Source organism: Papio anubis, chromosome X (assembly GCF_008728515.1).
Source record: "Papio anubis isolate 15944 chromosome X, Panubis1.0, whole genome shotgun sequence".
Taxonomy (NCBI): domain Eukaryota; kingdom Metazoa; phylum Chordata; class Mammalia; order Primates; family Cercopithecidae; genus Papio; species Papio anubis.
Window position 1 is genome coordinate 7,862,024 of NC_044996.1, and position 144,179 is coordinate 8,006,202.

The 144,179-nt window shown below is 37.4% G+C and overlaps 1 long non-coding RNA gene across 1 annotated transcript; it reads left to right on the forward strand.

The window, feature by feature from the left end:
- The first annotated feature begins 7,983 nt into the window (after positions 1-7,983).
- LOC108583643 lies at positions 7,984-72,237 on the forward strand. Its single transcript, XR_001898434.3, has 6 exons — positions 7,984-10,534; positions 24,734-24,803; positions 50,648-50,694; positions 58,263-58,308; positions 68,788-68,886; positions 70,822-72,237. It is a non-coding gene; the product is annotated as an uncharacterized LOC108583643 (long non-coding RNA).
- Positions 72,238-144,179: the final 71,942 nt, after the last annotated feature.

The following is a 144,179-nucleotide window of genomic DNA, read 5'->3' on the forward strand; positions in this document are numbered from 1 at the left end:
GTTGTGTTTATTAGCATTTCGTATTTTGTTTGTGAATATATTCTACATGATCACTGATATTTCAAACATTTCAAATATAAATTGAACAACTTATTAATTTAAAATATGACACTTTGGGAAAATTTGCTTCTTTTTGTCTCTGAGGACTGAGGCAAATAGTGACTTTTATCTTGAACTATTAATCATTCATTCCATGAAATTTTGTTGAGCCAATATTAGAGTCATGTGCATAAAAAATTAGAACAGATATAGATTATATCCTCGAGGAAATTATTGTCCATCCCCCACCACACACCAGCTATTAAGCTCCAGGAGGACAGGAACTGTGTTATGTTCACCATCTCCAGCACTTGGTACATTGTCAGGTACATTGTGCGTGATAAATAAATGTTGCATAAATGTATGAACAGTAGTGAAAATAATATGGAGGTATGTAGACTAGTGATCATTTATTGAATAATGTGTATTTCTTGAATAATGTGGTCTGTAACTTAACATAGGCACATATAATTTATCAATGAAGGCTTAGAGAGGCTGAAAGTATTTCAGAGTAGTAGAGTCAAAACATATTTTCTGAAGAGATAACATATAACCTTGAAATTGAAGGAAAAGGGTCATCTTCTCATCCATTTATTCATTCTTCCTTAAGGAAGGTGGGTGACTTATTAATGGGTTTTGGAATAAGAACAGGGTGTGTATAGGCTTTTCCTTCTCTTCTGATTCTTCTTCAGAACCAGGCTGGTTATAGAGAAGGCAGTTTGTCCCACTTTCTTCCATGACATATATTTTTCATTATACCTCTTATAGGAAGAAGCCTATAATTGTCAGTGCTACCTGGGACTGGTTAAGTAAGTCTGCCTAATTCCAGAGTAGAGTATTAGAAAGCTCATTGTTGTCAAACATTTCAGCCACATTCTTCAATATTATTATTATCAGTAATAAGGGCTTTTTGTTGCCCATCTTTTGACTCCTTAGTTTCTTTCAATGATTGGTTGAGTAATTGCATGTGAAAAGAAGTAGTGCTATATCCTGGCACCCTATGACACCATTGCTATTTATTAGACATCTATTATATGTGAGATATTGTGCTACATGATTAATTTATAGTCTTGCTCAGTCTTCATACCAATGCTAGAGAGGGGTACTAATAATAATTTTCATTTTACATGTGAAGATGTCAAAGCCAGGCATGGTGTCTTATGCCTATAATCCCAGCAGTTTGAGAGGCCAAGGCAAGAAGACTGCATGAGGTCAGGAGTTCAAGGCCAACCTGAGCAACATAGTGAGACTCTGTCCCTACAGAAAATAAAATAAAATAAAATAAAATAAAACAATTAACCATGCATAGCGGCTTGAGTCTGTAGTCCCATCTACTTGGGGGATTGAGGCAAGAGAATTGCCTTAGCTCACGAGGTCAAGGCTGCAATGAGCCGTGATTGCACCACTGCACTCCAGCCTGAGCAACAGAGTGAGACCATGTCTCAAACAGAAAAGAAAAGGAAAGAAGGAAAGAAAGAGAGAGAAAGAGAGAAAGAGAAAGGGAGGGAGGGAGGAAGGGAAGGAGAGAGGGAGGGAGGAAGGAAGGAAGAAAAAGAAGAGAAGGAGAGAAAAAAAAAGGAAAAAGAGGAAGGAAATGAGGGAGGGAGGAAAGAAAGGGAAGGAAGGAGAAAAAGAGAAAGAGGACGAACTAAAAAGAAAAGAAAGAGTAATAGAGTTTATGGGAGAAAGGCCACTTGTGCAAGGTTACACATCTATGTAAGTGATAAAGCTGGGTCTCAAACATAAATCTGTCCAGCTCCATTCAGAACTGGAGTAGAGGTGAATGGCACAGGAAGTCACAAGCAAAGAGTCAGGAAAATGGACAGGGGATAGAATGTACAGTAAGTCCTTCAATTTGTTGATGCACAGTATCTGAAAAGGTAGTCTGTGGACATATGGTTGAGTTCCCAGTGTAATGTGCACATATAGTTGAGCATAAAAGGATAAAATTACAAAAAAATGAAAATGATTGGTGCTATACATAGAACGGTTTGAGAGAGTTACTACTATTTGGTGAAGGGCGGGTTACATGTCATAGGGAGTAATCATAGTGTAAGTTATTTCAGGATAGAGACTGATTATTCAGTTTATCATTACAATTGGAAAATGTTAAATGTTATCTTTGTTGATAAAGGAACAGAGGTCTGTGAAATCTCTTCCACTGCAGCAGTACAAAAGAGAAGGTGATATATGGTAAGGCATCTCTGGATAGTTAGAGGTAGCTGCTGCAAATATTTTACAGGATTGGAAAATAATTCATTTGTACATTGGGATGATAGTGAGGAATTTTCTATAATTTTCAAATAAATTTTCCTTTACGAGTTAAACTAGTCAAATTTCATGTGATAGGAAAATGAAAATTTGTTGTTTTTGATTACTCAGTGAGAATGACATATCAAAAGACAATAAACTTAAATATGATAAAATGCAGAGGAACTAAACCAGGACGAGCAAGGAAACATTTCCTATGCCTGTTCTGGCTAAGGAGTTTGTCCACACTGAGGAATGGAGAGCTTGGTGTTGAAAAACAGAAATTATACCTTCATCCTGTTCACCTTTATTCTCATGATTGGGTGTGGATTCAGTTATTTTCAATTAATCTTTGATGTCTTAATGAATACAACAATAGAAAACAAATAACAAGAGCAATAAACTGCTAATACTACCCTAGGAGGGAAAATGGAATTGGATGAGTCTAGAAAACACTTGGACTTATTATCTCGCTACCAAGCATGGACAAGCCAGGTGAGCTGAACCACTCCAGAGTGGCAACATAATAGGACTGCTTCATGTCAACTTAGCACAAAAGGTTTCAGTTTTACAGAAAATCATCATCATTATAATGGTAACTTACTAAGTAAAACTTGAGTATTTTTAAAGCATTATCATATGCATTATCTCATTTTATAATGAAGATTGCTTGTTCTTAAATATTTTAATTTGGTAAATAACATGGACAATAATGCAGTTTATACAGAACAGTTTCAATTTTAGTACAATACTACTTGATTTTAGTGAAAATCCAGGTTATTTCCACTCCAAAAGTGGGTCAAAAAGAGACATTGTGTCCTTTTAGAGGAGTGTGAACACATTTAATCCTCTTTTTTTTTATTCACTCATTGAATAAAATAAATACAAAATACATCCAATTACAGTACAATGGGATTAAATACAGAAAGTTGCTATGATGCAGGATTTCAAATATCAATCCTTTTAACTTTCAGTTTTCAAAACCATAATCCACATTACCTGAAAGAACTGTGAGCAGTATTATTTGGTCAAATGTATTATGAAGGGATTGAATTTTTGTGAGTGTATTATATTTATAAAATTCTTATGTTTAAATCCAGTACTTAATAAAAAGTTATATCATTCTTAAGAAAAAAACATATTTACTAAAATCATAATTGGAAATGTGTAAAATGACAAATGAAAATGCAGCTGAGAGGTCGAGACCCTATTACATTTCTGCAGTTTCCATTGACTTTAACATGGAGGCAGCTGGTGAATTTAGCAAGAGCTGTTTTAGTGGACTGATTGGGCAGAAATCATACTGAGTGGATTTAGGAATGAAGGAAAAGTCAAGAAGAAGAAGAAGCCATTGTAAACAGATTTTGAAAAGTTGTCAACAAAAGAGAAGAGAGAGGATACTAGCTAGATACAGCAAGGCAGTAAGGAAAGTTTATCTAAATTTTTATTTTTAATTCATCAAAGACCGAACTACGTTTCAATGTATATGAGAAGATGAAGGTAAAGAGGGAAGGGATGATTTTGTAGGGTGTTTTTTAAGGAGGTTACATTGAATGGGTACAGAGAATAAGCATGGGAATGAATCTTGGGCAAGAAAAGTGACAGTATGGGTGCAGTCAGTTAGCATGTGGAGTGGCAAAAGTTGAAAGTGCTTCATTTGATGACTTCTGTTTTTTTCAGGTGGGATGGGAGGTGTAAAGGTATGTTAAAGTTCTAATATTCAGAAGAATTGAAAAAGAGATCAAGAGCTTAGTTAAAGTAACATAAGAAACATTAGTAGAGATCACTGAAGATCGAGTTGTTGATAGAGAACATGTATTTGTAGCAGGAACAATTTGTGAGGTTGTGTGATTTTCTTCAGCCTTGGCACAAAAAATGTTGACAGTTGAATTAATAAAAGGTTGTAATATTGCTATAAGGGTGAAAAAAAGAATAGGCAAAGGAGTTAAAGGATAATATTAATATTAAAAGTGTATGTTATGAGACTTTGTTTGATAGATTTTATATTTAGACTACCATTTGAGTATAAAATTCTTGAATCACTTTTTCATTCCCTGGAACTTTGTAGCTATTGCTTGTCTTCTGTCGTTGTGTGATGTAGTGGAAAATTCTGGAACCTGCATGCTTTCTCTGTTTTGTAACTTCTTAGTGGTTGCTATAAGATTTTAAAATATGAATCTTTACAGATTACCTTAAATAATATACAGTTTCACATATAATGTAAGAACCTTACAGTTCTATCCTCCTATGTTCTGATTCTGTTTCTTTGTGCTACTCTTTTCATATGGTTTACTTCAATATGTTCTATTGGCCTCAATATAAACTTTTTTATTTATACTGTGAATTATTATTTTTCGCTTGTGATCAGGTTTATGAAGGTAAAATTTGCATCCAGTAAAATTCACCTTTTTAAAGTATGTAGTTCAATAAATCTTCAAAATGCATACAGTCATTTAAGCATCACCAAAATCAAAATACAGGACACTTCCATTACACCAAAAACTTTCCATTTTTCCTTTACAGAGAATTCCCTCCTTCCATGTACAGACACAAATCTAATTTCCATCCCTATCAGTATTCATTATCCAGAATGTCATATAAATGGAATAATAATGTCTTGCATCTACCTTCTTTAGTAATATTCCATTATAAAGATAAATCACAATGTGTTTTCCATTTACCACCTGATAAACATTTTTCATGGTTTGTGGTGATTACAAATAACTGTAATAACATGCACATATATGACTTTATGTGAACATATGTTTTAATTTCCGTTGAGTAAATACCTACAATTATAATTGGGAGATCATGTGGTGAACGTATTTTTAGCTTTATAAAAATATACCAAACCATTTTCCAAAAATGCTGTGCTATGTTTGCATTCCTACATTCTACTTGCTATGCATTCTCACCAAAACTTTATATTGGCAGTCTTTTCAATTTATTAATTTCCATAGGTGTGTAGAAAAATCACACTGTGATTTTAATTTGATTTTTCCTAAAAATAAACTATTCTGAGAAGTGTTTCACATGCTTATTTGTCGCCTCTAGACCTTCTTTGGTAAAGTATTCAAATCTATTGTCCACTTCCATTTATTGCTTTTAAAAATAACATGGCGGGCGTCTGTAGTCCCAGCTACTCGGGAGGCTGAGGCCGGAGAATGGCGTGAACCCGGGAGGCGGAGCTTGCAGTGAGCTGAGATCCGGCCACTGCACTCCAGCCCGGGCGACAGAGCGAGACTCCGTCTCAAAAAAAAAAAAAAAAAAAAAAAAAAAAAAACAAAAAAAAAATAACAGTCTTATTGAGATGTAATTTACATAGCAAAGAAGTAACCAGCTTAAAGTTGGTTGTTAATACGTTCACAAAGGTATGCAAACATCATCACTAATTTCAGAACATTTTCATCACCTCAAAAAGAACCCCCCCAAAAAGAAACTTCATACCCATTATTAATCACTCCTCGTTCTAACCTTGTCCAGTCTCCATTATTTACTAATCTACTTTCTGTCTATATAGATTTATCTATCTTGAATATATCATATAAATAAAATTTTAAAATGCTTGTTTTCTGTGACTAGCTTTTTTCACTTGGCATGATGCTTTTGGGGTTCATTCATGTTGTGATATGAATCTGTACTTCATTCCTTTTTGTGGCTGCATACTGCATAGTATTCCACGGTATGAATATACCACATTTTACTAATACATTCATTGGTTGATGGAAATGTGAATTGTTTCCACTTTTTGGCTAATATCGTCAGTACTTTTATGAACATTCAAATAAAACTTTTTGTTTAGACACATTTTCAAATATCTTGGTTATATGCCTAGGAGTAGAATTGCTGGGCCATGTAGCATAAGGTTGGTGCAAAAGTAATTGTAGTTTTTGCCACTAAAAGTAAAGGCAAAAGTGGTTGTTAATATGTTACACAGAGGTATATAACCTTTAAACCTTTTTGCCATTATGAGTAATGGCAAAAACTGCAATCACTTTTCCACCAGCCTAATACTTCTTTATACAACATTTTGAAGAACCGCAAAACTGCATTCCATACTGATCACAGTTCAATCTTGGCTCACTGCAACCTCCGCCTCCCAGGTTCAAGAGATTCTTATTTATTTATTTATTTATTTTGATATGAAGTCTTGCCCTTGTCCCCTAGGCTGGAGTGCAATGGCGTGACCTTGGCTCACTGCCACCTCTGCCTCCCGGGTTCAAATGATTCTCTTGCCTCAGTCTCCCCAATAGCTGGTATTACAGGTGTTCGCCATCACGCCTGGCTAATTTTTGTATTTTTGGTAGAGACAGGGTTTCACCATGTTGGCCAGGCTGGTCTCAAACTCCTGACCTCAGGTGATCCGCCCGCCTTGGCCTCCCAAAGTCCTGGGATTACAGGCATAAGTGACCACTGCTGGCCAGGTTCAAGAGATTCTTGTGCCTCAGCCTCCTGAGTAGCTGGGATTATGGGCACGTGCTACCATGCCCAGCGAATTTTTGTATTTTTTTAGTTGAAACAGGTTTTCATCATGTTGGCCCAGCTGGTCTCAAACTCCTGGCCTCAAGTGATCCACCCACTCTGGCCTCCCAAAGTGCTGGGATTAGAGGTGTGAGCCACTGCCCCTGGCCTGTTACTGGTTTATATCAATTTGACTGGGAAGTGCCTAGTTGTGGATTTCTTTGAGTTTATTCTACTTAGACATATTTTAGCTTCTTTAATGTGTAGATGCTTCATATATTCTTTATTAATTTTCTCTCTTTCTCTTCTCCTCTTCTGACACTCCCAGTACACATATATGTGTATGATTGATGGTGTCTCAGAGCTTTCTGAGACTATGTTATGTTTTCACCAGATTTTTTTCTGTTTCTTAGACTGGCTAATTGCAATTGATGCATCTTCAAAGTCACTGATTTATTATTTTGCGAGTTCAAATTTACTGTTGTGCCCATCTAGTATATTTTTATTTTAGTTATTGTAGTTATCAAACCCATAATTTCTATATTTTTCAAAATAATTTTTATCTTTTTATAGTCTCTCTTTGGTGACACATTGATTGTATATTTCAATTATTTATCCCTGGTTTTATTTAATTGTATTATATAATAGGTGATTTTAAGTCTGTCTAGTAGGTTTAATGTCTTAGCTTTCTCTGGGAGAGGTTCTATTCACTGATTTTATTTTCATATATATGGGGCTGTATTTTCTTTTTCTTTGTGAGTCTCATAATTTTTGGTTAAAACATAGACATTTCAATATTATAATATGTAAAAGCTGGAAATCATATTTTCCCTCCTTTGTTTTTGTTTGTTGTTATTTGTTGTTTTTGTTGTTGCTGTTTGTTTAGTGACTGTCCTTGACTAATTTTATAAAATCAGTATTCTTTGTCATATTCAAGCACTGAAGTCTCTGCTTGAATTGTTAGTGGTCAGCTCATGATTGTGCAGAAAATTTATTTATTTGTTTATTTTGAGACAGGGTCTCCCTCTGTTGCCCAGGCTGGAGTACAGTGGTGCAATCTTGGATCACTGCAACCTCTGCCTCCTGGGCTCAAGTAATCCTCTCACCTCGGTCTCCCAATTACCTGGGACTACAGGTACAAGCCACCATGGCTGGCTAATTTTTTTTTTTTTCCATAGAGATGGAGTTTTGCCATGCTGCCCAGCCTGGTCTCGAACTCCTGAGCTCAAGCAATTCGCCCACCTCATCCTCCCAAAGTGCTGGGATTACAGGCATGAGCCAATGATTGGGCAAAAATTTTAAATGGCATGAACCAATAAGTCTCACTGCCCCTTCCTTGGGGATCACTATGGGTGCTGGAGCATGTGTTCAATGTTCCGGTGTTTATAGTTCTCCCTATGCAAAACCTCAATGTCAGTCACAGGTAAAAGACTCAGCCTTTTTCATGTCTTTTCTGGGGATTTACATGGCTCTGCACATGTACATGGCCTTCGAAATTCCCAGTAATATACTGGAGCTTTTCAGTGACCTCATATGGAACCTCATTCTGCAATTTTTACTTTTATTTGTTTTTGTCAGTCTTTTGTTAGCTCTAACGTGAATAGACATCCCAGCTCCTTGCAATGCCAAACAATTAATATAGATATTTTTAACACCTTAAGGTCACTAGTATTTGCACTGAGTGAGCTCTAAAACAGGCCAAATAAGAATATATCCTGAAAATTGAGTTATTTAGGGAGCTGACAGACATGTGAAATAGTAAAAATTATCTGAGAACAGGGCTATCTTACAGCTCCAAGTGCATTCAGTTCCTTCTTGCAGCCTCGAGACTGCTGGTTCCCACAAAGACTGCTAGTTCTCATAGAGATCTTTTCAAGGCTACCACACAGCTGAGATAAGTGCTGTGGGAATAGAGCAAGCATAAATGCTAAAGATTGCTTATCTTACCCATATTATACTATGTTTTTTGAAGAATGTTCCTCAGATTTTTGCAAGCCTTTGGTTAATTTCCAGATTTATTCACAATTGAATTTGTCCGCTTTTTCATCAGTTTTTTTGGCCAGTGTCTGTATTGTTTTTGTGAAGGAGTAGTCTTACAGAGTTTCAGAAATGTTTCTTTAATAAATGCTCCCCGGATTGCTGCAAATCTTTTATTAGTTTCCAGAGTTTGGGAAATGTTTATTCTGACATTATCTTTTTGGAACTTTTCTTACTCATTTTATGGAAAAGAACATTTTGCTAGGTTCTGATTCTACTATTTTTGCTAACGTCCCAGCCTTGACTTCTTTAATAAATTTTCTGACTCTAACCCTTAGTTAGATCTCGATCTACAATTATGCATATGTTAGAAATGCATATTTTTCTATACATTGTTGATATTTTCATAGTATTAACATTTTTTCAATCTGTAGTTTAGATTCAATAGTTTTTATTGCCACCATATTGTTACTTTTTTTGTTGTTGTTGTTGTGCAGTCTGTTGTTTTAAGTCCATTCTATGAGATTTTCATTTCAAGAATTATATTTATTGGGCTCTAGAAATTCAGTTTTGTTTATATTAATATATTTCTTGACTTGCTATATTTGTGCTTTTCTCGAAATACTTACAGTTTGTTGTAAGTGTTTTAATTAATTTTTCTGGTGTTTTCATTATGTTTTTAATTTCTGTGTGGATTGTCTTCATGGTTTTTTGTTTTTGTTTTTTGTTTTTTGCTTCTCAGCATGCGTAGAAAGTTGTTCTTGTATACTAGACTTTGCCATTTTGCATTGTTGTGTGTCTGGGTTTTGATGTCTTCCTAAAGGAGTGTTGATGTTAACGTGTTTATTTAGGACAGTAATTTGTAGTTGAAAACTTGCTCGATGTGTCAGAGATTGCTGTGCAGGCTTTCTTACACTATATTTGGAGTTAACTTTACTCTAGGGCTATTCTACATCTATTCAAAGCACAATCCTTCTGGGGCTTCTACTTAATGCTGTGAGTGTTTATCATAATCTCTCCATTCTGGCAGGTTGGAATTCAGAAGTGTTCATGTCTTTTGTAAACTCGAGAAGTTGTTAAATTTATCAATCTCCAAAATTTGTTATCTATTATCTTAAAGTTTCATGCAACACAGGTACAGTGTAATATTCAACCAAAAACTCAAGGGGATCCCTCTGAGGAAATCTGCAGTTCTTCTTCTGCATATCTCCTGTCTCTGTGGTTGTCTGCTTTATTATTTCTACATGCTTCATCTTTCCCAAACTCTGATACTTGCTTTCTTAACTCAGCAAGACCACTGTACAAGTTTCTTTGCTCCCTGCCTCTTCCGTGGTCCAGAAATGCCTCCAGGTATACTATAGTGGTCTTAGTGCTCCACTTAATTTTCTTTATTTGGTGGATCACAGTACTGAACTGTTTGTTGCCCATTGTCTGCAAACAATTATTTCTTATATTTTGTACAGTTTTCTAGTTTTCGGTTTTTGTTTCTATTTTGTTTCTTTTTTGGAACAGGAGAGGAACCTTAGCCTCAGTTAATCTGTCCTGGCAAGTAGAGAATAGAACCCTTTTTGTAAAAGACTTGTTCTTTCTTCCTGACTCCCCACATGTATCTTTATTTATCCTTGAAATTCAGCAACTTTTTCCAGATAGGTCCACATGCTGAATGTTCTGTACCTTTTTTTCTTTTTTTCAGAGATACAATATCTCTTTTTATCCCTATATTAAAGACTTAACCTTCATGTATTTTGCTTCATTCTTCTGGAACAGCAGTTCTGTGTGAGTTGAACATCTTTTGTTAAGGTTTCAGGTATTGCTTTTAATATTTTAATATCTTTTCCTTCTTTTGCTTTCATTTTGTGTAATTTCTTCATGCCTTTCCATCAGGCCTTACAGTTTTCAGTAATGCTTATGTGTAATTTTGTTGCTTCTAATATGATCTGATATCTCTACTGTTTAATTTTCTCTTTTCCACTTATTTTCTGAGTTCTGTTAGCTTTTATCTCCCTCTATCACCATGTAATCTAAGTTTCGAACCTCTGTTTTATTGTAGCTCTCCTTCATGCCATCCAACTCATGCCATTTGTAATTTTTTGAGACTATGGAGAAATAATTATCTGTTTTTTAACTCCTTAGAGAATTCTTGTGATACGTGCTGTTAATTGACCTTTTGTTCCTTTATTTTTTTTAATTAAAGTAATGTTTGAAATTTATTTTGATAATTTAATATTTTCTGTTTTGAGATAATTACTCATCTTTTAATAATGCCAGCTGTATTTTGGGGTTGGGAAAAAATAATGATATGAGGATGTCAGTATCTTTAATTTGCGTTTATTTTCTGGGGCAAATTTTCAAAACAAATGTCTGTCCTTTTCACCTGGTGGCATGTCTTCTCTTAGTTATTGGCATTCAAGTTGTTGATCATTCACAGAGGTGAAGTGGAATAAACGACAGAGAGGAAACACATTTATTCCATTTCACCTCTGACAGTTCCAGCTGGATATAAGGTTAGATAATAGATAAACAAGTTGTATTAGTATGGTTTCTTCTTCAACGCCATCTCTCGGACCACTCTGTAGTGCCAAGCTGGGTTTCTGCACGGGTATTCTCTCCTTCTCTGGTTGTCTGCCCATTCCTCAAAAGTGTTGTTGAATTCAATACTAAACATAGTAGTAGTTATTTTGAAGAAACTGAATACTTCTTGAGGTGTAAAGTGTGTACTTTGAGTCTTCTGCCTTATTTTGTTTTATGTTTCATAGTGTTTTGTAGACATGTCTCAAAAATTTTGTATTATGGTTGTGGTCATTTTATTTTGCCTTTGAAGACACATCCACTTCCCACCCCCAGAACAAAACACACTACACAGTCTACTTTGCTCGTTCTGTGATACTGGTGAGTTTTGAGAGTGGGTAGTGTAAGGTCAGCCGAGAGAAAGGATGAGGAGACCCAAAGTCAGGCAAGCAAGCTTTATTGAGCTGCTTGGCTGCCTCACCACAGTTAGAGGAGGCAGCACCGCTTACAGACTATAGCAGGGTTTTATAGGGCCAGAACTGGGTCGGGGTGGGGGAGCTGAGTCGGGGGTGCAGGAGGACTGGGTCGGGGTTGGGGAGCTGAGTCAGAGGTGTAGGTGTCCTGACCGCCTCCTGGGGACGGTTTTTTGCCAGCTTTGTTATGAGAGGTTAACAGACATGTTAACTCTATCCTGTAACTGTCTGGACAGACAGGGTCCGTGAAGTGGCTGCGGTGGGGGGTGTGTGTCTTTTGCCCTGGGGTAGCTGTGCGGAGAGTGGAAGTGACTCTATTGTAAGGCCTGTGGGAGGGGAAGGGAACAGTCTGGTCGGGGTGACCTTAACAGGCAGTAGAACAGTAGTATAAAATATCTCTTTAATTTTTAGTAGAATAATTAGCTTATTATTTAGGGAGAATAAATTGTTGCCTATTTTGTTGAAGAAATAGAATATGCTTTGGTACTATTCTACTCCTAAAACAATGACTACAAATCATTTATGTCGACGTTTTCAAGAGCTTGGTTTCGCCACCAATAACTAAATAATTTTTTTTTTAAAAAAAGCAGCCTCCCCCGCCCTCTCCAAGAGGGCCTTATTCCGCTGAAGGAAATTAATTAGATGTACTATAGCTTCTTGCTACTCACGTGATACTTAGGCCAGCATAGGTGTCACTGGGGACAGTACAAAAAACAAATAATCCCAGGTCCCAATGTAGATTTATTGAATCAGGAATTTCATTTCAATGAATCTTCTGGTTATTTTTATGCACATTAAAGTGAGAAGCACTACCACTAGCAAAAGTGTTCCCAGATTTTAAAGAAAGCTTTGCCTACTGTCTCAATCCCAGTAAGGATGTGTATCTCCACATTTCTTCCTATAGCCATAGTGTGAGAAACTGTGGTCAAGAACTAATGATATGCTGATGACTCTCTGGAAATAAAAATTGTGATTTCTATAATTTTCCAATTTCCTTGGTGTGAATACTTCACCATGAATAATTTCAAGCTAACTGCATGATGTCACTGAATGTGGAATTGGGAAAAGATTTGCACAGTCTGTTCTCACATGACTATGCAAGCTGGCTCCAGCACATCACTGCTCAGAATCTACCTATTGTTGCCATTGCACAAACACAAGTTATCTTACCAACTTCTATGATACTTTGGGGTTTTCTGGATGCGATTTTTTTTTATTAACAAGTACATTTGTAAAATGAAATAAAATGCAATGTAAAGATAAACTTGAAACTTATAAAATTTTTCTTTATCTCCTCTTACCCCTTTAACATAAACTATAATTTCTTAAAAATTTGTTTTATAAACCAAACTCTTCATATATCTAGAGTTTTGCATCAGTTACATAATATATCTTATTTTGGTCTTCAAAATAACCTTTTTTCACAATGTATTTTATTTTATTGTTTTATATAATAATTTGAATACAGTTGTGGTACAGTGTGGTCACTTTATAAAGAAAGTGGTTGACTTGGACAAGGTCACAAAATAAAGACAGAGATAAAACAAAATGAGACGCCAGTTTTCCTGCATCCCACTCTCAGTGTTTGTGTCAAATACATTTTACGGGGAGAATGGAATAAGGGGATTCCTAGAAACTGTACCTGACCTTCTCCTGGGTCTAAAATTTCTGAGCATTTTGAAAGAGAATGAATGGCAAGTAAGGCTATGCAATATTGGACCTGATTGAGAAAGATTTGGATGACCAAGCTTATCACTGACTTATCTGCCTTACTTAATAGACTAATTGATTCATGAAGATCACTTTGGTTATTTTCTCTTTTACAGTCATCAGCAACTTCATTCATTATGCAGATAATGAAAGAGACATTCAGAGAGGTTAAATAATTTGTTCATGTATACACAACCAGTAAATTGCAGAGCCAGGTGAAATCTAGTTCCACGTGAATTTCCAAACCCTCATTTTTCTTTATTCCATTACACTTGATATATTTAATTGTTCTTTGTTACTTGTATTATATTGAGTCTGAATTTGTTATTCTAGTGATATGATAGTATTAATATCCACATTCAGTTGAAAGTGTTGGTCGAACAGCAACCATGTGTAATTAGTATCCAGAGCTGTATCAACCAGTCTGTTTCCATCTTTATCTGTAAAAAATCCTCAGATAACTCTGATTGCAAAAACATTTCACACATAGAATAGACACATTCATAAAAACGAAGTAGATTAGAGGTTATCAGAGGCTGGAGGAAGGGAGAAGTGGTAAGTTATTGCTTCATTATTACATAGTTTGTTTAGGGTGATGAAAAAGTTTTGGAAATAAATAATGGTAGTGATTATATATCATTGTGCAGATAGTTAAAATTCCACTCAATTGTACACTAAAAATTGTTAAAATGGAAAATCTTAAATTCTGTTTATTTTACCAAAATCTACTAAAAACAGACACGAGGCCTCATAAAACAAAAATTCACATGATGGCCATAGGTTTTTCAGTTGTAGAAAGTAATATTTTTGGGGAAAGCTCCAAATGACTTGTTCATAGCCTAGAGACTCTAAGAGAAAGTTTTTCACAAACACAGCCAATCATAATTAAAATTTCTATATTTGAATAGACTTTTTTAACCATAGAAAAATTAATTTACAATGGGAATTTTAACCAGATAGGGAGCCTTTTGACTAACATCAGTCAATGTATTCTTTTTCTGTGAGAAGCCAGAATGACTATTATCAAAAACACAAAAAGTAACAGATGCTGGCAAGGATGCAGAGAAAAGGGAACTTTTACACACTGTTGGTGGGAATGTAAATTGGCACACCTCTATGGAGAAGAGTATGGAGATTTCTGAAAAAACTTAAAATAGGACTACCATATGATCCAGCAATCTCACTACTGGGTATATATCAAAAAGAAAGGAAATCAGTATGTCAAAGAGATATCAGTACTTGCATGTTTATTGCAGCACTATTCACAATAGCCAAGATATGAAATCCACCTAAGTGTTCATTAGTGAATGAATGAATTTTAAAAATGTGGCGTACAGACACAGGAGCATAGCCTAGAACTAAGCACACAGTTGACACAATAAACATATATTGCCTGTTTGTCTAGTTAGGATAATTTTTAGAAGAAAATGTGGATATAAGTGTTAAATAAAAGTAAAAATATAATATAGAAAGTCTATTTGCATAATGGTGATGATGTACATATGTGTGTGTATATATATGTTTATATATAAATTTCTTTGTCTGAATGGCATTCTGTAGACCTAGGCTAATAATAATTCCTATTTAAGTTTAAAATGAACTACAGCACATGGTCAAAAAAATGGTTCTTTAATGAGAAAATTTACTATATGCACCTTCCTACAATAGTGCTTTAAAAGTGTTAAAATATAGATATCAACATCATATTGTATTTTTCTAAAGACCAAGGACTCTTGAAGGTTTTGGAGCAACAAGTGGATACTCCTCTATTAGTCAATAAAATATTCTGGATATATGCATATGCATTAATTAGTATTTTTTCTTTCTTATCGCTTTACATGTTCAGAGCTGAAATGTTTTGCTCAAAGTATTGATTTTTGATTATATATTGCAGAAGGTTTACTTCTGATGTTGAGGTTTTCTACTTAAATCATTCATCCTTATCTCTAAGAGCTAAATAATATTTTAGAGTTTTTCCTGTAAGTGGCAATAAAATACACTTACTAAATGGAATCTTTTGTCTCCATGGAGTAGAGATTAAGTTTCAGGAAGCAGAGACACAGCTGCAGTGTGCTGAGCTCAGAGCTCGTTTTTCTAAGTCTTTGTCTTATAAGTTTGGTCAGATAAAACGTTTGATCTGAATAAACTGAAAATGAAAAAAAATAAGATACATAAATGCATTTAGAGATTCGTTTTTCTGTAACAATCCCCTGCAGTTTCTAAGAAAGATATCTTAGAATCCTTAAAAGTTTAATATAATATGAATGGGAACAGAATAATTTTCTCTGAGGTGCTGTAAATGGAAGAGGTCCAACGCAATGATATGATAAATGTTTGAAGTGATGAATATCCAGTTACCCAGATTTGATCATTACACATTTATGCTTATATCAAAATTTCACATGTACCCCATAAATATGCACAACTACTTTGTATTCATAAAATGTTTTTAAAAGATGTTCAAATATGCCCATAATAGTATTTAGAACTTAAAAAATTCACAGAGCTCAATTCGTAAAACCCTTCGGCATACACAGAGGGGCAGGTAATTGCCTAAACTCATAGTGAGGGAACCAGCAGAGTCAGCCCTTGAATCCAGTAAACCTGATCTCCTCTATAGGCTCTCCCATTAAACATTCACATATAGGAAAAGTCCTCATTGCAGTTGTTCTATTTGAAACGGTAATATGTAATACAAGCCTGGGTAAAACATTTACAATTGAATTGGATGCTTTGAGCAATTAAAATCAACAACTGAGGTCCCAAGGTCATTTTAATCTTGAGTATGTTTTTCTTTCATTATCTATTCTTTGATAATTAAAATGTTCCAAAATAACGATAAGAACAAACATGCATACTTACTTTATCACACATTGAATACATGCTATTACGGGTTTTAAAAAACTTAAAAATGTTTCCACATGCTATAGATAATGGGTTGCTCATGTTTCCATGGTATTTTAGGTTTACAAAGTGCTTTCATGTTCATCATCTCTATGCTGTCTGCAAGATAAATAACATCTATCTTCTTTTAGACATGATGGACTTGAAATTCCATAAGGATGTGATTTGTGTAAATAACTCAGCTTGGTGATGACAGAGGCAGGATTAAAACCTTTGTTCTCAAACTTTAATATACAACAGAATCCTCTTTTTAAAGCACCCTCATCTGGGTCAGAATTTCCGATTTAGTATGTCCAGGTGGACACCTAAGAATTTGCATTTCTAACAAGTTCTCCTGTGATACTGACTTTGCCAGTCGAAAGACCCAAACACTGATGTAGTTAATGCTGGGGCAGATATCCGTATTCTCATGTAGTCGCTCTTATAGAATTAGAAACATTTCAAGAACAAGTGGTTTGCCTAACCTCTTTTCTTAAATGTATTAGTGAGTCCTCTTTATATTTAGCAAGTTATTAAAGTAGTATCTTATATTTTTGGTTTGCCCATATCAATGACATTTTAAAATAAGAACTATATTTCAACATATATGTATCAAGTACATTGAAAGAAGTGTGAATCTATTACTAATTTTTTGCGGTTACAGTTATTCTTAATGTTTTTAAAATTATTATGTTAGGGTTATTGATAATATGCATACCACTATTGTAATGTTATATTGTTCTGTATTATTTGATCATATATTTACCTTTGCCTGTGAGATTTATACTTTGATATGCTTTCATATTGTTCTTCAGTGTGTTTCTTTAATGTGGAACCTTATGTCCTAAACTAGAAGCTTTGTGCTCAATGTGATTATAAAATCATTAGACATTGAATTTAAAATATAAGTCCATAAATAAAATTCTTATTATAAACTGTAAGACGAATGTTAAAAGATAACATCTAAGGATATAAGAGAAAAAGAAAAAATATAACATCTAATCAGTAATGTAACCATTATTTAATGTTTATTATTATTTTTACTTTTCTACTTTTTAGTTTAAAGACATTTGCATGGGCAGCAGTTTCAAGTTGCAGGATAAAATATAGTATGTCCAGTTATATTTGAATTTCAAAGAAACAATAGCTGGTTTTGTATTAGTTTTCATTTTGTGTTTTTTGAGTATAAATATGCCCCAAATATTTCACAGAGCATACTTACACTAATAATTATTTGTTGTTCATTTGAACTTAAAATATAATTGAGAGTCTTTTCTGTTTCTTTTGCTGCTAAATCTGACAATTCTAGATTAATGACCAAAGTAGAGGATCACTGACTGCTAGGTGAAAATATAGAAGGTAAATATGAGCACCCCTATTTAATCCTTAGCAGTATGAAAAGTAAAATTTAGAGTTTCAGAATAAATGCATTACGTTGACATCATAAACTTATAACTAATGTTATTAGTATCTACCAATACATATAGTATACATGATATGTAAAAACATATATGTATATATATGTGTGTATATATATATACACACACATAATATATGATATTTTATCAGTCATGATTTCAGGATAGTATATTTATATATTAAACTTCCTGTACCCTCAATATGGCAAGATCTTCAAATACAGTCATGCATGAAATACTTTCTGAGCACTCCATGTGAATCAGAATTCACTGTGTTCAGTCGAAAATGAGTTAAAAAGGTCAACAAATAGTTGTCCTCTGTTCTCCTCTGATCTTAAGTGCAAAGAAAATCGCATGAAAAGGCACTAAAGCCAAAACAGTGATTCTCAACCCTCGCTTCCCATCAGAATTACCTAGAGAGCTTTAAATTCTATGCTTGGGTCCCACCCTCAGATATTTTTAATTAATTTGTTTGAAATCTATCTTGGACATTGAGGAGTTTTAAAAGCTTTCTCAATTATTTCTAATTTGCGGCCAACATTTCTTAAATTAATGGTTCTCAAACTTGTTTGCATATTTTAATGACACAGGGAGCTTTTACATAAGTATGTTCACGACCAGACTACATCCTACCTAAAAGGTGTTGGGTGGAGGAGGTGAGGTTGAACAGTCTTAAAGCTCCCCAACTATTACTGGAAAGGGGTCCAATCCACAACCTAAGAGAGAGGGCTCTTGGGCCTCGCAAAGAATTCACGGTGAGTCCACAGAGTAAAGTGAAAGCAAGTTTCTTAAGAAAGTAAAGGAATACAGAGTAGCTACTCCATAGGCAGGCCCACAGCATGGGCTGCTTGACAGAGTATACTTATAGTTATTTCTTGATTATATGCTAAACGGGGTGAATTATTCATGAGTTTTCTGGGAAAGGGGCAGGCAATTCCCTGAACTGAGGGTTCCTCCCCCTTTTAGACCATATAGGGTAACTTCTGAACGTTGCCATGGCATTTGCAAGCTGTCATGGCACTGGTGGGAGTGCCTTTTATCATGCTAATGATTATAATTAACATACAATGAGCAGTAAGGACAACTAAAGGTCACTTTCATCACCACGTTGATTTTGCTGGGTTTTGGCCAGCTTCTTTATTGATTCCTGTTTTATCAACTGGGTCTTTGTGACCTGTATTTTGTGCCAACCTTCTATCTTGTCCTGTGACTATAAATGTGTAGGGATGGGTGCAGTAGCTCACACCTGTAACCCTAGCACTTTGGGAGGCCAAGGTGGGTGGATTGCCTGAGGTCAGGAGTTCAAGACCAGCCTGGCCAACTTAGTGAAACCCCATTTCTACTAAAGATACAAAAAATTAGCTGGGCATGGTGGCAGGCGCCTGTAATCCTAGCTACTCGGGAGGCTGAGGCAGGAGAATCACTTGAACCTGGGAGATGGAGGTTGCAGTGAGTTGAGATCGTGCCATTGCACTCCAGCCTGGGAAACAAGAGTGAAACTCTGTCTCAAAAAAAATAATAATAAAAAATAATAAAAAAAAAAAAAGAGAAGAAAGTGTAACCTACTGGGAATGCAGCTGAGCAAGTCTCAGCATTATTTCACTCAGCCCCTACTCAAGATGGAGTTGCTCTAGTTTAAATGCAACAACTTATTTCAATATGCAGGTAAGCTGGAAGGTCATTATTCTGTAGGATTTGTATGCTCTTTACACAGCTGTTCATTCAGGTATGTACTAGACTTTGAATATTTGTCTTATTAGAACTTAAGGGAAATTAAAGAAAAAAACAGAGCTTTAGGAGGTATTGACAATATTGGTTCTCTTAAGGCTTGAGGAGGTATCTTTCATGAGATCATTATATGAATATCACATGTACTCCATAAGTATGTATAATTATTATATATTCATAACAATTAAAATTTTAAAGAAAAAAAATTCTAAAGACAATGACAATAAATCCAGCATGTACTTGATACTTCCCTGTGGAACACTCCACCATAGCTTGAAATCCTATTTCATACCTTGAAATAGGGCTTTTTAGTTTCTTTTTTTTATGTACAAAGGTAACTAAAAATTCCATACTGAGTCAACAACATCCAAAAAAGCTTTGGGAACACAAATGTAACAGCTTTTTACTATACTGAGTACTGAAAACCCTGCTGTTAGTTGTTTTTTCTTCTGCATGCATGGATGAACATCCCATATGAATAAGTTGGGTATGCTTAATGAGTCATGGAAAAGCTTGGATGCCCTCAAGTGGAGCTTGGAATCTTCAGGATGCAGCAACTAGAATGGATGGCTTTGTTTTACCTTCAGCCATTATATCAGGTGTCATCAATTTCTTCATTCAATTAGTTCTCATTTATACATAGTAATGCCTATTGACTTCTTAATTCACTTCTTCCAGTGTGACCAGATAACAACTCCTTTTTTCCCCTTCCTTCTGGTGGTGGCTGTGATCAGGGTATCAGGGGTTGGAGTGGCAATGTGTGTAGAAGGGAATGAGGTCTGGGTAAAGATTCAAGAAAAGGCACTTAGTTCTTGCTCAGCCCCATATTGCCTACGTCACTTAATTTTCAGTGTTTTAGCTTCTTTATAGTTTCAATCAGCATAGTGTAACACCTGCCTGAAGGTCTCACAATATGGCTGTGAGGAACAACATTAGTTTAGTATGTCATCATATGTGAGACAGCTGAAAATGAAAGATTCATGGTAACAGTAGGGGCAAAGGAAGAACTCTGGAAATTAGACGTGTCTATTGAGGTGGTATAAGTGCTGTGGGTATTGGCCTAGGCTAAGGAACTTTTTTTTCCATGATGTGGGAGAAGAACTTGTTCACTTGCAAGAGTTAGGGGCCAGGGGTTGCAGAAGGGTCTAAAGGTTTAAGGAAAGTGGAAATATTGAGTCATTTCTAGGAATGTAAGTTTCTTGGATAGAGTTACCAGATAAATCACAGGATATAGGGTTAAATTTGAATTTGAGGTAAATCGTGAATAAAATGTTCATTATATGTATATCCCAACTATTGCACGTGAAATACACTAAAAATTATTTGTTGTTCATCTGAAGTTTGTGTTTGTGCATTCTGTATTTTCATTTGTTGAATCTGCCAACACTAATCTTGGGAGAGTTGGGGATGTCAGCTTTGCCCCTTTCAGTTACTTTTGTGGAGGAGAAAGTTTCAGGTATTAGTAACTTGCTATGTGCCTTAATACATTGTTGATTGACACATGATATTTAAATATTGATAGCATTTTATAGTTTATGAAGCAGATTTCTATGTATTGTTTAGGAAGTGGATTTATATATATATATATATATATATATATATATATATATTATTTACAAAAATCTTATAAGTTAGGCATTATAATTCCCACTTTACAGATAAGAAAACTGAAAATTCGAGTTTTCAGGTTATGATGCTTGTTCAAGTTTATATGGCTATTTAGTGAAATATTTAGCAATTAGAAACAGTTCTTTGATTATATGTGCAATGTTATTTCAACTATGACCAAGCTGTCTCTTAGACTGATTAGATCTCAGCATTTTACGTTTTACCAGAAGCAGATTCTCTTTTTGTTTTCCATTATCTAAAACTAGTCCCAGCAGGCATTACTTCTAATCCAGTTGTTTTGCTTGTATGATTCCATTGAAGATTTAGTATTAATGAGATCGCTGTGAGTAAAATATACAGCACATTGAATTTGTCACTGTAGCTTCTCTTAACAAATGAATTGAACAAATGTAGTGTTACAGGAATTTACATTTTCTGCCCAGTTGGAAACCCAACAATTTATTTGCTCCGCAATTTTAAATAGCTACTTTTTACAAACAGTGTCCCAAATTGACTTCAAATAACGTAATTATAGTACAATATGTTCTTCTAAAATCTTCCCTAGATTTGTATGAATGGTCATTGCATGGCGAATTGTAACTAAATTTCTCCAGTGCAGCACATTTTCAAAGATAACGTTAGCAAGGAAGTGTTTAATAGCAATAACACACATGTAGTGATACTATAGAGTAGTGGTTCTCAGAATGTGGTCTCCTCAACCAGCAGCACCAACATCCCCTGGGGACTTGTTATTGAGCTGGAAACTCCTAGATCTCAACCTAGACCTACAGAACCAGAAACTCTGAGGCAGGGTTCAGCAATTTGTATTTAACAAGCCCTTCAGGAGAATCTGATACATGCAAAAGTGTGAGAACCATTACAGGACTAGCATCCTGCTGTACCTCCTGAGGGTGAAGAGTGAATCCTGGCTTGGAAAAGCTAATTGAGACACATTTCTGTTCTAAGAATACTTCTGTGGACAGCATTTGATGGTAAGTCCACCCCTTGGTTACCTAAAATCTTTACATGTCAGAACTTTCTCAGCAGGTAGGGGAGTGGACACAGTCAAAATAATGGAGAGATAGTTATGAAATTCAGTGAACAGAATTAATTGTTAAATGCAAGACATTTACCAAACTGTTGTTATATGTAGGGTACCATCATAAGCATTTTGCACATGTCTCATTTATTTCTCATAACCATCCTATAGTAGAGTCATTATTATGACCGTTTAATAGATGACAGAAATATCAAGTACTTTGTTCAAAGATGCACTGCTGGTGAGTGACCTTGGTTTGGTTTATAATTTAATTATAGTTCATCTCTTTAATGAGTGTCCCCGGCCTCTCCACAGTATAAGGGGCGTCTCCTGTTGCCACCTACCTTGAAATTGGTTCTCATCATCTTACAATGCAGTTTTCTATTAACTTGACGGATATCTTGAAACCAGAGGGTAAATACCAAAAGACACATCTAGAGGATTGTATGAAAGTGTTTCAGTTTTTCACTCTTGGCCCACCCAGGCCTTTTAAGAATTCCCTATAATAAAGCAGATCAATATGTTAATGTTGCAGTTTTATACTTTTAAAAGAAAATTCATCAGTAACACATATAAGGAAAGTTGGTGTGTATCAGAGTTAGTATTAGAGATTAGTAGAGAAACAAATGACTATTTAACATGTGGTGGTTTTGGATAATTGGTTACCAGAGAAGTGAAAAACAAAACCCTAAATTAAATCCCTGTTTCAAACCCACCATATATTTTTTTAAAAATTCCAAATGCATTAAAATCTAAATGTGAACCACAAAAGATGAAATATGTTTAAAATATCTATATGAAAGAGTTATCTTGTGAGTAAAGAGAGTTTATTTTAAAAGATTTCTTTAAAAAAATACTACATCAAAATTTAAAACATTAATATGACAAAAAGAAGATACCATGAAAAAGTTGAAAGACATATGACAGATTAGAAGATATTTCCAACATATGCAATGAAGATAGGACTAGAAACCAAAATATATGACAACATTCTACAAGTGAATAAGAAGAGTATGAACAATTCAGGAGAAAAATAGGCACTAAACACAAATAGGTAATTTATAATAGAGAAAATTGTGGAATAAGTATGTGAAAATATGCTATACCTGTATATTAATTAGGAAAAGGAAAATATAAGCATCAGTGAAACACTATTTTATAGTTTTCATGTTGGCAAAACTATAAAATCTGTCAATAACCAGTATATACTTCTAATAAGTGCATAAATTAGGCCAATTTTTTTTTGCAGAGGACAATTTGGAAATAGCTAGAAAATCTAAATATGTGCATACACTAAAACCCAGCAATTCTACTTCTAGATATGATTTCTGTGGAAGTTTTCCTATTTGAGTGCAAAGAGGTACACATCATAAGTTCACTGCAGTGCAGTATGTACTAGTTAAAGATTGGATATGATTTAAATGTCCATCAATAGGAAAATGGACAGAGAAAGTTTGGTATATTTTTGAGGTATGATGTTATGTAGCAGTTAAAAATAATGAATTAGATCTATGCATCAACAATGATAGATTTCTAAAATCTAATTTGGGGATAATAGGTAATTTGTAGGAAGATATACATAGTATGGAAGCATTTGTGTAATTTAAAAATATGTGTGACCGTTTTATATATATGTGTGTGTGTCTGTGTGTGTGTGTGTGTGTATGGATTGGTAGGATAAACATAAAATTCAGTTGTTTCCTCCAGGGAAAAGCTAAGGTAGGAGAATGGGATTGAGGAAGGAATTCTAGAGACAATTTTTATCAGAAATATTTAGTGGCTTATATTTTTAAAATATGACGTAAGTATGTAAGTACGGAAAAATATTAACCTAAGTCTTTGCTGTTATAGTCTCTGCATTTTTTGTATTATTAATCTTATTTTTTCCAAAATAGAAAAAAATGCCCTGAAGCTCAGGGAGGTATGTAAATTGCATGAGACAACCAAGGTAAAAAAATATATCGCTGTGTAAAGGCCAATTCAAATGTAATAGAAAGGCTAATTACATCAACAGAAAAGTGAAGTATTTCAAATGGGTCTAGAGATTTTTCAAGTCTTTTTTTAGTAAAGCATTACTGACTAATCCCAGCCCTGTTGGGAAGGGTTTCAATAGATGTAATTGTTTTTACTAACTTTGTTATTTTTCTTTTTTCCAAGACGTAGTCTTGCTCTTTCACCCAGGCTAGAGTGCAGTGGCACAATCTCAGCTCACTGCAATCTCCATCTCCCGGGTTCAGATGGTTCTTCTGCCTCAGCCTCCCCAGTAGCTGGGATTACAGGCACGTACCACCATACCCTGCTGATTTTAGTATTTTTAGTAGAGATAGAGTTTCACCATGTTGGCCAGACTGGTCTCAAACTCCTGACCTCAAGTGATCTGCTCATCTTGGCCTCCCAAAGTGCTGGGATTACAGGCATAAGCCACTGTGCCAGGCCAATTTTTATTTTTCACATTGGAATTACAAAATCTGTGTTGGAGCACTATCTCCTTCGTGTCTGTAGGTTGGTAACTATGTTAGAGCTGACACTAACACCTACTTTCACCATCTTGACAGTATCACCAGATGATACTCCCTGCTCAAAAAAAAAAAAAAAAAGATGTAACGTGGTTAATTAATGTTTTCTCTTTTTATTTTTAGAATTGCTTTTTGTAATCCACTGCACCCTGGTCTTCTGGCTATCTGGTGTTATGAGATTTCAGATGATCTAGTAAGTATCCTTCTACTTCTTAAGGAGGGCTTTTTATGAAAGCCCTCTGTAGATTTAAATTAGCAGTGTTAAAAGTAGACATAATCATTCATATTGACTAAAGATTTTATAGTTTTGGATATATCAACTTGTTAATTCAAAACTTCTTAAGATGGAAAGCTGGTGGATTGAATACTGAAGATTAATGAGAAACAACAGCAGCTTGAGATCAGGATTAAGGTGACATGAGCGCTAACACTAGGCCTGCCTTTAGCTCTGAGATGCTGAAACGATTTCTTGCATTCTCGGGGGTTCAGTTTCTCCATCTGTACATTGGTGAGATGGACTAGTAGATTTTATTTGATGTAGGTATCAGTAGCATTTGTCATAGGTGGTGATTACTTCCTCCTCCTGGAAACATTTTCTTCCAGTAACTTCTAAGGCATTCTAAGGCATCTTACTCTCAATTTGCCCTTGTTTCACCAGCCCCACTTCTTAGTTTTCTTTATTTGGAGTGACTCAAGATTACTCCTTGGATCTCTTATTAGCATGCATTCCTTTTATCCCCTTGGTGATTTCATCTAGCATCATAATTTTAAAGCCATATATTTATTTACATTGCCCAAATATAGGTATATCTTCAGCCTTGATAGCTTCTCTGAATTTCATATCAGTTTTTAATTTGGTATCTCCACTTTTATGTCTAATGTATTGTTCAAAATTTACATGCCTAAATGTTCACTTTCAATCCCTGCCCCTCCTCTACTCTAACTTGCTCTTCAGTTCATCTCTCACACACTCATTAAAGGAAACGGTCTTTCCACTGCTCAGGACAAATCCCTTGGCATCTTCATTAATCCTCTCTTTCTTTTACACCCTATACCTAATGATTAGTAAGTTTTTTAAAGAAGTTCCCAAATGGTAGTGTTTTATTTTTAATTATAATCTGTTTTTCCATTTTGCTCAAATAATTATTTCTGTATATTCCTACATTTGTAGTTTAAGATTTCTCTTCTGTTCATTATTAGCAAATCTTGCTGGATATAACTTAAAAATACATCCATAATGTATCAGTCAGTCCAAAACCCTAGATTGAAGAGCAATCCCTGGGAGTGGTATCCCAATTCAGAAAAACAGGGACACCAGAGACAAAGGAAGCAGGTAGTTAATATAGCAGTGAGGGAAGAGAGTCAGGAGATCATAGTAAGTATATGGTCATTTTTTTTGGAATACATTGCAAAAATCAAAGAAAGGGAACTTTATAGCCATGAAGCAAGATAATCTAATCTACCACCTTCCTACAAGTTTAAGAAAATGAATTTCACATAAAAACAAACAGCAGATTATCATGAGAGAGTATTATAGAAATGTATTATTTAATAAACAGAGGCCAGGCGAAGTGGCTTACGCCTGTAATCCTAGCACTTTGGGAGGCCAAGGTGAGTGGATCACCTGAGGTCAGGGAATCAAGACCAGCCATGGCAAAACCCCATATCTACTAAAAATACTAAAATTAACTGAGTGTGAGAGCACATGCCTGTAATCCCAGCTACTTGGGAGGCTGAGGCAGGAGAATCGATTGAACCCAGGACTCGGAGGTTGCAGTGATCCGAGATGGTGCCACTGCACTCCAGCCTGGGCGACACAGCGAGACTCCGTCTCAAAAAACAATAATAATAATAATAGAATAATAAATTTATGTAATACATGAACAGAATAGTATCAGTATAGGCAATAAAAGCTTTCAGAGAAAGGCACATCCACAAAACAAATATGTTACCTAAGATTTCAAAACAAGGTAAAAGGAATTAACAAAATAATATAAGATATATAAAAATAATGTAAATGTGAATTGCACAAATTTAGGGTGATGTGATTATACCCTGAAAATAATTAAGTAATTTTAGAAATAAAGACTATATTAAAAGGATTATAAGATTAATTAAACATGGAATAATGCTTCTTAAGGAAAATAAAATTTGAGAAGAATAAACTTTAAAAAGAAGCAAAGAAAAAGATATAGATTCAGAAGAAAGTTTAGCGGGTTAGTTTTGAGAGTTAATAGGACCCTGACTGCTTTATTCATTTCTGACCTTAAAACAAGCTCCTTGAACTTACCCACAAAGTGGACTGTGCAAAAATCCCTTCTAGTTTCAGCTGCTGTTTGCAAATAGACTCTGCATATTTCCCAAGCAACTTCAGGATTTGCCTTTTCTTAGGTATTAGGAAATATGCTTAGCAAAGAGCCCCTCACTTTCTTCTGTTTCCTTTGACTCAATATAAAATTCTTGATTCATATTTCTTGAGTTTTTAAAATTAGTTGCTCCATTGTGTTCTGATATAAAATTTTGCTACTGAAAATATACATACAACAAAATCCCAAAGGAAAAATTGATTAATAAGGTTAAATTGTAGGCCAGGTGAGATGGCTCATGCCTGTAATTCCAGCACTTTGGGAGGCTGAGGCAGGCGGGTCACCTAAGGTCAGGAGTTCAAGACCACTTATACTTACTAAGTAACATAAAAGACCTAAGCTATGTTATGAATAGAGTAGAAATTCATTTATATATAGCACTTAGAACTCCATTAACAGGAGTTCACTTTACTTTCAACTAATGTAGACATTGTCTACAACTGACTATATCTGAAGCCAAAAAACCCCCAATAAATTAAAAAATATATATAAATTATATATCATAATTATCTCACCATAATGCAATATAATTAGAAATTAATAACAAACCAGAAAATAATATAATCCATCTGGAAATTTTAAAACATATTCCTAAATTAAGTATCAAAAACAATGTTAAATAGTAATGTAGATAGTGGGCTTCTCATCTTGTTCCTGACATTAGTGAAAAAGTTTCTGAATTTTTCCCCAATGGTAAGATGTTGGACAAATATGTATATGTATACGTATTATGTGAGTGTGTGCATGTGTGTGTACATACAAACATATATATATATGTACACATACATACACATACATATATACATATATGCATATCTGTGTATGTATATATACACATAGGTATCATTGATATATATGAAAATATATAGGTTAATGTATAGGTTTCCCATCTATCTTTTTTTATTGTAACCCCATCCATTGTTCTTTTATTGACAGTTTTCAGAATGAATGGGTGTATCAAAACCATTCATGTATATATGATGATTATATATTTTTTCATTAGCTGTTTTAAAATGCTGTGTTATCTTAATGCATTTTCTAATATTGAATTATTAATATATTTGCATATCTGCAATAATACCCATTTGGAAATGATGTATTTAATATACAGTACTAGTGAATTCTTTGTTGTGTTATTTGCCTGGCTAATGTTAAAACACATCAGGAAACAAATCTGGAAGTTTTTCTTCTTTTATAAACTCTGGAATATTTTTAATAATGTTGGAATAATCTAATCATTAAATGTTTGACAGAATTTCCCTGTAAAAACATCTTGTTTTCATGCCAGAGAAGCTCTTCTGATACTTTCTCTATTTCCTCTGTGGTAGTTGGTTTGTTTAGATTTTCTGTTCCTACTGAGACCAATTTTAAAAACTTTTATTTTCCTAGAAACATACCCACATAATATAGTTTTTCAAATTATTTGCAGGGGGTTTTTCAAAGTAGCCTCTTAGGATCCTTAAACTGTCCTCCGTTTCAACCCCCTTGTAATTGTTCTCAGATGGAAAGTTGATGTGAATGAGCCATTACCAGATTCACAGCCAGTAGATGCTGTTTTCTAAAGGGAAGTGTAAAGGATGTAAATCAATACAACCCCTTTTGGAAATTTGCACATTTCCCTTTAGGAAAGGGTTGTATTGATTTAAATAATTATAGTTATATAATGTATAACTATAATTATGCATGTAACTTAAAGTTATATAAAGTAACACGTATATAACTTCAAATTTTATTTTTATTATAGAACACTTTAAACATACACAGAAGTAAAGAGAATAATACAGTGAACTCAAATGCAACCATAACCCAGCTTCAACAGATAACAATTTATGACCAATCTTGTTTAATCTATAATCCCACCTATTTCTCTGCCCCACATATCATTTTTAGAAAAATTCTATAAATCATATAATGTTACCCATAAATGTCTCAATATATGCCTTTATGGAGATAAACCCTCCTTTTCTTAGTAAACTTTTATTTTGCAATAATTTTTGATTTACAGAAAAGATGACAAATAGTACACAGATTTTCCATATACTAACTCAGTTTCTTACATTGTTAATATAATATATATGGTTATATATATAAATTATATATCATATTACCATATTATACAATAATTACCGTATATTATATATATTATATTATATATATATCGTCATATATATCACCATAATGCAGTTGTCAAGACTGAGAAGCTAACGTTAATACATCACTCCTAAACTCCAGACTTTGGATTCCACTAGATTTTTATTTTTGTGTTCCATGATACCACATCACATTTAGTTAATACTTTTTATAAACGTAACTGCAATACGATTATCATGCTTTAAAATAATAATTCCTTAATATCATTAAATATCCACTTAGGATCCAAATTTAAACTTTTCTTACAAATGGCATGTGTTTTTGAAATGTTTATTTGAATCAGGATCCAAAGAAGATCCACAATTGTGGTTGGCTAATACCTCTTATGTGTGCTTTAATGTATAGGTTTCACTTCCATCTCATTTTTATTGCAATGGATTTATTTTATTTATTTTATTGCAATGTATTTAATTTAAAAATTGAGTCATTAGTCCTGCAGAATTTCCTAAAATTTGAGTATTGCTGATGGATTCTTCATGGAGACATTTACAAGATCCGTCTGTCACACATGTTCACATACAGAAGTCTGATCGACGATTAAAAATACCCACACATTTGAGGGCAAAATTTTGAAATTAAAAAATGTAAAAAATCGGTCGGGCGCGGTGGCTCAAGCCTGTAATCCCAGCACTTTGGGAGGCCGAGACGGGCGGATCACGAGGTCAGGAGATCGAGACCATCCTGGCTAACACGGTGAAACCCCGTCTCTACTAAAAAATACAAAAAACTAGCCGGGCGCGGTGGCGGGCGCCTGTAGTCCCAGCTACTCGGGAGGCTGAGGCAGGAGAATGGCGTAAACCCGGGAGGCGGAGCTTGCAGTGAGCCGAGATCCGGCCACTGCACTCCAGCCTGGGCGACAGAGCGAGACTCCGTCTCAATAAATAAATAAATAAATAAATAAATAAATAAATGTAAAAAATCAAGAGAAAACGAAAGACATTAGATCACTGGAGAATCCAGAGAAAAACTCAAAGATACTCCTCGCAATTGTCTGGCCACGTTTTCTTAGAGCATCTGTGATGTGCTGGGGCTCCATGTCAGCCCCCAGTTGCCTTGGAAACTCCGAAGCCAGAAGGCTGTTATGGCTGAGTCGTACAAACAGCAAAGATGGCAGCCCACCCCTCCCTCTGGGAGCTCTGTTCCAGGGAGTCCTGAAACCTTTGTCAGCTGGTGAACACTGGTGCGGTTAGCTGGAGACCCCAGTTGGGATGCTCCACCCAGTGATGAGGAAGCAGATCAGGCACCTGCTTCAAAAAGCAGTCTGGCCACGTTTCATAGGGCAGCTTTGCTGTGCTGGGGTACCACTTCTGCCCCCAGTCTGCTTGGACTCTCCAGAGCCCAAAGGCTAGAACAGCTAAGGCACCCAAATAGCAAAGCTGGCAGCCTGCCATCTGATAAAATTCTGAGCTCTGTTCCAGGAAGATTTCAAATATCTGACAGATGGAGAACACTGGTAGGGTGGCTGGAGGCTCTGTTTGGGAGGTTCTGCCCAGTGAGGAGGAACGGGATCAGGGACTCACTTAAAGAAGTAGTCTGGCCACGTTTTTGTAGAGTAGTTGTGCTATGCTGGGGCATCGCTTTCACCCCCTGTTGGTTAGGACTCTCCCAAACAGCAGAGGTGGTGGCCTGCCCCTCTCCCCAGCAGCTTTGTCCCAGGTAGGTGCAACACTGCTACTGGTTGCTGGCTGCAATTCCAAGCCAGTGGTTCTTATCCTGTGAGGTGCCGCGAAAGTGGGGCCCACAGATCGTCACTACTCAGCCCTCTGGATTCAGCCTTTTTCCTAGGGGTATGAACAGGGATCTAACCTCCTGCTTTTCCAGAGTTGCAGTTGCTTTTGCTAGGACTCCCAGAAAGCTAGGGTATCTAAAGCTCCTGGATCTCTGTGCATTCCTGAGCGGCTGCTCTATGAAGACTCCATGTAGCAGTGTGTGTCAGACTGAACGCCCTCGTGGAATGGGTTCATGAGGCAATCTCCTGGCCCAAGGGCTGCAAAAATCTATTGGGAAAGTATGGGATCCTGGAGTCACACATTCTCTCACAGGTTCTCTGGGTGGAGGAGTTTCCCTTGGCTCCATGTCACTCTTGGGTGGGCTGTCATCCTGCCTTTTCTCCTTTCTCCATGGTTTGAGTTGTTTCCTTGATTAGTCCAAATGTGAGTACCTGGATGTTTAATTGAAGGTGCTGTATTTACTTGCCTGTTCACTTCCTCTCTGTAAGAGCCATGCATATTACCTGCTTCTAGTCAGCAATCTTGGCCACTCTTCACATGCTTAGTTTCAAAAGAAATTGCCAAACTGTTTTCCAGAGTGGCTGTAACATTTTCTATTTCCAGAAGCAATGTATGAGTGACTCAGTTATTCCACATCCTCGCTAGCATTTGGTATTTTCTCTATTTTTATAGCCATTCTGAAAAAATGTGTTATGATATATCATTGTAGTTTAATTTGAAATTCCCTGACAGCTAAAGATGTTGATCATCTTGTGTTTTTTGCCATCTCTATATATCTTCTTTGGTGAAATGTTTGTTCGATGTATATGGCACATTTTCTAATATTCTTTTCTGTGGAATTATTTTTAATTTTTAATTATTATGGGTACATAGTAGATGTATATATTTATAGGGTACGTGAAACATTTTGGTAGTGGCATGGAAAGCATGATAATCACCTCATGGAAAATTGGGTATCCATTCCTTCAAGCACTTATCCTTTATGTTATAAACAACCCAATCTGGTTACTTGTTATTGGTCTGTTCAGGTTTTGGATTTATTTCTGGTTCTATCTTGGTAGGTTGCATGTGTCTAGGAATTTATCTAGATGTTAGGGTCATAGGGGAGGATCTCTAATGGTTTGGTACTCTTTTTGTGATAGTAAATGAGTTTTTGCAAGATTGGGTCATTTAAAAGTGTGAGGCACCTTCCCCCTCAACTCTGCTTGTTTCTGCTTTCACTATGTGACGTGCCTGTTTTCTCTTCACTGTCTGCCATGACTGAAAACTCCCTGAGGCTTCCCCAGAAGCCAAGCAGATGCCAGCCCCATGCTTCCTGTAAAGTCTGCAGAACCATTAGCCAATTAAACTGTTTTTTCTTTATAAATTACCTAGTCTCACACATTTTTTTTTTTTATAGCAACACAAGAACAGCCTAATACAACCTGGTAACTAAGGTACAAGACAAATACTCTTTACTTTTTCCTGTGCTTTTCTCAATCAGATGGAGTCTTTGGCCATAACTTCCTCAGCTGGGAATGTGCTTGGTCATACTTGAAGCTACCATCCTTCAGAGGCCAAAGTCCACAGCATACTCCTTGGGTATCACTCCTGGTTATTAGGGCCTAAGGACTCTAATGATGGTGATGAATGCTGGCAGGACTGGGTCTTTTCTTTCAAGGCAGTAGGTTCCCTTCTGGCCCAGGGTGCGTCTAGAAATGTCATCTTGGCGGTAGAGCCCGGAATGGTGTCCTCACAACTCTGCCCAGTGTCCTATCCTACTGTGGCTGAGCTGGTATCCAAGATGCAAGACAAAGTCCTCTTTACTCTTCCCTCTCCTCTCTTCAAGTAGAAGGAAAGGGTCACTTTTTTATTGCTGTGGGCTTCACTGCCTGGGGTTGGGGAAAGGATGGCACAATAACTCCCTCAGCTGCCTATCTGATGTCTCCTTAGGTCAAATGCCACCCTGGCTCTTAGCCCAGCTCAGCACTAGGATTTTCCTAAGAGTTGCAATCCTTGTGTCCTAGGCTGTCTTTCAAGTTTAGCTAGAACCTAAGAACGCTTCAGCCCACTGTGGCAAGGCTTCCTGAGAAACTCGAGTTCTGACTGATGGGGTGGGCTATTCTCTGGCTAGGTCTGGTCCAAATGCTTCTTTTGTACATGGGCCCTGGTTGCATCCAGGATGGCTTTATTCTCGGTTGTGACAGGGAAGCACTGAGTTCAATGTAAAGTCCCCCAGTCACTGCACTGTCCTTCTCCAAGTGCACAGCTATTGTTGGGGTATGGGGGAGGGTTGGCATCAGCAATTCAAGACTGTCTCTTCTATCCTCCTTAATGCCTTTTTCTGTGATACAGATTTAAAACTAGGTACTGTAATTGCTCATCTGATTTTTGGTTCTTGTGATGGTGCTTTCCTACATGCAGATAGTTGTTAAAATGAGGTGTTCGGCAGGGGGGATGAACAGTGTAAGCTTCTATTCCACCATCTTGCTCCACCTCCTTCTGTTGATTTTGATAATTCTTTATATATTCTATACACAAGTATTTGTTGAATATACAGTTTGCAAGTATTTTCTCCCAGTTTCTAGCTTGCTATTTCATCCTCTTCAAATAAACTTTCAGAGAGAAAAATATGCTTTTAAAAAAATGTTGATAAGTTCCAATTTATTTACTTTGCATTTTATGAATTACTCTTTTGATATCAAGCCTATTAACTCTTTTGCCTTGTCTTAAATCTCAAAGATTTTCTCCTAAGAGATATATATATATATGCACGTATATATGTACGAATATATAAATATACCTAAGATATATATACACGTATATATGTGTGTATATATACGTATATATACACGTATATATATGTGTGTGTGTATATATGGTTTTGCATGGTATACTGAAGACTGTGATCTATTGTTGGTTAAATATGTGAGGTACTGCTCAGTTAATCCTTGGGAGGTGGTTTATGGGTGTCCAATTACTCCAGCATTATTTGTTGAAAAGGTTTCCTCAGTTGAATTGCCCTTGCAACTTCATCCAAAATTTGTTGGGTATATTTGTGTGAGCCTACTTCTGGGTTCTCTATTCTGCTCTATTGATCTATGTGTCTATCCCTCTGCCCATACCACACTGTCTTGGTTAACGTATCTGTAAAATAATCTTTAATATGATAGACTGATTCTTCTTAGTTTATGCTTCTTTATTAGGATAGTAGGTGATAGCTGTTGGAGGACCTATGTCTTCTCATATTAAGTTTAGAATATGCTTATATATATCTACAACAGGGGTGTCCAATCTTTTGGCTTCCCTGGGCCACGTGGAAAGAATTGTCTTGGGCCACACATGAAATACACTAACACTAACAATAGCTAATGAACTAAAAAAAAAAAAAAAAAAATCACCAAAAGTGTCTCATAATGTTTTTAAAAAGCTTAGGAATTTCTGTTGGGCCACATTCAAAGCTGTCCTGGGCTACCTGTGCCCTGGGGGCTGTGGGTTGGACAAGCTTGATCTACAGCAAACCTTACTTTGATTTGGATAGAAATTTAATTAAGCCTTTAAGTAAATGTGGAGAAAGGTAACATCCTTACTATGTTGTCTTCCAATTCATAAACACAATGTACCACCTCTCCACTTGTTCATGTCTTCTTTGATTTCTTTCATTAACATATGTAATTTTAAATATTCAGATGTGCATGTTTGCTAAATGTCATTGTAAAAGAGACCACGTTTTACATTTCAGTTTATAAATATTCCTTGTTAGTATATAGAAATATGATTGATTCTTAGGTGTTGAACTTGTATCTGCAACCCTGCTATAATCTAAACTCTTCTAATGTTCTAAGATCTGATTGGTGTTGACCTAAAGCCATTTTGTTATTGTTAATATAAGTTTATTACCATATTTAGAGTTTGTGTCAAAAAAACTTGTAAATAATATTCCTGCTACCTTTGTATCTGGAAGTGCAGGAAAAAGAAAAAAACATCATTATTCTTGTGATTTTTCTCAGTGGCTTAAATATATGCTACGTAACAGGCACATGAGCCATATAATTGGTTAGGTTAAGTAAGCTTTCATTTAATCAAATCAACAAATATTTAGTGAGAGTCTGCCATGTGTAATGTACTGTAACAGCTTCGTGTAATTTTTTCTTCAATTATCTAATATTCTCCTCTCTTCTAAATGGTGTTGTAGTTTGATTTGGGGAAACTTAGCAGGACAAATAAGGCTTTACGTAAAGCTTTCAGGTAATCTGCATGTATCTACACCAGTGTTCCCATGACGTACCTCAAAAAGGATTTATAATCTCTTAAAACATTGGAAAAAATAAATTCCACCACGATATATATAATGTAAACCAGGTATCTAAATATAATGTATATTGCTATTACAAGTCTGCATAAAGTATACAACCAAACAAAAACAATTGCAGATGAAAATAAGTAAAAGGATAATTTTAGAATAGTAATATTTAGAGAATAATTCCTCAATTCAAATTGCTAGTATGTTTTCTTGTCTGCATGTATGCACTGGCATTAACTATGTGTCCACTTTTATCAGTGAATTAGAACAGAAATGAATTTCAGATAATAAAGTCATAAACATCTGGGTTTTGCAGCACATGGTCTGCTGAAGTTTGAATATGAAATAATCTTGATTTGATTTCCAATAATAAAAGGAAACAGGATAGAACGAGATAATTTATGGTATTGTGTGCTGAGAAATAGTCTCACTTACACAATTGCTTACAGTCTCCTTTATGGTCACATACTGTTCCATGTCTTCAGTGCCCTTGAGAACTGAGTTATATCAGTTTCTATAAGACAGTGCTTGGCACACAATAGGCACTCAATAATAGTTTTACGAATGAAAGAATAAATTGCAGTGTGCAACATTTCAGCATCAAATTTGAGAACCCACTTCAGGCAAATATTGAGAATTTATCAACATCATCTTAACATCATTTTAATAGTCACAGACTTGTAAAATAAGTAAAGTGACAAAACTGCTAACAATACTTGCCCTCACCCACAGACAGATACAGACCAGCCAAAGATAAAAACTTACTAAATGTTTACAATTCTAGTGCCGGTGACTGAGACTGCAGGTGAGTGAGAAGGCCCAGATCATGGTGGTATAGCCTAGATCTAATTCACACAGCTGTTGAGTACTGGAATACTGGATGGCAGGATAGGAGAGATAGTATTCCTGCTCTTCCAAAGCTGCCAGCAATATCAATAAATAATTTCAAGAACCCTCCTTCTGTATGTAATTTGTATAGCCTTGCTGTATCATCAGTGTTTTGCATGCTGTAGGCAGTCAATGAAAATTTGCCAAGAAATACATAAATCAGAGGAGTTTGACAGAGTTATGAAGGCAAAGAGCAGCAATAACAGGAATCCTAGTTTTAAATGATGACCAAAATGGCATGACACAATTGGTATGCAAAAACAGGTTCAAAAAGTCTATTGAAGGATGAAAGGACATAGGAAGTGGATTCCTGGCAAACGAAGGGGAAAGTTTCAGAGAGGACCAAAGTTGCTCCAATTACTGGGGTTCCCAGTGAGGTGAGGAGAGAATTAGGTTTGAATTGCAAAGGAATATTTAGTCTCAAATTTTGTTAGTGGATGATGATTTGCACATAGACACCACCTAGGAATTCCATGTCTATTTGCTGTCTACACGCTTAAGGCTGAATCGGTGTCATATATTATGTTAAAATTACAAAAATAACATCATAATTACAATGTTTTTTCCTATTTTACATATTGCTAGAGGTTTAAGAAATGAAAACATAACTCTTTAATGCAATTTACCTAAGAAAATTCGTGAAAATATGCACAAGGGGATATACTATACACATTCCCATTTTTTCTTTATTGCATTTTATTTTTTATTTATTTATTTATTTTTTGAGACGGAGTCTCACTGTGTCTCCCAGGCTGGAGTGCAGTGGCGTGATCTCGGCTCACTGCAAGCTCCGCCTCCCGGGTTCACGCCATTCTCCCGCCTCAGCCTCCCAAGTAGCTGGGACTACAGGCGCCCGCCACCATGCCCGGCTAATTTTTTGTATTTTTAGTAGAGACGGGGTTTCACCATGTTAGCCAGGATAGTCTCGATCTCCTGACCTCGTGATCCACCCGCCTGGGCCTCCCAAAGTGCTGGGATTACAGGCTTGAGCCACCGCGCCCGGCCTCTTTATTGCATTTTAATCTATAAACACTTATTTTCTGTCTATACGGAAAATCTTTTAGAATATTTCACTTTAATTAGTAGTAACTCTAATAAGTATATCTAAGAAAATATTCGATACTGGTGAAACCAGTAGAATTTTGACCACACAGACAAGGTTTTAAATCTTTTATGTGCCTCTTACTTTAATTGTACTATCTTTCCCTCTACTTGGAATACTCTACTCAGACTTTAGCACAGCTGTCCCCTTCAGGTCATTCAAATCTCAACTCAACCATTCACTCCTTAGGGAGATGTCCCTTGATCATCTTTATTTAAAGCATCTTATTTCCCCATAACTCAGTTTCATATAACTCTTATTATCGTTACAATATATCTTTATGTGGATGATGTTATGTATCATACACTTTATGTCTTCCCTCCACCAGAGTTTAAGTTTCTTGAATCTCAATTCAAATTGTTAGTATATTGTATTTTCCTGTCTGCATGGACAAAAGCATTGACAGGAAAAACAAAAGAGAGAGAGAGAGAGGACTCATGGAGGCATTGTAGGCCAGAGTTAGTGTTTTCAATTTTGTTCCATGTGTAAAAAAAAGTTGCTGAGGAGTGATATATGTTTTGATTTTTGTTTATAAAAGATTACTGTGTTTATTCTGTGGATATGACTAGAAAGAGGAAATGTGATAAGAAAGATACCTTGTTTGGAGGGTGTTGTAGAAGTGCAAGTAACAGACCACATCTCCTTGAATGAGAATGGTAGTGGTGGAGATGGAGAGAAGTGGATACATTGAGCTTTTTTTTTTTTGAGACGGAGTATGAGCCACCACACCCAGCAGAATTAATATTTGAAATAGTAGCAGACAAATGAAGTAACGAAGTCGAAAAATTTTACACAGGTATATACTTGGAGACAATAAAAAGCAAGACAGGTTCAACAAATATGGACGCTATGCATTCTGTGTCCTTTACAGGTGTAACTAATAAAAAAAGTTCTTTTTTGAAGTCATTATATGAAAAAGCCACTTGCACGCATGTGTTTATAGCAGTCCAGTTCACAATTGCCCAGATGTGGAACCAACCTAAGTGCCCATCAACTAATGAGTGGATAAAGAAAATGTGGTGTGTATATACCATGGAGTACTATTTATCCTTTAAAAGGAACAAAATAATGTATTTTTGCAGCAACTTGGATGGAGCTGAAGGCCATTATTTTAAGTGAGGTAGCACAGGAGTGTAAAACCAAAAGCTGTATTTTCTCACTTATAAGTGGGAGTTAAGCTATGAGTATGCAAAGGCATAGAGAATGATATACTAGACTTTAGAGACTTGGGGGGAGAGTGGGAGGGAGACTCTGGATAAAAAAACTACACATTATATAAAATGTATACTACTCAGGTGACAGGTGCACTAAAATCTCAGAATTCACCACTATAGAATTCATTTATAACAAAAATCTACTTGTACCCCAAAAGCTATTGAAATAAGAATTTTAAAAATAAAAAATAAAAAGTACATTTTTTTCTTCTAAGTTTGAACACATCATCAGATATTTTGAACTGAACATTGCAGAGAAGCAGTTTAAAATCACTGGGGGACTTTGGAGTAAATAATTGTAGTGGAACTGTGTGGGACTAAACCTAATTGAAGTCAGTAGTTATGGATAAAATGGAGATAGCAAATATAGACAATGTTTTCAAGAAGTTTGGCTATCAAGGCTGGGAGAAATAGAGACATATACTGGAGGATGACTTGTGTTGTTTATCTCTAATTTGGTATTAAGGCCTCTCTCTGCGATGGGAGTATACATTCTAGCCCTTCCCTGACAGGGCTCCAGAGGATTTGGTCGTAGATGCTTACACGGTGACTACCATGGAATAATTGTTTATCCTGGTATATCATCTAATGCTTACGTGTCCAACTTGTTTCCCTCTTACAGGCAACTTGTTTACACTGGCAGACGCTCTTGTGCCTCTTGTCTGACACACGACCAGGTTAATCCTGACAAGATAGGCGCTCTCTTTGTCTGGGAGGAAAGTTAGGTCTGGGTGTGTCAGTTGCGTAAGTCACAAAAAAGACAACATAACAAAAACACAGGAAATAACAGGAGCACTTCATGACTCATAGATCCAAAACAGGGGGGTACCCATGAGGGCTGATGTGCAGGTTGCAGGGGCTATGTGCTTAACCCACAGGTGGGCAACCAGAGAAAGGGATGGTCCTGTAGGCTCAGGCTTTGATTGGGGTCCAGGATGTTACCCAAGCAGGTTTCCCATGGGGAGTTCTAATTGATGGGGTTAGAGGAAGCAGGTGTGACTTCTGTTGGGTCACTCTGTGACTGAGAGGTGGTCACTGGAGCATATCTCAACCGTATCTGCACCATCCATGCAGGATGACGGGGTCACTGGGGAGAGTCAAGTAGGTTGTATCTATATGTCCCAAAGAGAGCTCGTCATCAGAATGCAGTTTTATAAGGAAGATACCTGGATTGACCACATTGAGAAACTTGGAGGAGATGGAGAACTGGAAACAGGGGCATAGGTAACTCAACCTTACTTCTGATATTGGAAAGTCAAACTTATATTCAAAAAGAATGGTGAGGCAACATAAAATTATAAGAATCACTACAACATTAGATCAATGAAAATTTTTCAGATGGGAAATTAGAACATACAAGTTTTCAGAAATGAGTCATTAAAACATGTAACAATTATTGAACGTTCACTCAGTGATAAGCACTGTCCTTGGTAGTTTATATATATGTGCTACTTAGTTCAACTCATAATAAGGGTATGAGCATCTTATTCCAGATGAGAAAAATGAGGAAGTTGGAACAGGACAAGAGGGTTATAGAATTTGTCCTAAATCATTCAGCTAGTAAATAGCTGAATGTGTGCAAGTTTATGAGTCCATCCTCTAAATCATTGTACTGTCATACTGGTTCTTACTAAGCATTGAGCTAAAGGGTGAAAATAGTGGAAAGAGAAAAGAACATGTTGCTGAATGGTCTCTGATTATGAGAGCTTTAGTACATGGGAGAAAAAGTAGTTCCCATTGCAAAAGATACAGGGGTAAGATAATCCTTGGAGGAAAGCCAGGTGTCAGTTATTGTGGGAATAGAGGCAGTGTTTGGTAAAATGGAACCGGATCTAGAGAATTTTACTGCTAACAGAAGAAACAGAGGGCACAGTATTTAGGAGAGAGATGATAATCATCGGTTGGGTACAAGGAAAGGAATTGCAGATAATTATACTAATAAAAAAGTGCAAGAGGAATTACAGACAATTATACTAATAAAAATGTGCAAGAGGAAAGATAACCAATGTAATGTTCTTGGACCTGGGTGTTAGAACATGTGGCTTTGCGGCATAGTTACACTAATGAGTGGTAAGTTGGTGGGGACTTACTTCTTAAGATACCAGCCATAAGACTAGGAGGTGGTACAGAGAAGGAGGTTTCAGCGTGCTGTAAATAATGTCCAAAACGTCTCCCAGAAGCTAGTTGTTGAAGAATTTCCTCATCCCGTATTTCTTTTGATTCTTATTCTCTGTTTTCTTTATGCTACCTGTGTCTTCACAGTGACCATAATTTATTGAACCCATACTAGGTATCAACACTATACTAGGCAGTTTACATCTTATTGAATCCTATATATTATTTATTGAAATAATGATTCCCTGTATATTATGAGTTATATTATTTTCTTTTTCAGGAAGGGTTCTTTTCCTTTATTTTTATTATAATAAAAATACAAGTTATCCCATTACTTTTACCATGCTGTATTATTTTGTTTCATATTAATATAATATAAATGGTCATGACTTAAAGAGCTACTGTTATTCCCTCCTTCTTGACAAGTACTTTCCTTTTTCATTTGAATTAGAAATCTCTAACTTTATTGAAAGTCAACAGAGTTAAACGCAAAGAAAGCTGTCATTCACTGGCTTCTTTGATTTTTACTGTTTGGCAGACATTGTGGTAGGATCTACAAATACAGCAGTGAAGAAAATCAAGTCACTGCCTTCATGAGATTTACATTCTGCACACTATTAAATATTTCAGTAGAAAGCATCTCATCCACTCAAATCTTGGTGGCACAGACTTTTATGAAACATGAAAAAGTGTCCTATTTTATACATAATTATTTTCAGAATACTCTGTTCTGATATTTTGTTTTTAATTACTTTCCCATAGTATATTAATATTTATTCAAGGACCTTAACTCAGCTTACTCAGAAAGGTAAAACAATCCTATAAATATCGCTCTGGTAAACAAATGATTTCATAAACTTTCTTTGAGATGATAGAATTTCCTATAATTTTACATAAAAGTCATTAAAGAAGCATTTGAATTTCCATTTTTCTTGAGAGTATGAGTTCAAAGTCAGGTAAACACTATGCTTAGGTTTGAACCCCACTAAGTCTATACATATTAATAAATGTCAATAATTTTCATTTAATTGTCCTGAGGGTCAAAAACATACTTCTTCTGACTAAAGGTTAGTGAAAGGCTTAGAAAGTAAAAAGTATGTGTAAGCCAATGTTTATAAGGCATGAGGTGTAAGCCAATGTTTATAAGGCATGAGGTTAACAACAAGTTTATATTTTTGTCAAATGTAAAGACAGGAAAACTTCAAGATTAATCTCCTAGGAAAAGGTATAACAAAGGTATGTCCCTATTTGAACTAAAATATAGTAGCTAAAGTAGCCTAAATAATGCCCATTTTGGGGTGCTATTGTAAGTGGCCTTATTTTTCACATTTTCAACTGTTCATTGCCAGCACAGAGGAATGCAAGTGATTTTTCTATACTTTCTATTCTGCGAACATGATAAAGTCACTTGCTAGTTCTAGTAACTTTTTGGTACATGCCCTAGGTTTTCCACATGGACTATTCATGCCATCTCCAAATACAGCTTTACTTCCTCCTTAATCATTAATGTACCTTTATTAATACATTTATTTATTTTGAATTATTACTCTAGCTAAGACCTACAGTATCATATTAAATGTAATCAACCAGTCTGGCCAACATGGTGAAAACCCATCTCTACTGAAAATACAAAAAATTAGCTGGGTGTGGTGGCATGCACCTGTAATCCCAGCTACTCAGGAAGCTGAGTCAGGAGAATCACTTGAACCCGGGAGGTGGAGGTTTCAGTGAGCCAAAATCGTGACACTGGACTCCAGCCTGGGCGACATAGTGAGACTCCATTTCAAAAAAATATAATAAATACATTTAAAAAAAAGTGTAATCAATGAGTGTAGATATCCTTATTTTCTCTCAAATACTAAAGAAGAGAACATTTTTTTCTACCACAAAGTATGATATTTGTATTGTTTTGTTGTCAGTTTTGTTTTTTGTTGTTCTCCTTTATCAGGAAGAAGTTACCTCTTATTCATAGTTTACTGAGGAATTTCTTCATAGGGAATGATTTTTTCAAATACTTTTCAGTACCATTCAAGATGATTCTCTGGCTTTTCTCATTTCTTTTATGAGTTAAACTGCATCAGTATTTGGATGTTATACCTGCCCTACATTCCTGGAACAAACCTCATCGGGCTGTAATGCATTATCCTTTTACATATTGCTTGATTGGTTTGCTATAAATTGTTTTTTAAAATATGTGTGCTGATGTTTCTGGAAAATATCAATTTATGGTTCACTTTTCAGTCATTTGTCTGGTTTCAGAACCAAGATAATAGCAGCTTCAAAAATGAGTTGAAAATGTTATTTCTCTTTATTTTCTGTAAGAGATTGAGCAGATTTGATATTATTTCTTTAATGTGTGATAGAATATGCTAGTGGAGCTATATAGGTCCTTTAGGACATATATATTATATTAATAGAATTGTTTCAGGGAATATAAGGGCGTGCACGTGTGTGTGTGTGTGTGTGTGTGTGTGTGTGTGTGTGTGTTGCAAATAATTGACTTATGCAATTGTTGCAGATAACTAGACAAGTCTGAAATTCATAGGCCAAGTCATCAGGAAGGGCATGCTGTAACCCTTGGACCCAAGCTGAAGCTAATATCCACAGGTAGAATTTCTTCTTCTTCATGCAGTCATTGGCTCTGCTCTTAAAACATTCTGTTGATGAATCTAGTCCATCCAGATTACCTAGGATAATCTCCCTTACCTAAAGTCAACTCTTATAAACTGTAGTCACATCTACAAAATATTTTCAAACCGATGCCTGGATTAGCATATGAATATCTGGAACCTGTAACCTAGCCAAGTTTATACATCAAAAAGACCATCGTTTGTTTTGTTGAAAGGTTACCTTTTTCCCAAAGACTCTATATATTTAATAAAAAAGGAGTTATTCAGATTATCTTTTTTTCCTGATCTTTGGTAGTTTTTGTATTTCAAATAATTTGTATATTTTATGCAAGATGTCAAATTTAATAGTGTATTCATAAAATCATTGTATTATCTTTTTAAGTAAAAATATATGTGTATGCTAACCCATGTACGTGTGTATGCTAACCCATGTACATGTGTACGCTAACCCATGTACATACAGATATCTATATGTTGTTTACAATAGATCTTTTATTTTTTCTTATGAAGTTTAAGATCAGTTTGGTTATATATGCAAGATAGTTTCTATATGTGATTATCTCTTTCCGTGTTAAGCTAAACACAAGTTCATAGTGATATCTCCAACTGTGGAGATATGGAAAATGGACACCAACACTGAGATGAGTCATATGTTGCCCGAGGGTTAATCGCTACTATGTATAATTTTACATGATGTTATGTCTGCTATTATATATCTGGTATTACTGTATTTTTTAAAATTTTATCATTACGTTGTGTTAGACAATCCTTATTACTTGAATCTCCATGTTCAGTTAATAATTCCTTTTATCAGATATTTCCTATTCAAATGACTGTGTTGTTTCTCTCCTCTGATTGGATCCTGCATACTATGGAAATGGAGAATAGTTGTGTTTTGGGGGCTTCTCTGAGCCCTTAGGTTCAGCACCCTCTTATATATACCGTGCTGTGGTCACGATTCCTTTGAAGTTAATCAAAAGAGGAGATGGGGAAGAGAAGAAGAAATAGCACTTGGGTTGGTGGTTGACAGAGACATTTGTTTTATTATTGGGTATCTGGATTTCATTGGAGTGACTGATGTGGTAGTTGAAGGAAGAACTTTGGCATGTGAGAGATGTATATAGAAAGAGAAGGTAGTATATTTAAATGTTACGGTATAATGCAACTTTGATTCCTTTAATTAGTATTAAGGAATTCAACTGAAGGATTTGAGATATTTTGAATAATTTTATTGGCTAGACAATGTTTACTTGACAATGTTTTAATACTAAATGCTATGTTGAAGTTGTCAAAGCAACCTGCTTGACTGATGGAGTCTGGACATAGGAATGAATAGAAGAGAGAAAATTTCTTGCTCTCTTAAATGAAGTACATGGCCAGAGGATGCCCAAGTCAGGCCCATGTAATAGTATGAGGAATATTCAAGTTGGGAATAAGCAGAGAATTCTGTTCTGCTGTCTTCCAGTAGAGCTTTTTCTGGCCTGCAATACATAGATGTGATGGGTGAGTTGAGAGGTTTGTTCTACTTAATAACTGACTTCTGGGAAATGCGAACTAGTTTTTCATGTGTCAGCTATATTAAGTTTAAACTTAACAGAATAATTTAGGTAGATACTGTAAGTACCAAAGGAAGAAGGAAGTTGAGGAAAGTTCATTCTCTTTAAGTCCTAAAATCTGTCCCATTACTTACACAGCATGTAGAAGGTACACACTCAGGAAATGGTGAAAGAGGGAAGTGGGATGATTGTTTTCCATGTGGTTTGAGTATATCCTGTGGATCCCTCGTACGTTGACAGTGTTGGGATATTGATTGAAACAGGATGGTGAAAAGTGTTGGGGTTTGGGTAGAACTGACACTTTGGCCATGCTGTATGCAGTACCTCATCCCAGCAAGTGCCATCTGTGTGGCTAAAAACATAATATGCACCTCTTGGAGTGAGGTAATATACAACAGGTACAACATCAGTAGTGGCCCTGGAGGAAGAAGTATGGCAATGTCCTCACAGCTGCCCTTCCTTGAGTCAAGGTGCCAAACTTTTAGTGCTGAGACACATCAGGGGACCCTAATAAGTGCCTTCTAAGGAAGTAGGTATAGAGAATGAAGGCCCGTAGGAAAATTTTTACATACATGTTCTTCGGGGATTTATATAACTTTTTAAAAAGTGGTCTGAGCAGTTGAGACTACAGTATGAGGTGTGGTTAACATGCCTCTCTGTCTTCCTGTTGATTTTCCTCTGTTTAACACCAAAATTTCCTCTTTTTAAGACTCACCTTGAATCATATTTTCAGTCACCAAATTATTAGGAGTTAAGCGTGGTTGAGCTAGATGATACTCTTACACGGTTTCAATTCCTATTTATTAATGTATTATTAGCATGTGTTACTTATTACTTACTTTTTAGTTATGTCAGTGATGCATGGGCAAGAAGAACCACAGTTTAGGACTTTGGGTAATGATAAAATATTATATTGCCTTTTTCTCCCCTCTTATTTACCTTTGGGTTTTTATTCTTAACTCCGTACACTGAAGGACAGAGAGAAGATAGCCAACTCTTGAAGAATTTCTGAGGAACTGAAGCAGTGCATGGGAAGCAAGTTTTATATTCTTTTGTGGGAACTAGGCCACCAGGAAAGCCCCCTTTAACCAAATTATTGGTTATGGAAAATTAGGCTTTCTGGTATTTCTTCATCTCAAACCATGACAGATTACATCCCTACTTCAATCCTTGGTGAAAATTTCAGTTGTGATCAAAACAAAGGAAGTTTCTATTTTATCTCCAAACATTACTTATCATGAACAATCTGTGTCTACTGATAGGGTGTCTTCTCCCTTTCTTTATAAGCTTTAATGTTTGCACTGGACAAAAGCTCTCACTATGCCTGATATGCATAGCCAATAGCAGTGACATCATTAAAGATCGTTCTCAAATTTAATTGTATATTTATTTCTGAAAAGGTGGAGAGAGACAGAGAGAGAATGAGTGAGTGAGTGAGTGAGTGTAATTATTCTGGAATATGTAGAGATTCTGATTTGAGGCCAATGTGGCCTTAGATGGTTTTCGGGAGACTTTGTCTCATGGAAGATATGTGGAGAAAGCTGACACACATGATATACTCATTCCAAGCATGGCTACAGTACAGTTTCTAAATAGAATTATGCCCCAGGCAATGAGGAAAATTTACTGCTGAACATTGCTTTTGGATTTGATCATGGACCAAGATATCATAGAAATCATCTCAGTTTGATTGGAAATAGGTTCTGGAGGACATAACCCATTTTAAAGGACCCGTTGAGCAAAGGATCCAATTTTAATTATTTAAAACTATTTTAGAGACTTAGCTATCGAATGGCCTCTGTGATTCATTTGGGGGCAGCAGAGGGAGCATTTGAGAGGAAGAGTAAGTGAGCATGTGGGGAATGGATCTCCCATGAGTGAAAGGGCAATGGGGATGTGTGTTTAGGGAAATGCTATTTAGTTCTACATTTACCATATCATAAAGACATTAAACCACAAGTGAGGGGTATAACAGACATAGTCTGGTTCTTGTGGACACCATTTCAGAAAAGTCAAAGATGAGAGCTAGCTAGGGTCAACAGTGGGTTTGAGAGGTACAGGTAGGCACCCTTTGACTCCACGAAGACAAGGGGAACAGTTAGTCCAGGGAATTAGAAACCTGTGAATATATTACTTTAGTCTTTCATCCCATGTCTTTAAAAGACCCCAAGCAACCAAGTCTATGATACAGTTGGGTTTAGTTCTTAACTGCCCACTTCAAGTAACCCTCTGAGTTCTTACTTTCCTTCCTAAAGGCAAACATGAAGAGATACAACTGTCTTTGTTCTCCAGGTGGGAGATTTCTCTCTCCCCCATTACACTTCCATACAATTGGCTGCAGGATACAGCTGAAGTAGAAATGAGCACCAGTCAGAAGACTGTCAGAGCTAAAAAAAAAAAAAAAAAAAAAAAAAAGTATGAAGGTTTTGCCCATAACAAACTTCTTACAGATTAGATACTTCGGTCACAGATGGCTCAGGCATACTTACTGAATTTGTGAAAGTTCTAACAGTTTTATGAGATGAGAACTTTACTCATTTTTTAGCCTATTGAAAGAAAAAAATGACTTAGGGAAGTCTGGTTTAAATGTTTCTACCTTGAGCCTTTCTTTCTCTCTCCATGGCAAATAACATAGCCAGACGTGTGTTTCCAAATCCTTTTTTTTCTCTCTCTCTGCAGAGTGTTCCATAATCCTGTTCCTATTCTGCTTGACTATGACTGATTTGTAACCTCTGTCTCCTTCACACACTCTCTTTCATCTATCAGGTTCAGCTGGTCATAGGAAAGTTAGACTGTTGATGGCCAGTGGTGCAGAATGGAAAAACATATTGTCAACAGCTAGACTTCTGATCAAGGGCTGAGAGGAGAAAAATAAGACAACTCTTGGATTTAAGCTCATCTCTCTCTCTCTCTCTCTCTCTCTCTTTTCTCGGAATTGAACAGTTATAAATTTAAAAGTTAGTTTCCTTTCAGTAGATTCAGGAAATGGAGTTTATGCCCACTCAATATTTGCACCCTTTGACTAACCTTTTCTTCTTAAATGTCTTAGTGTGTTTTGACTACTTTTATGTAGATTTGAAATGAATGAATTTTTGGATACTGAGTATGGGAGCATATTGGAAATATTTTGTTGTTGCTGTTTTGTTTTCTTTTGGTTGAGTTTGGTTTACTTTGTGGTAAAGCAAATATTTTCAATGCTTACTTCCTAATAATATTGTAAAACAACAAGTTAGAGAGGAAGAATATATTTATTACATAAGGAAGAAAAAACAGAAAGAGGTTTATTCTTTCTTGGGCATGAAAATTGTACAAGAATTCAAAGAGCAAGCAAGGGGACTTTTACTCAGGGACAAGTGAAAGTGGGAAGGCAATAGAGTGGGTAATGCCATGTCTTATGAAAAAATGATGAATGTCATGCCATGGATTGGGGGGATTGGGTAGGAACAAGAAGTCTCACATTGTTGTAGGATGGATTGGGCAGAGAAGCAACCTTGGTTATGCTGTGTGCAGTGTCCTAACTTAGGAAAGTACCATTCACATATACTGCATTACAAAATGTACTTTTCTGAGTATAGTAATGCTCAACAAGTACAACTTTTGTAGTGATTGAAGTCCTTAAGGAAAATTTGTCCCAAATAATACCTTTAGTGATTTGTAACACTTTAGTCTAAGGAGGTGTGGCCAAAGAGTGGCAGACTTGCACTGGAGATACAGCCTTTCTTAAATTCGATGAAGTGAAACTCCCCGATTTAGACAATATTGAGACTCTGTCAAGTTAGCACTTTCTATACGCAGCAAGTTGAATCCCATTTGCTTTGCAGGAGCATCAGAGTTCCCTGGTGGACTCTTTCTTGGGATTTCAACATGATTTTAGACTGGTCATCTGAAAACTCCAGATTATACATGAAACTAACAGCTGAGAGTAAATGAAATATACACTGATTCGTTCAAGAGAAAATCATTAAGCACATCATATTGTATATCAGTGCTGCAAATACAGTAGTGTAACAGGAGAGGCAAAACTTTCTTCAAAAAGCTGATATGCTATTGGTACAAATATATAAAAATTAATAAATGAATAGAATGTTAACTATGTGTTATAGCTTTAAGCACTATAGAGAAACAGTAAAGTGAATTGAGATTTGGGCATTATGGCAGAGAGGAAGAGGTATGCAATTTCAAATGGGGTGGTCAGAGAAGACTACTCTGGGAAAGCACTATGGAGCAAAGTTTTGTACTTACTAAGGAGTCTAACCAATCTCTAATCTCTCAATGCTTCTAAGACATTTCTTCTTCCCTAGCAATGAAAGGGAATCTCAGTTTTTCCTGTCTATCTTTTCTTGATGTCCATACCCATCTGCAGCCCACTACAGTTGCATCCTCTTCCAAGGGATTTTATGTCACAAATTCAGGGGATTGTTAAGACACTTTGGTTTTAGAGGTGAAAAGGAAAGAACAACATCCAAAGACTCTGTCAAGCTATGTAACATAGTCTCAAGGCAGTGGAATATGAGGTGAAGAGAAGAAGAAGACAGTGACTGTTAGCATGATGTTTTAGGTGGAGGGGTTTTTCTCTCCCTGGAAGGTTTCAAAAAAATGCCAGTAAGAAATTCAAGACATGTTAATGTATTATTTTGCCAGTACTGATTATCCTTGACCATGAAGAAAACGGATCAGAGACTGAAACATGAGTTTCTTGTCTTAAAAAGTTGCAGCTGCCTGTTAAACTGATAGTGGCTGTACACAGGTATGTCTGAAAGAATGAATCTATATTCCTATCCTCTACCAGCTTAAAGCCAGCACATGGCTATGATGACTGATGTATGTGCTTCTGCATGTTTGCTGGATGGAATAGAGAATGGCCCAGCACAAGACGACATGGTGGTAAGAGAGGAGAGAAAGGTGAATTGGACAGGCAGATTACAGTCAAGCTTTCTGATAACAAAACTAATCAGTGTCCACAGGAGATTGGGCCTTCCTCTACTATAACCTATTTTATCTCCCTCGAGAAATGGAGGAGAAGGTGGTGTTTCTTAATTTTGGGTAAGCTTCACAGAGAAAATAGAGGCAAAAAGTGGCCAGTGGGCCTTAGGGCATTCAGTTAAGATGAGGAATATGGGGGTTAATAATGCTGAGGAGAGTTGACGTCTTCTTAGAAATACTAGTACTTTTTAGAAAAATGTTGGGCCTCCTGCAACTATAAATATAGGCTTCGTGTTTTTCTTATTAAGGAAGGAAGATTTCAAGATGTTCAGGCATTGAGATGATTTCCTTTAGTATTCATTGTTGTTTCAATAAAAACTTTATAAACTAGAGATGATGTTTCTCAGACTTTCCCACTTCCATATTTAAAAATACATTCAGCCTGTAGCTACTAAGTTCTAAAACAAACTCCAGTTTAAGGCTGTGAATGTTTTTACTTGAATTTCCTTCTAACCCCTTAATGCCAATTACGTATATACATGTCATTAACATGTAAATACATATGCATATACATAATATATATGCAATTACATATATGTGTAATTAACATGCATGATACATATGCATATACACAATACAGCTTCTTTTTAGTGCACACTTCTGTGAGTTTAGATGAATGAAATTTGTATAACAATAAAATTTCAATTTTTAATAAGCCTATAAGATTTGTTGGAGTCAAAACTTCTTTCAGACCCCAGACTCTAGAAATATTTGTTCTTCTGTATTTTGTTGTACTAGGTTCGGTAGACCTAGGGAAATGCAGACACCAAATAGCATGTGTGTTAGATAAAAAATGCAAAAACATGCTCAAAACAACCTTGCTCCAGGAATAGACTAAGAAAATTTATGAACTGCGAGTTATATAAGGGCATCTCTGGACCACAAGCTCATATCTATCTTGTAGATCACTTCCAGTAAGTATAATGGGCTTCTTTTTACTCCCGAGTCTAAGGAAGAAAATCAGTTTCTACTATCTCCACCACAGTAATCACAGATTATTTTCCTTCTTTTTGCTTTCAGGATCTTACGTGTGTTTTCACCACTTACTTTGTGATTCCAGAGTAGAGGTAAGTAACTTATGTAAAGGGTCTCAGATCTTTTAAGACTGGAGTTAGGCATTTTCTGCTTAACTATTGGATCTGAGGACTGCATACTGCTGATTCTTTGCAAGAAAAGCACGCAAGGATGTTTCTTTCATGAGCAAGAGAACCTAGACCAAAAGGCATAATGGTTCTAAGTTCTGAAAACTGCCATGTAAAACCCATGACACATGAGAAGATAGCACTCAAGAGGGATGAATGAAGAAAGACAAGTGGAGTGGGTATTGCACAGGTTATTTGTACAACTGCCAGCAGCTACTCACAGCCTGAAAACATTGAGAAGTTGTTTCAAAAGTACACAAATGGGTGCTTAGGGAGGGCTTCCATCCTTCAACATGTTGTCTGTGGTACCCTACTCTGGAGAGTGACAATCATGTATAATTAAATTTGATTGACACTTCTGTGAGTAGAGTAACGCATGACATGTACGACAGACAATGGCACTGTGGGTGCATTGAGGGTGTTTTATTGCACACAGAGGGAAACTTTCTCTAAAGTGCAGGTATAATACCTCTTCAAACCCCTAGTGCTGGCCTCCCTCAAGGGAAGCCTCTGAAGTGCCTTTCAGAGGCAAGTCTAGGAACTCCCATGGTTCTTCTCTGAGTCATATTCCTTTTCCCAGTGCTTGATGGAAATGAGAAAAAGACTTTCAGTGTGATGACAGTGAGACTCATTGCCTCTGTGGTAGTTTTTTTTTTTTTTTTTTTTTTTCTTTTTGTAAAATCTTTAGCCTATGTTATCCCTCAAATCCTTTAACCTGTTCTTCTGTAACTGTACCCCTCAGGATTTTAAAGGCTTCTCCTTTAGCCCTCCCCAAATGCCCTCCCACTTTTAAGTAATCTATTCTGCTGAAGCTCAGATTTTTTGGCTTTCTGATATTGAATGGACTTTCTTCATTGGCCCAAAAGATGGTAGTTCTTTTGAAAATATCTTTGAATCCTCTACAAGTCATCAGTTTATTAGGGCTTATGCATAGTACCCAAATAATTTTACTGTTGGATATAATTTTATTTGTTTCTCCACAAAAAGTTCTATATCTTTTAGTTTTGTACAGAGGAGAGAGTTGGGGATGCTAAGCACCATATATCAGGTGGACTGGAAAAGTGTCTAAGAAGCAAGACACAAATCTTACCTCTTCATGTTGGAAAAAAGGAAATAAGTTGGTGCATCTTTCCTTTAATTCTGATCAGAGAGTTGAGTTGGAAATGGCTCTTTGTGATATTTTGTCTGCATCAATAAGGCATATGTCAATAAGGCATATCAATAAGGCAATCCTTTGTGATTGAAGTATGGTGATATTTACTTATCAAATCAGGATAAATTTCTCTTTTATTTCTTATCATGGCCACACTGCAAATATCTTCTCACAGTTCGTTAATTGTGATCAGATTTTGTGTTGTTTTCTTTCATTTATTGTCTTCTGATTTATTTTTTGCTACGCGTTATTGGGGACACAAAGTTTTTTGGATGTTTTATGATGGCTTTTGGTGAAATTTTTAAAATGCGTTTTTTTATTTAGTTGCTGTTGATTTCCCTGATCTTTAAAACATAAAATGTCCCATGCCCTGATGCTCTCCCTGAATTCCGGAGAGTGTCAGAGAGAAAATTGTGTTGTTGGGAGATTGATTGTGAGAAATAAGCATTTAAAAAAAATAAGACTCTTCAATGGTGGTGGAGTGTTCTATGGGTTTTAAAAAATACTTGTAGTTCTGTATATATTACTATGATCATTATAGAAAAAAGTTACATTGCCCCCAAAATTACCTCCTTCTGCCTTTTGGGTAGTAAATCCTGAGCCCAGCCTAACATCTGGCAACCACTGCTCTGTTTTCCACCTTTATCATCTTTTTCCACACTGCATAATTGCAGTCTCATGATATGTTGGTCTTTGGTCTGGTTCCTTTCACTTAAAATGCATTCAAAATTCATCCATGTTTCTATAAGAACTAATATTCTCTTGTAACTGCTAAATAGTATTACAGTCAAATGTGAATGAAATGAGTTGTTTCCAGTCGTTGGTGATTATGCATAAAACTACTGTAAAGTTTGCATACAGACATATGTGAGAAGACAAGTTTCATTTCACATTTATAAATAGCTAGAGTGGGATTGCTAGGTCTGTGAAAAGTTTGTTTAAATTGATTTTTTAAAAAAACCTAAAAAGACGAATTTCCAGAATGGCTTTACCATTTTGTGTTTCTATGAACAATGCATCATAATTACAGTTGCCTAAATCATCATCAAAACTTGGTATTGACAAATATTCATAACCATTCTGTATGGCTTATTGATTTATTATATTGTTGTTTAAACTTGCATTTTTTTAATTGACTAATGATGTTGATCAATTTTTCATGTACTTATTGGCCATCCACAATCTCCTATGATGAAGTGTCTATTGAGATTTTTTTTATTTTGTTGGATTTTTTTATTTCTTATTGTGGAATTTTTGGTTTATTATGTATTCTGATTACAAATCCTTTGGCAGAAATGTGATTTGTATATATTTTCTCCCAGGCTCTAATTTCTTGTTTGAATTCTCTCAAGTTTGTCTTTATTTACAGAGCAAATATTTTCAATACTGATAGTGCAATGCTGTGTGTGGTACCTTGCTCTAGACAGTGATAATCATGCATAATTAAATATGATTGACACCTCTACAAGTGGAGTAACACATATCACGTACAACATATGTGATGACACTGTGGGTGAATTTAGAGGTATTTAGTTGCATGCAGAGAGATGGTTTCCCTAGAGTATATATATGCCACCCCATAACACCTCTCTGTCCCTCTTGCTGGCCTACTTTTGATAATCCAGTTAAGTGAATTCTCTGAGGCAAGTCTGAGGAATACAAGAAACTGAGAAAAAATTCTCCCGTTGAGGTTTCTTGTTTTTGTTCCCCCCGCCCCCGCCCCCAGGATTTGTACACATTTTCCCAAAATTGCCTGACTAAAATACAAACAGTCTTTCAGTGTGGTTATGTGATTCTTCTCTTCATAAAGAGTATGATTAATTTTGCAGAACCTATTTCCTGCCCCTACATCCAGATCTGTTAACCCATTCTCACTTTTCAGTTGCCCTCATTATCTTCAAAGCTTCTCCATGGTTCTTCTCAAATTCCTTCCTGCTTCCCAGGTCCTAATCTGCTTGAAGCCCAGTGTCTCTTCTTTCTGTGGTATTGGAAGTCCTTCTTTTTCAGGGACCTGGAAAATGCTCATTCTTTTGAAAGCATGCTTTAGAATATAATGAAAATTACCAATTTATTACAGCTTGCGTATCATACTGAGAAATTTATACTCTTTGATATGATTTTGTCACTTTTTTTTTTGTTGTTTTAAAAAAAGGGATATAGTTTTATTTTCCTTTTGGTGTCCCTTCCTAATGCAGTGAGGTGAGAAAGAGAGAGAGAGTCAAACAGAGACAGAGAGACATACATAGAGTTACAAGGACATAGAGAAAGACAGAAAAACAGAGGGAGGAGTCAGGAAGAGAATCAATAGCCTGCTTATTTTTATTACTGAGTAGAATATTAGTCATAAGTGAAGGACATTTGGATTGTTTCCTATTGTTAGTGATTATGAATAATGCTAGGGTATATGTTTGCATACAGATATATGTGCAAACACAAGTTTTATTTTGTGTTAATAGCCCAAAGTGGGATTTATGTTAACTCTAAGTTAAATTTAAGAGAAATAGAAAAAAACTCTTCAATAATGGCATTAATTACTATGTTGTACTGTCATGAACAATGTATCAGTGATCCACTTGCCCAAATACTTATCTGCACTTGGCATGAGCATGGTTTTTGAGTGTTTTTATTTTTATAGGCTATTCTAATACGGGTGTTTTGTCAATATAGTTTCAGCTTGCATCTCTTCGATGACTGAAATTTTAAGCATCTCTTCATATACTTATTGCCATTCATATATCTGCTTTGTTGGATTGTCTGTTAAGGTATTTTCCTCATATTTATTGAGTTTGGAGAGTTTTAGTCTCACTCTGTCACCAGGCTGGAGTGCAGTGGCACAATCTCGGCTCACTGCAACCTCTGACTCCCTGGTTCAAGTGAGTCTCCTGCCTCAGCCTCCTGAGTAGCTGGGATTACAGGCACGTGCCACCCTGCCCGGCTAATTTTTTGTATTTTTAGTAGAGAACAGGGTTTCACCATGTTGGCCAGGATGGTCTCAATCTCCTGACCTCATGATCCGCCCGCCTTGGCCTCCCAATGTGCTGGGATTACAGGCATGAGCCACCACGCCTAGCCCAGATATGTGATTTTCAAATATTTTTTCTTAGTCTGTGGTTTACTTGTTCATTCCCTTAACCATGTGTTGTACAGAGCAAACTTTTTTTTCATAAAGGATGATTCACCATTTGTTATTTTATGAATTATATTTTAATGCCATATCTTAGAGTGTCTAAATTTAGGTATAGGATTCTTGGTTGACTGTTTTCCTTTTAGCACTATAAATGTTATTCCAGTGTCTTCTGGCCTCTATGGTTTCTGATGAAAAGTCAGCAAAATATCTTGTAGAGGCTCTCTTGTATGCATTAAGTTTCTTTTTTCTAGTATATTTCAATATTCTCTTTTTTTGTTACCAAAAAGTAAATATGTCTCTCAGCTTGGATTTCTTTTGTTTTTGCTACCTGTAGTGTTTTGCACTATCTTTCACTTCTGCTGCCCTATTATGCATATTTTGGTGTCCATGCTAGTGTTCTGCCTTTCTCTGAGGCACTGTTCATTTTCTTCACTCATTTTATTCTTTTATTTTTATAGAATTATCACTTTCAAGCTGTCTTAAACTTTACTGATTCTTTTTTCTCCTAGTTGGTTTTTACTCTTGAGCCCTTCTAGTGAATTTTTCACTTCAATTATTTCACTTTTATACTCCATAAATTCCTTTTCTTTAAATATTTCTGCCTCTTGATTGATAGACTCTTTTGATGAGGCATTGTCAACATAGCTACCTTTACACTTCCCAGCACTGTTTGTTTAGTGTTTTGAAAATACTTACAGTGGATGCTTCACGGTTGCTGTTTATTAAGTATAACATTAGGCTCTGTTGCAATCATTTTCTGTAATCTACTTTTGTCCTGTGTGTTATATTTTTATTTTCTCTGTATGTGTCAGAATGTCCATTTGAGAACTGGATATTTTATTAATATATTAGATAAATTTTGGATGCAGATCTTGCTTCTGGGGATTGTTGTCTGATTTTTTCATTTGTTGATTTACTTGGCTGTGCTGTTTTAGTAAAATCTATATTCTTTTTATTGTGGAAAACCTAATGTTGTTCTTTGCAAGGCATAACTTTGTATATGTACATAGTCACTCTAAACTGTCATGGTTTTAGTAGAGTTCTTTGTTCTTTTGCTGATGTTTCTGTTAAGCTGCCTGCCTCTGCGGTATCACACACAGGTAATAAACTTCAGTGTTTGCAGATGGATTATTTTGTAGCTTTTGAGAATACCATGGGCAAAATTGCTTTAGAGTCTGATCCAAATACTTTGCAGATAGTTTTGGGGGCAGGTCTCTAAAGGCTGTTCTACCAGAAAGGCTCTTATTAACTGTCTGTTTCCTGATTCCAGTTCTATCTTAATTACTTGGCACCACAATCTACATTATTTGTGAGACCTTTCCCATCTTCCGTTAGAACTGAAGTCATTTTCTTTTTTGAGGAGGAAACCTTTAATGCTTTGTTCTCTTAGGGCTAGTCTCTCTCAATGGACAAATCCCTGAGCAATTGCCCCAAGCTGTGAATAAAGCAGTGTCCTGCTTCTTGTACACTGATACCACTGCTTTACAACCAGGGTAATGAGTGATAGCAGTGGATTCTGGTTTTCTGGTTTGCCTCTCCCAACGTGGAAGCTCCCCCTGATGACTGAGCTGAGATGAGGAATATTACGTACTTAATACTCTCAGCCAGCTGCACCTGGTATAGAGCCTAAACCCTGTGATGAGGAATGGCTATAGTAGCAGGCCTCTGACCTCTAACCTCACATGCCTAGTATTTAGCCTCTGAAACACTAAACTGGGTTTGTGGAGTGGATGAGAAATTCTGGAGGTTTCTTAAACCCACAAGTATATTGTTGCTCTTGATTAGGAGATAGGGGAACAGGTAATTTTGTAAGCCACAGTCACCTTAAATTCTCAGTTCTCAGTCTCTGAAATCCAGTCACCAAAATTGTGTCCATATTTTTTGGTGTGCTAATTTTAGTTTTGCAGGGAAACATAGTCACCTAGTAGCATGTGTCTCAGATTGGAAAAATGCAAACACATGCTAAAAAGAACCTTGCTCTAAGAAAACCCAGAAACTGAAAAATCTCTAGGAGTGTCTGGGTGCCTAGCACAATTTCTGTTTTGTACATCACTCCTGGTAAGTAAAATGAGATTTTTTTCTCACTTCAAAGTTTGATGAGGATAAAAGAAATTCTACTCTCTCCATCTCATCACCCACTGATTATTCTCTCTTCTTTGCTTCCAGGATCCTGTGTGATATCCTTGCTTATTCTGTAGTGAGGAGTTGTAGTAAGGCACTCAGGTAGAAGAACTCAGATCTTTGGATGATAGGCACAGATTGGTGAGATAAGAGTGTAATGTCTGGGTAGCTACTAAATCTGGGGAACGCAATTTACTTGTTAATGTTTTATATAAAACAATGGGAAAAGAAATAGAATAAGGCATCCAATGATATTTTTCCCATTAGCAGGAGAGCCTAGCAGGAAGGTTCTTGGTCCTGAAAACTGCCATGTGAAAACTCCAAACCATGAGTGGACAACACTCAAGGGGGAATAAGTGAATAAAAAATGGTGTAGGTTCTTCAGGGATCATTTAAATAAATGCCAATGGCCACTTACAGACTGAAAACATTTGAGGGGTTGTTTGAAAAGTATGTGATTGAATATTTAGGCTGTGCTCCCATTTTCAGGAATGCTGTGTGTGTGTGGTATCCTACTCCGGAGAGTGGCAATCACATATAATTAAGTGTGATTGAAACCTCTAAGAGTGGAGTAACACATGACATGTACTACATATGAAATGATATTGCAGGTATTTAGTTGCATGCTGAGGCATGCTTTTCGTAGAGCATAGATAGTCCATCTGGCACCCTCCTCAGTACTAACCTAGCTCGGGAGTTTCTACATAAACTTCTGAAGACAAGACATAGGAAAGAAATGTCTTGGGAAAAAGTGTTTCACTGAATTCTTATGGGCTTCATATCCTTCTTTACAAAATTGCAAGACTAAAATGGGAAAAAAAGCCTTTTAGTATGATCTTTTTTTTTTTTTTTTTTTATAACCCTTACCTGCCAGGTCTGTCCTGCAGACCGTGGCCAAGTGACGGATGAAAGGAGTACTCAGACACAGGCATGCAGTGTAAGAGCAATTAGGGGAATGCCTAGCACTACTGGCTGAAGAGTGAGCAGTCTCGAACAGCTGGAGCTGCTTGCTTTTATTCAGTACAGACAAAATACTGAAAGCCGGAGCCAACACAATCTGTGGGTAATTAACATTATTATTTCCCCTTTCAGGAAGCAGTCTCCTGTGCTGATGGTCAAAGGTCGGTTTCCAGACAATGTAAGTAAACAAGCCTGTTTACACCAAATTCCCCTACACTTCCTTGTACCTACCCCTTGCCCTCTGCCTCAGGTTAAGAGAACAGCGGCCTTCAGCTTATTCATCCCCGAAGCTATCCAGAGCCTTCCGACCTTTCAGAAGGCCTCCTCCTTTCCCTATACCTTCTCCTACCACTCTAACCAATCTCCCACATCTCCCCCATTTCTGTTTTTAGCATCAGGTTTTGTTGATTGAATAGTACAGATGTGTGCAGCGACAGGTTTGACAGGCACAGCGGTTACAGCTCGTGTTCTGGCTTTGCATCCTAGAATCAGTAAATAACATAAGTCAAATATGAGTATAGTCAGTATTATTCTTTTCTAATCAAGGAGAGATATGTAGTGTTACTTGGCACCTCAGTTCAATGTGTGCCATTACTAAGGAACCCCACTGGGGGTATGTCAACCCCTCCCAGCCAAGCGGTTACGTTATTAGAGGATGGGAAGGGGGTGTCTGCCAAGGTAACAGGTTGGAAGAAAGGCGAATCTAGAAGATGGGCCCAATAGAGTGTAGCAGGTATGGGTTGCAGGCAAAGTGAGAGAATAAGAAAGGTTAATACCCTATGAGAGTTGCAATGTACAACAGAGAGCATAGCAAGGAATAGATTATCTGGAGTGAATGGTGTCTGTGTCCGGAGAAGGATTCACTCGGCCTCCTGAGTTGTCTTCTTCAGCATCCCCCAGGTAATGTCCAGGGCCTGTGTCATTGGAGGAAGCCACATCATCTGGGGCTGCAGGTCCTGCAGTGTCATTTCCTTTATTTTTGATACCGGGTTGGGCCTTAGCCACGCCATGGTATGGTTTGATGTGTCTGTCACAGTGGAATCCAAAGAGGACTTGAGTGGGGCGTGAACACAAGCATATTCTCTTCCCCAGGTTAGCAGATAATTTGGACCACACCATACATTACTATTAGCATCTTTCCATAACACCACCGGTTTTGTGCCTTGAGGGGCTTTTGCAAACTACTTTTCTATGGTTGATTGAAATTTATCATCTAAATTTAAAAAATTAAGAGTAAATAAGACTTGTGCTAGTAGTGTTGCAGCATCCTTACTCATATCCCCCCTTTTTTGTTTACTGAGCATATTTTTAAGGGTGGAATGGGCATGTTCTGTGGCTTGTCCTTGGGGTTTGTACAGGATGCCTATGGAATGTTGGACATTCCATGTGTGACAAAATTGGTGAAACTGGGAGCTGGTGTAAGCCGAACCATTGTAAGTTTTAATTTTTGTGGGCCACCCCATAAATGCAAAAGTTAAGAGAAGACGTTTAATGACATACTGGGCAAACTCTCTGGGAAGAGCATGAGTGCTAATTAGGTGGGAATTGGTATCAATGTATATATGTACATATTTTAGTTTTCCAAATTCAGGGATGTGCATAACATCTGTTTGCCATAACTGATTAGGTTCTAGTCCTCTAGGGTTAACACCTGTTGATGGAGGGGACATGCCTCTGAGCTGGCCTTTCATTAATGATAGCTGGTATTGTAAATGCAAATTTTTCTCTTGAATATTGAAAGTATATTCATACTTTCAATCATTTTACAAAAATGTCAATTGCATATATTTTCACAGGTTGTCTTTGTTTTTCACTCTTATTAGTATTGTGCTACACAGAACAAAGGTTATGTTTATTTTGATATATTGTAATTGGTAATTCTTTTTCCTTTCTGAATTGTGCTTTTAATGTCCCAGCTAAGAGCTTTTAGTCTTAGATATAAGAATCTTGGTTGACATATTATTTTTTCGGCACTTTGAATATGTCATCTCACTGTCTTCTGGCCTCCATGGTTTCTGATGAAATGTTCATTGTTAATCTTAGTGAGGATTTATTTTATGCAATGAACTGTTTTTCTGTTATAGCTTTCAAAATTCCCTTTTATCATCACCTACAGATTAAATATAATATCTGTCCATTTGGACCTCCTTACATTTATTCTACTTTGAATTTGTTGCATGTCTTTGATGCATAGGTTATTGCTTTTTACTACATTTGGGATATTTTTAACCATTATTTTGAAGATTTTTCACTGCTCTTTTTCCTTTTCTCTCTCCTTCTGTTACTCTCAATACATATTTTATTGTGTCTTCTCCCATTCCACTTTTATCTAACGCTCTGCTTTTTAGTCTTATTCACTTTACTGTGTATTCTTTGTAAACAATAATCATTATCAATCTGTTTTCTAGTCTGTCTTCTGCTAGTTCAAATCTACTGTTGAACCTCTTTGTTTAATTTTTCATTTCAGATGTTATGCTTTTAAACTCCAGAATATTCTATTTAAAACATTTCTACCTCTTTTTTGATATGTGTGTCTGATGAGACATTGTCACAATAACTTCTGTTGCTTCTCAAATAATGGTTTATTTCTTTGTAAGTATTTATACTTGCTTTAGCGTATTTATCCATGACAGTGATATTTGGACCTTCTCACAGGAATGCTTTGGATTCTAGTGTCTGTTTTTCTCTTGTGTATTGGATACATTTTCCTTTTCTTTTCATGTCTTAGAAATTTTATTGAAAGCTAGACATTTTAGATAATTTACTGAAGCAATTCCAGATAATGTTCTCCCCTTCCAGAGATTGTTTTGTTTTTGTCTTTTGTTTAATTGCATATTAAATTTAAAATACTATACTAGTAAAGATTTGTCTGCAGTATGAAGCCTCTTATGTTGTTCTTCATAGGGCATAGCCTTCAATATGCACTTAGTCATTCTAAGAAGACAGCAGGGGTTTTTCGTTTGCTTTTTTGTGTGTATTTGTTTTGTAGAGATGGGGCCTCACTGTGTTGCCCAGGCTTGTCTTGAACTCCTAGCCTCAAGCAATCCTCCCACCTCAGTCTCTCAATGTACTGGGATTATAGGTGAGAGCCACCATTCCCAGCCAAAGGCAGCAGTTTTATTGGGATTCTTTTTGAATGTTTTTGTTCCTGCTCTCTTTGTCAAGCTGTCTGCCTTTGAGTTTATTACACACAGCCCTTAGGCTCCCTAATTTTAGATAATTATTACATATTTCTTAAATGCTATGGACAAAAATTGTTCCAGAGTTTTATTCAAATAATTTAGATGCCTTTCCATAGGTAGTTTTTGAGAAACGTTTTTAAGGTTTTTGCGGATAGCAAGAGGGCTTTCATTATTTAGCTCTTTCCCTGGTTCACTCTGGTTTCTTGCTCTCAGGGAGCATCATCTTATTTACTAATCACCAAAATCTACATTGCTTTTGAGAATGCATTAGGATTGACCTTTCCCATGCTCTGTTACAAATAAAGTCAGATTCTTTAGGGCAGTGGTCCCCAACCTTCCTGGCACCAGGGACTGGTTTCGTGGAAGACAGTTTTTCCACAGACCAGGTTGGAGGGGATGGTTTTGGGATGAAACTGTTTCATCTCAGATCATCAGGCATTAGATTCTCATAAGCAGCATGCAATCTAGATCTTTCACATGGGCAGTTCACAATAGGGTCCTTGCTTCTATAAGAATCTAATGCTATCACTGAACTAACAGTAGGTAGAGCTCAGGCAGTAATGCTGGCTTGCTTGCCCATCACTCACCTCCTGCTGTGTGGCCTGGTTCCTAACAGGTCATGGACTGGTACTGGTCCACAACCTGGGGGTTGGGGACCCCTACTTTAGGGAGAGCTTTAATATTCTATATTAGGCCAGCATCTCACACTAGGCAAAATGTTAGAACCACTGAGCTGGAGCTGGCATTAAGGGCAGTGGCTTGCTTCCCTCACAGTGACATTTCTGCTTTATGAGCATGTTGCTTATCAGTGGTTGTAGACCATGTTTTCATATGCTTCATCTGCAGTACACTCTAGAATAGTGGTCTGAGCATTGGAACAGTGCCCCTGACTTCTTACCACATAGACATGGTGTTTTGTCTCCAAGCCATTAAGCTGGGTGTGTGGGATGGTTGAGAAATGCCAAAGGCCTATAACTTCCATGAATATACCATAGCAATTATTGGGTGCTACAGAGGAAATTCCTTTTGTAGGCCACAGTCACCTAAACTCCTCAGTCCTCATCCTCTGGCATTCATTCACCATATTTGTATACCTGTAGCTTGATGTACCAGGTTCAGTTTTTCCAGGGAGATGCATATGCTATATAGTATATCTCAGAATGGAAAAATACAACAGCATGCTCAAAACAAACTTGTTCCAAGAAGAGACCCTGAAAACCTAGGAAAGAATTTGAGGGCATCCTTAGGCAACAGGTATAGTTTTAATCTTGTAGATTACTCCTGATAAGTAAAATGGGCTTTTTATATATTACTGACTGAGGAAGAAAGGAAATTTCTGCTCTCTTTATCTTATCATTCACTGATTATTCTCCTATTCTTTAATTCTAGGATCATGTGTGTTTCTCTTGTTTATTCTGTGTCTCAGGAGTTGAGGTGCATAACTCAAGACTTAGAGGGACTCATATCTTCAGGTGACAAGTATGGTGTATTAGTCAGTTTTCACACTGCTGATAAAGACATACCCAAGACTAAGCAATTTACAAAGGAAAGGGGTTTAATGGAGAACTCACAGTTCCATTAAACAGTTCCACAGAACTCACAGTGGCTGGGGGAACGTCACGATCATGTTAGAAGGCAAGGAGGAGCAAGTCACATCTTACATGGATGGCAGCAGGCCAAGAGAGAGAGCTTGCACTAGAAAACTCCTTTTTTTTTTTTTTTTTTTTTTGAAACAGAGTCTCGCTCTGTCACCCAGGCTGGAGTGCAGTGGCATGATCTCGGCTCACTGCAAGCTCCACCTCCTGGGTTCACGCCATTCTCCTTCCTCAGCCTCCTGAGTAGCTGGGACTACAGGCACCCTCCACCACGTCTGGCTAATTTTTTTGTGTTTTTAGTAGAGACCGTGTTTCACTGTGTTAGGCGGGATGGTCTCGATCTCCTGACCTCATGATCTGCCCACCTTGGCCTCCCAAAGTGCTGGAATTACAGGCATGAGCCACCATGCCTGGCTGAAAGCTCCCATTTTTAAAACCATCAAATCTTGTGAAACTTAGTCACAATCACAAGAACAGCACAGGGAAGACCCGCCCCCATGATTCAGTCTTCCACTGGGTCCTTCCCACAACACATGGGAATCAGGGGAGCTTCAAGATGAGATCTGGTTGGGGACACAGAGCCAAACCATGTCATTCCACCCCAGCCCCTCCCAAATCTCATGTTATCATATTTCAAAACACAATCATTCCTTCCCAACAGTCCCCCAAAGTCTTAACTCATTTCAGCATTAACTAAAAAGTCCACAATCCAAGGTTTTGTCTGAGACAAGGCAAGTCCCTTCAACCTATGAGCCTGTAAAATCAAAAGCAGGTTAGTTACTTCCTAGATATATTGGGGGTACAGGCATTGGAAAAATACAACCAATTCCAATGGAAGAAATTGGCCAAAACAAAGGGGTTACAGGCTCCATGCAAGTCCAAAATCCAGAGGGGCAGTCAAATCTTAAAGCTCCCAAATGATCTCCTTTGACTCCATTTCTCACATCGAGGTCATGCTGATGCAAGAGGTGGGTTCCTACAGCCTTGGGCAGCTCCACCCCTATGGCTTTGCAGGGTACAGCCTCCTTCTTGGTTGTCTTCATGGGCCAGTGTTGAGTGTCTGTCACTTTTTCAGGGACACAGTGCAAGCTGTCAGTGAATCTACCATTCTGGGGTCTGGAGGATGGTGGCCTTCCTCTCATAGCTCTACTAGGCAGTTCTCAGTAGGGACTCTGTGTCAGGGCTGTGATCCCACATTTCTCTTCTGCACTGCCATAGCAGAGGTTCTCTGTGAGAGGCCTGCCTCTGCAGCAAACTTCTGCCTGTAGATCCAGGCATTTCTATTCATCCTCTGAAATCTAGGTGGAGTTTCCCAAACCTCAATTCTTGACTTCTGTGAACCCACAGGCTCAACAGCTTATGGAAGCTGCCAAGGCTTGGGGCTTGCACCCTCCAAAGCCACGGCCTGATCTATACCTTGACCCCTTTTTGCCACGGTTGGAGTGGATGGGATGCAGGGCACCAAGTCCCTGGACTGCACATAGCATAGGAACCCTGGGCCTGGCCCACAAAACCACTTTTTCCCCTTAGGCCTCCAGGCCTGTGATGGGAGGGGCTGCCACAAAGACCTCTGACATGCCATGGAGATACTTCCCCCATTGTCTTGGGGATTAACATTTGGCTCCTCATTACTTATGCAAATATCTGCAGACGGCTTGGATTTTCCTCAGAAAGTGGGTTTTCCTTTTCTATTGCATTGTCTGGCTGCAAATTTTCCAAACTTTTATGCTCTGCCTCCCTTATAAAATGGAATGCCTTTAACTGTATGCAAGTTACCTCTTGAATGCTTTGCTGCTTAGAAATTTCTTCTGCCAGATACCCTAAATCATCTCTCTCAAGTTCAAAGTTCCACAGATCTCTAGGGCAGGTGCAAGATACTGTCAGTCTCTTTGCTAAAACATAACAAGAGTCACCTTTGCTCCAGTTTCCAACAAGTTCCTCATCTCCATCTGAGACTACCTCAACCTGGATTTCATTGTCCATATCATTGTCAACATTTTGGGCAAAGCCATTCAACAAGTCTCTAGGGAGTTCCAAACTTTCCTACATTTTCCTGTCTTCTTTTTAGCTCTCCAAAGTGTTTCAACCCATACCTGTTACCCAGTTCGAAACTCGCTTCCACATTTTCAGGTATCTTTCCAGCTGTGTCCCACTCTACTGGTACCAATTTACTGTATTATTCCGTTTTCACATTGCTGATAAAGACATATCCAACACTGGGCAATTTACAAAGGAAAGAGGTTTAATGGAGAGCTCACAGTTCCATGTGGGTGGGGAAGCCTCACAATCATGTTAGAAGGCAAGGAGGAGCATGTTACATCTTACGTGGATGGTTACAAGGAAAGATAAAGAGCTTGTGCAGGAAAACTCCCATATTTAAAACCATCAGATCTCATGAGACTTAGTCACTATTATGAGAACAGCACAGGAAAGACCTGCCCCCATGATTCAATCATCTTCCACTGGGTCCCTCCCACAACACCTGGGAATCATGGGAGCTACGAGATGAAATTTAGGTGGGGACACACAGCCAAACCTGATACGAGATTGATGAGATGGAGGATTATTTACTACTTAATTAATGGATTTAAAGAATGCAAACTGGTAGTAAATGCTTTGCAAGTAGCAATGTGAAAAGGGACAGGATAAGACATGCAAGGATATTTCTTCTGTGGGTAACAGAACCTAGCAGAAATGTTTAATATTTCTCAGTTCTGAAAACTGTCGGGTGAAAGATGCAGCATGGGAGTGGACGGCACTCAAAGTGGGAAATATAAGGAAAGATAGTGGATTGGATGCTATAGAAGTCCTTTGTCCAAATTCCAATGGCCACTCACAGCTTGTAAATACTGAATGGTTGTTTCAAAGGTGAATGGGTGGGTATTAAGGCAAAACTGCCATCCTCAGACATGCTGTGTGTGGTACCCTACTACAGGCAGTGGCAATCATGTATAGTTAAAAATGATTGGTATGTCTGTGGGTAGAGTAATGCATGACACATGCAACATACATGATGACACTGTGTGTGTGTTAGAGGCATTTAGTTGCATGCAGAGGGATGCTTTCCTTACAGTGCAGGTATTTTCCCCTCGCAAACCCTCCACTTCCATGCTGGACTACCTCAGAAAATCTCTCAGGTGCCTGATCAGAGGCGTGATCTAGGAATTTAAGGTCCTCGCAAAAAGCCTCCCATTGAGTTCTTCTGAGATTGATTTCCATTTCTATAATGTTGCCTGATTGAATCAAGGTTTATCTTGCCATTATGCAGTTTCTTTCTGCCTTAAGAGTGTTATTCATTTTGCTGAAACTATTTCCTACTCCAACATCCCAATCTGTTAACTGTTAGCTTCCTTTCTCATTTTCAAGTCTTCTTAAGCCTTCCAAAATTCCCTCCTGCTTCTTAAACACTTAACCTTCTGAAAAACAAAATATTTTCTATCTCAGATATAAAAAGTCCTCTTTCCTCATGTGCTAATAAAGTACATATTCATTTTTTTGCAAATATATTTTAATCTATTATAAGGAACAGGATAAGACATGCAAGGATATTTCTTCTGTAAGTAACAGACCTAACAGAAATGTTTACTATTTCTCAGTTCTGAAAACTGTCAGGTGAAAGCTGCAGCATGGGAGTGGACGGCACTCAAAGCGGGAAATATAAGGAAAGATAGTGGATTGGATGCTATAGAAGTCCTTTGTCCAAATTCCAATGGCCACTCACAGCTTGTTAATATTGAGTGGTTGTTTTAAAGGTGAATGGGTGGGTATTAAAGCAAAACTGCCATCCTCAGACATGTTGTGTGTGGTACCCTACTGCAGGCAGTGGCAATCATGTATAGTTAAAAATGATTGGTATGTCTGTGGGTAGAGTAATGCATGACACATGCAACATACATGACGACACCATGTGTGTGTTAGAGGCATTTAGTTGCATGCAGAGGGATGCTTTCCTTACAGTGCAGGTATTTTCCCCTCTCAAACCCTCCACTTCCATGCTGAACTGCCTCAGAAAACTCTCTCAGGTGCCTGATCAGAGGCGTGATCTAGGAATTTAAGGTCCTCGCAAAAAGCCTCCCATTGAGTTCTTCTGAGACTGATTTCCATTTCTATAATGTTGCCTGATTGAATTAAGGTTTATCTTGCCATTATGCAGTTTCTTTCTGCCTTAAGAGTGTTATTCATTTTGCCGAAACTATTTCCTACTCCAACATCCCAATCTGTTAACTGTTAGCTTCCTTTCTCATTTTCAAGTCTTCTTAAGCCTTCCAAAATTCCCTCCTGCTTCTTAAACACTTAACCTTCTGAAAAACAAAATATTTTCTATCTCAGATATAAAATGTCCTGTTTCTTCATGTGCTAATAAAGTACATATTCGTTCTTTTGTAAATATATTTTAATCTATTATTAATAACTAACATATCAGGAGTTGTGGATTATACTGAGAAATTTTTATTGTTTATTTATTTATTTATTTTTGCATTTAAAAACATTTTTGTATCTCTAGTTTTTAATTTACTTCCTTTATGGTATTTCTTTCTCATTCAGTGATGAGGGAGGGTGGATGGAAGCAGAAAATGGGGAAAGGAGAGAATGAGAGTCAGAATTAGGGTAAGATCAAGAACAAGAATAATCTCTTTTTTTTTTTTTAAATCAAGTAGGGTAGAAGTCACAGCTGGACATCTAGGTTTTATTCCAGTTATTCATGGCTATAAATAAAGCTACTTTTTATATTTGCATACAGATGTATATATGAACACAAGTTTCATTTTCCTTGTGTAAATTGCTACTAGTAGGATTTGAAGGTCATGTGGCAAGTGTAAGTTTAAATTTATAATTAATTAAAAAATAATTTCCAGAATGGTTTTACCATTTTGTGCTGCTTTAAGCAATGTATTAGTGATCCAGTTACCCAACTCCTCGTCAACATTTTGTATTGAGAAGCTTTTGTTTTGTTTTTTGTTAGCAATTTTAATATGTGTATAGTTCCCTTGTCAGTTGTGGTTTTAATTTGCATCACCTTATTGACTGAAAATGTTGAGCACCTGTACATGTACTTACTTGTCGTTCATGTATCTTCTTTGATGAAGTGCCTTTGGGATTTTTCTCACCTTTATTGAGTTGTTCACTTATTTTTGAGGTTTACTATATACATGTAGATAGAGATATATAGGTATACTGCATACAATTTCTTGGCCAGAATTATGATTTACATATATTATCTCTCAATCTGTTTTGTTTTTATTTTTTATTTTCAACAGTATTTTGTGCAGAGCAAATGTTTTCAATTTTGATAAAGTACAACTTATCAGTTTTTCAATTTATGTGTTATGCTTTTAATGCTGCATCTAACAACTTTTAGCCTTAGATGTGAGATTCATGGTTAACTATGTTTTTCTTTCAGCATTTTGAATATGTTCTACAACTGATTCTAGCTTCCATGGTTTCTCAAAAAAAGTCGGTGTTAAATCTTGGAAAAATCACTTGTATGACATATGCTCCCTTTCTCTTGCAGCTGTAAAGGTGTTCTTTCTTGTACACATTCTCTTTCTCTCTCTCTCTCTCTCTCTCTCTCTCTCTCTCCATTAACAGATTGAATACAATGTCTTTAAGTCTGGATATCTTCATGTTTATCTCACTTTTTTGATGTATAAATTTATGTTTTTATGAAAGTTGAAGTTTTTAGCATTATATCTTTCAACACTATTTTTTTTCTGGTTTTCTCTCTCCTTTCCTGATGTTATTTCCATTAGGCATATTTTAGTATGACTCTGGTGTTTCACCTTTCTGAGGCCCTTCTCATGCTATGTTACTCAATGGAAAAGTGTAAAAAACAAAACAAACAAACAAACAAAAAAACAACTGTAAACTATCTTGTTCCAGGAAAATGCTCAGAAAATTCAGGAACATAACAGGAACAAAAAGAAAGATAAGAACATCCCAAGATACCAAGACCATTTTCTGTCTCGTTGATCACTCCTGGTATGTAAAATGAGCTTTTTCAATTCCCGAGTCTGGAAAGAAAAATGAATTTTTACTCTTTCCATTCCACTACCTACTGAACCTACTGATTATACTGATTATTATCTTGTTATTTACTTAGTTGATCTGGTCTTTTTTTTTTTGAGACAGAGTGTTGCTCTGTCACCCAGGCTGGAGTGCAGTGGCATGATCTCGGTTCACTGCAAACTCCGCCTCCCGGATTCACACCATTCTCCTGCCTCAGCCTCCCCAGCAGCTGGGACTACAGGCGCCCACCACCACACTAATTTTTTTGTATGTAGAGATGGGGTTTCACCATGTTAGCCAGTATGGTCTTGATCTCCTGACCTCGTGATCCACCCGCCTCGGCCTCCCAAAGTGCTGGGATTACAGGCGTGAGCCACCGCGCCCAGCCAATCTGGTCTTTTTTATCTGCTCATTCTGTGATTCAGAAATTGAGGAACATAACTCGGATAAAAGGACTCAGATCTTTGGGTGACAAGGCAAGAGTGGTGAGATGGAGTGTATTTACTGCTTAATTATTGGATCTAAAGAAGACAAATGATTTGTTAATGCTTTATATATAATAATGGAAAAAAAATCAGGACAAGACACTCAGGGGTACCTCTTATATATGCAAGAGAACATGAGAGAAAGGCTTAATGATTCCAGCACTTTGGGAGGCCAAGGCGGGTGGATCACTTGAGGTCAGGAGTTCGAGACCAGCCTAGCCAACATAGTGAAACCTAGTCTCTACTAAAAATACAAAAATTAGCTGGGTGTGGTGGTGGGCGCCTGTAATCTCAGCCACTTGGGAGGCTGAGGCAGGAGAATTGCTTGAACCTGGGAAGTGGAAGTTGCTGTGGGCCAAGATTGCACCACCACACTTGAGCCTGGGCAACAGAGTGAGACTTCATCTCAAACAAACAAACAAACAAAAAAGAGGCTTATTGCTCCTCAGTTCTGAAAACTACCATGTGAAAACTTCAACACACAAGTGGATAACATTTCAGGGAAGAATGGATGAGGAAAAAAACAGTGGAGTGTTCACTGTAGAGGTACTTTGAACCAATACTGGTAGCCACTCACAGCCTGAAAACATTGAGTAGCTTTTAAAAAGGTACATGAATGGGTGTTTAAGCAGGACTTCCATCCTTAGACATGCTGTCTGTGGTACCTTACTCGAGAGAGTAGCAATCACATATGGTAATCACATATGATTGAAACCTCTACGAGTAGTGTAACGCATGACATATGCAGCACATGTAATATAACTATGGGTGCACTTGAGGGAAGATTCGTTGCATGCAGAGAGCTGTTTTCCATGGAGTACATCTATGCTGTTCACACACCTCCCCCACCTTGCTGGACTATCTCATGGAATCATCTTATGTAAATTTGCAGAGGCAAATCCTAGGAACTAAAGGTCCTGGAAAAACGCCTTTTCGTGTTTTTATTTTTTCCTGGGATATTTTATCCTGGGATTTCTATCTATTTTTGTGAAGTTGCCTGACAAAAATGAAAACCAGGTTTTCAGTGTGGCTATGTTTTTATTCTCTGCTACAGAGTATTAATTATTACAGAACCTTTTTCTTTCTTGATGCTTATATCAGTTTACAAGTTATTATTTATCATTCCCCCTCCTCATTTTCAAGCCTTCTTTTTAGGCCTTTCCAAATCCCCTTCTACTACTCAGATCCCAACCTGCTGACAACATATTTTCTGTCTCAAATATAAAAGCTCATTTTTTTTCTTCATTGGCTGAAGAGGTACTCATTCTTTGAAAAGCATTTGAATCCTTTATAAGCCACCAATTTATAAGAGGTTGTGCATAGCACACAGAAACTTGTACTCTCTGATTTATTTCATTTTGTTTTGCTATTACTATTTATTTTAACTTACATATCTTTCATTTTCCCTTTATTTTTCCCACAGTGTCATTTCCTAACACTGTGATGAGTGAGAGTGATTGAAAAAAAAAAGAGAGAGAGAGAGAAACGGGGAGAGAGAAAGCAAGAAAAAGCGACAAGACTCAATTGCTTCAGTGTTTTTATTACTGAGTTGGGTACAAGTCAGGTGATGGACAATCTTTTTTTCAACTTGTTGGACATTACAAATAATTGTACCATGCACAGTTGCATACAGATATGTGTATAAATACAAGTTTTATTTTACTTGCACAAGTAGTCAGCAGTGTAACTTGTAGGTCTTATGGTAAATGTAATTTTAAATTTAAAAGCAGTAGAAAAATAACTTATTCCAGAACTGCTTTAAAATTTTTTGCTGCCATGAAAAATGTCTAACATCTCCAGTTACTCATATTCTTATCAGTGTATTTTGTTGGCAATTTTTGTGTTGTTTTGTGTTTTTATTAGCCATTGTAATATTTGTATAGATTTTTGTCATTGTAGTTTTAATTTGCACATTCATATTGACCACAAGTATTGAGTGTCTCTTAATATATTTATTTGCCATTCATACATCTTCTTAATGAAGTATCCATTGAGGAATGTTTACAAATTTTATTGCACTGAGTTATTATTAATGATATTTAAGAGTTCTTATATGTTCTGAATACAACTCCTTTAAAAATGTGATTTGCATACATATCTCAATCCACAATCTGGTTTTTCATTCTCTTAACTGTTTCATACAAAGCAAGTGTTTTCAATTTTAATAAAATGCAATTTATTGATTTTTTTATGTTACGAGTTGTGCTTTTAGTACCATAGTAAATAGCTGTTAGCCTTAAATATATTATTCTTGTTTGACTGTTTTTGTTTTAGCATGTTGAATATAACCTCCCATTGCTTTCTGGCCTGTATACTTTCTTGTGAAAAGTCAGCTATTAATCTTACAAAAATTACTGCATGCAGTGAGTTGCTTTTCTCCTGCAGCTGTCAATAATAACTATTTTTCATAGGTATCAACAGATTGCATCTAATGTCTGTTAATCTGAATTTCTTTGTATCTGTTGTACTTGAAATTTGTTTTACTTCTTCAATGTGTAACATTTTTCATCAAATTTAGGAAGTGTTCCTTCCTAAGAATATCTATTTGGGCAGATTTCTTTTTCCTTTACTCTCTCTTCTTATTCTGGTAATTCCATAATGAAGATCTTTTGCCCTTTCTGTTCTTTTACTTCGTTGATGCTCTGTTCATTTTTCCTCATTCATTTTCTTCTGCATTCTTCATAAGGCATTAGTACTATTAATGTGCAATTTGTTATATTATTTATTCTGATACTTGAAATATACTGTTGAGATTCTCTATTGATTTTTTATTTAAGCTGTTGTACTTTTAAAATCCATATTTTTCTTTTTAATAAATGTTTTCCCCAGCACTTTGGGAGGCCGAGGCAGGCAGATCACCTGAGGTCAGGAGTTCAAGACGAGCCTGGCCAACATAGTGAAACCCCCATCTCTACAAAAATACAAAAATTAGCTGGGTATGATGGTAGGTGCCTGTAGTCCTAGCTACTTGGGAGGCTGAGACAGGAGAATCACTGGAATCCGGGAGGTGGAGGTTGTAGTGAGTCGAGATTGCACCATTGCACTCCAGCCTGGGTGACAGAGGAGACACCATATCAAAAAAAGAAAAAAGTGTTTTCTACATTTTCATTATTATAAACTTTAAGTGAGACATTGCCGTCATAACTTCCTTTACGTCTAATTTTCTTTTTATTTCTTTGAAGTCTTTAATTGCTGTGATAAAGGCTTTATCTATTAGTATGACTTCTGTGCCCTCATATGGGCATTTTCTGTCACATATTTTTGTTGTCTGTAAAGATTACATTACCTTTTTTTTGCACATATTATGATTTTCTGTAAAACAGGACAGTTAAGATCAAATATTGTATTCTGGATAATAACCATTTCCTCTGAGGAATTATATTTTTGTTTCTTTGTTTTATTTTTGAGATGGAGTCTTGCTCTGTTGCCCAGGTTGGAATGCAGTGGCATGATCGCAGCTCACTGCAACCTCTGCCTCCTGGGTTCAAGCGATTCTCCTGCCTCAGCCTCCTGAGTAGCTGGGACTACAGGCGCCCGCCACCACGCCCAGCTAATTTTTGTATTTTTAGTAGAGACGGGGTTTCACCATGTTAGCCAGGATGGTCTCGATCTCCCGACCTCGTGATCTACCCACCTCAGCCTCCCAAAGTGCTGGGATTACAGAAGTGAGCCACCACTCCTGGCTTTTATTGTTGTTGTTGTCTGTTTTTAATTTGTTTATTGAATTGGCTGGAGTTTATTTACTTATCTGCTGTGAATTTTCTTATGCTGTTCTTTAAAGAGCACAGCCTATGTATGCACATAGTAACTCGAAGATGACAGTGGTTTCAGTAGCATTCTTTTTGTTTCTTTTCCTGATCTCTCTGTCCAGTTAGTGGTCTCTGTGTATCACACAGAGATGTTAGGTTTTCTCACTGAGTGGTGATTTTCTCTATCTTTTTTGGAATTTTAAAGGAAAAATGTATCAGAGTTTGATCAAAATAATTTGAGCCACTTTGAACACATTGTTTTAAAGGTAAGTCTTTCATGTTTGTTCTGATACAGGAAGGCTCTTATTAGCTATCAGTTTATCGGATACTCTCTGGTAAATAAGCTGGCCTGTGGTTTAGCTTGTTGCTCTCATACAGCTGCCAAATCCATCTTATTTACTTACCTCCAAAATCTGTGTTGTTATCTGGAGCACCGTGAAGCCTGAGCTTTCCCTGACTCTGCTATAAATAAAGTCATATTTTTTTTAGGAGAGCTATAATACCATCTTTTATTCAAACTCCTCACACTGGGAAAAAGAATTTCTGACTCACTGCTCTGAAGCTTTAGGTAGGTACAGTGACCTGCTTCTTTCACAACACTCCTGCTTTATGTATAGAGTGAAGATTGGTAGTCGTACATTTTGGTCTTCTCAGCCTGCTCATTCCAGGGTTGAAACTCTGTTTTATAATCATTCCGGGGTGAGGATGATCAGAGACCCCATATTCTCAACTTGCCAAAACCACAGTAAAGCCTCCACCCTACAAAAGTGAGCTGAGTGTAGAAACAGTGTGCCTAACATCTACACCTGTTGCTTAGCCAGCAACACAACACAACATTTTAGGGGCAGGGTACACGAGAAAGGCTGGAAACTTGTTTCTTCCATTAAGATACCATAATTTTTGACTGGTAGCAACTTCGCATTTTAGGCTACTTACAATCACCTCTTTCTTCCATCTCAGTTCTCTGACATCCATTTACCATATTTGTGTTCCTATATTTTGGTCTCCCAGATTTAGTTCATCCAGGAAAATGAAGACACATAGTTGCATGTTTCCAAATGGAGAAAAATGCAAACAAAAATGCTTGAAAAGACCATGCTCAAGGGAAAGACTCAGAAATCTCACAAACTGGAAGAAGGTTAATGGCATCCATAGATGCCAAGAACGTTTTCTGTGTTGCAGTTCATTCCTGGTAAGTAAAATATTTTTATTTTTGCCCTAGGTTTAAGGAGAAACAGACATTACTCTCCATCACACCGACCAGTGATTACCATCCTATCCTAGAATGTTGTGTGTTTTCCCTGCTTATTCTGTGGTTCAGGAGTTGAGCGACGTAACTCAGGTAGAGGGACTCACCTTCAGGTGACAAGCATAGATGACATAGAGTATATTTTCCTGTTAACTACTAGACCTGAGGAATGTAAACTGCTTTCTAACTCTTTATAATAATGGAAAAATAAACAGGATAAGACATGCAAGGATTTTTCTTCCATGCACACGAGAATCTAGCAGAAAAGCTTAATGGTTCATAGTTCTGAAAATTGCCATGTCATAACTCCAAACCATGATTGGACAACACAGGAAAGGATGGATGAAGAAAGACAGGGTAGTGCATGCTACAGAGGCCCTTTGTATGCACACCAGTCACCATTCAGATTGAAAACAGTGATGTGTTTTTGAAAGATGCATGTTGGTCAAAGAGTACAAACTTTGAGTTATGTAATAAATAAGCTCTGACTATCTAATGTATAGCATGGTGACTATATTTAATAATGCTATATTGTTTACTGGAAATTTGATAAGAGAGCAGATTTTAAGTGTCCTCACCACACCCCCACAACACACACACAAATGGTAACTAAGGGTGGTGAATGATGTGTTAATTCATTTTACTATGGTAATCAGTACACAATGTGTATATATATATATATAATCATCACATTGCGCACCTTGAATACATACAAATTTTGTTTATCAATTACTTATTTTAAAAGATAAAAAGAAAGGTGCATGAGTCAATGATCAGGCTGGGCTGCCATCCTTAAATGTTCTATTCTTCATGTGGTACTCTTCTCAAGAGGGAGGCAATCATGTGTAATTAGATATGATTGACACCTCTGTGAGTAGAGTAACACATGGTATTTCCATCATGTGACATGGCACGGTGGATACATGGGGGATGTTAAGTTGCAAGCAGTATAATACTTTGCTCAGAGTGCAGACATTTCTACTGACTCCCTCCCTGTTCTGGACTAGCTCAGGTAAATCTCTAAATTAATTATCAGATGTGAGACCTAGAAACTGAAAGTCTGAGGAAAAACTTTCTATTGAGTTTCTTCTGAGATTCAGATCCCTTTTGCCAAAGTTGCTTGACCAAAATGGTAACAAGCCTTTCAGTGTCTTCATGGTGTTCCTGTCATCTATAAAGTATTTTTTCTTTTGTAAGAACCTATTCCCAACCATAACCTGCAAATCTCTTAACGTATCACCTATTGACATTCCTCTTCAAGATTTTCCCCTCAGGCATCCAGCAGTTCCCTCCCTTCTCAGATCCTTACCCTACTGAAGACCAAAGTATTTTTTTCTCCCAAGTATTAAAGCTCCTTTTATTTCTTTTCTTTTTTTTTTTTAAGTAATTATTTCTGGTCTTTTTTTTTTTTAACCTTCATTAAAGTTCAGTTGTACATGTGCAGGATGTGCAGGTTTGTTATATAGGTAAACTTGTGTCATGCAGGGTTGTTGTACAGATTATTTTATCACCCAGGTATTAAGTCTAGTATCCATTAGTTATTTTTCCGGATCCTACCTTTCCTCCCACCTTCCACCCTTTGATAGGCTCCAGTGTGAGTTGTTCCCCTCTATGTGTCCATGTGTTCTCATCATTTAGCTCCCACTTATGCATGAGAACATACCATACTTGGTTGTCCGGTCCTGTGCTAGTTTGCTGAAGATAATAGTCTCCAGCTCCATCTATTTAACTGTAAAGGACATGATCTCATTCTTTTTTTATGGCTGAATAGTATTTCATGATGCATATGTACCACATTTTCTTTATCCAGTCTATCACTTATGTGAATTCCATGTCTTTGCCATTGTGACTAGTGCTGCAGTGAACATACTCGTGCATGTATCTTTATAATAGAACAATTGATATTCTTTTGGGTATATACCCAGTAATGGGATTGCTTGGTTGAATGGTATTTCTGTCTTTAGGTCTTTGAGGAATCGCCACACTGTCTTCCACAATGGTTGAACTAATTTACACTCCCACCAACAGTGTAGAAGCATTCATGTAGTTTTTGTTTTTATTCTGTTTATGTGATGAATTGTAAGCTCTTAATGCACAGGAATTCAGTGAATCTTTACAAGAACCTTATGAAGTAGGAGATGTTATATCCACTCTCATTTTACTAATGAGAAAAGAGAAGAAAAATAATTTTAATAAATGCCTTATGATCACACAGCTCTCAAGAAGCAGAGCTTGTATTTGAACCCCGGAAGCCACTCTCTAGTGTCCCTTCTTTACATCAACTCACTGCCCTCCCTTAGTTTCTTTTCTTCTAAATCCAGCACTAGAATGTATTAAACATTGGAGTCAGCTCACAGTTCCTTATGTAGGCTTTGATAATGGCCCTGATCACAAAACAAAGGGGCTCTGACAAAACACACAAGTACTCACATGGGAAGGGTGAAAAGGATCTGGATTGGAGTCCACTGCACTTGCATCCAGGATCTTCAGCCCTCATCAGAGGACATCACGATGTCTGGTTATGTTTGTCTACTAATGTCTCCTTGAGGTTGAACCATTGGGTATTATAAAATTAGATAGCAGGTTGAAATTTTTGAACATACATATAGATACTTAAATTATTTTCATTTACTGGACCACATCCAGGTTTGAGGCTAAAGTATATCCCATTTTTACATGGTTACGTTATTATGAGGGTTAAAACCAGAATAATGTTCTGGTTGTTGGTTGACATTAAGACAGTAGCAGTTCTCATCTCAAAAAACAGGAAAACCCACCTTTCTCTGGATTGCTGTACAACATGTATCTACTTAGAGTGGTTTTATTTCGCTTCGTGGTTGTATTTTTTTGCTTTATTGCTGATTGTTTTAGTTTTGGTATCTGTTTTGGGGGTGGGTTATTATACTTTCAGAAGTATTTGGAATTATTTGGAGGTTAATTTTTTTGAATTATAAAATGTATATAACATAAAATTTACCATTTTAATCATTTTAAGTGTAAAATTCAGTGAAATTAAGTAAATTCACAGTGGTGTTCAATGATCACGACAATCCATCTCCAGAAATGATTCATTATACCAAACTAAAACTCTGTAACCATTAAACACTGACTCCCCCATTCCTAGCTTTTGGTAACCTTTATTCTACTTTCTGTCTCTACTAGTTTGCCTATTCCAGGGACTGAATAGAAGTAAAAATCATACAGTATTTGTCCTTTTGTGACTGGTTTATTTTACTCAGCATAATGACTTCAAGGTTGATCCATGTTATAGCATGTGTCAGAATTTTATTTCTAAGCTGGACATGGAGGCACATGCCTATAGTCCCAGCTACTCAGGAGGCTGAGGCGGGTAATTGCTTGAGTCCAGGAGTTAGATTCTAGCCTGAACAATATAAGGAGACCCAGTTTAAAATAAAATTATTTCCTTTTGTAGGGCAAATAACATTTCCTTGTATGCATATATCACGTTTGCATATCACTTTATCTGTTGATGAACACTTGTATTGCTTCTACCTTCTGTCTATTATAAATAATGCTGCTTTGAACATGGGGGCACTGTGTCCCTTCGAAATACGGGTTTCAGTTCTTTTGGGTATACACCCAGTACTGGAATTGCTGAAATATGGTAATTCTATCTTTAATTTTTTGAAGAACAACCGTAGTGTTTTCTGTAGTGACTGCGCCATTTTACTTTCCTACCAGCAATGCACGGGGTTATAATTTCTTCACTTGTCAACACTTGTTATTTTCTGTTTGTTTGCTTGTTGATAATAATGATTCTAATGAATGTGAAGTGGTATCACATTGTGGTTTTGGTTGCATTTCCCTAATGATTAGTGATATTGAGCATTGTTTCACTTATTTATGAGGTAGAATTGATTTTAGAAATATTTTTGTTTAAGGTTTGATTTATTGTGTATAGATGTAGACTTGGGCCATTTTGGACTATTGACACTTGTGGAGGTTCCTGAATGCTGGGAGACTTGGACATGTCCAGATTAAATGTCCCACACCATATTCTCCCTTCCTCTTGCTCCATGGCAAGTAATTTAGCTACTCCTTTAATTTATTCAGTACACCTCCCTCTCTCTTTACAGTCTTTTGTTTAACTTGGCTCCCTAGCTCTTAAAATATAACTAGTTTGGGGTCTGTTGATATCTTACTCCTACCTGCTTCCACGTTTCTTCAGCCTCAGTATTTAAAGGAAACAATAGATTCCTGGGAGGCCTGTGTCTCCAAATGAAAATTTTGAAAGAGATCCTCTAGACAAGAACTCTAGGAAATGTTGAGAAAGTCCAGGGCTGAGAAGGAAGAATAAGATATATCTAGGTTATAAGCCAATTGCTTTCTTGGAAATGATTCCAGGCAAGATAAATGATCTGTATAATCTCCAGGAATGGTGGAGAAAATGAGGTTTTTGCCCTATGAATCCTGGCACCACCTAAATGATCTACCTCTTTCCCTTGAGTTCTCTGCATGTTTACCTTGTTCTCTCTGTTGTTTTGGTGTTAAGTTAAATAACTCTGAACCAAGGGACTGGGAAGTTTGGGGCACAGAGGGTGTGGAGACCTTTAACAATGGTGGAAAACAAATCATTTTTAATATGCCATTCCTAATGACTTGGAAATAAATAGGAAAATGTTGGTGAGATTATTTGTTACCGACAGAAGAGAAAAAGGCCTCAAAATCAGCACATTAAATATGCAGCAAGTAAGAGTATACTCACGAAAGGATGGTTAGAGAATGGCGGTGGAGTGGCAAACATACTAGAAATTCTTCATTGTATCTAAACTTCACGTATATATTTGGGCAGTCACCACCTTCAGCTGAGTGTCGTGCTCTACTCCAGAGGGCGTCACTCACATAAACTAAAACATGATTGTCGCCTTTTTGAGTAGAGTAATACACATCACGTAAGGCATATTTGGTGGCCATGGGTGTGAGTGTATACACATGCCATAAGCATGCACGGAGCTGCCCTCTCTTGTGTCCAAGCGCCACCCTCCCCTTGCTGGGCTAACTCAATCAGCTCCCATAGGCAGGTCTTGAAAGGCAAATCCTAGGGACTGAGGGTTCCCAGGAAAAATCACCCATGTATGTTTTCCAAGGATTTATATACCCTTGTCCAAAGGAGGCATGCCCACAGAGGTAAGACAATTTGTAGTGAGGATGTGGCTTTTCCTCTTTGTATATTCAGAGCTTCTACTGCTACAGCACCCAAGTATTCATTTTGCCTCGAAAAACCTCCAACCTATTTTTTCCTCACAACATTTCTTTTAGCTTCCAAGCCTTTTCATTTCCCAGTGGGCTCTTCCAATTCCCTCCTGCCTCGGAAGCATCCCTCTGCACCAAAAAGCTCTTGCTCTTTCAGGATTGAAGACAAGTCTTTCCTTAAGAGTTTATATGTTCTTCCTTACTTGGAAAAATACATTATTTCCAAAATTATCTGTAGGTAAAATATATATATATATATTTAAATATTTATTGAAACTGTGTATATCAGTCCTTTCTAAATTCAAAATATCTATAAAGGGTTAAGAAGTTGCCTAGAATATTTGTTTTGTTAGTTTTCTTTGAATTCTATTTAACATTTTACTTTTAAAATTATGTGAAGGAATAAAAGGAAGTGAAGGTATTAATCTCAGATTATTGAGAATGATAACATGTATATTTGTCTTTTCCCTTCCACTTTCCTTCAGTTGTTCCTTCTTAATCTAAGGTCTTCAGAAAGATTGTGTCTTGACAATCACAGACAAAAGATGGCCAGCACTGGATCCCTGGAGAACATCTTCAGGATTGGAGCAGTGACTAGGAAGCAGGTTGTATACACTACAGTGCTGGAAAAATGGAGGTGGAGTGGGGTTGGAGGGTAATCATCCTGGTGACCCCTTCTGGATTAATTATCATAAAGCACCTTGAGTGGGCAAGTTGAAGTTTATGGAATTTTGTTGTCATCTTGAGTCAGTAACATGTCTCACTCCTATCCCAAGTCTCGGCAAAAATTTAGATTGTAACCAAGAGGAAGGGTATTCTTCTCTTCTATTACTAATACTACCACATTATCGCCTGTGTACAACCAGTGTCTACTGCTCATGGTTTCTTCCCTATTTCATGAGCTCTAAGAATTTTCCTGGGTAAAAAGTCTCACCACACTAGATGTGTGTCTGGGGCAGTGACAGCGGCACCATTGCAAATTGTTCTCAAATTTGTGCTTATTTTTGAGAAGGTGTGAGTAAGTGTGTGTTGGTTTTTACAAATGAGTTAATTTAGTTAGTTGATTGGTTCATGTGCATATTGTGGTTGAGTTTGGTGGGATCTTTCAAATTGTTTTTCTGTAGTAATTGTTGTTTATCCAGATATTGGTATCTGGTTTTGGTTTTGTTTTTCTTTCTTTTGTGATATTACTTTGTTTATAATTGTCCTTTCATTTCCAAAGTCTCTGTGCATTTATTTTTTAAAGTTGGTTTTTGCATTTTTAGGTTTATTTTGTTTGCTTGTATTATTTTTAACTGACATATAATTATCGCACGTATTTTGGGGATACAGTGTGATTTTTTATTGTTTGCCTTTCAGTGTTCATGGCACCTCTGCTTGTTTCCTTGCATACTTGAAGTTTTGTTTTGTTGTTTTGTTGTTGTTTTTTTTTTTTTTTTTTTTTTAAAGTTAGAATTGTGGTTTGTGTTTCAGCAAATGTTTTATTCCTGTTTTGGTGGCGGTGGGGGCTGTCATGATTTAGTTACTAGTTTTTGGTTCAAACCTGAGTTTTCTTCTTTGGTTTTGATTTCGTTTTAATTTATGTGTTTGGTTTGATTTGTACTGAGAGGTGCTTGGGAGTTTTAGTTATAGTTCCCTTTGTGTATTTAGACATGTTTGTTTCTTTCCTGCTGTTTTGCTATATTTTCGTTTTATTCCCTAGTGTATTTCTGTTTGCTTTTCAGCTTGACTTTTTGTGTGTGTATATGTGAGTGGGTGGGTGGGTGGATGGATGTGGGTGTGTATGCATGCATTTCTGTGATTGTGTTTTATTTTTGAATGATGTTGACTTTTTAAGAGTATTTTGTTATTTTCCATGTATTTTTAGTTTCAGTTTGTGTTTATTGTTTTATTTTGTGTGTGTACATGTTTGGGTTTCTTCATTTTCCTTGTGTTTTGGGATATTTAAATTTGTATGATTTTTGTTTTGTTGCTGTAGTTATTTTTTCACCTTTAATATTTGTGTGAGGCTCAGAAAGTTTTGTCTTCATATATACGTGCACTTTATTGGGGATGTGTTTTTTTGTAAGTTGTGGGAGTTTGCTTGGATTTTAAATGTTTTGCCTCAGTATCTGTGTGTATGCTTACATGGTTTGGTATTTGCAGCATGCTTTCTAATTGATAAGTTCATGTATTAATTCTGTTTGGAATTTGTTGTAGTTGATTGATTTATTTATTTGAATCCTGTTTATAGAGCTTTTCTAATTTGGGATTATTGTTGATAGGGGTTTAAAAATATATTATTGGTTTACTTAGTTTTTATTTATTTGTGCCCTGTTTTTCTGATTCGCTTTTCTAAAAATCATCATTTATAGAAGTTTTAGTACATAAGGCTAAAATTTCTTTTGTTAGGGATAATTTGCATTATTTGTTGATTTTTTTTTTTTTTTTTTTAGCTTATATGGCTTTCTTTGAATTGCGTGTATGAGTATGTGTTGGTTATTTTGAGATTTTTATATTGTGATAGCTTTAGTTCTTAAAAAGCATTATTGAGATATGACTGACAAAGTTCGCACTTTGACATATTCTGTTTATATACCCATGAAATCATCACCTAAATCAAAATAGAGAATATTATACATCCTCCCTGAAAGACTCCTCCTGCCCCTTTGTGATCCTCATTTTCGCTCCTCTGCACATAACCACAGAGCCATGCAGTCACTAATCTGCTTTTATGCACTATGGATTAGATTTTATTTTCCAGATTCTTATTTTTTGAGATGATGGAGTCTCTCTCTCTCACTCAGGCTGGAGTGTAGTGGTGCGATTTTGGCTCACTGTAAACTCTGCAACCCAGGTTCAAGCAATTCTCCTACCTCAGCCTCCCGAGTATCTGGGACTACAAGTGCACGCCACCATGCTGAGTTAATTTTTTGTATTCTTAGTAGAGACAAGATTTCACCATGTTGGCCAGGCTGGTCTCGAACTCCTGACCTCAAGTGATCCTCCTGTGTCAGCCTCCCAAAGTGCTGGGATTACAGGCATGAGCCATGGTGCCTGGACAACATTTTTATTAAAATGAAATCATACTGTATATAGTTTATTTTGGCCTAGCTTATTTCCCCCGGCATAATTATTTTGAAATTTGTCCACGTTGTTATTTGCATCAATAGTTAGTTTGTTTTTATGGATGAGTAGTAGTCCACTGTATGGATATTCCAGGTTTTTTAAATGCATTCACCTGCTAATGACCATGTGTCTCCAGTTTGTATCTATTTTGGCTATGGCTACTAGAAATAAAGCAGCTATGAACCTTGATATAAAAATATCTGTATGGAGGGGCAGAAGGAGAAAGAGAGGGGAGGGGAAGAAGAGAAAGGGGAGAAGGGAGAGGGTGGAAAAGGGGAAAGAGGAGAAGGGGAGGAAGGGGAGGGAGGGGAGGAGAAATTAGAGGGGGAGGGAGAATCAATTCCCGGAGCCCACAGGAAGCATGACCTGGGAAGCAAGGTGTAAATGTTACATGTCCATATCAGAGGATGGGATAGAATTTGACAATCTGTTGCTGCATTATCTCCCAGGAAAGCTCTTTCAAATCATGTCTTGGTGTCTAGTTGGCAACTGATGTGTATGGATTTTGTTTTCGAAGTGGCCAAATACCTCACTTCACCCAAAGCCATGAAGAAATACAGGCTGTAGTGAAGAGGTGGGAAACTGTTCTACTTTGTTTTCTATCATTGTTTATTATGATACCACATCTGTTTACTTCTCAGTGTCCACTCCTCTACTTCCTGCACTCGCAGCATTTCTCAGTGCAGCGTCGTCTATCCCTGATACGTGCTAGATTTCCTTTGAACTTTGAACTTTGTTCTCTGTTTTGTTTGGAATTTAAGTTATATTTTAGTGTATTTGTTTTTATGTTTTGGGGGGTTTTGTATTGTGTGTGTTCTTCTTTTTTTTTTTTGTTATTGTTTTGCATGTTTGCTTTATTTGGGTTTTTGTTTCCTGTATAATTTTGTATATTTGCATGTGTTTTGTGTATTTTGTGTGTTCTTTTTATTCCTATTTTGAATGGTGTTTTTCAATGTGCGTTAATTAGAATTTTCAGTAGTATTTTTACGTTCTTAAAAATTGTTACTCCTGGCTGGGCACGGTGGCTCATGCCTGTAATCCTAGCAATTTGGGAGGCCGAGGCTGGTGGATCACCTGAGGCCAGGAGTTCAAGACCAGCCTGGCCAACATGGTGAAACCCTGCCTCTACTAAAAATACAGAAAATTAGCTGGGCCTGGTGGCCCATGCCTGTAATCCCAGCTACTTAGGAGGCCGAGGCAGGAGAATCACTTGAACCTGGGAGGTGGAGGTTGCAGTGAGCTGAGATTGCACCATTGTTCTCCAGCCTAGGCAACAAGAGCAAAGCTCTGTCTCAAAAAAAAAAAAAAAAAAAGTTACTCCTTTATTGTTTTTTTAGTTGACACATAATAATTGTAAATATTGATGGGATATAGTGAGATATTTTGATACATATATGCATTGTGTAATCATCAAATCAGGGATTTAGCATTTTCATTACCTCAAACATCCATTTCTTTGTGGGGAGAACATTCAAAACCCTCTCTTCTAGTGATTTTGAAATATACCTTAAAATATTGTTAACTATAATCACTTTTCTGCACAATAACACATCAGAACTTATCCCTCCTGACTGTGACCCTGTACCCATAAACCAATTTTTGTCTAAGCCCCCTTCCCCAGACTCTGGTAACCATCATTCTACTCTCTACTCCTATGAGATCAACTTTCTTAGACTCTTCATATGAGTCAGATCATGCAGTGTTTGTCTTTGTGTTTGCATTGCCCTATTTTGTGTGCATTCATTTTTGGGTTGTTTCATTGTTCACATGTTTATTTGCAGGTGTTCACGTGTGTTGCAGATATTTCTTGGTCTAAACACTGATGTGCAAGTACATGACTGTGGTGACTATTGCTTCTGCTGCTGTAGGCCTTCATCTCTGAACAGAGGATGCCAAGCCAAGGCCCAAATGATATAAGGGAGATTCAAATTGGAAAGAAGAGAACTCTCCAGCACTGTTTCAACTGAGCTCTGTCTGGCCTGCAATCGCTAGGTATGATGAGTAACTTGAATGGTCCTTTCTACGTAATGACTGGCTTTTGAGGCATACAAAGTAGTTGTTCATGTGCCAACTATATTAAATTGAAAATGAGCAGAACAATTCAGTCAAGTATGCTAAGTCTGAGAGGAAGAGGGAAAATTTTCCCTGTCCTAAAATCTGTCTCATTAAATGTGCAGCAGGTAAAGTAATAAGCATTTAGCAAAAGACATAGAAGACAAAAGGGAGAGGGAAAGGGTTTTTTTAAAATCTGTTGAGTATATTCTGCTTATCCTAATGAACTGAGAGTGTTGGGATTCTGACTGAAACGGCAGAGTGCGGGGAGTGATGGACATTTTCAGCTGTGCTGTGTGTAGTGCTTCACTTCAATAAGTGCCATTCATGTGTCTAGAAATATGTTTTGCACCTTTTGGAGTGAAATAATGCACAACAGGTACAACCTCAGTGCTGCCCCTGGAGAAAGGAATATGGCTACATGCATACAGGTGCCATTTCCTAAGTGTCAGAACTACCCACTCAGTGACGGGTCAACTCATGAAACCTTTTGAAGAGAATTCTGTGGGGTAAAACCTAGAGAATGAGCTTCTCTGGAAATAGCCTCATCTGTAGTTTCCCCGTATGACTATTAAGATGGTCAGGGCCACCACCATCAGCCATGCTGTGTCTAGTGCCTTTATGTGTAGTGCCTTATTCAGGAAGGTGTTACTTAATATATTAATATTTGTAAGGCACCCTTCTGAGTAGAGTAATGTGCAACATGGACATCATTTGTGGTGGCATTGGTAATAATGAGTGGACTTTCAGTGATGATACTGCCCTCCCTTGAGCCTTGGTACCCAACCTTTGGTGATGAGCCATTTCCAGGTACTCTCTGAAGCACCTCTTGAGAGATCTGATCCAGAATCTGAGGGTGCCTGGGAAAAGTCTCTCATGTAGATTTTTCAATTATTTATTGCTTTTCCTCCACAAAATGACTGACTACACTGGAAACAAGATTGAAACAAGATTTGAGGTAGGAACATACTTTTTCTCTTGTACCTCCTAGTCTTTACTCTACACTTCTTGCCTTATAAACCCCTGAAAAGTTTACACTGATCTTCTTTCCTCACAATATTTAAGCTTTCTTTGTAGGGAGCACAAATACCCTCCTGCCCTTCCCTGCTGAACTCCAAACTCCGTGAACCGTCTTACGAAGTGATCTCCTCAATTCCCCTTAATATTCCCGTGTATCCATGATGATATTCTCACATCAGTAGAGTTTGATTTGATACCCCAAATTTGCTTTCATTTGAACTATTTATGTTTTTAGCTGGTCTTAACTATTATGCGAACGGATGAAGTGATGAGAATATATATGTATAAACATGTGTGTACATATACTTGGGGAAACTTTATATATACAAACGGATTTATATATCCCTTTATATATATATATACATACACACACACACACACACATATATGACATTCACAGAAAAAGGAAAAGGATCCAGAAAAAGGATCATGTTCCTACCTCAGATCTTGTTCCCAGTGTTGTAGTCCTTTTGTGGAGAAAAAGGAATAAATGCTTAAAAAATCTACAGGAGATACTTTTCACAGGCACCCCAGGCACCCTCAGATTCTGGATCAGGTCTTATAAGACCTTCAAAGAAACACCCAGAAGAATGAGCAAATATATATGTATATAGTCTGTTTTTAAAATAAATCCCTTAAGATATTTATTATAAGGATACTGTAAGGAATTGCTTCAGACAATTATGGAGGCTGGTGAGTTCCAAGATCTGCAGGGGGATGGGTCAGCAAGCTAGGGACCCAGGAGAACTGACGATATAGTTGCAGTCCAAGTCCAGAGGCCAAAGAAGCAGTAGAACGAACCATTTTGTAGTTCCAGTCCAAAGGCCAGCAGGCTTGAGACCCAGGAAGAACTAATGTTTTAATTTGAGTACAATGCCAGAAAAAAAGGCGATGCCCCAGTTTGAAGGCAGTCAGGCAGGAGGAATTCTCTCTAACTCAGGGGAGAGTCAGCCTTTTTGTTCCATTTTAAACCTTCATCTGATTGGTGCAGGCCCACCCACATTAGGGAGGGCGGTCTGATTTCCTCATTCTACTGATTTAAATGCTAATCTCACCCAAAAAGACCTTCACAGAAACACCCAGAATAATGATTGACCAAATGTCTGGGCACTCCATGACCCAATCAGGTTGCAACATAGAATTAATATCATCACAAGTTCGCCCCTTGTCATTTTGACACTTATACACGTCTCCTGAAATTATATTTAATCATCAAATGAGAAAAATACCAAGGTCATAATTTAATATGATACAACTACCATTTATACAACCCAGAATTCACAAACCACTTCACCAGAAGAGGAGATAAAGTCCTGGAGTGTTGTTTACTCTTCTCCTTGATATTCCATAACATCACTACTATGATTTAAAGTTAATGATGGTTAATAACTATGATATAATATCGGTACATCTTATGTTACATGGAAAGGGGATAAGAGAGACAAGAAAACACATACAGAAATAGATTAATAAAAATATAAGTAGAAAATAATCATGAGAACTACCGTTCTCATTTCTGTAACTGTCGTCTGGTGGTAGCTGGTATTTACAACCACTTTTCTTCACTACCTATTTTATATTCCCTTTGCCTTCAGCAAGCATCTCAGCCATTATTTTTTACCTGGTGGAGTGACCCAAACTTTCATTTCTGAAGGGTCTGGGCCATTAGTAGTCCTGCCAGGATTGGGTTGTTATAGTTATCTATTGACCTTAATCACAAGGCATAGTAATACTAAGAGATATCTTATGTATTTCAGACATATTCTTCCTTACCTCCATTGTGGAGTAGTACTCCAATTTTACCTTGGTAGTCAGAATCACCTGTGCCAGGCCACATAGTAACTCCCTTCTCTGACCTCTTAAAAAGTTAGGAAATATTGTATTGACTTTTCTCTTTCCATGTTTTCAGGATATCTTTTCTTAAACTATAGCTATTATGAAAGAAAGAGAAAGACAATCAGAGACAGAATGAAAGAGACAGAGAGACAGGACTGGAGCAGTAAGTCTTTTACACTTCTCTGCTGAAAAATGTGAGGATGCCTCCTTTCAGGTAAACTCTATCAAGTGTTGGCAAATACGGATTGTGTAATTTGAATTTGTTTCCCATCTCCAAACAACCACATGCCCTCCCCCGCAACTCAAAAATTTCATGGGAAATGTAGGTTATAATGAAATAGAAGAAAACTACTCTACTTGCTCTCCTAATAGTATTACCATTCACCTACATGTGGCTACCCTTCATCGTATTTATTTCCATCCTTCTTGCACTCATAGGATTTCCTTGGGCTTTGAGTATCGGATACCCCTGATATATTTGTTGGTGATTGTGACTTTTTAACATTTGTTCTAGGACATTTGTTTGTGTTTATATGGTGATGGGGGAGTAATATATGTATCTGTGTGTGCTTTCGTATATGCGCCCATATATTTGTGTGCATATGGCATGTAGCGTGGGGATTTTGTTATGTTGTTTTTGTTGTTTGAGGTTGGATCTCTGTTTTGTTTTGCTTTTGGGATTCTTATCAGTTTGTTTCATGTGTACGGTTTTGCTTTGACTTTGGCTCCTTTGGGATTATGTGTTTGAATTTGTTTTCAGATTTGGCATGCTCTTGGTCATTGGTGTTTTGATTGCTATTTCTTTATGTACATTGCTTGGAATTTTGTATTTTCTTTTTGTTGTTATTTGGATTTCACTGTGTGATTTCTGTTGTATTTTTACTTGCATATTAACTTCTGCATATGTTGTTGGAACTTTGCATTGTGTATTGCTAGAGTTCTTTTGATGGCTTATGAATTCTGTTTATGGTTTTTGGATTTATATTTTGTAGTATTTATATTTTCATTCTTTTTAATATTGCTTACTTGGATGTGTATGTGTCTGTGTATGTGGTTTCATGAAGCAGTGGGTCTTAGAATCTCCTGCTATGTGCCAGGTTGCTGGAAACACTCCTTTGAAGCTGCTGAGGGGTGGGTGGTGGAGAGGAAGAGAAGTAGTGCTTGTACTGGTGTCTGAAGGAGGGAGTATTGTGTTGTGGCTGTGTATTTTTTTTCCCTTGAGAACTTTGGAGAGATAGATCAAGGGCCCAAATACTTAAGAGAAAAGGGAATTTCTGTAGACTCTAACTTTGGTTGTTTTTCACGGATTTCAAAAAATTCAATAAAAGGCTTGACATATTTGGAATCATTCTGTTCAGAGAACTATGGTTCCTTGACCGTGACACAGCACTAAGACTGAGCTATGTGTGTCTCTGTCTTTCAGGGGTTATGTTTAATAGATGAATGAGAATGGTACATAGAAACAGTTGGTCTTGATGATCATGTGGTCTGACTTCTTCATGCTATCAAGGGCCAGAGCTAGAAGAATCCAGGTCTTTTAATTTTCTTTGCATCATGATTATTTGTGTACATATATATGTATATATATATTTTTGTGTGTGTGTGACAGAGTCTTGCTCTGTCACCAGGCTGAAGTGCAGTGGCATGATCTTGGCTCACTGCAACCTCCACCTCCCAGGTTCAAGTGACTCTCCTGCCTCAGCCTCCTGAGTAGCTGCAGTTACAGTCACCCACCACCACACTTGGCTAATCTTTTGTATTTGTAGTAGAGATGGAGTTTCACCACATTGTCCAGGCTGGTCTCAAACTCCTGACCTCAGATGATCCGCCAGCCTCGGCCTACCAGAGTGATGAGATTACATGCGTGAGCCACTGCGCCTGGCTTGATTTTGAGGATTTTTAATGCGACAAGCAAATTAACATGAAAACTAATGGGATAATCCAGACAAGGATTACTCATCTCTGGGGAAGAGATTAAGTGAAATGTTATATTCTGGCTAAGCCTAAAAACTTGTGTGTTACTTAGCCATGGGTGGTGGTGTGTGCCTTTAATCCCAGCTACTGCGGAGGCTGAAGTGCAGGAGAAGTGCTTGAACCCGGAAGGGGGAGGTGGCAGTGAGCCGAGATCGCATCAGTGCATGCCAGTCTGGGCGACAGAGCCAGACTTCATCTATCTGCATGTTAAAATCTCATTCAGGGTGGCCGGGCGCGGTGGCTCAAGCCTGTAATCCCAGCACTTTGGGAGGCCGAGACGGGCGGATCACGAGGTCAGGAGATCGAGACCATCCTGGCTAACATGGTGAAATCCCGTCTCTACTAAAAAATACAAAAAAACTAGCCGGGCGAGGTGGCGGGCGCCTGTAGTCCCAGCTACTTGGGAGGCTGAGGCAGGAGAATGGCGTAAACCTGGGAGGCGGAGCTTGCAGTGAACCAAGATCCGGCCACTGCACTCCAGCCTGGGTGACAGAGCCAGACTCCGTCTCAAAAATTAAAAATCTCATTCAGGGCAGGATGAAAAGGGGAGCGCTGGGGGCTAGAAGTTGCACTGTCCCTTGGCATAAATCTTGGTGGCCATGTGAAGGCATACACCTATAGGGACTTGAATACAAATGGCATGAATAGGGAGCATTGGGTCTGGGATGCCACATTCACCCATTTACTGTACAGTGCCTTTCACAGGGAGGTGTCATTTATGTGAACTAAACTATAAATGTCACTTTTCTGAGAAGAGTAATGTACAGCATGCACTGCAAATGTGGTGTCCCTGGGGATGGGGCTGTAGCTGCGAGCATGGTGATGCCTGTTTTGGATCCTCTGCACCCACTCCTCAGTGCTGGGCTACTTCAAGGAACTTTCTGTGCCTTCTAGAAGACTATACATAGGATCTGTGTACTCCTGAGAAAACACATGCACTTAGGTTCCTTAAGAATTTATCTATTTTTGCCAAATGAGGCTTGGCTCAAATAAGAAATGCATTGTAGAGGCCACAGCCATTCTTCATCAGCTGGAAGGTTTTACTCCAGATTCATAAATTCTCTAAACTGTTCTCACATATCAACTAGTCATCATTTGCAAGGATTCTCCTTTAGATCTCCCAAAAGACTCTCCTGCCTTTCAGGTCCCTTTATTGTGGATCCACAGTGTCCATTAAACATTTTCTCATTGACTTTTAAAATTCCTTTCAAAGCGTTAAGTCACCAATTTATGAAGTTTTAAACATAGTCCACCCAAGAATATTTCACCCTTTTTAATTATCTTTTTTCCCCGTTTTTTAAGAACATGTATGAACAATGAAAGGGTATGATAGAATTGATACTAGAGAGATACCTCCTAGGCTTCTCTCCTTTCTTTCTTGGTGATGGAGTATCGCTCTTTCTCCCAGGCTGGAGTGCAGTGGCGCCATCTCAGCTCACTGCAACCTGTCTCCCAGGTTCAAGGGATTCTCCTGCCTCAGCTTCCCGAGTAGCTGGGATTACAGTCAGTCACACGCCAACACACCTGGCTAGTTTTTGTATTTTTAGTAGAGACAGGGTTTCACCATGTTGGTGAGGCTGGTGTCGAACTGCTGACCTCGTGATCCACCCGATTCAGCCTCCCAAATTGCTGGGATTACAGGTTTGAGCCACCGCACCCGGCCCCATACTCTTGTGTTGCCACTTCATAACGCTTAACCTAATGGAGAGAGAGAGGGAAATACACAGCGAGTGAGAGAGCACACACAAGAGTAAGACACATGCCAAACAGTGTGAGGCCATCTACAGCATGAAAGTAGTATGCATTTTTGAGAAGTAGGTTATAAATAAGCTAGTTATATTGGGGAAACGTGTTTAAGAATGTTATAAATAGTAAGTTATTAATACAATTTTGATTCCAATGGAAATAGAGGCTATGGCATATACACCAAAAGGGAGAAACTATAAAAAACAATTACTATATGGTTACAGGCAGGATTCTAGTTTAAAGACCATTAATGTCTGGGAGTAAAAAAAGAATCTTTCTCATTGGGAATGGGGGGTGGGGGCATTCTGAACAGTAAAAACATTCTGTCACTTGGAAATACTGTATACATAGAAATTGGTAAAGTGATAACTCTTTTTAGTATATAATTTTAGTCTAAAACTGTATTATAGATAATGCATGTATAAATATAACTGGTATCCTAAAATGAAAGAAAAGTAAGATAATTTATTATATCTGTTTTATGATTTCTCAAAAAGAGTACTATAATCACTGTTACTTATGCTTTTTCAGTGAAAATACTTTTTTGTATCATTCCATCCGTGTTTCTACCAATTTATTAAGGTTTAACTGACATAAAAATTGTATATATTTAAGGTGTACAACATGATGTTTGGATATATGTATACATTATACAATGATTAAATCAAGCTAATTAAAACATAAAATAATATAAACATAACATATTTAAGTGAAACTCTAAATACAAATTACAAGATCTCTGTGGTAGGCAGAATAACAGTTCCCCTCCAAAAGATGTTTACAGAGTAACCTCTGAACTCGTAAACATCACATTTTATGGTAGAAAGAAATTTGCAGATATGACTAAATTAAATATTTTGAGATTGGGATTATCCTAGATTATCTAGGTGAGCCCAACATTATCACAAGGTTCCTTATAAGTAGAAGGAAGGCCATTAAACATTGGAAAATGCTATTGCATTGACTAGAGGTGGAGGTAAAGGCCATGAGCCAAAGAATAGAGAAAGCGAGTAGAATCTTTCAAAGACAATCAAGTAGATTCTCCTCTAGAGCCAACAGAAGGCATAAAGCCCTGCCAATGCCTTCATTTTATTCAAGGTAAACCTAATTTAGTTTTCTGAACTTTAGATCTAATATAATATATTTGTGTTCTAAACAACTACATTTGTGGTAATTTGTTACAGTATCAATAGAAAACCAAAACCATCTGGATGCTAAAATGTAAATACACTAAAAAAAAATTACTAATTAAGTGGAGAGGAGTATCATACTTATGGATTGAAGGATTCAAATCTATAAATTTAGAGAGTTTTATTGATCTATAGAGTTAATACAATTCCAACCAATGTCCTAGAATTTGTAGACATTACCATGATGATTCTAAAACTGATATAAAAGGTGAATAAACTAGAATATCTAAAACAATCTGAAAAGCTGGAGAATTTACACCTGTAATTTTCAGATTTACTGTCTAACTAGATTAGCCAATATAGTGTGGTACAGAAGAAAGGATGGAAAAATTGAATGGAAAGACCAGAAATATCCATATATGTCACCAATTCATTTTGACTAAGCTGTAAAGTCAGTCTAATGAAGAAATAATATTTAAACAAGATGCTGGGAAATATGATCTACATATGAAAAATATGAACCTTGATACATATTTCAAACCACATACAGAAATTAATTAATACAATCTTAGGCCAAAATGTCAAAGTATCAAATTTTAAAAAATGAGAGAAAATATTTTTGACCATTAAATTATTATATATATCAAAATATAAAAAATTGGTTAAAAATAAATTGATAAAATAGACTTTAAAAAAGTTAAAATTTGTCGCCAAATAAGACCATTGAGATAATGAAAATTCAAACTACAGAATACTAAAACTATACATAATATAATAAATAACATATCAGCTTAAATAACTACATATAATTTAACACTCCTGTGTATACTAAGAATTTTACTAATTACTTGTTTAAAAATATCTTTGTTTTTCAATAAAATGTCAGTTCCATCAGCATGTGTTGAGGCTGTTTTGATCTGTGTTGTAGACGCGGCACATTAAAAAACCTGGTTTAATGCTTACATATTCATTCTGGACCTTCCTTGCTATACTATAATTTTGTCACATCATTAATGTGAATATATTAGTTTATCCTCATTTAACATTTATTATGGTTAGTAGTCAGGAACATGGAAAGGCAAGAACTCTAACTAAACAGGCTGAGTATATGTAGATTTAGGGAGCAGAAAAGAGGAAAAATAACTGCCAAAAACAAATTTTACATCTTTCCAAGTTATATCAGAATTCTATCAAAGAAAATTACATTTTTATTGATGTCTTTCTTTTTCTGACCATGAGGATAATTCCTATTTATTGAAGAACAACTTGGAAAACATGTACAAGGTATGAAAAAACACGAAAAGCAGTAATGAAATAATACCATAATACCAGTAACATCATAATGTGGTTACAGTGTTTGATAAAATTAAGATGTGTATCTTTCCACATATTTATCTATATTTATACTTACATTTTAGGTGTGGTCAACAATTTTGGGCTATTTTCCTATAAATGGTTTCAAAAAATGCATCATGAATATTTTATGCAAACATTGAGTAGCCAGGTAAGTAGTTATGAGAAATGATTTTATGTACCATGTTTCATTATATCACACAATATTTTTCTGATTGATTTCTGACTTTCTTTTGTAGCATTTTAAATATTTTAAATGTTTTCTACTTTCTCTTATATTTAATCCCACCACAATTCCAACCCCATGGTCCAACCACCTCCCACCAGGCCCCACCTCCAACATTGGGGATTACAATTCAACCTGAGATTTGGGTGGGGACACAGAGCTAAACCTTACTGTCCTGGTCTCTCCCAAATCTCTTGTCCTTCTCACATTGTAAAATACAATCTCAATAGTACCCCAAAGTCTAAACTCACTCACTGAAGGATTAGCTCAAAAGTCAACAGTCCAAACTGTCATCTGAGACATGGCTAATGCCTTCTGCCTATGGGTCTGTAAAATAAAAAAGTTAATTACTTCTAGGATACAATGTAGGTATAAGCAGTGGGTGAATTTCAGAAGAAATCAACCAACAGAAAGGGGCTACAGGTCCTGTGCAAGTCTGAAACACAACAGGGAAGTCATTAAATCTTAAAGCTCCAAAATGATCTCCTTCGATTCCATGTCCCACATCTAGTGCATACTGGCACAAGGAGTGGGCTCCCAAAGCCTTGGGCAGCTCCAATCCTGTCACTTTGCAGGGTTCAGCCCTCAATGGACTTGGCATGGAGTTCCTCTGCTTTTTCAGGCCCAATTACAAGCTGTCGGTGGATATACCATTCCAGGGTCTGGAGGATGGTTTCCCTCTTCTCACAGCTCCACTAAGCATTGCTACAGTGTGGACTAAGGGTGGGGTCTCCAACCCCACCTTTCCCCTCTGCACTGCCCTAGTGAAGATTCTACATGAGGGCTCTACCCCTGCAGCAGACTTCTGCCTGGACATCCATGCTTTTTTCATACCCTCTGAAATCTAGGCTGAGGCTCCCAAGCCTCAACTCTTTCTCTGTGCATCCATAGGTTTAACATCAAGTGGAAGCCACCAAGGCTCATGTTTGGCACCCTCTGAACCAGTGGCTGAAGCTGTATTTGGGACACTGTGGGCCGAGGCTGGTGCTGGAGCAGCCAGGATATGGGGAGCAGTATTAAGAGGCTACACAGGGCAGTGAGGGCCTGGGTGTGGCCCAGGAAAGCATTTTTCCCTCCTAGGCTTCTCACCCTGTGATGAGAGGAAGGGCTACTGCAGAGGTCTCTGAAATGCCTTTGTGACTTCCCCATTGTCCTAGGTATTAACATTCAGCCCCATTACTTATGCAGATTTCTGCAGCTGGCTGGAATTCCTCATAAGAAAATGAGATTTTCTCTTCTACCATGTGGCCAGGCTGCAAATTTTCAAAAGCTTTACATTCTGCTTTCCTTTTAAATATAAATTTTCTTCTACCAGAAACCCTAAATCATCACTCTCAAATTCAAAAGTTCCACAGATCCCTAGGGCAGGGGCATAAAGCCACCAGTTTCTTTGCCAATCCATAACAAAGGTGACAGTTACTCCACTTCCCAACAAGTACCTCATTTCCATCTGAGACCTCCTCAGCCTGGCCTTCAGTGTCCATATCACTATCAGCAATTTAGTGTCAACCATTTAACAAGTATTTAGGAAATTTCAACTTTTCCTTCATCTTCCTGTCTTCCTCTGAACCCTCCAAATTGTTTCAACTTCTGCCTGTTACCCAATGCAAAAGCCGTTTCCACATTTTTAGGTATCTTTATTTGGCTCATGCTTCTTTAGGCCGTACACGAAGCATGGCTGGGAGACCTCAGGAAACTTTCTACTATGGCAGAGGCAAAGGAGGAGCTAGCACCTCACATGGCTAGAAAAGGAGCAAGAGAGAGGTTGGGGGGTGCTACATACTTTTTAACAACCAGATCTCGTGAGAACTCACTATCATGAGAACAGCAGCAAAAGGATTATGCTGAACCATTCATGAGAATTTCACCCCCATGATCCAAACAACTCCCACCAGGCCCCACCTCCAACATCAGGGATTACAATTCAACGTGAGATTTGGGCGGGAGCACAGATCCAAACCACATCACTATTGGAAAAAGTAGACATCATGGATGAGCAAATAAGGAATTTGAGCACAGAGATAGGAAGTGTAAATTTCTTAGAAATTTACAATTAGAAAAAAGCAAGCAAACTATTCTGAGAGATAAATATGTCTTTGCATGGGCTCACAATTATCTCTATAACAAACACAAAAATGACATAATTTTTTTAGACAAAGAAAATTTAGATGATTCACCTCAGTAGAAATGCATTACAAGATATATTAACACTTTTCCTCAGGCAGAAAAAATACTCTGCAGAAACATCAATCATCTACACAAACAAATTAAAAACCCAGAAAATGGCAAAGAAGAAGATATGGATGTGAAAGGGAAATATCTTGGGCCTGCAAATCACTAAATTAAAGGGAAAATTCAAGCTGGGAACTGCTTAGGACAAACCTGCCTCCCATTCTATTCATAGTCATCTCTCTGTTCACTGAGATAAATGTGTATCTAATTGCTTCCTTTGGAAAGGTTAATCAGTAACTCAAAAGAATGCAACTGTTTGTCTCTCACCTACCTGTGACCTGGAAGCCTACTCCCCACTTTGAGTTGTCCCACTTTTGCTTCCAGTGGTCCCTCCTTTCTGGACCAGACTGAACAAATATTCATCTTACATATGTTGATTGATATCTCATGTCTCCCAGAATGTATAAAACCAACCTGTGCTCTGACCACATTGGGCACATGTCACCAGGACCTCATGAGTCTGTGTCATGGGTGCATATCTTCAACCATGGCAAAATTAACTTTCTAAATTGAGACCTGTCTCAAATTGGGGGGTTCACACAGAGGACGTTTTAGTATTATATTAGTCAATAACTAACAGTGTAAACAAATGTGTGTGGGGATTAGAACATTAATAAAATTAACAAAAATAAGACAAAGGATGGGGTGTACTGTAAGTATTCTGTCATAAGATATTTAAACTATACATAAACCAGCATAATATTATTTGAAGATAGATTGTGATGAATTAAATATGAACTTTGTAAACCCTAGAGCAACCGCTATTTTTTTAAAGTGACCTAATAAGCCAACAGTGGAGAAAACAGGAAAATTAGGAATAAGAAAAGGATGAAACATAGAAAACAACTAGAAAGCCAGTAGATTTAAATGCATGTATATAAATAATTGTATCAATATAATGATGTAAATGCTTCAATTTAAACAGATTGTCAAATTATATAAAAATAAGAAACCACTATATACTTTTAAATATGAAGACCTATGTGAAAGTTGGGTAAAAGTAAAAGGATGGAAAATATACTAATGCAAACAGTAAACCTTAGAGCTAAATATCTTAGAGCTATATTTACTTTTTAATAACACACACACACACACGCACACAGAGCCCAAATAAATGAACTATAAAGAACCATGGTGCTAAGAGAATAGAATAGCATTTCCTGTCTTCCAGTCCATTATCTGTCTTGTCTGTCTCTCGTATTAATTTCTATGGGTTTTTCCCACTGCAGAGTCCTGAAGAAGAAATCAAATCTCTGATCTCTCCAAGCTGGTACCCTCTGACTCATCTCCACTTATTTGCATCCAGGTTGTTGTATTCTATGTTTTTTTCCATTGGAATTTGGTCTGTGCAGCACAGCTTGAATTTCAGGACAACAGAAAGCTTTGGTGAGTGGTTGGTCCTTTATATCTAACTAGTAATTTTAATGTTTTGTTTGTTTGTTTGTTTTTGTTTTCTGGAGACAGGGTCTCACTCTGTAACCCAGGCTTGAGTACAGTGGCATGATCTCTGCTCACTGCAACCTCTACCTCGCAGTTTCAAGCAACTCCTGCTTCAGCCTCCTGACTAGCTGGGATTACAGACTCAAGCCACCATATCAGGCTAATTTTGAATTTTTAGCAGAGACAGGGTTTTACCCTGTTGGCCAGGGTGGTCTCAAACTCCTGGCCTCAAGTGATCTGCCCACTTGGGCCACCCAAAGTGCTGGGATTACAGTCATGAGTCACCATGTCTGGCCGACGTTGAAGATTTTTTTGACATGGAGTTTTACTCTTTTTGCCCAGGCTGGAGTGCAAGGGCGCAACTTCGGCTCACTGCAACCTCTGACTCCCGGGTTCAAGTGATTTTCCTGCCTCAGCCTCCAGACTAGCTGGCATTACAGGCACCCATCACCACACCTGGCTAATTTTTTGTAGTTTTAGTAGAAATGAGGGTTTCACCATGTTGGCCAGGCTGGTCTCGAACTCCTCACCTCAGATGACCTGCCAGCCTTGGCCTCCCAAAATGCTGGGAAAACAGGCATGAGCCACTGCGCCTAGCCTGATTTTGAGGATTTTTAATGAGATAAGCAAAATAATGTGAAAACCAAAGGGATAATCCAGACAAGGAATAACTCGCCTGTGAGGAAGAGATGAAGTGAAAAGCTCTATTCTTGCTCAGCCTAAAAATCAGCGTGTTAATTAGCCATTTGTGGTCATGAGTGCCTTTAATCCCAGATATTCAGGAGGCTGAGGCAGGAGAATCCCTTGGACTCAGGAGGCAGAGGTTGCAGTGAACCTAGAACGTGCCAGTGCATGCCAATCTGGGTGACAGAGTCAGACCCAGTCTCAAAACAAAAACAAACCAAAAGAAAAGAAAAATCTACATGTTAAAATCTCACTCGGGGCAGGATGAAAAGGGGAGCACTAGGGGCTAGAAGTTGCATTGTTCGTTGGCATAAATCTTGGTGGGCATGTGAAGGCATACACCTATAGGGACTTGAATAAAATTGGCATGAATAGGGAGCATTGGGTCTGGGATGCCACATTCAGCCATTCAGTGTACAGTGCCTTTCACAGGGAGGTGTCATTTATGTGAACTAAAATATAAATTTCACCTTTCTGAGAAGAGTAATGTACAACATGCACTGCATATGTGGTGTCCCCGGGGATGGGGCTGTAGCTGCGAGCATGGTGATGCCTGCTTTGGATCCTCTGCACCCACTCTTCAGTGCTGGGCTACTTCAAGGAACTTTTTATAACTTCTAGAAGACTGTACATAGGAACTGTAAACTCCTAAGAAAACATATGCACTTAAGTTCTTTAAGAATTTATCTATTTTTGCCAAATGAGGCTTGGCTCAAATAAGAAATACATTGTATAGAGGCCACAGCCATTCTTCATCAGCTGGAAGGTTTCACTCCAGATTCCTAAATTCTTCTCACCTATCAACTAGTCATCCCTTGCAAGGCTTCTCCTTTAAGACTCTCCTGCCTCTCAGGTCCCTTCATTGCTGATCCACAGGGTCCATTTTCTGTCAAAGTCTAAAACGTTTTCTGATTGACATTTACATTAACTTTCAAAATTTACTTCACAAATTTATGAAGGGTTAAGCATAGTCCACCCAAGAATATTTCACTCCTTTTCATTATCTATTTTACCTATTTTTAAGAATATATTTGAAGAATGGAAGGGTATAATAGAATTGATACTCAAGAAATATCTCCTAGGCTTCTCTCCCCATTTTCTTTTGGTGACATCTCTTAACTCTTAACCTAATGGAAAGAAATAGAGGGAAATACACATACACTCACAGAGAGAGTGAGCGTGCGCACAACAGAAAGACGAGTGTCAGACTGTGTGTGTGATTGAGAGAGAGAGAGCACGCAAGAGAAAGACAAGCCCCAGACAGTGTGAGGTCATCTGCAGCATGAAACTAATATGCATGTTTAGGAAGTAGGTTATAAATAAGCTACTTATATTGTGGAAATGTGTTTTTAAAAAGTTATAAATACTAAGTTATTAATACAATTTTGATTCCGACTGAATTAGAGGCTGTGGCATATACACCAAAAGGGAGAAACCATAAAAAACAAATACTATATGTTTACAGGCAGGATTCTAGTTTGTGTTTTTAGATTCAGAATGGATGAATATGTGTAAGACCATTAATGTCTGAAAGTGAAAAAAATGAGTTGAAGTATCTTTTCCATAATGAAAACAATTGTTCTAATAGAATACATACAATCTTTTTTGGGGGGGACGGGGTAGCATTCTCGACAGTAAAAAAAAAATCTGTCAGTTGTAAATATTGTATGTACGTAGAATTTTCCAAACTGGTAACTCTTTATAGTATATAATTTCTACAACTGTATTTTAGTGAATGCATGTGCACTTATATAACTTTAAGTGGTATCTTAAAATGAAAGAAAAGTAAGAGAATTTAGTTGTTATATCTCTTCTATGATTTCTCAAAAAGAATAGTATGTTCACTGGTATTTATTTTTTTTGTTTCAGGGAAATACTTTGTTGTATTATTCAGTCTTTTGTCTACCAATTTATTAAGGTTTAAGTGACATAAAAATTGTATATATTTATGGTGTACAACATGATGTTTTGATATATTTATACATTATGCAGTGATTAAATCAAGCTAATTAAAACATAATATAAACATAAAATATTTAAGCACAACTCTATGGAAAAATTACAAGATCTCTGGTAGGAAGAATAAAAACCCCTTCCAAAAGATGTTTACAGAATAACACCTGAATGCAAAAACATCACATTTTATAGTAGAAAGAATTTTGCAGATATGATTAAATATTTTTAGATTGGGATTATCCTAGATTATCTAGGTGAGCCCTACATAATTATAAGGGGTCTTATAAGAGAAACACTGGAAAATGCTATAATGTTGACTAGGGGAGGAGAAAATGCTATAATATTGACTAGGGGAAGAGGTAAAGGCCATGAGCCAAAGAATGGAGGAAGCAAGTAGAATCTTCTAAAGACAATCAAGTAGATTCTCCTCTAGAGCCAACAGAAGGAACAAAGCCCTGCCAATGCCTTCATTTTAGTTGAGATTAACCTAATTTAGATTTCTCACCTTTAGACTCTAATAAAATAAATTTGTATTGTTGTAAACAAGAAAATCTGTGGCAATTTGTTACAGTATCAATAGAAAACCAAAAACATCTGTATGCGAAAATGTAAATACACTAGGAAATCAAATAATTACTAAGTGGAGAGGAGTATCATAGTTATGAATTGAAGGTTTCAAATCTATAGATTTATAGAGTTCTATTGATCCACAGAGTTAATGCAAGTCCAGCCAATGTCCTAGAATAATATTTGTAGATATTACCATGATGATATATTCTGAAATATAAAAGGCAAATGAACTAGAGTATGCAAAACAATCTGAAACATAATCATAAAGCTGGAGGATTTACACTTGTAATTTCCAGATTTACTGTCTAACTAGATTAGATTAGCCAATATAGTGTGGTACTGAAGAAAGGATGGACAAATAGAATGGAAAGACCAGAAATATCCATATATGTCACCAATTCATTTTGATGAAGTTGTAAAGTCAATCTAATGAAGAAATAATATTTAAACAACAACACGCTGGGAAATGTGACATATATATGAAGAATATGAATCTTGATACATTTTTCCAATCATATACAGAAATTAACACAATCTTAGGCCAAAATGTGAAACTATCATATTTCATTAAAATAAATGAGAGAAAATAATTTTGACCATTAAATTATTATATATGATATCAAAATATAAAAATAAAATTGATTAAAAATAAATTGATAAAATAGACTTTAAAAAAATTTAACTTTGTCTTCATATAAGACCATTGAGATAACAAAAATGTAAACTAGAGAATACTAAAAATGCATGTAATTTTTTAATATAATAAATAATATATATCAGCATAAATAAGTACATATAATTTAACACTCCTGTGTATAAGAATTTCTCTACTTTCGTGTATACTAAGAATTTCTCTACTTTTAAAAAATTATCTGTGTTTTTCAATAAAATGTCAGTTCTGTTAGCATGTGTTGAGGCTGTTTTGATCTGTGTTGTCTCAACACATGAACAAATCTGGTTTAACGGTTACATATTCATTCTGGACCTTCCTTGCTATACTATAATTTTGTCACATCGTTAATGTGAATATATTAGCTTATCCTCATAATTTATAATAAATGAACATTATGGTTAGTAGTCAGGAACATGGAAAGGCAAGAACTCTAACTGAACAGGCTGAGTATATATAGATTTAGGGAGCAGAAAAGAGGAAAAATAACTGCCAAAAACAAATTTTACATCTTTCCAAGTTATTCCTATATCAGAATTCTGTCAAACAAAATTACATTTTTATTGATGTCTTTCTTTTTCTGACCATGAGGGTAATTCCTATTTGTTGAAGAAAAGCTTGGAAAACACATACAAGGTATGAAAAACATGAAAAGCAGTAATGAAATTATACCATAATACCAGGAACATCATAATGTGGATACAGTGTTTGATAAAATTAAGATGTGTATCTTTCCACATATTTATCTGTATTTATACTTACATTTTAGGTGTGGTCAATAATTTTGTGCTATTTTTCTACAAATGATTTTAAATAATGCATCATGAATATTTTATGAAAAATGATTTTATGTACCATGATTCGTTATATCATACATTTTTTTCTGATTGATTTCTGACTTTCTTTTATAGCATTTTAAATATTTTAAATGTTTTCTAAGTCTTTTCTACTTTCTCTCAGATGCACTAAATGATTCTATTTTAAATAGTGTTTTTTTTTTCCAATATTTAATTCCACCAGAATTCCACCCCCATGAACTAACCACCTTCCACCAGGCTCCACCTCCAATATTGGGGATTACAATTCAACCTGAGATTTGGGTGGGGATACAAAGCCAAACGTAATAATAATGCCCTGACCTCTCCCAAAACTCATGTCCTTCTCACATTGCAAAATACAATCCCAACAGTCCATAAAAGCTTTAACTCACTCATTGAAGGATTAACTCAAAAGTCCAAGTCCAAAATCTCATCTGAGATAAGGCTAATCCCTTCTGCCTATAGGCCTGTGGGGAAAAAAATGTTAATTATTTCTAAGACACAATGTAGTTGTAAGCACTGGGTAAAGAATCGGGATAAATCAGCCAACAGAAAGGGGTTACAGGTCCTGTGCACGTCTGAAACCCAGCAGGGAAGTCATTAAAGCTCCAAAATGATGTCCTTCAATTCCATGTCCCACATCCAGAGCACACTGGCACAAGGAGTGGGCTCCCAAAGCCTTGGGCAGCTTCAATCCTGTCACTTTGCAGGGTTCAGCCCCCAATGGGCTGGCATTGAGTTCCTATGCTTTTTCCAGGCCCAATTACAAGCTGTCGGTAGATCTACCCTTCTGGGGTCTAGAGGATGGTGTTCCTCTTCTCACAGTTCCACTAGGTAGTGCTCCAGTGTGGACTCAGCATGGGGGCTCCAACCCCACATTCCCTTCTGCACTAACCTGGTAAAGGTTCTCCATGAGGGCTCCACCACTGCAGCAGCCTTCTGCCTTGACATTCATGCTTTTTCATACATCCTGTAAAATCTAGGCTGAGGCTCCCAAGTCTCAACTCTTTCCTGTGCACCACAGGCTTAACACCGGGTGGAAGCCACCAAGGTTCACAGTTGGCACCCTCTGAACTAGTGGCTAAAGCTGTATCGGACACTTTGGGCCAAGGCTGGCACTTGAGCACCTAGGATATAGGGAGCAGTGTTCAGAGGCTACACAGGGCAGTGGGGCCCTGGGTGTAACCCATGAAAGCATTTTCCCCTCCGAGGCTTATTGCCCTATGATGAGAGGAAGGGTTACTACAGAGGTCTCTGAAATGCTTCAGTGACTTCCCTATTGTCCTGGGTATTAACAGTCAGCTCCGTTACTTAAGCAGATTTCCGCAGCTGCCTCCAATGCCTCGCAAGAAAATGAGTTTTTCTTTTCTACCATGTGGCCAGGCTACAAATTTTCAAATGCTTTACACTCTGCTTTCCTTAAATTTAAGTCCCAGTTTTACATCATTTTTTTGTTGACACACTTGAGCATAGGCTATTAGAACGAAACAGGCCCTGTCTTGAATGCTATGCTGCTTACAGATTTCTTCTACCAGAAACCCTAAATCATCACACACTCAAGTTCAAAAGTTCCACCGATCCCTAAGGCAGGGGCACAATGCCACCAGTTTCTTGTCTAATCCATAACAAAGGTGACCTTTAATCCACTTCCCAACAATTTTCTCATTTCCATCTGAGACCTCCTCAGCCTGGCCTTTAGGGTCCACATCACTATCAGCAATTTAATGACTGCCATTTAATAATTCTTTAGGAATTTTCAACTTTTCCTTCATCTTCCTGTCTCCCTCTGAGCCTTCCAAACTGTGTCAACTTTTGCTCGTTACCCAATTCAAAAGCTGTTTCCAAATTTTTAGGTATCTTTATATTTGGCTCATGGTTCTTTAGGCTGTACAGGAAGCATGGCTGGGAGGCCTCAGGAAACTTTCAACCATGGCAGATTCAAAGGAGGAGCTAACACTTCACATGGCTAGAACAGGAGCAAGAGAGAGGTTGGGTAGTTGCTACACACTTTTTTGTGTGTGTGTGTGTGTGTGTGAGATGGAGTCTCACTCTGTCACCAGGCTGGAGTGCAGTGGTGTGATCTCAACTCACTGCAACCTCCGCCTCCCAGGCTCAAACGATTCTCCTGCTTCAGGCTCCTGAGTAGCTGGGACTCCAGGTGCGCACCACCATGCCCAGAAAATTTTTTTTGGTATTTTTACTAGAGATGGGCTTTCAACATGTTGGTCAGGATGGTCTCGATCTCCTGACCTCATGATCCACCTGCCTTGGCCTCCCAAAGTGCTGGATTATAGGTGTGAGCCACTGCACCCGGCAGTTACACAGTTTTTAACAACCAGATCTCGTGAGAACTCACTATCATGAGAACAGCACCAAAGGGATGGTGCTAGACCATTCATGAAAATTTCATTCCCATGATCCAAACTGCTCCCACAAGGTGCCACTTCAAACATTAGTTGATTACAAGCAAATGAGGAAATTTAGCACAGACATAGGAACTGTAAATTTCTTAGAAATTTACAATTAGAGAAACGCAAAACAAACTATTTTGAGAGATAAATATTTTGTTTGATGGGCTCACAATTATCTCTATAATAAACACAAAAATGACAATTTTTTTGGACAAAGAAAATTTAGATTATTCACCCCATTATAAGTACATTACAAGATATGTTAACACATTTCCTCAGGCAGAAAAAATACCAGGCAGAAACGTGAATTGCCACATACAAATTCGAAACCCAGAAAATGGTAAAGATGAAGATATGGATGTGAAAGGAAAATATCTCAGCCCAAAATCGCTAAGTTAAAGGGAAAATTCAAGCTGCCTCCCATTTTATTCATAGTCCTCCCTTTGCTCACGGAGATAAATGTGTATCTGATTGCCTCCTTTGGAAAGTTTAGTCAGTAACTCAAAAGAATGTAACCATTTGTCTCTCATCTACCTGTGACCTGGAATCCTCCTCCCTACTTTGAATTGTCCCACTTTTGCTTCGAGTTGTCCCACCTTTTCAGACCAGACCAAACCAACGTTCATTTTACATATTTTGACTGATGTCTCATGTCTCCCCAAAATGTTTAAAACCAAAATGTGCTCTGACCACCTTGGGCACATGCCATCAGGACCCCCTGAGGCTGGGTCACTGGTGCGCATCCTCAACCTTGGAAAAATTAACTTTTGAAATTAACTGAGACCTGTCTCAAATTTTCAGAGTTCACTCAGGGGACATTTTACTATTTTTAATCAGTCAATAACAAATAACAGTGTAAATAATAAATAACGGTGTAAACAAATTTGTGTGGGCATTAATAAAATTAACAAATATATTACAAACGATGGGATGAATTGTAAGTATACTATCATAAGGGTTTTAAACTATACGTAAACTAGTGTAATATTCTTTGAAGACACACTGTGATGAATTAAATATGAACACTGGAAACTCCAGAGCAACTGCTATTCTTTTAAAGTGACCAACTAATCAGCCAAGAGTGCAGAAAATATAACTGAATGATGAAAATACTAAATCCAATATCAGGCAGAAAAACAGGAAAATTAAGAATTAGAAAAGGATGAAGTACAGAAAACAACTAGAAAGCCAGTAGATTTCAATGCATGTATATAAATAATTATATTAATATAAATGATATAAATGCTTCAATTAAGATAGACATTGTCAAATGATATAAAAATAAGAAACAGCTGTATACTTTCTAAAACCAACCCATTTTAAATATGAAGACCTATGTGAAAGTTGGGTAAAAGGATGTAAAATATATTAATGCAAACACTAAATAATAAAGCTAAAAAATCTTAGAGTTATTAATTGTTAATAACACACATACATACACAGAGAGAGAGAGAGAGAGAGAGAGAGAGAGCGCCCAAATAAATGAACTATAAAGACCCATGGAGCTAAGAAAAATAGAATAGCATTTCTTGTCTTCTAGCCCATTATCTGTCTTGTCTGTCTCTCGTATTAATTTCTATGGGTTCTTCCCACTGCATAGCCTGAAGAAGAAATTAAATTTCTGCTCTCTCCAACCTGGTACTATCTGACTCTTCTCTAGTAGTTTGGATCCAGGTTGTTGTATTCTGTGGTTTTCCCGTTGGAATTAGGGTCTGTGCAGCACAGTTGGAGTTTTAGGACAATAGAAATCTTTGGTGAGTGGTTGACCCTGTCTACTTAACTGTAATTTCAAGGGTTTGGGGGGTTTTGTTTGTTTTTGTTTTTTTGAAACAGGGTCTCACTCTGTAACCCAGGCTGGAGTATATTGGTGCCATCTCCACTCACTGCAACCTCTGCCTCCCAGGTTCAAGTGATCCTCCCGAGTAGCTGTGATTACAGGCGCGAGCCACCACACCCGGCTAAGTTAGTGTTTTTAGTAGAGATGGTGTTTGGCCATGTTGGCCAGGGTGGTCTCAAACTCCTGACATCAAGTGATTTGCACACTATGATGGTCTCAAACTCCTGGCTTCAAGTGATTTGCACACCTAGACCACCCAAAGTACTGGGATTACAGGCATGAGCCACCATGCCCAGCCGACTCTGAAGATTTTTTGTTTTGTTTTGTTTTGAGATGGATTTTCACTTTTGTTGCCCAGGCTGGAGTGCAAAGGCACAGCCTCGGCTCACTGCAACCTCTGTCTCCTGGGTTCAAATGATTCTCCTGCCTCAGCATCCAGATTACCTGGGGTTACAGTCACCTACCACCACACCTGGCTAATTTTTTGTATTTGTAGTAGAGATGGAGTTTCACCACATTGTCCAGGCTCGTCTCAAACTCCTGACCTCAGATGATCCGCCAGCCTTGGCCTACCAAAGTGCTGGGATTACAGGCGTGAGCCACTGCGCCTGGCCTGATTTTGAGGATTTTTAATGAGACAAGCAAATTAACATGAAAACAAATGGGATAATCCAGACAAGGATTACTCTCCTTTGGGGAAGAGATGAAGCGAAAGCTCAATTCTTGATCAGCCTAAAATCTGCATGTTAATTAGCCATTTGATGTGGTGTGTGCCTTTAATCCAAGCTACTTGGGAGGCCGAGGCAGGAGAAGTGCTTGAACCCGGGAGGCGGAGGTTGCAGTGAGCCGAGATTGCACCAATGCATATCAGTCTGGGTCACAGAGCCAGACGTCATCTGAAAATGAAAACAAAACAAAAATCTGCATGTTAAAGTCTCACTCGGGGCAGGATGAAAAGGGGAGCGCTGAGGGCTAGAAGTTGCACTGTTCCTTGGCATAAAATCTTGGTGGCCATGTGAAGGCATACACCTATAGAGACTTGAATAAAAATGGCATGAATAGGGAGCATTGGGTCTGGGATGCCACATTCAGCCATTCAGTGGTATACAGTGCCTTTCACAGGGAGGTGTCATTTATGTGAACTAAACTATAAATGTCACCTTTCTGCGAAGGGTAATGTACATCATGCACTGCATATGTGGTGTCCCTGGGGATGGGGCTGTAGCTGCGAGCATGGTGATGCCTGTTTTGGATCCTCTGCACCCACTCCTCAGTGCTGGGCTACTTCAAAGAACTTTTTGTGCCTTCTAAAAGACTATACATAGGATCTGTGTACTCCTGAGAAAACACATGCACTTAGGTTCCTCAAGAATTTATCTATTTTTGCCAAATGAGGCTTGGCTCAAATAAGAAATGCATTGTAGAGGCCGCAGCCATTCTTCGTCAACTGGAAGGTTTTACTCCAGATTCCTAAATTCTCTAAACTGTTCTCACTTATCAACTAGTCATCATTTGCAAGGCTTCTCCTTTAGAGCTCCCAAAAGACTCTCCTGCCTCTCAGGTCCCTTCTTTGCTGATCCACAGTGTCCATTTTCTGTCAAAGACTAAAACATTTTCTCATTGACTTTTAAAATACCTTTCAAAGCCTTAAGTCACCAACTTATGAAGGGTTAAGCATAGTCTACCCAAGAATATTTCATTGTTTTTAATTATGTTTTTCCCCATTTGTTAAGAATATGTATGAACAATGGAAGGATATGATAGAATTGATACTCAAGAGATATCTCCTAGTCTTCTCTCCCCATTTTCTCTCTCTCTCTGTGTGTGTGTGTGTGTGTGTGATGGAGTCTTGCTCTTTCGTGCAGCCTGGAGTGCGGTGGCGTCATCTCGGCTCACTACAACCTCTGTCTCCCGGGTTCAAGGGATTCTCCTGCCTCAGCCTCCTGAGTAGTTGGGATCACAGGTGCGCACCAACACACCTGGCTAATTTTTGTATTTTTCATAGAGACAGGGTTTCACCATATTGGTCAGGCTGGTCTCGAACTGCTGACCTCCTGATCCACCAACCTAAGCTTCCCAAATGGCTGAGATTACAGGCGTGAGCCACCATGCCTGGTCCCATTTTCTTGTGTTGACGCTTCTTAACTCTTAATCTAATGGAGAGAGAGAGAGGGAAACACACACACACACACACACACACACACACAGAGACAGAGAGAGCAAAAGAGTAAGACAAGTGCCGGGATGGTGTGAGGCCACCTGCAGCATAAAACTAGTATGCATTTTTGAGAAGTAGGTTATAAATAAGCTACTTATACTGCAGAAATGTGTTAAAAATGTTATAAATAGTAAGTTATTAATACAATTTTGATTCCAATGAAAATGGAGAAACTATAAAAAACAATTACTATATGGTTACAGGAAAGATTTTAGCTTTTTTTTAGGTTCAGAATGGATGAATATGTATAAGATCATTAATGTCTGAAAGTAAAACAACAATCAGTTGAAGTATCTTTTTCAATATTAAAACAATTGTACTAATAGAATACATAGAATCTTTTTCATTGGGGGTGGGGGAACATTCTGAACAGTAAAAAAATTCTGTCAGCTGGAAACACTGTATGTACACAGAAATTTCCAAAGTGATAACACTTTTTTGTATATAATTTCTAATATTGTATTATGGTAAATGCATGTGTACTTATATAACTTTAAGTGATATCCTAAAATGAAAGAAAAGATAATTTAGTTATTATATCTCCTTCATGATTTCTCAAAAAGAGTACTATATTCACTGTTATTTATGGTTTTTCTTTCAGTGAAATACATTTTTGTATCATTCATCCCTGTTTCTACCAATTTATTAAGGTTTAACTGACATAAAAATTGTATATATTTAAGGTGTACAACATGATGTTTGGATATATGTATACATTATACAATGATTAAATCAAGCTAATTAAAACATATAATATAACATATTTAGATGAAACTCTAAATATAAATTATAAGATCTCTGTGGTAGGCAGAATAACAGTCCCCCTCCAAAAGATGTTTACAGAGTAACCCCTGAACTCAAAAGCATCACATTTTATGGTAGAAGGAAATTTGCAGCTATGATTAAATATTTTGAGATTTGGATTATCCTAGATTATCTAGGTGAGCCCAACATAATCACAAGGGCCCTTATAAGTAGAAGAGAAACACTGGAAAATGCTACAGTAATGACTAGAGGTGGAGGTAAAGTCCATGAGCCAAAGAATGGAGGAAGCAAGTAGAATCTTCTAAAGACAATCAAGCAGATTCTCCTCTAGAGCCAACAGAAGGAACAAAGCCCTGCCAATGCCTTCATTTTAGCCAAGATAAACCTAATTTAGATTTCTGACCTTTAGACTCTAATATAATAAATTTGTGTTGTTGTAACCAACTAAATTTGTGGCAATTTGTTACAGTTATCAATAAAAAACCAAAAATATCTGTATGCTAAGAGTGCAAGTAGATACACTTAAAAAATAAATAATTATTAAGTGGAGAGGAGTATCATATTTATGGATTGAAGGATTCAAATCTATAGACTTAGAGTCCTATTGATCTATAGAGTTAATGCAATTCCAACCAATGTCCCAGAAAAATATTTGTAGACACTAGCATGATGATTCTAAAGCTAATATAAAAGGTGAATAAACTAGAATATGCAAAACAGTCTGAAAGAGAATCACAAAGTTGGAGAATTTACACTGGTAATTTCCAGATTTACACTGGTAATTTCCAGATTTACTCTCTAACTAGATTAGCCAATGTAGTGTGATTCTCAAGAAAGGATGGATGAATAGAAATAGAAGGACCAGAAATATCCATACATGTCACCAATTCATTTTGACTAAATTGTAAAGTCAATCTGATGAAGAAATAATAGTATTTAAACAATATGATGCTGGGAAAATGTGATATACGTATGAAAAACATGAACCTTGATCCATATTTCAAACCATATACAGAAATTAACACAATCTTAGGCCAAAATGTCAAATTATAAAATTTTATGAAAAAATGGCAGAAAATATTTTTGACCATTAATTATATATGATATCAAAATATAAAAATAAGTTGATAAAATACTTTGAAAAAATTAAAGTTGGTCTTCAAATGAGATTGAGATAATACAAAGTCAATCTACAGAATGCTAAAAATACATTTTATTTAATACTATGGTAATTTACATTTAATATATCATAGTGTAATAAATAATATATCAGCATAAATACATATAACTTAGCTGTATACTAAGAATTTTACTAGTTACTTTTAAAAAGTTATCTGTGTTTTTTCAATAAAATGTCAGTTCTGTTAGCATGTGTTGAGGCTGTTTTGATCTGTATTGTAGTCCCTGAACATGAAAAAATCTCGTTGAATGTTTATGTATTCATTCTGGACCTTCCTTGCTATACTATAATTATGTCACATCATTAATGTGAATATATTTCTTTATCCCCATAATTTATAATAAGTTAACATTTATAATGGCTAGTAGTCAGGAACATGGAAAGGCAAGAAGTGTAACTGAACAGGCTGAGTATATATAGATTTAGGGAGCTCAAAAAAGGAAAAATAACTGCCAAAACCAAATTTTACACTTTTCCAAGTTATTCTTTTATCAGAATTCTGCCAAAGAAAAATACATTTTTGATATCTTTTTTTTCTGACCGGGAGCGTAATTCCTATTTTTGCAGAATAACTTGGAAAACACATAAAAGGGATGAAAAACTTGAATAGCAGTAATGAAATAATACCATAATACCAATAACATCATAATGGGCATACAATACTTGATAAAATTTGTATGTGGATCTTTCTACACATTTATCTGTATTTATGCTGAAGTTTTAGGTTGAGATCAACAATTTTGTGCCATTCTCTTATAAATGATTTCAAATAATGCATCACAAATATTTTGTAAAAGCATGCAGTAGCCTAGGAAATAATTTTGAAACATAATTTTACATGCCATGTTTCATTCTATCACACAATTTTTTCTGATTTTTGACTTGCTTTTATAGCATATTAAATATGTTAAATGTTTTCTAAGTCTTTTCTACTTTCTCTCAGATTTGCTAAAATATTCTATTTTAAATAGTCATTGTTTTCCACTATTTAATTCCACCCCCATGATCCAGTCACCTCCCACCAGGCCTTACCTCCAACACTGGGACACAATCCAACCTGACATCGGGGTGGGGACACAGATCCAAAACTTATAATTCTGCCCTGGCCCCTCCAAAATCTCATGTCCTTCTTACATTGCAAAATACAATCCCAACAGTCCCCCAAAGTCTTAACTCATTGAAGCATTAACCCAAAGGTCCCCAATCCAAAGTCTCATCTGAGACAAGGCTAATCCCTTCTGCCTATCAGCATGTAAAATTAAAAAAAAAAAAAAGTTAATTACTGCTAAAATACAATGGAGGTATAAGTTTTGGGTAAATACTTGGGAGAAATCAGCAATAGAAAGGGGCTACAGGTCCTGTGCAAGTCTGAAACTCAGCAGGGAAGTCATTAAATCTTAAAGCTCCAAAATGATTTCCTTCGATTTCATGTCCCACATCCAGGGCACACTGGTGCAAGGGTTGAGCTCCCAAAGCCTTGGGCAGCTCCAACCCTGTGACTTTGCATGGTTCAGTCCCCAGTGAGCTGGCATTGAATACTTATGCCTTTTCCAGGCCCAATTACAAGCTGTCAGTGGATCTATAATTCTGAGGTCTGGAGGATGGTGGCCCTCTTCTCACAGCTCCACTAGGCAGTGCTCCAGTGTGGACTCTGTGTGGGGGCGCCAATCGCACAATTGCCCTCTGCACTGCCCTCGTAAATGTTCTCCATGAGGACTCCACCCCTGCGGCAGGTTTCTGCCTGGGCATCCATGCTTTTCCACACATCCTCTGAAATTTAGGCCGAGGCTCCAAGGCCTCAACACTTTCTCTGTGCACCCACAGGCTTAACACCAAGTAGAAGCCACCAAAGCTCATGGTTTGCACCCTCTGAACCAGTGGCTCAAGCTATATTGTGGTCCTTTGGGCCGAGGCTGGCACTGGAGCACCCAGGATATCAGCAGTAGTGTCTAGACACTGCACAGGGCAGTGGGGCCCTGGGTGTGGTCCATGAAAGCATTCTCCCCTCCTAGTCTTCTCGGCCTGTGATGGGAGGAGGGATTACTGCAGAGGTCTCTGAGATGCCTTTGAAGCCTCCCCATTGTCTTGGTTATTAACATTCAGCTCCTTGTTACTTAAGCAGAATTGTGCAGCTGGCTTGAATTCCTCACCAGAAAATGGGTTTTTATTTTCTACCATGTGGCCAGGCTACAAATTTTCAAAGCTTTTATAGTCTGCTTTTCTTTTAAACATAAGTGCCAGTTTTACATGATATTTTTTGTTGTTGACACACATGAGCATAGGATATTAGAAGCCACCAGGCCCCATCTTGAACGCTATGATGCTTAGAAATTTCTTCTACTAGAAATCCTAAATCATCTCTCTTAATTTCAAAAGTTCCACAGATCCCTAGGGCAGGGGCACAATGTCACCAGTTTTTTGCTAATCCTTAACAAAGGTGAACTTTACTCCACTTCCCAATAAGTTCCTCATTTCCATCTGAGACCTCCTCAGCCTGGTCTTCAGTGTCCATATCACTATCAGCAATCTAGTGACAACCCATTAAACACGCATTTAGGAAATCTTAACTCTTCCTTCATCTTCCTGTCTTCCTCTGAGCCCCGCAAACTGTTTCAACCTCTGCCTGTTACTCAATGCAAAAGCTGGTTCCACATTTTTAGGTAACTTTAAACGGCCTATGGTTCTGTAGGCTGTACAGGAAGCATAGCTAGGTGGCCTTAGGAAACTTTCAATCATCGAATAGGCAAGGGAGAAGCTGGCTCCTCACATGGCCAGTACAAGAGGAAGAGAGATGGGGGAGGTGCTACATTCTTTTTAACAACCGCATCTCCTGAGAACTCACTATCATGAGAACAGTACCAATGGGATGGAACTAGACCATTCATGAAAGTTCCACCCCCATGATCCAATCACCTCCCACTGGGGCCCCCTCCAACACTGGGAATTACAATTCAACTTGAGATTTGGGTGGGAACACAGATTCAAACAATATCACTATTGGAAAAAGTAGACATCACGGATGAGCAAATGAGGAGTTTTAGCACAGAAATAGGAACTGTAAGAAATGGTTATGTTAGAAAATAGCAAACTATTTTGAGAGATGAATTTTTCTTTTGATGGGCTCACAATTATCTCTATAATAAACACAAAAAAGACATAATTTTTTCAGACAAAGAACATTTATTCACCCCAGGAAAAATGCATTGTACGACATGATAATATTTCCTCAGGCAGAGAAAATATCAAGCAGAAACATGAATCTACACAAACAAAAATCCAGAAAATGGTAAAGATGAAGATAAAGATGTGACAAGGAAATATCTCAAGGCCCCAAAATCACTAAGCTAAAGGAAATATTCAAGCTGGGCACTGCTTAGGGCAAATCTGCCTCCCATTCTATTCATAGTCATCCCTCTGCTCACTGAGACAAATGTGTATCTGACTGTCTCCTTTGGAAAGGTGAATCAGTAGCTCAAAAGAATGCAATCACTTGTCTCTCACCTACCTGTGACCTGGAAGCCTCCTCCCCATTTTGAGTTGTCCCACGTTTGCTTATAGTTGTTCCTCCTTTCTGGACCAGACTGAGCAAATGTTCATCTTGCATATTTTGACCGATGTATCATGTCTCCTCAAATGTATAAAACCATCCTGTGCTCTCACCACCTTGGACACATGTCACCAGGACCTCCTGAGTCTGTGTCATGGATGCACATCTTCAATCTTGGCAAAATTAACTTTTTAAATTACCTGAGACCTGTCTCAAATTTTGGGGGTTCACACAGAGGGCATTTTATTAATCAGTCAATAATTAACAGTGTAAACAAATATGTGCATGGGGATTAGAACATTAATAAATGTAATTACCAAAAATATGACAAAGGATGGGGTGAATTGTATGAATACTATAAGATGTTTAAATTGTACATAAAGTAGTATAATATTCCTTTTTTGTAATACACAGACAAGACACTACAATCAATGAGGGTTTTTGTTTTTTCATTTTTTTTATTATACTTTAAGTTCTAGGATACATGTGCACAACGTGCAGGTTGGATACATAGGTATACATGTGCCATGTTGGTTTGCTGCACACATCAACTCATCATTTACGTTAGGTATTTCTCCCAATGCTATCCTCCCCCCAGCCCCCCAACGGGCCTCGGTGTGTGATGTTCCCTGCTCTGTGTCCAGGTGATCTCCTTGTTCAATTCCCACCTATGAGTGAGAACATACAGTGTTTGGTTTTCTGTCCTTGTGATAGTTTGCTGAGAATGATGGTTTCCAGCTTCATCCATGTCCCTGCAAAGGACATAAACTCATCCTTTTTTATGACTGCATAGTATTCCATGGTGTATATGTGCCACATTTTCTTAATCCAGTCTATCACTGATGGACATTTGGGTTGGTTCCAAGTCTTTGCTGTTGTGAATAGTGCCACAATAAACGTACATGTATCTTTATAGTAGAATGACTTATAATCCTTTGGGCATATACCCAGTAATGGGATGGCTGGGTCAAATGGTATTTCTAGTTCTAGATCCTTGAGGATTCGCCACACTGTCTTCCACAATGGTTGAACTAATTTACACTCCCACCAACAGTGTAAAAGCATTCCTATTTCTCCACATCCTCTCCAGCATCTGTTGTTTCCTGACTTTTTAATGACTGCCATTATAACTGGCATGGGATGGACTTTTTAAAGATCACCATTCTCACTGACCTGAGATGGTATCTCATTGTGGTTTTGATTTGCATTTCTCTGATAACCAGTGATGGTGAGCATTTTTTCATGTGTCTGTTGGCTGCACAGATGTTGTCTTTTGAGAAGTGTCTGTTCACATCCGTTGCCCACTTTTTGATGGGGTTGCTTTTTCTCATAAACTTGTTTGAGTTCTTTGTAGATTCTGGATATTAGCCCTTTGTCAGATGGGTAGATTGCAAAACTTTTCTCCCACTCTGTAGGTTTCCTGTTCACTCTGATGGTAGTTTCTTTTGCCATGCAAAATCTCTTTATTTTAATTAGATCCCATTTGTCTATTTTGGTTTTTGTTGCCATTGATTTTTGTGTTTTAGTCATGAAGTCCTTGCCCATGCCTATGTCCTGAATGGTATTGCCTAGGTTTTCTTCTAGGGTTGTCATGGTTTTAGGTCTAACATTTAAGTCTTTAATCCACCTTCAATTAATTTTTGTATAAGGTGTAAGGGAGGGATCCAGTTTCAGCTTTCTAAATATGCCTAGCCAGTTTTCTCAGCAACATTATTAAATAGGGAATCCTTTCCCTATTTCTTGTTTTTATCAGGTTTGTCAAAGATCAGATGGTTGTAGATGTGTGGTGTTATTTCCGAGGGTTCTGTTCTGTTCCATTGATCTATATCTCTGTTTTGGTACCAGTACCATGCTGTTTTGGTTACTGTGGCCTTGTAGTATAGTTTGAAGTCAGGTAGCATGATGCCTCCAGCTTTGTTCTTTTGGCTTAGGATTGTCCTGGCAATGCAGGTTCTTTTTTGGTTCCATATGAACTTTAAAGTAGTTTTTTCCAATTCTGTGAAGAAAATCATTGGTAGCTTGACAGGGATGACATTGAATATATAAATTACTTTAAATTACTGTGGGCAGTATGGCCATTTTCATGATATTGATTATTCCTATCCATGAGCATGGAATATTCTTCCATTTGTTTGTGTCCTCTTTTATTTCACTGAGCAGTAGTTTGTAGTTCTCTTTGAAGAGGTCCTTCACATCCCTTGTAAGTTAGATTCCTAGGTATTTTATTCTCTTTATAGCAATTGTGAATGGGAGTTCACATTCACACATGATTTGGCTCTCTGTTTGTCTGTTATTGCTGTATAGAAATGGTTGTGATTTTTGCACATTGATTTTGTATCCTGAGATTTTGCTGAAGTTGCTTATCACCTTAAGGAGATTTTGGGCTGAAACGATGGAGTTTTCTAAATATACAATCATGTCATCTGCAAACAGGGACAATTTGACTTCCTCTTTTCCTAATTGAATACCTTTATTTCTTTCTCTTGTCTGAATGCCCTGACCAGAACTTCCAACACTGTGTTGAGTACGAGTGGTGAGAGAGGGCATACTTGTCTTGTGCCAGTTTTCAAAGGGAATGCTTCCAGTTTTTGCCCATTCAGTATGATATTGGCTATGGGTTTGTCATAAATAGCTCTTATTATTTTGAGATACGTTCTGTCATTACCTAGATTATTTAGAGTTTTTAGCATGGAGGGCTGTTGAATTTTGTTGAAGGCCTTTTCTGCATCTATTGAGATAATCATGTGGTTTTTGCCATTGGTTGTTTATGTGATGGATTATGTTTATTGATTTGCTTATGTTGAACCATCCTTGCATCCCAGGATGAAGCCAACTTGATTGTGGTGGATAAACTTTTTGATGTGCTGCTGGATGTGGTTTACTAGTATTTTATTGAGGATTTTCACATTCATGTTAATCAGGAATATTGGTCTAAAACTCGCTTTTTTGTGTGTTTGTCTGCCAGCCTTTGATATCAGGATGATGTTGGCCTCATAAAATGAGTTAGGGAGGATTCCCTCTTTTTCTATTGATTGGAATAGTTTCAGAAGGAATGGCACCAGCTCCTGTTCATAGCTCTGGTAGAATTCGGCTGTGAATTCATCTGGTCCTGGACTTTTTTTGGTTGGTAGCCTATTAATTATTGCCTCAATTTCAGAGCCTGTTATTGGTCTATTCAGAGATTCAACCTCTTCTTGGTTTAGTCTTGGGAAAGTGTATGTGTCCAGGAATTTATCCATTTCTTCTAGAGCTTCTAGTTTATTTGCATAGTGTCTATAGTATTCTCTGATGGTAGTTTGTATTTCTGTGGGATTGGTGGTTATATCCCCTTTATCATTTTATATTGCATCTATTTTATTCTTCTCTCTTTTCTCTTTATTAGTCTTGTTAGTAGTCTCTCAACTTTGTTGATCTTTTCAAAAAACCAGCTCCTGGATTCATTGATTTTTGAAGGGGTTATTATATCTCTCTCTCTTTCAGTTCTGCTCTGATTTTAGTTATTTCTTGCCTTCTGCTAGCTTTTGAATTTGTTTGCTCTTGCTTCTCTAGCTATTTTAATTGTGATGTTAGGGTGTCAATTTTAGATCTTTCCTGCTTTCCATTGTGGGCATTTAGTGCTATAAATTTCCCTCTACACACTGCTTTAAATGTGTCCCAAAGATTCTGGTACATTGTGTCTTTGTTCTCATTGGTTTCAAAGAACATCTTTATTTCTGCCTTCATTTCATTATTTACCCAGTAGTCATTCAGGAGCAAGTTGTTCAGTTTCCATGTAGTTGAGTGGTTTTGAGTGAGTTTCTTAATCCTGAGTTCTAATTTGATTGCACTGTGGTCTGAGAGACAGTTTGTTGTGATATCTCTTCTTTTACATTTGCTGAGGAGTGCTTTACTTCCAATTATGCAGTCAGTTTTAGAATAAGTGTGATGTGGTTCTGAGAAAAATATATATTCTGTTGATTTGGGGTGGAGAGTTTTGTAGATGTCTATTAGGTCTGCTTGTTGCAGAGCTGAGTTCAGGTCCTGGATATCCTTGTTAACCTTCTGTTTGAATATTGGACTCCCTTGCTGGGTTGGGGAAGTTCTCCTGCATAATATCCTGAAGTGTTTTCCAACTTGGTTCCATTCTCCCCATCACTTTCAGGTACACCAATCAAATGTAGATTTGGTCTTTTCACATAGTCCCATATATCTTGGATGCTTTGTTCATTTCTTTTTACTTTTCTTTCTCTAACCTTGTCTTGTTGCTTTATTTCATTAATTTGATCTTCAATCACTGATACCCTTTCTTCCACTTGATCAAATTGGCTACTGAAGCTTGTGCATGTGTCATGAAGTTCTTGTGCCATGGTTTTCAGTTCCATCAGATTATTTAAGGTCTTCTCTACACTGTTTATTCTAGTTAGCCATTCATCTAATCTTTTTGCAAGGTTTTTAGCTTCCTTGAGATGGGTTTGAACATCGTCCTTTAGCTCAGAGAAATTTGTTATTACCGACCTTCTGAAGCCTACTTCTGTCAACTAGTCAAAGTCATTCTCCATCCAGCTTTGTTCCATTGCTGGCAAGGAGCTGTGATCCTTTGGAGCAGAAGAGGTTCTCTGATTGTTAGAATTCTCAGCTTTTCTTCTCTGGTTTCTCCCCATCTTTGTGGTTTTATCGACCTTTGGTATTTGATGTTGGTGACCTACAGATGGGGTTTTGGTGTAGATGAACTTTTTGTTGATGTTGATGCTATTTCTTTCTGTTTGTTAGTTTTCTTTATAACAGTCAGGTCCCTCAGCTACAGAGCTGTTGGAGTTTGCTGGAGTTCCACTCCAGACCCTGTTTGCCTGGGTATCACCAGCGGAGGCTGCAGAACAGCAAATACTGCAGAACAGCAAACATTGCTGCCTGATCCTTCCTCTGGAGGCTTCACCCCAGAGAAGCAGCTGCCTATATGAGGTGTCTGTCAGCCCCTACCAGGAGGTATCTCCCAGTTAGGCTACATGGGGGTCAGGGACCCACTTGAGGAGGCAGTCTGTCCTTTCTCAGAGCTCAAACACCATGCTGGGAGAACCACTGCTCTCTTCAGAGCTGTCAGATAGGGACGTTTAAGTCTGCAGAAGTTGTCTGCTGCCTTTTATTCAGCTATGCCTACCCCATAGAGGTGGAGTTTAGAGGCAGTAGACCTTGCTGAGCTGCTGTGGGCTGCACCCAGTTCGAACTTCTTGGCTGCTTTGTTTACCTATTCAAGCCTCAGCAGTGGTGGATGTGCCTCCCCCAGCCAGGCTGCCGCCTCACAGATCGATCTCAGATTGCTGCGCTAGCAGTGAGCAAGGCTCCGTGGGTGTGGGACCCGCCAAGCCAGGCACAGTACAGAATCACCTTGTCTGCCGATTGATAAGACCTTGGGAAAATGGGCATACACCTATAGGGACTTGAATAAAATTGGCATGAATAGGGAGCATTTGGTCTGGGATGCCACATTCAGCCATTCAGTGTGCAGTGCCTTTCACAAGGAGGTGTCATTTATGTGAACTAAACTATAAATGTCACCTTTTTGGGAAGAGTAATGTACAACATGCACTGCATATGTGGTGTCCCTGGGGATGGGGCTGTAGCTGTGAGCATGGTGATGCCTGTTTTGAATCCTCTTCACCACTCTTCAGTGCTGGGCTACTTCAAGGCACTTTTTGTGCCTTCTAGAAGACTATACCTAGGAACTGTGGCTCCCTGAGAAAACATATGCACTTAGGTTCCTTAAGAATTTATCTATTTTTGCCAAATGATGCTTGGCTCAAATAACAAATACATTGTACAGAGGCCACAGCCATTCTTCATCAGCTGGAACGTTTTACTCCAGATTCCTAAATTCTCTAAACTCTTCTCACTTATCAATTAGTCATCATTTGCAAGGCTTCTACTTTAGAGCTCCCAAAAGACTCTCCTGCCTCTCAGGTCCCTTCATTGCTGATCCACAGTGTCCATTTTCTGTCAAAGTCTAAAACGTTTTCTGATTGACTTTTAAAATACCTTTCAAAACTTTACATCACCAATTTTTGAAGGGTCCACCCAAGAATATTTCACTCTTTTGAATTATCTTTTTTCCCCCATTTTTAAAGACTATATTTGAAGAATGGAAGGCTATGATAGAATTGATACTCAAGAGATATCTCCTAGGCTTCTCTCCCCATTTTCTTGTGGTGATGCTTAACTCTTAACCTAATGGAGAGAAGTAGAGGGAAATACAAACACACACACACACACACACAAAGAGAGAGAGAGAAAGAGGGGGAGGTAGAGGGAGAGAGAGACAAGCGCCAGACTGTGTGATGTCATCTGCTGCATGAAACTAGTATGCATGTTTGGGAAGTAGGTTATAAATAAGCTACTTATATTGTGGAAATGTGTAAAAAATGTTACAAATAGTAAGTTAATAATACAATTTTGATTCCAATTGAAATAGAGGCTACAGCATATACACCGAAAGGGAAAAACTATAAAAAAATTACTGTATGCTTACAGGCAGAATTTTAGTTTATGTTTTTTTTAGATTCAGAATGGATGAATATGTGTAAGACCATTAGTATCAAAGTAAAAAAAAAAAAAAATCTGTTCATGTATCTTTTCCATAATGAAACAATTGTACTAATAGAATACAAATAATCTTCGTTTGTGGTGGGGGGTGGGGGGTGGTGGGTGGGGGGAGGGGGGGAGCATTCTCAACAATAAAAAAATTCTGTCAGTTTGAAATACTGTATATACGTAGAATTTTCCAAAGTGATAACTCATTTTAGAATATAATTTATAAAACTGTATTATAGTGAATGCATGTTTACTTATATATAACTTTAAGTGATATCCTAAAATGAAAGGAAAGTAAGAAAATTTAGTTGTTATCATATCTCTTTTATGATTTACTCAAAAAGAATAGTATATTCACTGTTTTTTTTAAAGAGAAATACTGTTTTGTATTATTCATCCGTGTTTCTACCAATTTATTAAGGTTTAACTGACATAAAAATTGTATATATTTAAGGTATACATCATCATGTTTTGATATATGTGTACATTAAGAAATGATTACATGAAGCTAACTGAAAAATAAAATAATATGAACATAAACTACTTAGGTGAAATTCTAAGAGAAAATTACAAGATCGCTGTGGTAGGCAGAAAAACAGCCCCCTGAAACAATGTTTACAGAGTAACCCCTGAACTCATGAACACCACATTTTATTGTAGAAGAAAATTTGTACATGTGATTAAACTAAATATTTTGAGATTGGGATTATCCTAGATTATCTAGTTGAGCCCAACATTATCACAAGGTCCCTTATAAGCAGGAGAAAGGCAGTTAGAATATGAGAAACATTGGAAAAAGCTATAGTATTGACTAGAGGTGGAGGTAAAGGCCACGAGTAAAAGAATGGAGAAAGTAAGTAGAATCTTCTATAGACAATCAAGTAGATTCTCCTCTAAAGAAAACAGAAGGAACAAAGTCCTGCCAATGTCTTAATTTTAGCCAAGATAAACCTATTTTAGATTTCTCACCTTTAGACTCTAATATAATAAATTTGTGTTTTAAACAATTACATTTGTGGAAATTTGATTCAGTATCAATAGAAAACCAAAAACATCTGTATGTTAAAAGTGTAAATACACTAGGAAATCAAATAATTACTAATTAAGTGGAGAGGAGTATCCTATTTATGGACTGAAGGATTCAAATCTATAGACTTACAGAGTTCTATTGATCTCTAGAGGTATTGCAATTCCAACCAATGTCCCAGAAAAACATTTGTAGACTTTAGCATGATTATTCTAAGACTGATATAAAAGGCAAATAAACTAGAATATCCAAAACAATCTGAAAGAGAATCACAAAGCTGGAGAATTTACACTTGTAATTTCCAGATTTACTGTCTCACTAGATTAGCCAATATAGTGTGGTACTGAAGAAAGGATGGACAAATAGAATGGAAGGACCAGAAATATCCATATATGTCACCAATTCATTTAGAATAATCTGTAAAGTCAATCTAATGAAGAAATAATAATATTTAAACAAGATGCTGGGAAATGTGATATAAAAATGAAAACTATGAACCTTGATCCATATTTCAAACCACATAGAAAAATTAACACAATCTTCAGCCACAATGTCAAACTGTCAAATTTCATGAAAAAAGGCAGAAAATATTTTTGAGCTATAAATTATTATATATGATATCAAAATATAAAAATATAGTTGATAAAATAGACTTTGAAAAAATTAAAAATTGTCTTCAAATAAGACCACTGAGATAACAAAAAGCAATCTACAGAATACTAAAAATACATGTAATTTAATAATGTGATAAATAACATATATCCAGCATAAATAACTACATATAATTTAACACTCCTGTGTATACCAAGAATTTTACTAGTTACTTTTTAAAAATTATCTGTTTTTCAATAAAATGTCAGTTCTATGAGGATGTTTTGAGGCTGTTTTGATCTGTGTTGTAGTCCTAGCAAATGAAAAAACCTGGTTTAATTGTTATGTATTCATTCTGGACCTTTCTTGCTATACTATAATTTTGTCACATCGTTAATGTGAATATATTAGTTTATCCTCATAATTTATAATGAGTTAAAATTTATTAGGGTTAGGAGTCAGCAACATGGAAAGGAAAGAACGCTAACTGAATAGGCTGAGTATATATAGATTTAGGGAGCTTAAAAGAGGAAAAATAACTGCCAAAAACAAATTTTACACTTTTCCAAGTTATTTTTATATCAGAATTCTGCCAAAGAAAACTATGTTTTTATTGATATCTTTCTTTTTTGGACCATGAGCATAATTCTTATTTATTGCAGAACAACTGGGAAAACACATACAAAGTATGAAAAACTTGAATAGCAGTAATGAAATAATACCATAATACCAGTAACATCATAATATGGATACAGTTTTTGATAAATTTAGATGTAGATCTTTCCACACATTTATCTGTATTTATACTCAGGTTTCAAGTTGGGGTCCACAATTTTGTAATGCTTTCAAATAATGCATCATGAATATTTTATAAAAACATTGAGTTGCCAGGTAAATAATTTTGAAATATCATTTTTATATGCCATGTTTCATTCTATCATATAATTTTTTTCTGATTGATTTCTGAATTGCTTTTATCGCATTTTAAATATTTTAAATGTTTTCTAAGTCTTGTCTACTTTCTCTCAGATTTACTACAATATTTCATTTTAAATAGTGGGTTTTTTTTTTTTTTTTTTTTGCTATTTAATTCCACCTCCATGATCCAATCACCTCCCACCAGACCCCACCTCCAACACTGGAGATTACAGTTCAACCTGAGATTGGGGTGGGGACACAGATCCAAACCTTATAATACTGCCCTTCCCCCTCCCAAATCTTAATGTCCTTCTCACTTTGCAAACTACAATCCCAGTATTCCCCCAAAGTCTTAACTCACTGAAGCATTAATTCAAAAGTCCACAGTACAAATTCTCATCTGGGACAAGGCTAATTCCTTCTGCCTATGGGACTGTAAAATAAAAAACAAGTTAATTTCTTCTAAGATACAATGGAGGTATAAGCATTGGGTAAATACTCGGGAGAAATCAGCCAATAGAAAGGGGCTACAGATCCTGTGCAAGTCTGAAACCCAGCAGGGAAGTCATTAAATCTTAAAGTTCCAAAATGATCCCCTTCAATTCATGTCCCACATCCAGGACACACTGGCAGAAGGGGAGTGCTCCCAAAGCCTTGGGCAGCTCAAACCCTGTGACTTTGAAGGGTTCAACCCCCAGTGGGCTGGCATTGAGTACCTATGCTTTTCCCAGGCCCTAATACAAGCTGTCAGTGGATCTACCATTATGGGTGGTGGCCCTCTTCTCACAGCTCCACTAGGCAGTACTTCAGTGTGGACTCTGTGTGGGGGCTCCAACCCCACATTTCCCCTCTGAACTGCCCTAGTGAAGGTTCTCTGTGAGGACTCCACCCCTGTAGCAGGCTTCTGCCTGGACATCCATGCTTTTTTATACATCCTCTGAAATCAAGGCCAAGGCTCCCAAGACTCAACCCTTGCTCTGTGCACCCACAGGCTTAACACCAAGTGGAAGCCACCAAGGCTCATTGTTTGCACCCTCTGAACCAGTGGCTCAAGCTGTATTGGGCAACGTTTGGGCAGAGGCTGGCACTGGAGCACCCAGGATATCGGGAGCAGTGTCGAGACATTGCACAGGGCAATGGGTCCCTCAGTGTGGCCCATGAAAACATTTTCCCCTCCTAACCTCTCAGACTGTGATGGGAGGAGAGGTTACTGCAGAGGTGTCTGAAATGCCTTTCAGGCCTGCCCATTGTCTTGGCTACTAACATTCAGCTCCTTGTAACTTAAGCAGATTTTTGCAGATGGCTTGAATTCCTCCCCAGAAAATGGGATTTTATTTTCTACCATTTGGCCAGGTTACAATTTTTCCAAAGCTTTATATTCTGCTTTCCTTTTAAATATAAGTGCCAGTTTTACATCATTTTTTTTGTTGACACCCATGAACATAGGCTATTCGAAGGAACCAGGCCCCATCTTGGATGCTATACTGCTTAGAAATTTCTTCCACCAGAAACCCTAAATCATCACTGTCAGGTGCAAAAGTTCCACAGATCCCTAGGGCAGCGGCACAATTCCACTAGTTTTGTTGCTAATCCATAACACAGGTGACCTTTACTCCACTTCGCAACAAGTTCATCATTTTCATCTGAGACCTCCTCAGCCTGGCCTTCAGTGTCCATATCAGTTTCAGTAATTTAGTGTCAACCATTTAACGAGTATTTAGGACATTTCAACTTTTCCTTCATCTTCCTGTCTTCCTTTGAGCCCTCCAAACTGTTTCAACTTCTGCCTGTTACCCAATGCAAAAGCCATTTCCACATTTTTAGGTATCTTTCCTTGACTCATGCTTCTTTAGGCCGTACAGGAAGCATGGCTGGGAGGCCTCCAGAAACTTTCAACTTTGGCAGAGGCAAAGGAGGAGCTAGCACCTCACATGGCTAGAACAGGAGCAAGAGAGAGGTTGGGGAGGTGCTACACATTTTTTTTAACAACAAGACCTCATGAGAACTCACCATCATGAGAACAGCACCAAAGGGATAGTGCTAGACCATTCACAAGAATTTCACCCCCATGATACAAACAGCTCCTACCAGGCCCCACCTCCAACATTAGGGATTACAATTCAAGATGAGATTTGGGCAGGAGCACAGATCCAAACCTCGTCACTATTGGAAAAAAGTAGACATCATGGATGAGCAAATGAGGAATTTGAGCACAGAGATAGGAAGTGTAAATTTCTTAGAAATTTACAGTTAGAAAAAAGCAAACAAACTATTTTGAGAGATAAATATTTTGATGGACTCACATTATCTCTATAATAAACACAAAAATGACATAATTTTTTCAAAGAACATTTAGATTATTCACCCCAGTAGAAATGTGTTACATGACACATTAACACATTTCCTCAGGCAGAAAGAAATACCAGGCAAAAACGTTAATCTACACAAACAAACTAAAAACCCAGAAAATGGTAAAGATGAAGATATGGATGTGAAACGGAAATATCTCAGGCCCCAAAATCACTAAATTAAAGGGAAAATTCAACCTGGGAACTGCTTAGGGCAAACCTGCCTCCCATTTGACTCATAGTCACCCCTCTGCTCACTGAGATAAATGAGTATCTGAGTGCCTCCTTTGGAAAGGTTAGTCAGTAAGTCAATAGAATGCAACCGTTTGTCTCTCACCTACCTGTGACCTGGAAGCCTCCTCCCTACTTTGAGTTGTCCCACTTTTACTTCTAATTGTCCCACCTTTTCGGACCAGACCAAATCAACATTCCTTTTACATATTTTTATCATTGTCTCATGTCTCCCTAAAATGTATAAAACCAAAACTGTGCTCTGATCACCCTGGGCGCATGCCATCAGGACCCCCTGAGGCTGGATCACGGGTACGCATCCTCAACCTTGGAAAAATTAACTTTCTAAATTAACTGAGACCTGTCTCAAATTTTGAGGGTTCACACATGGGATATTTTATTATTTTTAATCAGTCAATAATAGATAACAGTGTAAAAAATATGTGTCTGGGGATTATTAGAACATTAATGAAAGTAATTAACAAATATATTACAAAGGATGGGGTGCATTGTAAGTATACCGTAAGATATTTAAACTATATAAAATATAGTATAATATTCTTTGAAGATAGACTGTGATGAATTAAATATGAACACTGGAAACTCCAGAGCAATGGCTATTTAAGTGACCAACTAATAAGCCAAGAGTGCAGAAAATATAATGGAATGATAAAAATACTAAATCCACCATCAGGCAGAAAAACAGGAAAATTAGGAATTAATTTAATTAGGAATTAATTAGGTGGCTCAATAACAAAACAAAACAAAAATCTGCATGTTAAAATCTCACTCAGGGCAGGATGAAAAGGGGAGCACTAGGGGCTAGAAGTTGCACTGTTCCTTGGCATAAATCTTGGTGGCCATGTGAAAGCATACACCTATAGGGACTTGAATAAAAAAGGCATGAATAGGGAGCATTGGGTCTGGGATGCCACATTCAACCATTCGGTGTACAGTGCCTTTCACAAGGAGGTGTCATTTATGTGAACTAAACTATAAATGTCACCTTTTTGGGAAGAGTAATGTACAACATGCACTGCATATGTGGTGTCCCTGGGAATGGGGCTGTAGCTGTGAGCATGGTGATGCCTGTTTTGGATCCTCTGCACCCACTCTTCAGTGCTGGGCTACTTCAAGGCACTTTTTGTCCCTTCTAGAAGACTATACCTAGGAACTGTGGCTCCCTGAGAAAACGCATGCACTTGGGTTCCTTAAGAATTTATCTATTCTTGCCAAATGATGCTTGGCTCAAATAACAAATACATTGTACAGAGGCCACAGCCATTCTTCATCAGCTGGAATGTTTTACTCCAGATTCCTAAATTCTCTAAACTCTTCTCACCTATCAACTACTCATCATTTTCAAGGATTCTCCTTTAGAGCTCCCCAAAGACTCTCCTGCCTCTCAGGTTCCTTCATTGCTGATCCAGAGTGTCCATTTTCTGTCAAAGTCTCAAACGTTTTCTGATTGACTTTTAAAATACCTTTCAAATCATTATGTCACCAGTTTATGAAGGGTTAAGCACAGTCCACCCAAGAATATTTCACTCTTTTGAATTATCTTTTTTCCCCCATTTTTAAAGACTATATTTGAAGAATGGAAGGCTATGACAGAATTGATACTCAAGAGATATCTCCTAGGCTTCTCTCCCCTTTTTTTTGTGGTGACGCTTAACTCTTAACCTAACGGAGAGAAATAGAGGGAGATACACACACACACAGACACACAGACACACACACACACACACAGCATGCAAGAGAAAGGAGAAGGACAAGCACCAGACTATGTAAGGCCATCTGCAGCATTAATCTAGTATGCATATTTGGGAAATAGGTTATAAATAAGCTACTTATATTGTGGAAATGTGTAAAAAATGTTATAAATAGTAAGGGATTAATACAATTTTGATTCCAACTGAAACAGAGCCTACAGCATAAACACCCAAAGGGAAAAACTATAAAAAACAATTACTATATGGTTACAGGCAGGATTTTAGTTTATGTATTTTTAGATTCAGAATGGATGAATATGTATAAGACCATTAATGTCTGAAAGTAAAAAAATAAACAGTTGAAGTATCTTTTCTATAATGAATACCATTGTAATAATAGAATACATACAATCTTTTTAGGGTCGTTGCAGCATTCTGAACAATAAAAAAAATTTTGTCACTTTGAAATACTGTATCTACACAGAATTTTCCAAAGTGATAGCTTTTTTTAGTATATAATTTCTAAAACTGTATTATAATGATACATGTTACTTATATAAGTGATATCTTAAAATGAAAGAAAAATAAGAGAATTTAGTTGTTATCATACTTCTTTTATGATTTCTCAAAAGAGTAGTATATTTAATGGTATTTATGTTTTTTTTTCTCAGTGAAATACTGTTTTGTATTACTCATCCTTTTTTCTTCCAATTAAGGTTTAACTGCCATGAAAGTCATATATATTGAAAGTATACAACACGATGATTTGATATATGTGTACATTATGCAATGATTAAATTAAACTAATTGAAAAATAAAATATGAACATAAAATATTTAGGTGAAACTCTAAAAAAATTACAAGATCTCTGTGGTAAGCAGAATAACAGCCCCTTGAAACAATGTTTACAGAGTTACCCCTGAACTCATAAACGACACATTTTATTGTAGAAGACATGTGATTAAATTAAATATTTTGAGATTGGGGTTATCCTAGATTATCTAGGTGAGCCCAAAATTATCACAAGGGCCCTTATAAGTAGGAGAAAGGTGGTTAGAATAAAAGAAACATTGGAAAAGGCTATAGTATTGACTAGAGGTGGAGGTAAAAGCCATGAGCCAAAGAATGGAGAAAGCAAGTAGAACCTTCTAAAGACAATCAAGTAGATTCTCCTCTAGAGCCAACAGAAGGAACAAAGCCCTGCCAATGCCTTCATTTTAGCCAAGATAAATCTAATTTAGATTTCTCACCTTTAGACTCTAATAAATTTGTATTGTTGTAAACAAGTAAATCTGTGGCAATTTATTACAGTATCAATAGAAACCCAAAAATATCTGTATGCTAAAATTGTAAAATACACTAAAATAATTATGAATTAAGTGGAGTGGAGTATCATATTTATGGATTGAAGGATTCAAATCTATAGACTTTTAAAGCCCTATTAATCTCTAGAGGTAATGCAATTCCAACCAGAGTCCCAGAAAAAATATTTGTACACATTAGCAAGATGATTCTAAAACTGATAAAAAAGACGAATAAACTAGAATATCCCAAACAAATATAGAATCACAAAGCTGGAGAATTTACACTTGTAATTTCCAGATTTACTGTCTAATTAGATTACCCAATGTACTGTGGTGCCAAAGAAAGGATGGACAAATAAAATAGAAGGACCAGAAATATTCATATATGTCACCAATTCATACTGACTAAGCTGTAAAGTCAATCTAATGAAGAAATAATAGTATTTAAACAATAAGATGCTGGGAAATGTGAGAGATGTAAAAAATATGAACCTTGATCATATTTCAAACCACATACAGAAATTAACACACTCTTAAGCCAAAATGTCAAACTATCAAATTTCATGAAAAACATGGGAGAAAATATTTTTGACCATCAACTTATTATGTATATCAAAATATAAAAAAATTTATTAAAAATAAATTGATAAAATAGACTTTGAAAAAATTAAGACTTGTTTTCAAATAAGACTATTGAGATAATGAAAAGGCAAATTACAGAATAATAAAAATATATATAATTCAATAATGTGATAAATAACATATATCCAGCATAAATAACTACATATAATTTAGCACTCCTGTGTATACTAAGTATTTTACTAGTTACTTCTAAAAAATTATCTGTGTTTTAAACTGTCAGTTCTGTTAGCATGTGTTGAGGCTGTTTTGATCTGTGTTGTAGTCCTAGCACATGAAAAAACCTGGTTTAATGTTTATGTATTCATTCTGGACCTTCCTTGCTATACTATAATTTTGTCACATCGTTAATATGAATATATTAGTTTATCCTCATAATTTATAAGCTAACTTATATATAATAAGTTATTTACATATAAAAGTATAAGTTATATATAAGTTAATTTATAATAAGTTAACATTTATTTGGCTTAGGAGTCAGGAATGTGGAAAGGCAAGAACTCTAACTGAATAGGCTGAGTATATATAGATTTAGGAAGCTAAAAATAGGAAAAATATTTAACTTCTCTAAGCTTCATTCTTTATCTGTGTTGTTTTGTTCCTTTCTACCCATGAAGGACACAGAGAACAGGGAGAGATTGGACCAGATGGTTCACAAATTTTACACTTTTCCAAGTTATTCTTATATCAGAATTCTGCCAAAGAAAACTACATTTTTAATGATATCTTTCTTTTTCAGACCATGAGGATAATTCCTATTTATTACAGAACAATGTGGAAAACACATACAAGGTATGAAAAACATGAATAGCAGTAATGAAATAATTCCAGTAACATCATAATGTGGATACAGTGCTTGTTAAAATTTAGATGTGGATCTTTCCACACATTTATCTGTATTTATACTTGGGTTTTAGGTTGGGGTCAACAATTTTGTGTGATTTTTTTATAAATGATTTCAAATAATGCATCATGAATATTTTATAAAAACATTGAGTAGCCTAGTAATTCTGAAACATGGTTTTATGTGCCATGTTTCATTCTATCATAAAATTTTTTCTGATTGATTTCTGACTTGCTTTTATAGAATTTTAAATATTTTAAACGTTTTCTAAGTGTTTCCTACTTTCAGATTTACTAAAATATTCCATTTTAAATAGTGTTTTTTCTTAGATTTTGTTCCATAATTTTTTTCATTAAGAACATACACGTATTATCACATTTAATCTACTCAAAATCCTGAGAAGACAGTATTTATTTTTATCATGAATTTACAGATAAAGAATGAAGCTTAGAGAAGATATGTAAGTTGTTTAATGGTATGAACCAAGTCCATAGTCTGATCTTAGGGTTATACTGTAACACTAAAGGATACTTATACCGTAAGACTAAATAGGATCAAACCTGGTACTCAACCTAGGGCTGCATTCCATCCTGAACCACAGTGCCTGAAAACAATGATCACAGTTTTCTATGATTCAGTGAGTTCGCTGGGAGTTTCTTCTGCTAGGCTCACCTGGGCTCAAACATGGAACTACAAACAGCCACTCTTGGGTGGTCTAAGATGCCCCCTCACAAGGATGCAGTTCCAACTGGAATGGCAGGAACAGCAAGCATGCCTGGGCCTCTCCCTCCAGCTGGTCTTTCATTCTGGAATTGTTTACAGTGTGGGGAGCTCAAGACTCCAAAAGGGCAAAGACGGAAACTACGAAGCATCTTAGGACTCAGCCTAGGAAGGTGAGCAATGTCACATCAGAAACATTTCACTGATCGAAATAAGTTAACCAAGCCAGCGTCACCGCATAAGGAAATGAATTCAAACCCTGAAAGGAGAGACAGTCTCATTGCAAAAGGGTGTTTTCACAGGAACGCCTGACTCATTGAGAGTCATTGTTATTAAAGCGCATCCAACATCTACACAGTATTTTCATTCTAGTTCACAGGATACGTCTTTGTAGTTATTTGTAAAGTGAAACCTCACAGGGTTACGTTGATAAAAGGTGGGGACTCTCTGACCAATACCAAGAATTATTAAGAATTTTTGTACTTGTGTTAGCCTGGATGGAGCATCTTTAACATCGCCAGCACAAGTGATATGTTTCACTTCTTTAAGCACACTGTTTGCTTAGAGTTGGAAGGAGCCCAGGTGGTTTGCTGACACAATAGCGCTAGATTCCTGAGATACTTCAGAGCTGACTGCTTGGGAACATAGAATTGTTCATTTACGTGTACCCATTCTGGGTCAAGAAACTACTGATCGCTTGGGAACACTGAGAGGTTCATGTATGTGTACCCATTCTGGGTCAAGAGAGACCCCACTTGTCCTATGAATCATCTGGTCCAATCTCTCCCTGTTCTCTGTGACCTTCATGGGTAGAGAGGAACAAAGCAGCCACAACTCCTGTTATTAGCCACAGTCGTCAGGTTTCCTTTTATTGACAAATTTGGAGTTGGAATGGTTTTGAGGAGAGGAGCCTGAGCTGCTTGACTCAAACCTTGCAACAACTTTCTGGCTGCTCTGAGACATCTCGCTGCAGCCTGCATCAGAGGGTACATTTCAGAACGGAGACTTAAAGAATGGGAAGGAAAAGAATGAAAAGACAATCAGGAATGAGTAGTAGGATTGATCGGCTGCCGTGCTGGTCATAGGACTTAGGAGAACACAGGACGTGAAGGGTATCACACATGCCTTCATCCGCCACCCCAGCCTACACCATTGTCAACCTTGTCCCTGCTCTGTCCCCCTCAGAAGGATGCCAAGAGACGGAGGGTGGCAAAAAACCAACATGTTATTCTTTTCTGACCCCCTGCCCCACTCTCACCAGATGCCTCCGAAAATCAGCTGGAAGGTGGGAGGGATCAAGAATGACTGCCATCACCATGGAAACTCTTTGATGGCGAGATTGCTTTGGGAACAAGGAGGAGATGAGATAAGCAGCAGAGGAACACTGGGCAGTCAGGACCCAGCATCCACCAACCCTTTCTTCCAGATAACTCCTTTGTTCTCTGTGCTAGTCTCCCTCTTGCTCCCACAGGGGCCCTTTCTGCCTCTTCACCTGTTTTGATTCTTCCAGTGGTGCCCTTCCCAGGTCTGAGAGGGGTGGGCCCAAGGCCCACTCAGGGCTGCCCCAGAATGGCCACTTCTTACTGTAGCCCAGACACCCTGGTCTATAAGACACACTGTCCTTGCCACTGAGAAGGAAGGGATGTCAACACTTTTGAGCCAAGCCCTGTGTCCCCTGCATCCTGCAAGGAAGAAGAAAAATAAAGACCTGACTATTTTTTCACAGGTGCAACAGGTGACTAAAGACAGAGAGTGGAGTGGTTTTCACTTCATCTTGTTGAGAAGCCAGGGTCTGAAGTCCAGAGATTCCCATTCACATGCACCCTCTTGTGTGGGAAGGGGAGGAACTCTTACCTCCCTCTCTGCCATATTCTTCTCTCATTGTCCATTTGTTTACTATCCTCTCCGTCCCCTACCTGACTGCATGTGCTTTGAATACATGGTACTACTGCTTATCAGCTTTACATTTTGCATCATAGTTACAAATCCCGCACTTTATGGGCCTGTATCAAATTCTTTTGTATGAGCAAAAGCATCTATAAAAGTCACAAGTGCCCCCACTTGTCTCAATCCTAGCCAGATACTAGGCTATCATTTCATCATTACAAATGTGAAAATAGGGAAGGAGTCCACCTCTCCCATTGTCTCCTGTTTCAAAAAGGAAGCAGAAAGTTAACAAGAAGCAGAAGTGAGATCAATAGCCAGACGGCTTGGTGCCAAAAACCAAGTCTGGTAGTTAAACATCAACTCCTAACCTAACCGCTTGTGTTATCTGTAGATTCGACATTGTATGAGGAAGCATTGTGAAACTTTCTGTTCTGTTCTGCTAGCCCCCATCACTGACACATGTAGCCCTTAATCACGTCACCCCCACTTGCACAATGTATCATGACCCTTTCACGTGGACCCCTTAGAGTTGTAAGCCCTTAAAAGGGACAGGAATCTTTACTTTGGGGAGCTCGGACCTTGAGACGCAAGTCTACTGATGCTCCCAGCTGATTAAAACCTCTTCCTTCCTAAAACCGGTGTCTGATAGGTTTTGTCTGTGACTGGTCCTGCTACAAAAGAAGCTGTGTGGGTTTTTTGCAGTGTATAAACAGACTGGCCTATGATCCATGCCTTTCCTTAAGTAATATCTATCATTACACTAAAAATTAAAATAAAGCCTGTGGGGATTACCAAACCCTCCATATACCTGGGCTGCCTCTGGAGGAAACTATTGCTAAATGCCCAAAGTGAAGAAAATAAAAAATGTCTGGAGGGTAGCTCCCCCCAGAATACAAGAACTCCTAAATAACATAAATTGTGGATAAATGAAACCTCTATAATCACAGGAAATAGCATAAAATGCTATTGCAAATCAGTGATTTTGGTGTATGGCTAGTGTGTTCATGTCACTTATTAAAACCATGAAACCTCCGGACCTGGGGAAAGGGAAGCCGTGCATCCCACTTGACCAGCTCACACCTCCTTCCTTCTGCACTCAGAATCAATTGCCCTTTACCTGCTTTCATGCCTTCATCACTGCTGTTTGGTTCCAAGATGGTGCTTTTTTCTGGGTGGAAATTCTGCCTGGAGGGAGCAGGGAATTTGGTGTTCTAAATCCAGAACCAGCAAAACTCAATGAGAGGGGCCACATCCCAATGAACCCAGTACAAACAAACATGCAACAGTCCAGCCTATTTTAAAAAGACTTTTCATCTCTGACCAACAAATGATACCACATTTTATGATATTCAATTACCTACACAGTTCTTTGGAGACCCTAAGGCTCCTGAGCCTTCTCCAACTATCCTAGGCCATCAGATTATCCCACTCACACTCTTTTGGAAATCTGAAGTTTTAGATTGCTTCCATCACTTGACTGAGGTCCCAAGAAGGTGACTATAAGACAAAAAGGATCCAGCCTCTGCATCTCCCTATTCTCCTGGCAGGCCTCACCTGGTGAGGCCATAAAGCTTATGAGTTAAAAGAACACAGTTCCGAGGGACAGTGGCTTTGGTTGGAGTTCTCATGCTGACACTTACTAGCTACATGGCCTGAACTGGTTTTCTAAAAATGGGAAAGGCTCAGAGCTCAAGCAAGATGTGAGCAGACCCCATGAAAGGTAAACAAATGCTGGATATGGCTAGATATGTAAGGATACAACCCAGAGCCATTTCCTTTTCTCAGGTTGTAAAAATGCATTTGAGACTGGAGTTCGGGAGGTATGTAGCTATTTTGAGATTGGCAATAAAACTGCATAAATACCATTTACCCATGAAATTCCCTGACGTGTTATAAGGAAACTTACCTGAGTGGGAGGAATCGGGATAATCCCCCATTCCAAACTCAAGGATATAAAATGTATCACCTGATGCCCAGACACAAAGGACTGCTATTGCTCTTTTGCAGAATGTCTGCACATTCTGTACTTGTATCTTTCTCTCTCTCTCTCCCTCTCTTCCCTATGTAAGGAAAGGCACACAAAAACAGTTGAAAAAGGAAAGTCAAAATGGCATATCTCCATTCTCACTAATCTTGACCTGTCTCTCCTCCCTTCATTCCTTCATACCATTATGTAGACAAAAATAAAAAAAAAAAAAATTTAAAAAATGAGCAAAGTAGCAGCTACTCACCAAGTTGTGTCCTAGGCAATCCATTGAACCTTGATTGTGTAGTGACGAGTGTGCTGCTGCTATCAGCCTATAAGTGGACATCAAAATGTCTGCAAAAACCTGGCCAGGCCCCCTCTCCTGCCCTCCCTCTTCCACCTTACCCAGAATGAGTATCCCCTCACCCAAGCTGAGCACAGTCTCAGAGAATAAGTCTTCCTCTTTGCCTTCCCAAGGGCAGGAATGTCCTTGCCTACTGATTTTCACAGCGGAATAGGATGCCTACTTAAATGTGAGTTGCCTCTGTCCATATTCAATTGATAAGGAGAAATGACACTCCAAGCAGCGTCCTGTTTTCTAGGCAACTTTTTCCAAAAGTTCCTTTTCCAGAATCACTTACCTGAACTTCAAACCACAGAGTGAGTAATGCAAACACACAGAGCCAGAAGAGAGGAAAGGCAAGGAACTCTGAGCTTGCTGGGGTAGAGAGGTCAGGAACCCAGTTTCTTACTCAGCCTTTCTTAGGAAGAGTCCTGAGCTTGTTCTCCTCTGCAAATAACTTTCCTCCCAGCCCCAGGGATGATCAGCCTGGGAGTGGTCACAGCCTTTTGTGCAATAATGTGGACTTCACCCTCCCCTTTGCCCTTTCTCCTCTGCTGCTCGGTGAGCATGGCCTTCATGTGTTGAGGTGAAGGCACTGGTGTTCAGGCCTAAGAGATGATACAAACCCTCAGGTTCACCCACCACAGCCTCTGTGCCACTCACCTCTCTGCTTCTTTCCCAGAGACAACCACCTCTTCTCCAGATCCAGATAATCTTCTGTGAAGATGTGCAGATGCCTGAAGACAGAAGAGAAGTGTTACAGGATGTTAGATCTTCCTTTAGACACCCACAGAGAAAACAGCCAAACTGATTCACCTTCAGTGGTTTAGGGAAAAGATGCATCTACACTGGATAGTTTTCTCAAGGAATTCACACCAACCTCTCTCTCTCTCTGTTTTGTTTTTTATTTGTTTGTTTGTTTGTTTTTTGAGACAAGGTCTTGCTCTGTTGCCCAGGCTGGAGTGCAGTGGCAAGATCTCGGCTCACTGCAACCTCCACATTCTGGATTTAAGCAATTCTCCTGCCTCAGCTTCCAGAGTAGCTGTGATTACAGGTGCATGCCACCATGCCCAGCTAATTTTTGCATTCTTTAGTAGAGATGAGGTTTCTCCATATTGGCCAGGCTGGTCTCAAACTCCTAACCTCAGGTGATCCACCCACCTCGACCTTCCAAAGTGCTGGGATTACAGGCGTGAGCCACTGCGCCGGGCCCCAACCTCTTAACTCCCAGAAGAGATTGAAGTGTATTCCCTCAGGTGGCACAGCTACCATTGAGGGTGTCCTGAAGTGAAGGGAGCCCCTTTCTTCTTGATGCAGATTTTCCTTTAGAGGTCTATTCATTGAGGACCTTTTCATTACAATGTATCTGCCTCCTTTACTGTGTTAAAGAAAAATATAACCAGGTAATATGTAAGAAATGGGGACAATGAAGTACTAAGGAGATGATTACCAAGCCCTAAAGAGGGCTTGATGTAGAAGCCACTTTAATGCAACTGATGTTCCGCTCACTTCCCTCCAGAGCAGGCTATTGTCTCCTTTCCTCTTCCTCTACCTCTCATTTCTCAGGTTGTCTGCTGTCCGCCCACTTGTTCTCCATTTGTGCTGCCCAATCCTCAATGTCAGGCATCTCCACATTCCTTGGTGCTTGCATCACATAAGCTAGAGGTCAGGTGGAACTGTGGAAGTGGGGAATGGGAAGGTGAAAGGTTTCAAAGGCAAGGCTGGAAGCCTTCACTCATTCAACCAATACTGAATGCCCCATTCTCTCTAGAAAAGGGAATGTGCTAGGTGCTGCACATTCATTCTCATAGGGCATTATGGGAAAGTATTACTTGTTAATATGAAGTGAGCCACTGGCTGGGGATGGGTGGATCCTGATAGACCTTAATTTCCTTATTTTTTAATTGAATTAAACATATTTATAGCAGTGTGCATGAATGTTAATTGTACTCAAACTATAGAGTATTTCCAACACCAAAGAAGGTAACTTCATGCCTCTCCAAGCTAATATATTCTAAACTGGATCCTTTCCTTACTCCTTATACGAAAATTAATTCAAGATGGATTAGAGACTTAAATGTTAGACCTAAACCATAAAAACCCTAGAAGAAACCTAGTAATACCATCTGGTGACATAGGGTATGGCAAGGACTCTATGTCTAAAACACCAAAAGTAATGGCAACAAAAACTAAAATTGACAAATGAGATCTCATTAAACTAAAGAGCTTCTGCACAGCAAAAAGAAACTACCAATCAGAGGAACAGGCAACCTAAGAATGGGAGAAAATTTGCAATCTACTCATCAGACAAAGGGCTAATATCCAGAACTCAAAAGAACTCAAACAAAAAGTCTTAAAATTTACAAGAAAAATAAACAACCCCATCAAAAAGTGGGCAAAGGATATGAACAGACATTTCTCAAAAGAAGACATTCATACACAATAGACACATGAAAAATGCTGCTCATCATCACTGGCACATCAGGAGAAATGCAAATCAAAACCACAATGAGAGGCTCATCTCACACCAGTTAGAATGGCAATCATTAAAAAGCTTGTGAAACAACAGGTGCTGGAGAGATGTGGAAAAATAGGAACGCTTTACACTGTTGGTGGACTGTAAACTAGTTCAAGCACCATTGCGGAAAACAGTATGGCGATTTCATGATCTAGAACTAGAAGTACCATATGACCTAGCCATCCCATTACTGGGTATATACCCAGCGATTATAAATCATGCTATAAAGACACATGCACACATATGTTTATTGTGTGGCACTGTCTACAATAGCAAAGATCAATCAACTCAAATGTCCATCAATGATGACTGATTAAGAAAATGTGGCACATATACACCATGGAATACCATGCAGCCATAAAAAGGATGAGTCCCCGTCCTGTAGGGACAGGATGCAGTTGGAAACCATCATTCTCAGCAAACTATTGCAAAGAACAGAAAACCAAACACCACATGCTCTCACTCATAGGTGGAACTGAAACAATGAGATCACTTGGACTCGAAGGGGAACATCACACACCGGGGCCTACTCACGGGAGGGGGAGGGGAGGGGGAGTGGGGATTGCATTGGAGTTATACCTGATGTAAATGACGAGCTTGATGGGTGCTGGACGAAAGGATTGGTGCAGCACGCCTCAACATGGTACAAGTATACATATAACAAACCTTGCAGTCAAAGTATGCACATGTACCCTCTAGAACTTAAAATATAATTAAAAAAATAAAATGATGGTTTAAACAACAACAACAACAACAACAAAAATATATTCTAAAATTAACCATGATTCTGAACTCTATCAGGATAGACTAGTTTACCTGCTTTTGACATTCATATAAATGGAGCCTCACACTAGATACTTTTTTGAGTCTGTTATATTTCTCGCTACATTGTCTGTGATATGTTATATGTTGTTATAAGTTGTTGTATGTAACAGTAGTCTGCTCTTGTTCATTGCTCTATAGTATTATATGAATATAGCAGAAATTATTCATTCAAAACTTGGTGTACTTTTAGTTCATTCCAGTTTTTAGCCATAATGAGTAAATGTGAAATTGACATTCTTGTACATGTGTTTTGTTCAACACAAACACTCATTTCTCGCTTTGGGAGGCCAAGGTGGGAGAATCACTTGAAAGTAAGAGTTTGAGACCAGCCTGGGAAACATAGAGAGACTCTATCTCTATGAAAACATTAAAAAATCAGCTGGATGTGGTCCTGTACATACGTAAACACTCACTTCTGTTGGTTATATAACCAGGAGTGTAATTATTGATCTCATAGTGTATCTTAGTCATCTTAGGCTGCCATAACAAAATACCATAGAATAGTTGGCTTAAATGACAAAATTTCATTATCTCACAGTTATGGAGTCTAGAAGTCTATGATCAAGGTTCCAGCATTGTCTCTTTCTGATGAGAGCACTCTTCCTGACTTATAGGTTGCTGCCTCCTTCCATGTTCTTACATGGCATAGAGAGACAAGCAGTAAGCTTTCTGGTGCCTGTTCTTATTAGACCACTAATCCCATCACCAGGGGCCCACCCTCGTGACCTCATATATACCTAATTATCTCCCAAGGTCCCACATCCAATAAAATCACATTGAAGATTAAGGCTTCAACAGATGAATTTTGATCATATAAGATTTGGTCTATAGCATTCTGCCTGATCCCTCAAAATGTATGTCCTTCTTGCATGCTAAATACGTCCATTCCATCCCAACAACACCAAGAGTCTTAACTTTTTCTATCATCAACTCCAAAGTCTAAAATCCAAAGGCTTATGTAAATAATATTTAAGTTAGATGTGGTTGAGACTTGAGATATGATTCATCCTGAGACAAATTTTCTCTCCAGCTGTGAACCTGTCAAGCCAGACAGCATGTGTGCTTCCAACATACAATCATGGGACATGTATGGGATAGACATTTCCATTCCAAAAATGAGAACTAGTAGGCAAGAAAGGGGCAGTGGGTTCCAAGCAAGTCCTAAACTAACCAAAGCAAATTCCATTAGAACTTGAGGTCTTAGAATAATCCTTTTTAGTTTGTTGCTCTGTCTTCCACATTATGGTAAATGAAAGATGCAAAAGACCACATATTGTATCATTTAATGCATAGAAAATGTCCAGAATTGACAAATATGTAGAGACAGAAACTACATTAGTATATAGTATATTTATTTCTAGGACTGGAGGATTGTGTTGGGGTGATTGAGAATAGACCTTTTTTTTTTTTTTTTTTTTTTTTTTTGAGACGGAGTTTCGCTCTTGTTGCCCAGGCTGGAGTGCGATGGTGCAATCTCAGCTCACCACAAACACCGCCTCTTGGATTCAAGGATTCTCCTGCCTCAGCCTCCCAAGTAGCTGGGATTACAGGCATGCACCCAGCTAATTTTGTATTTTTAGTAGAGACAAGGTTTCTCCATATTGGTCAGGCTGGTCTTGAACTCTCGACCTCAGGTGATCTGCCTGCCTCGGCCTCCCAAAGTGCTGGGATTACAGTCATGAGCCATAGCGCCCAGCCCTATTTGGGGTGTTTTTATGAGTTGAGTAAAAGTTTCTATCTTTATATTCTATGGATGTTTGCATAAGTCTACAAATATACTAAACATTGTTGAATTGCACTTTAAATTGCTGATTTTATATTCTATAAATTACTTTTCAGTAATGTCGCTTACAAAAAAAAGTTGGTCTTTATATTGTTACAGGTAGTTAGGCATGAGTGTTGGGGGACAGCCCTCCCCTGCCCGAAGATCACAGTTCATCCTTTTTGTCTCTTAATACGCATGCCCAGGAAGTTGCTTCTCCCTAGGGCCTGCATTCAATTAACATTTCGATGTTAACAGGTGTGGACCATCAGGGAATGGCCTCTCTCTGGTGCCGCCCAGTTATTATTTTTAGAGAGTCAATGCAATAAGTGCCTGAAATCACCAGATACTGCTATTAGGTGTGGGGAGAGCCTTCTCCTGCTCCGTTAATGCCTAACTACCTGTAACAATATGATTTAAACATATCGTAGCTTATAGTTCTTGGCAATTTAAAGGAAAAATCACAGTCTTATTCTTCTCCCAGAACTAAGATTTAGGTCTTATAAAAGTCAAAGTTCGTGTTTCTAAAAGATATGTGCTCTATGAACAATTGATAGAAAAACCACTTTTTTGAGGCAGACTGTAAAAATTATATCAGTGTATGTCTAAGGAAAGTGCTTCATGAATATAGTCATTGAATCTGAGTGTGAGCATTCACAGAAAGAGTTCACCTTAGATACCAGATGTAAGTAAAACCTAAACATATAGTGGTAAATGTAGTTTGATTTTTTTTTTTCCACCCAGGGTGGAGTGCAGGGTGGAGTGGAGTGAGGTAAAGGGGTACAAGGGACAGAGCTAAAATTCATTAAGACGTATAGCCTGAAAAAATAAGTTTATACTGACAGATAAAATACCAAAAAAGTGTTTTGTTTAGTTAGAATATCGACTATATGGAAGAGAGTAAAAGAGGTATGTAATATGAATTTTCAGTCTTAGAAAGACTTATTTTGAGAGAGCAAACAGCAAAAAGGAAGAGGTGCCTTTTGACAATTGCACTGGAAAAGGAAAAATACTTTAAAAGGAGAAATTTGGGATCATGCTAGCTAAATATCAGCAAAATAATAAAGGAAAGAAACACAACAAATCTCCAAAAATTCAGAACAGAACTTGGATTTTGCTGTGCTGACAGAACAGGGTCCTGTAAACTCTCTCTCTCTCTCTCTCTCACACACACACACACACACGAACACACACACTATATATAGTTGAATAAATCAATATAAACTTCTTTTTAAACTCAAAAAGCTGATACTTGATTCAGTTTAAACTAAGAAGCAACCTCTTTCAACAAAACAACCATAAAGCAGTAAAACCTGTAAGATAACATCTTCAAGTGAACTAAATATACTCAAACACTTGGATATATGAAAAAAAAAACTTCCTTGATTCCGAAACTCACTAAGAATAGATATATACAAAAACTGTGACCAATGAATAGAGATTTGCTTGAACTCAATAAAAATGATAAAAAAGACAAAATTATTGATAGAGACAAGAGGCAGCCAAACGTCCTCCAGTGAAACCCCTCCTTTAAGTCTAAAACAGCCTGAAGGCTGAAAAACCAGACTGCCAGTACCGGAGAATCTCAAACTGGCCTGCTCTCTGGGAGGATGGGGTGGAGCCTTGGGAAGTTCCTGCCACTTGCAGTGGGAGGAGCCTGACCTCTCCTGTTCCTGGGTGATAACCAGGGATCCAGTATGTGAGGCGGGAATCCTACTAGCAGGACTGTAGTTTTGCTGAGAGTCCCTGTTTTCTTTTTTTTTTTTTTTTTTTTTTTTTTTGTCGTGTGACAAGAACCCATATTTTCCTACAACGTTATTACAGAATTAAACATTAAATCACAAGGTGCAGAGCAATGAGGGAGGATCACTTGATGCCAGGAATTTGAGATCTGCCTAGGCAACATTGGGAGTTCCCATCTCTACAAAAATAAATAAATAGGCTGGGCGTGGTGGCTCACACCTATAATCCCAGCACGTTGGGAGGCTGAGGTGGGCAAATCACAAAGTCAGTAGTTCAAGATCAGCCTGACCAACATGGTGAAACCCCGTCTCTACTAAACACAAAAAATTAGCTGGGCACAGTGGCAGGCGCCTGTGGTCCCAGCTATTCAGGAGGCTGAGGCAGGAGAATTGCTTAAGCCTGAGAGGTGGAGGTTGTAGTAAGCCGAGATCATGCCACTGCACTCCAGCCTGGGCAACAGAGTGAGACTCTGTATCAAAATTAAATAAATAAATATAAATAAATAAATAAATAAATAAAATTAGCCAGGTGAGGTGGCACATGTCTGTAATCATAGATACTCAGGGGCTAAGGTCAGAGCATTGTGGGAAACAAGGAACTGGAGAAACCAATGGGTGGAACAGGAGGATTTTATTTAGGTGGCCACCAGTCCAGCAGATTAGTATCCAGAAGCTGAGCCCTGAATAAAGACAGGGCTTGTCTTTTATACATGCATCTGAAGGGTGGTTGGCTAGTTTGAAACAAGCTTGCAGTGGCACGAAAGCAGGTTTTACAGAAGCAGAACAAAGGTAGTTTATCAAACAGTGACAGGCTCATAACTCAGGCTTTCATGTGACTCTAGCTATGTGGGTCAGGTTGCTGTTATCTAGGTTTGCTCAAGATGCCTGCACAATTTTATCTCGTGTCCTTCACTATGGTGCCCAGATGGCTGCAATCTAAGCTTGCTCAAGCACATCTCATGACCTCAGTGGTGCTACCGAGACTTACAGACACTATTTACCAAAAACAGGAATCTATAAACTCATACAAACTTTCAGAGCAGGGTACAATTACACAGAACAGGGGAGGGATTCAAGAGGGAAACTGCTCATACCAAAGGAAAGAAAGAAAATTTGTTTTTCCCCTCGTACCTCCTGCTTCAAGAGGATCACTTGAGCCCTGGAGTTCCAGGCTTTAGTGAGCCATGATTCTGTCACTGTACTCCATCCTGGGCAATAAAGCAAGAGTCCCTTCTCAACAATAATAATAATAAACAAAAAGAAAATCACAACATGTTCAATGAAATTTAGGATCAAATGAAAATGTCATAACAAAAATAAGACAATGAAAAATGAAATGAGATTAAAAGAAAAAATAAAATGGTCTGAGAGAAAATGGTGAAAATAGAAATAGACAAGGAAGGGAGAACATTCCTATGATTGGAGTCCTGGAATAAAAAGAATAAAACAATCAAAAGGAGTAAATTAATTTCCAAAATAGATTTTTCAAAACTTCCAAAATAAAATCTCAAAATATATAATGAGAGTGATTGCCTATTATTTCAGTAAATCAACTTTAAAAATATAGAATCTAAGACCTAGCATAGTTAAACAAATAGAAAAGAAAAAAAAGTCTTCAAATCCTCCAGGTGAAAGAAAAATTAAAATGTCAAGGAGTCTATCCTAGTGTAAACCAAAAATAAAATTTTAAGGCCCCCAACCATCTGAATGAACTTCCTCCTTAGCCAGGGCTCTTTTAAAAATTTAACCTGAAAGACTGGTTCATGCCATGATGGGAAGTGGGGGTCAGACATGCCTTATTATATCTTTCTGGCATTAACATCAACACAGACTTTAAGTCTGATAACAAACATTTTTC